A 120,584-nucleotide genomic window follows, 5' to 3' on the forward strand; every position below is an offset into this window, starting at 1 on the left:
AGGAGGAGGAGACCAACCAGGCTGGTAGGCTCAGCCTTGAGGGAAGACTAAACAGGTGGTCCCCTGAGACCCGGTCATCTCCACTCCAGGCCTCACCTGTGACCTTGTTGGTCATATCACAATATGACATGTTTGCTGAGTAGCGTGGTGAAGGTATTTTTTTAACTCATGTTTGTTTTATATTAATGCAGGATTTAATCATCTCCCATGCATGCAAGATTTCAAAAGACAAACTGATAGCGGACATCAAGATTGAGAGGTACTTGTCTGCAACTACAAACCCCTCAACGTTCGTCAGCACAGGAAGCAATATCAAAAACCCAATTCAAATCACATGCGAAGAGTAATGGAGAAGGCCCTTGGGAAATACTTGGATGATCACAGGGAAATCAGAAGGAAGTTTTACTCACGTGCTCTTATTCACCTTAAATTTGCTCTTTCCCCTCTGTATTCAACATTTTAAGGGGATATGGGGATATATGTATTCATATAGCTGATTCACTTTGTTATACAGCAGAAACTAACACAACATTGTAAAGCAATTATACTCCAATAAAGATGTTAAAAAATAAAAGTAAAAATAAAATTTTTTTAAATAAAAAATAAATTTTATACGTGACTTTAAGAAGCAACTGAACTGGGACTTCCCTGGTGGCGCAGTGATTAAGAATCTGCCTGTCAATTCAGGGGACATGGGTTTGATCCCTGGTCTGCGAAGATCCCACGTGCCATGGAGCAACTAAGCCCATGCGCAACAACTACTGAGCCTGCACTCTAGAGCCCATGTGCCACAACTACTGAGCCCGCATGCCACAACTACTGAGATCTCATGCCACAACTACTGAAGCCCATGAGCCTAGAGCCCGTGCTCCACAACAAGAGAAGCCACCGCAATGAGAAGCCCGCGCACCGCAACAAAGAGTAGCCCCTGCTCACCGCAGCTAGAGAAAGCCTGCGCACGGCAACGAAGACCCAACACAGCCAAAAACAAATAAATAAAATTTTAAAAAAGAAGCAACTGAACTAATACCTAAACTCTACTTTAGAACTGGTTAATAATTTTTATTTAAAAATAATTTTTCCTTGTATTTTGTTTCCTGACAGCTCTCAATACAGAGTGACACCCCCTGAGGCTGTAAGTCGATTTGATTTTCAAAACATTTATCTATAATAGAGGAGAAATTATTTTAAAGCCAGGCACTCAGTGAAACGGGGACTCTGCAAAGGAAAAGATCACACAGACTAGATCACAGGCACAATGTGGAGCAGGACTGCAGGCTCCAAACCTAGGTTCTCTCTGGGAAGCTCTTAAAACTTGGTTCCCCAAGCTCAGTACTGGAATGCCACATTCAGTCAGTGACCTAAAGGAAGGCCTAGAGTCTGTGCTTTTTTAGTGTTGGGTGATTCTCATACACCAAGAAGTCTTGGGGGTCCACTGGAAGGAAAAAAATGATCTAGATTCTAATTTTGCCTTGGCTCACAGGAGGATATCCAGCCTCCCATAGCCTCACACTTCCCATCAGAGGTTTTCAGTCCTTGTTCTACAGAGCAAGCACATGGAGCCCCAGACGAGACCTGGGAGGTACGCAAGTGGGGAGAGCAAGGGTGGGACCCAGGGACCAGGCTCCAGAAAGAGATATGGAAACTTACAGAAGGTTCACCAACCACCTCCGCATTTAAGACATTTGATCTCCCACATGTTCACACTTTCATTCAACAAACATTTAGTGAGCATCACTACGTGTCCAGCCCTAAATCTATAACATGAAACGGTGATGAGGTCCCAGACTCCAGAAGTGACCCTCTAGTTTAAGCAGGAGGACAGGAACAGATTAAAACCATAAATAAATAAGCCACATCATTAAGAGTCTGGTAACCACACACTGGACGGAGGCACACAATGGGTACCCAGAGGTGAACAACCTTATGTCTATGTCCCATATGTCAGCCGTGAGATAGTGGGGAGTCATGTGAGAGGTAGACTCTGGGAGTTGGTGCAAGCCTGGGGTTGCTTCATCTTATCTGCACCGGGCAGATATGTGTTAGGCCAAGCTCTGTGCCAGGGAAGGATCACAAAAGGCATGAACCCTGACGCCACATAACTACCCACCTGACAGGGAACACAGACACTCATGCAAATAGCTGTCAATTGAGCATGAAGAAGACAGAGTGGAGGAAGCATGAAATGGAAGGCAGACTGTGGGTTCACTGAGAAAATGATGCCTGAACTCAGCCCTGAAGAAGGAGCAGTTTACCAGAGGGCACAAGTGTGTACCAGGTAGAGGGAACAGGATGTGCAAAGGGTAGGTCGCATGGACACATCGGCCTCTTGAGGGGAATGCAAAAGAAGGGAGGTAAACATAGCACCAGCGAGGACGACCAGATCAGGGAGGGACTCAGAATGGATCCAAAGGAGGCACCATCCATCCTCCCCAAAATACTGAATTCACATTTGGCCTGAGGGCACGTGGCTGTACCACTGTGCCTACAGCAATGTCTGGAACATAAAAGGAGCCCAAAAATCACTGGTAAAGGAGCCACCTGAGGCATCAAAACCTACTGAAGGGCCTTTGAAAATTCCCAAAGAATTAGAGGCCTGAGAGATAGATTAAGATCCACTTCCCCTCATAGCCTTGTAGAGTACCAGACTTCTTCCACCAGGAAAAAAGCCCATATGTACAGAGGCACCTAAGACCACTTTCCCTGATGTGAGGACTACCTGGGGGACTAGCAGATATACTAACAAAAAAGCTCTACCCATCTCTTTCAGATGGACGAGGTGCAAAATGTGATACCTGTGGTTCTGAAGAAATTACTGCTTGCCACTGTTGGTATGTGGAACTAATAATGTGAACACCTACAAGAGTCAGTGTCACAAGAAAGGTACAAAGATGGGAAACCACACTCCAGAATGTGACACGGCGTCTGACCACTGTGATTGAAAAGCACTTTTTTGTTTTTAGATAGGGACTTCAGCATCTTGAGATGGCAAAACATGAAAAACAAATCAAAATGTCCCTTCTACACTTCCAAATGGAATCCAGCCCACTAGGTGTTTTCAGAACAACAGCATCATGGCAGGAAACAGGGACCAAGTCACCTAGTCACATAGATACTGGGGTTTGGGAAATGCAAGAGTGTGCGTTCATAACCCTTATAACCATCAAGAGATATGATGCAAAATGCCATCTGTACATATTTATGATGAACTCTAGGGGGTTCAATGTACTGCAAATGAAATCAAAACAGTAGGGCTTAATTCTTCTGTTTTCTCAAGGTAGGGAGGGGAGACATGGCGGCATATCTCTTGGTATCAATCCTCCGCACATATAATGTCCATCAGATTTCCAGTTAGTTCTAGGGTCCTTGGGAACTTACCCTCACACACACAAAAGACTGGGAGAGACTATGTCTTAACTCAAATCCCTCCGTTGAATGAGCAGGGGAGAGATTTCTCCTAGAGCCATACACTGCCCAAAGATATCCTCCAGCTGACTGTGGCTAAAACAACCCAGCCTAGTCATTGTTTCTTTCAACTCATATCATAAGATGCTCCTTCTTTACTTCAGAAAATTTAAATCAATGGAATATTCCACCAGGAGTAATCTCAAACTCACTAACAATGCCAAGGTTCAAGTGCTTAAATCGGTAAGAAAAAGAAATATAAACATTTTCCTTTCACGCTAAAGCTCACTCTGCACTTCAGTCTTCAGAGTAACAAAGAGGGGCCAGTGGGCCCTGGCATCACAGTCTGTTCAGGGCTCTCCCACCAGCTCCCTCTGGTCCTCCCACTCTTTCCTAGGCAGATTCATTGCGTACTGCTCCTTCAGTTACCATGTAAGTCCTAACCCTGAGATTAGAAACACCCCCACTACATATGCCTAACTCATCTACACTATCACCTTGTGACTACTGGAGCCTCTCATTCTCTGACACCCTGACTCAAATTTCCCCTTCTTCCCATCTATCTAACCCTACATTCAGAGAAAACTGAAAAGAGAACTTGTTTTCTGAAAAACATTTAAAAGAACGGGAGTTTTCCATACACAAAAATAAATTCAAAATGGATTAAAGACCTAAATGTAAGGCCGGACACTATAAAACTCTTAGAGGAAAACATAGGCGGAACACTCTATGACATAAACCACAGCAAGATCCTTTTTGACCCACCTCCTAGAGAAATGGAAATAAAAACAAAAATAAACAAATGGGACCTAATGAATCTTCAAAGCTTTTGCACAGCAAAGGAAACCAGAAACAAGACAAAAAGACAGCCCTCAGCATGGGAGAAAATATTTGCAAACGAAGCAACTGACAAAGGATTAATCTCCAAGATATACAAGCAGCTCATGCAGCTCAATATCAAAAAAACAAACAACCCAATCCAAAAATGGGCAGAAGACCTAAATAGACATTTCTCCAAAGAAGATATACAGATTGCCAACGAACACATGAAAGAATGCTCAACATCACTAATCATTAGAGAAATGCAAATCAAAACTACAATGAGGGGTTTCCCTGGTGGCGCACTGGTTGAGAGTCCGCCTGCCGATGCAGGGAACACGGGTTCGTGCCCCGGTCTGGGAAGATCCCACATGCCGCGGAGCGACTAGGCCCGTGAGCCATGGCCGCTGAACCTGCGCGTCTGGAGCCTGTGTTCCGCAACGGGAGAGGCCACAACAGTGAGAGGCTCGCGTACCGCAAAAAAAAAAAAAAAAAACTACAATGAGGTATCACCTCACACCGGTCAGAACAGCCATCATCAAAAAATCTACAAACAATAAATGCTGGAGAGGGTGTGGAGAAAAGGGAACCCTCTTGCACTGTTTGTGGGAATGTAAATTGGTACAGCCACTATGGAGAACAGTATGGAGGTTCCTTAAAAAACTAAAAATAGAACTACCATTCGACCCAGCAATCCCACTACTGGGCATATACCCCGAGAAAACCATAATTCAAAAAGACACATGCACCCCAATGTTCATTGCAGCACTATTTACAATAGCCAGGTCATGGAAGCAACTTAATGCCCATCGACAGACGAATGGATAAAGAAGTTGTGGTACATATATACAATGGAATATTACTCAGCCATAAAAAGGAATGAAATTGAGTCATTTGTTGAGAAGTGGATACATCTAGAGACTGTCATACAGAGTGAAGTAAGTCAGAAAGAGAAAAACAAATTTCGTATATTAACGCATGTATGTGGAACCTAGAAAAATGGTACAGGTGAACTGGTTTGCAGGGCAGAAGTTGAGACACAGATGTAGAGAACAAACGTATGGACACCAAGGGGGGAAAACTGCGGTGGGGTGGGGATGGTGGTGTGCAGAATTGGGTGATTGGGATTGACATGTATACACTGATGTATATAAAATTGACGACTAATAAAACCTGCAGTATAAAAAAACAAACAGGGCTTCCCTGGTGGCGCAGTGGTTGAGAGTCCGCCTGCCGATGCAGGGGACACGGGTTTGTGCCCCGGTCTGGGAAGATCCCACATGCTGCGGAGCGGCTAGGCCTGTGAACCATGGCTGCTGAGCCTGCGCGTCCGGAGCCTGTGCTCCACAATGGGAGAGGCCACAGCAGTGAGAGGCCCGTGTACTGCAAAAAAACAAACAAACCAAAAAAACCAACTAATACTAAACTTTCTTAGGGTTATTTGTATGGAAATATGTTAATATAAATGTTTCAGACGTTACATGAAATTTCTAAAAATCTTATATGTTCTGGTATAATGTTATAAGTCATAATTCTAGTCATTATTTTAAAATGTGTATCTCAGAAATAACTAAATTTCCTTGTCAATTGCATTATTATGAACTTTCATCAAATCTTTAACCGTGGTCATTTTTAAGTCTTTTGTCATTTACAGACAGTTCTGGGTATACTCTGATGCTTTTGCAAATATGTTCCTATAAAAGGGTTTCATCTTCAAGGAATTCATGGAAAAGACTCTGACAAGTACAGGTTTCTGGTAACTGATTATATTGCTGAACTGAATGAATAAGCATTTTCAGAACTCTAATGGAAAACTGATGAATTCATAAAAGTGCTAACAAAAGATCAAGATGAAAAAAAAATTAATTACATGGGACTGAGTGAACTGATGAGGATGATTATAATTTTTGTGACTTTCTGTTTGAATAAAAAAAAAATCCCACAAGGACTCAGAGGCAAAAAATATACAAATCAATTTTCACTGCAAAGTAAAGGAGCTGTTACAGTGGAGGATTACTGGACTGAATGTCAATATTATGACATAGTATGAGTGTGTTTTCTGTTTGGTAATTGTAATCGTTGCTTTTGTTGTGGTCATCCATTTACAATGCTTGGTGTCAGTTTATCTCTTGTAAAAATAAAATACAGCGTGTATGTGAAAAAAAATAAAATAAAATAAAATAAAAAGATTAAATGAGGTAATGCATGCAGAAAGCTTATCCCTGGTTCTAGCACACAGTGAGCGCTAAATACGTATTACTTATTTTTGGAGATTAATATGAACTTTCTTGTGATGGGGTGGAGGCCAGAAGAAGGCAAAATGTTTTGTGAACTTCATTCTCAGGAATAAAAGAACAAAAGTGTGTTGGGACATATATCTACCCTATGACCCAGCAATTTTAGTTCTGGTCATTCACCAATGAGAAATAAAAAATATGTCCAAAATGGGCAAGGATTTTCCTCACAGCTTTATTCATAAAAGACTAAAACTTGAAACAACTCAAATGTCCACCAACAGGTGAATGGACATACAAATTGTGATATTTTCATACAATAAGATATTAATCAGTAATAAAAAGGAATGAACTGATGTGTACAACAACATGGATATATCTCAAAACATTATGTTGAGCAAAAGAAACCAGACACAAAAGTTGCTTACTGTATAGTCTGTACAGTCTGTAAATGAATTTCTGGAACTGACAAAACTAAGCTAATGTAATAGAAATTGGAGCAGTAGTTGCCTTAGCGGGAGGGTTGACTGGAGAGGTGCACTGGGAAATTTGTGGGGTGATGGGAAATATTCTATATCTTGATTGGGATGGTGGTTACGAAAGTGTACACATTGTCAAAACACATCAAAATGTACACTTAAAATATGAGCATTTAATTTTACGTAAATTCAAATTCAATAAAAAATAACTCCCAAGAAAATGCAAAAAAATATATATAAAAATCCTAGAAGATAACATAGGAGAAAATCTAGGTGACCTTGAGTTTGGCAGTTACTTTTTAGGCACAACACCAAGGGCACAATCTAAGAAAGAGGTCATTAAGAAGTTGGACTTCATTAAAATTAAAAACTTTGGCTCTGTGAAAGATGAAGTTAAGAGAATGAGAAGACCAGGCACAATCTGGGAGAAAATATTTGCAAAGCATATATCTAATAAAGGATTGGTATTCAAAATATACAAAGAAGAGACTTCCCTGGTGGCACAGTGGTTAAGAATCTGCCTGCCAATGCAGGGGACACAGGTTTGAGCCCTGGTCCAGGAGGATCCCACGTGCCACGGAGCAACTAAGCCCGTGCACCACAACTACTGAGCCTGCGCTCTAGAGCCCGCGAGCCACAACTACTGAAGCATGCAAGCCACAACTACTGAGCCCGTGTGCCTAGAGCCCTACTCTGCAACAAGAGAAGCCACCACAATGAGAAACCCTCACACCGAAAGGAAGCATAGCCCCCACTCACCCTGCCAAGTAGAGGAAGCCCATCATGAGCAGCAACGAAGACCCAACACAGCCAAAAATAAATAAATGAATAAATAAATAAATGTATATAAAATATACAAAGAACTCTTCTTTTTTTTTTTTGCTCCACGCTGCGTGGAATGCCGGATTTTAGTTCCCCGACCAGGGATCAAACCCACATCCCCTGCAGTGGAAATGCGGAGTTTCAACCACTGGACCTCCAGGGAAGTTCAAAATATACAAAGAACTCTTAAAATCCAACAATAAGAAAATTAACAACCTGATTAAAAAGCAGACAAAAGGGCTTCCCTGGTGGCACAGTTGTTGAGAGTCCGTCTGCCGATGCAGGGGACACGGGTTCATGCCCTGGTCCAGGAAGACCCCACATGCCACAGAGCGGCTGGGCCCGTGAGCCATGGCCGCTGAGCCTGCACGTCCAGAGCCTGTGCTCCGCAACGGGAGAGGCCACAACAGTGAGAGGCCCACGTACTGCAAAAAAAAAAAAAAAAAAAAAAACAGACAAAAGATCTAAACAGACATCTTACCAAAGAGACACAGATGGCAAAGAAGCATATGAAAAGATGCTCAACATATGTCATTAGGGAACTGCAAATAAAATAACAAGATACTACTATACTACACATCTATTAGAATGGGTAAAATTCCAAGCACTGACAACAACAAATGTTGATAAGGCAGGAACTCTCATTCATTGCTGGTGAAAATGCAAAATGGTGCAGCCACTTTGGAAGACAGTTTGGCAGTTTTTTATAAAACTAAACATACTCTTCACATATGACCCAGCAATCACGCTCCATGATATTTACCCAAATGAGTTGTAAACTTATGTCCACACAAATACTTGTCACAGATGTTTTATGGCAGCTTTATTCATAATTGCCAAAACTTGGAAGCAACCAAGATGACCTTCATTAGGTGAATGAATAAATACATTTATCCAGTGTAGTATATCCATACAATGGAATAATATTCAGCACTAAAAAGAAATGAGCTATAAAGCCATGAAAAGACATGGAGGAACTTTAAATGCATATTACTAACTGAAAGAAGCCAATCTGAAAAGGCCACATAATGTATGATTCCAACTATATAACATTCTGGAAAAGGCAAAATTATGGAGACAGTAGAAAATTCAGTGATTGCCAGAGGTTGGCAGGAGGGAGGGATGAACAGAATTTTAGAGCAAGGAAACTATTCAGTATGATACTATAATGATGGATACAAGTCTATAAATTTGTAAAACTCCACAGAATGTATAACATCAAGCGAGAACCGTAGTGTAAACTCTGGACTTTTGATGATAATGTTAAGTCAATGTAGGTTCATCAATTGTAACAAATGTACCACACTGGCGTGGGATGTTGATAGTGAGAGAGGTTGTACATGGGCACGAGGCAGGAGGTATATGGGAATGCTCTGTGCTTTCTTGTTATTTTGCTGTAAACCTAAAACCACTCTAGAAGAACAAAGTCTATTTTTAAAAGAAAAAGAAGATCTTGAATCAATAACCTACCTGCCACCATAAGCACTAGAGAAAGAAGAGCAAACTAAACCCAAAGCAAGCAAAACAAAAGAAATAAAAAGGATTACAAAAAAATCCTATGAACAATTTATGCCAATAAATTAGATAACCTGGTTGAAATGGACAAATTGCTAGAAATACACAACCTACCAAATCTGACTCAAAAAGAAATGGAAAATATAAACAGATCTATAACTAGTAAGGAGACTGAATTAGTAATCAATACATTCTATTAACATGGAGTATTACCAATGATTGACATTATTCAACGATAAAAAAGGAATGAAGGACTAACACATTACACAACATGGATGAACCTTGAAAACACTATGTTTAGTGAAAGAAACCAGACACAAAAACCACATATTGTATTATTACATTTATATATTAAGAAAATGTCCAGAATAGGCAAATGCATAGAGACAGAAAGGATAGTAGTGTTTGCCAAGGGATGTTGGGGGGAGTGGAAAATGAGAACTGACCACTAACAGGCATGGGGTTTCTTTTTGGAGAGATGAAAATGTTCTGGAATTAGACAGTGGTAATGGTTGCATAACCTCATCAATTTACTAAAAACCACTGAACTGCATACTTTAAAATGGTGAAATTAATGGTAGGTGAATTACATCGCAACGAAAAGGGAGAGGGAATCAGTCAAAGTGGCTATATAGGGTTACAGTAACATTAGACAATGTGGATTTCAAAGCAAAAAATATTACCGGGGTAAAGAAGGTCACTTCATGTTGATAAAGGAATCAATTATCAAGGGGACATAAAAATCCTAAATGTTTATTCATGTATTAACATAGCTTCAAAATACATGAAGCAAAACATTGTAGAACTGCAAGAGGGAAAGAGACAAATCCATAATTATTTTCAAAAATTTCGGGCTTCCCTGGTGGCGCAGTGGTTGAGAATCTGCCTGCCAATGCAGGGGACACGGGTTCAAGCCCTGGTCTGGGAAGATCCCACATGCCGCGGAGCAGCTAGGCCCGTGAGCCACAACTACTGAGCCTGCGCGTCTGGAGCCTGTGCTCCGCAACAAGAGAGGCCGCGATAGTGAGAGGCCGGCGCACCGCAATGAAGAGTGGCCCCCGCTTGCCACAACTAGAGAAAGGCCTCGCACAGAAACGAAGACACAACACAGCCAAAAGTAAATAAATAAATAAAATTTAAAAAAAAAATTTTCAATACCCCTCTCTCAATACCTGATAGAACTTGATAGATAGTAGGCAAGGATATTATAGGTTTAATGTGAACTGACTGACATTTACAGAACACTACACCCAACAACAGCAGAATACATATTCTTCTCCAGTGTACACTGAACATTTACAAAGACAGATCATACTCTGAGCCATTAAACAAGTCTCAATAAAATTCAAATGATTAAAGTCATACAAAGTATGTTCTCTAACCACAACGTAATTAAATTAGAAATCTAACACAAAGATCTCAGGAAAATCCCCAAACATGTAGAAATTAAATAACCCAGTTCTAAATAACCCATTGGTCAAAGAAAAAAATCAAAAGGGAAATTGGGAAGTATTAAACACAACATGTCAAAAGGCATGACAGAAAAATCCATGGTAGCTTGGGGATGGGGGATCAGAGGCGAGAGGGATTACAAAGGGACATGAGAAAAATTTCAGGGGTGATGAATATATTCACTATTTTGATTTGGTGATGGTTTATACATGGTTATATACATAGGTCAAAACTTACCAAACTATACACTTGAAATGTGTGCATATCAGTTGTATGTCAATTACACATACTTCAATAAAGCTGTTAGTAGTGTACATGGTGTATAACCATTTGTATGAAACAAATACACACACTAAACACCATATATACAGAGACTATATCTGAAAAGACATATTAGAAAATGATAAATGTGCTGGCTTTTTTTTTTGGCGGGGGGGGGCCACATCCTGCAGCATGTGGGCTCTTAGTTCCAACCAAGGATCAAATCCGTGTCCCCTGCAGTGGAAGCGCGGAGTCTTAACCACTGGACCACCAGGGAAGTCCCAAGTGCTGGATTTTTAAAAAGGAACTAGGGGATTAGAAAAAAGTGATGGGAAGGAAACGGACCAATTACAGATACCTACTGTATTGTTTGAATTATTTACCACATGTATGTTTCACTTTTTCATAAAAAGTAAAATAAAATTTCCAAAAAAGAATTTTTCACATATTTTGAATGAAGAACTGAGGTGAAGAGCCATAACAAACATTTCTTGAGTAGAAGATGGATCTTGAGGGCAGAAATCAACCCCCTCAAGCCATACCGACAGGTGAGGAAGATGTTCCTGGCCTGGGATTCCCAAAGGCTACCATGCAGGTCAGTGGAAGGGGTCAAAGGAGATCATAGCCAGACACACAATAAAAGCCTCAGCATATCCTAATATACACAGTCTGTTTTAGAAGCAAAATCTTTCAATGATCACTCTCATTTGTTAAGATTTTACTATGGGGGCTTCCCTGGTGGCGCAGTGGTTAAGAATCCGCCTGCCAGTGCAGGGGACACGGGTTCGAGCCCTGGCCCGGGAAGATCCCTCATGCCGCAGAGCAACTAAGTCCATGCGCCACAACTACTGAGCCTGAGCTCTAGAGTCCACGAGCCACAACTACTGAAGCCCGTGCGCCTAGAGCCCGTGCTCCGCAACAAGAGAAGCCACTGCAAGCCCACGCACCGCAACGAAGAGTAGCCCCCTCTCACCGCAACTAGAGAAAGCCCACGCACAGCAACGAGGATCCAACACAGCCAAAAATAAATAAATAAATAAACTAAAAAAAAAAAAAAAAATTTACTATGTTCCATAAACAGTGCTAAATTCTTTACAAGTATAATCTCACTGAACTCCATATGAGATAAGCATTTTTTTATTATCCCCATGTCACAAGAGAAAATCAAGGCACACAAGAATAATAAAGTAACTACTCAAGTTCACACAACTCTGAAGCAATGGAGTGGGGAATTCAACGAAAGTCCTTCTGACTCCAAATATTCTACACTACCATCTTTTGGATTTTTTTTCTCATGATCCCCACAGAATGACATAATCTTGGTAGTGAATGGGCCAAAAATGACTCCTCAGAGCCTACTATAAGGTAATGATGCTTTCTAAACTCCAAGTGCTGTCAGACCTGAAGGTAAAGAATGAACTGACAGGGGCTTCCCTGGTGGCGCAGTGGTTGAGAGTCCGCCTGCTGATGCGGGGGGACACAGGTTTGTGCCCCAGTCCGGGAAGATCCCACATGCTGCGGAGCGGCTGGTCCCGTGAGCCATGGCCGCTGAGCCTGCGTGTCCGGAGCCTGTGCTCTGCAGCGGGAGGGGCCGCAACAGTGAGAGGCCCGCGTACCGCAAAAAAAAAAAAAAAAAAAGAATGAACTGACAGGCTAAAAAAGGGGTCCATGAGGGAAATTCTCAGGTAAAATATGAGAATAAAGTGAGGAGACAGGCAGCTAAGTCAATGTTATCAAACCAAAATGTTAGAAAGATCTAGAGCAGTTTTTGCTAAGCAAATGGTTCTCTCCACCTTCGCCTCCCCTTCAGTCTCCAATTCCTAGGGTACATGGGAGAAAACCAGAGAGGTTTTCTGGTAGAAATCGGGCTGGGAAACACTTAATCCAGAAACTATAGGGAAAATCTCAGAGACACTAACCAAGGCAAAAATGAAGTAAAAGTAGATAAAAAGGGACCACTTTAGTTTAGGTAAATTTAATGACTGTAAAAGCTGTTCACAAAGGAGCAAAGAAATGCATTTTCCATTTCATAGAAAGTTGCTTCACCACTTACAGCTTGTCTCCAAAGCTTCGTTACCTCTTTCATTAGTGACCAGTCATATCTCTCTTCCCGCTGGGAAGGAATGAGAGGCCAACCACTCAGGTCAGCAATATGCTGCAGAGTCCTTCAGAGTGGTCCTGCAGAGAACATGTCCTTTAAGTGTCTGAGAGCTGGCTGAGGTGATCTGAAAGAAAACCAGTCAGAAGAAGGCAAGGTAACCAGGACTGAACTACAGGGACTTAATGTGAATCATCCAGAGGAGAGGCCACCAAAAGGAATCTAATGGAGATAACAGGCCAGCAGAGACTGCATGGTTCCTCTGTGCCCCCAATGCTTAGAGGAAGAGACGTTTGATACAATGCTAATGCATATAAGTTAAGAAGTCCAAAATAGGTCATTCCCAAACAGCCACTTCTCCCTTTTCTCTTGGGAGACGGCTTCTCCCCAGAGGCAACCATAAAGTTCAGGTGTGAGCTGCCTATCACAGACCCTGCCCCTCCTAATCCCAGAGGTAAGCTGTGATCCAGGCTGTACCAGTCAAATTCCTCCTTAAGATATTTATGGCCAATATTTGGTGAGAAAGGCTCTCTTTTTTCTCTAATTGAGAGCTGAAAGCATGTGACCCCCAAAATTACCAGAGGCCTCATTTCTGACCATAAGAATGAGTCAGTCCATTAGTAAATATTTATTTAGTGCCTATTGTGTTCTAGGAATTGTCCTACGTGCTAGAGATATCAAGAAGAACAAAACAGATGTTTTTCCTACCCTCAAAAGAGCTTTCAAGAGAAGACAGACAATATATAAACAAACGAAAATTATTTCAGGCACTAAAAAGTGCTATGAAGATAAAATGGGCTAATGTAAACAGTGAAAAAAGCAAGGCAGAGGGAAGCTGCTTTCAGCACTACAGTGGGCCTCTCAAGGAGATGACATTTAAGAGAACTTGAAGGTTTAAAAGAAGGCAGCCAGGCAAAAATCAAGAGTCTCCTAAGCAACACAGCATGTGCACAGTCCCTGACACTAGAACTAGGTCTGAGGGGCAAAAAGGAGGTCACCAAGACTAGAGGAAAGAGAATAAAAAGAGTACAGGGCATATGAGGTTGGAAAGGTAGCTGGGGAAGATCACAAAAGGCCATGGACACCCTGCATTTTATGCTGGCTCCAATGAGAAATCACTGTGGGGCTTAAGCAGATGAGTGAGTGATCTGATTTAGAAAGGTCACACTGACTTCTATGGGGCAGAACGACTAGAGGGCAAGAATGGAAACAGGAATATGAAGCCTCTGAAATTCTCAGGTACTGTTGGTGGGAGTGTAAACTGGTACAACCATTTTGGCTATTTCTATTATACACACCCTGTTACACAGCAATTCCAAACCATATACCCTATAGAAATGAATATATACTTGCACTAAAACACAGGCATAGTCGTAGCAATTCTATTCATAATAGCTCCAAACTGGAAACAACCAAAATGACCAATATATAAATTGTGGTATATTCATATAATATGGATAAATATAATCATGGATGAATTGCACAATATCCATGCATCAAAAATATACACTGTATTAGAGCAATTATACTCCAATAAAGATGTTAAGAATATATATATATATACACACACACTGTATGATTCAATTTTATATCAAAAACAAGCAAAACTGAACTATGGTATTAGAAATTAGGACGCAGGGGAAAAGAGTAACTGGTAGGAACATGACAGGGGTTTGGGGAGTTCTGAAAATATTTTGTTTCTTAATTCAGGTGGTATTCACATGGGTAGGGTCACTTTGTGATGATTCATCAACTAGTATACTTGTGAGCAATTTTCTACATTTATGATATGCTTCAATAAATAATTCATTTTCAAAATATAGAAACAGAAAACCTGTGAGGAGGCTGCTCTAATCTCCCAACCAAGAAATTATGATGGCTTAGAGAAGGAAAGAAACGGTCAGGTCCCAGATACATTCCACAGGTAGAGCTGAAACAGATGAACTACTGATAGGGAGTACAGGAAAGTAAGTATCTAGGATGATTCCTATATTTTCAGGTTGAGCAACTGAGTGGTGCCACTTGCTGAGATGGAGGAGACTTGAAAAGAAGAAAGCTGCAGGGAAGTGGGAAGAATTCATTCTATTTTGGCCACATTAAGTTTAGGATGCAAGAAAGAAAGGAGACAAATGCAAATCTGGAGAGGAAGTGAACGGATGGAAGCAAAAAGCACAAGGAGCAGCGTGACAGACGACGCAGACATTTCCTACACAGTCCCACGTGAGCAGATAGCGTGGACAGGTGGAGATGTGAGTGAGCTGGTAGAAATAATGATGAGACAATGAGATTTCACCTGATTGTATCAATTTTCTCTATGAAATATGAGGCAAAGACATCAGCTGAGACTAGGATTTAGATAAGTGAGCGAAGATTTAGGGAGAATGAGAGTGGAAAAGTTACTTTACTGGGGAAATACAGTAGGATTAGGATTTCAGCGCCATTCATTTGAGTTTTATGGCATGAATGTGAACTGAGTGCAGTTGGTTTATGTGAAGAGACTGTTATTTGTCCCCCAACAGTTCTCCTGTTCTTCCTCAGTTACTCCTCAGAATTCCCAATTTTTAACTGGGCACATTATCATTCAGAATGAAGACCACACTTCTCAGCTTCTTTGCAGCCTGGCGTGATATGTTACCATGGTGGAAATAGGATGTGCAACTTCTGCAAACTGTCCTAAAAGGAAGAGGACAAGCCCTTCACCTTTCTTCTTCCTGCTTGCTACTAGCTAGGACATGGCTGCTGGAACAGCCAACCTGAATCATAAGGTAATCCTGAAAATGGAGGCCACACACAGCAGAGCAAAAGACAGAAGGAGCCTAGACCCTTGGTGATCATGGAGCCATCAAAATCACCAGTCCTGGACCTTCTATATCTAGATTTTTATGACAAAGAGAACTCCTACCTTATTTAAGCCACCGTATTTTGAGTTTTCAATCCCATCATCTGACCTAATCTATGTAATAAAGATTAACTGTGTGCTCTTCCCCAACAACGTTCAGCTGCTAGGGTGCGGCTGCAGAGTAAGCAGATAACCACTTTCACCAAGGTTGGAGTTTAGCCAAATAAGCACCATAGAAGAAAGGGAGACAAGAAAATGAAATTTATGAGGAAATGGTTCTAGCACAGCCCGGGGACTCTTAAGTAGAGAAAGATGAGAAAAGTGACAGAAAAATCCAACAGACCTCTGGTTCCACATCTTCTCCTTCATTCTGATCCTTTCACTAAATCTCACTTGTGGGGTTTATGTCACTTCGCATCAAAAGAGTCCCAAGTAACGTAAGTATCGGAACAAAAAAAGAGTCCCAAGTATCACCTTTCTATCTTTCTTGACAAATGGAATTTTTCCATTTTACAAAAGAATATCATACTAACATTACAACCCATACCACCAAACTCATCTTGCAAATAACCCTTATCTATAGTAGAAAGAGAACAGGAAGAGGTATGAAAAAGCAACTGAAAATCAAAGAAGCAAACATTCAGAAGACAAAGAAGAAAACAAGACAATGTCAAAAAGGAAGAATGAACAAGTAGAAGAGCCTATGAGAGACTGTTTCCAGATCAATCACGTTGTTGCCTAGTAGGAATTACTTCATTTAGGAAATCTCTAGGTAATGCTGAAAGTAAGACAATCCCCAGTCAGGACAAGGCCAGAAAGGAAGGGGATCATCAAGTTCCCAACATGAAAAATCACTGTTTTTGTTAGATGGACAGAACAGAAAAGTTCTGAGCGCTGGTATTTCCAGGCCAATCTACAGAAGTTACATGCCAGGGGAATGAGCCTCCCTCAGCTGCACACCATGAACCATGGCTCCCATGACTCCAGAGGGAGGTGATGAAGAGCAAGGACAGAAAGCAGAGGAGAGGGTAAGGCACTAAGGAACAGGGTGGAGGACATAACACTGAACAACATCAGCAGAAGCATCACCCTCTCGCCACCTCTCTCTTTGCAGATGCTTCAAAGCTCAGTGTTGGAAAAGTGGTCTTACTCCTGCCCACCTCATCAGTACGTGTCCTGCCAGTCTCTGGCTCTGGGGCAAAGTGGACATGAGGAAAAAAAGGAAGATGGCAGTGGCAGACCTGTGGTAGTGTAGGAAGAAAAAGAAGAAGGAAGAAACTCATGAAGGAGGGAAGAAATGAGGAATATCCTCAGTGAAATGGGGAGAGGGAGAAAGGGAAAATCCCACAGCCATTCAACTAGACCTGTTAGTCCAGGGAAGGGATGCAGGAAACTGGAGCACACGTAAGTTAGGGATGCCTGCAGCATCAGAGACTTTGAAGGGCATGCTGATCTCTGACAGAGAGAACTATCAGCTCACTTAAAATCACTTACACTTCCTGGCCTCTCTGCAGCAGGAAACTACTTGCCACTATGTATTCCAACCTCACCAAATTCCCAGGAAGAACCCTTTCAGGGCAGGAGAGAAGAAAAACAAAAAGCCTAGTTTGGAGCAGGCTAAAATTCAATTCAAGTGCCCTTCCATTGGTCAGGTTGAGAAGAGATTTTTATTTTACTAAAGAATTTCTCCAGAAAAAAATTTCATTCCCCCAAATTATCCAGTCCAATACCCACTTCACAGTGCAAGTCAACAGTGCAAAAGGACACCTTACCTTCACCAGCACATAGTCCCCAGGCTGGGCTTGGACCCTAAGCCCAGGGTTAGTGACATCCTCCATCGCTACATCAGGAAAGATCACCTTAAGGTTTCCATCATTCCGGCCATACAGGTCAGTGGCAGAGCGTTTACTGAGCTGCAAAAGAACAGAGGAGAGGTTATGAGTCTGTCACAGTCATCAGTTCTTGGTCTGTCTCAGATCCCCAGGGGTCTGACCCATAGAGCATTTCTTTTTTTTCTTTTTTTAAGTATGGTACCTCTTTTTTTTTTTTTAATTATTTAGTTATCTATTTTTGGCTGCATTGGGTCTTTGCTGCTACGTGCAGGCTTTCTCTAGTTGCAGCAAGTGGGGGCTACTCTTCGTTGCGGTGGGCTTCTCATTGCGGTGGCTTCTCTTGCTTCAGAGCACGGGCTCTAGGCACACGGGGCTTCAGTAGTTGTGGCTTGCGGGCTCTAGAGTGCAGGCTCAGTAGTTGTGGTGCACGGGCTTAGCTGCTCTGCAGCATGTGGGATCTTCCCGGACCAGAGCTCGAACCCATGTCCCCTGCATTGGCAGGCAGATTCTTAACACTGTGCCACCAGGGAAGTCCCCATAGAGCATTTCTTAACCAAGGAATCACAAGACTAAGTGCTTTACTGCTGCTTCACCAACAAGGGCAGTAAACAGCACACAACGGAAGCTCAATAAAATTTTCTGACAATATAATATATGATTCAATCAACGAGTCTTTGATTACAAAATTACCTTTTGCGGGAATGGACCTCCAACAGGCCTGATGCCAAGTACATAGGGGTGATACACTTGGCAAAAGGACTCTCACTTCAGAGTCTCATAGTCTCAGACTCTCATAGTCTCAGGAATGTTCTGGGGTTGTCTGGCCTGGGTTACTTGTCCCAGTGAATAGGCAGACTGGAAGCCAGAGTCTCCATCACAACATGCAAAAGACTGGGCCAGGAGAATACTAAAACCAGTATGATGGTATTAATTTCCAGAACATACCCAAGTCTTTCTGCTCCAATCATGATGAAGTGACAAAAACCAAATTTATCCTCAGGCCTTAAATAACAGGAAACTGGACAAAATATATGAGACATCTATTTTCAGATACTGGACAACAGATTTGCAAAACTATGATCCCCAAGAGAAGGAAAACAAATGGGGTGAGCCCTTCAATCACCCCTGCATTCTACCAGAAGACATGTGCCAGACCAGAGAATGCAAAGCGGGGAGGGAGATCTCAAGGCAGAGCATGGTGGTTCTCTCTGAATTGAGGAAAGTTGGATCAAAGTCCAGGGAGCCTGCAATAGCTGGAAATTGTGGAGCAAGTTCGAGAGAGGAGGGAGCTAAGCAGAAAAAGAGCTGTAGAAATGTGCATAGCGGCCCTCTGAGTCTTTGCTGAATAATAATACGTCCCTGTGTGGAGCAAAAATCCATGATGTCAGACAAAGAAAGTAACCTGGGAACTGCCAGCTGGTTAGCTCCCAGATCTCACAAAGGGCTATGAATCATCTGTCCTACCACCAAATAGTCCTCACTGATTCCTTGGGATATGCAGTAACAACTCTAGAAGAGCCATAAGTAGTACTAAGACTAAACTATCCCTAGAATAAAAAAACTTTTCTAGCAAAGATTAAAAACAAGACTTGATGGCCATTCTGACCAGTGTGATGTGTGGAATCTAGAAAAATGGTACAGATGAACCTATCTGCAGGGCAGGAACAGAGAGGCAGACATAGCGAATGGACATGTGGACACAGGGGGGAAGGGGAGGGTGAGATGAACTGGGAGATTAGCATTGATATATACACTACCATGTGTAAAACAGATAGCTAGTGGGAACCTGCTGTATAGCACAGGGAGCTCAGCTCAGTGCTCTGTGATAACCTAGATGGGTGGGATAGGGGTGGGCGGTAGGAGAGAAGTCCAAGAGGGAGAGGATATATGTATACATATAGCTGATTCACTTCGGTGTACAACAGAAACTAACAACATTGTAAAGCAACTATACCCCAATTAAAAAAAAAAAAAACCTTGAAAGGATCAAACAAAACTACAAACAACAAGTAACAAAACTGCTTATCAGAACAAAGTCCAACACAAAACCCAGACACTCAAAGATAATGTCTGACAACATAATGTCCAACATCCAATCAAAAATCACTAGATATGCCTAGAAGCAGAAAAATGTGACTCATAATCAAGAGAAAAGTCAGTCAATAGGGGCTTCCCTGGTGGCACAGTGGTTGAGAGTCCGCCTGCCAATGCAGGGGACACGGGTTCATGCCCTGGTCCAGGAAGATCCCACATGCTGCAGCACGGCTAGGCCCGTAAGCCATGGCCGCTGAGCCTGCGCATCCGGAGCCTGTGCTCCACAACGGGAGAGGCCACAACAGTGAGAGGCCTGCATACCACAAAAAAAAAAAAAAAAAAAGTCAGTCAATAGAAACAGACCTAGAAATGATAGCAGTGATGGAATTATCACAAAGATATTAAACCAGCTATTATAATTAGGCTCAAATACTAAGTTTCAAAAGAAAACAAGAACACAGAAGAGAAGCAGAAGATATTTTAAAAAAAACAAATGTAAATTACAGAGATGAAAAATATATGATCTAAAATTTTTAATTCAATACATAATAGCAAATGAGATACTGCCAAAGAAAAGAATAATGAACCTGAAGACAGAAAAATAGAAACTATTTAAAATGAAGCACAGATATGAAAAAGAGAAAAAAAACTGAACAGCCTCAGTGTCCTATGACACAATATCAAGTGGTTGGACATATAGGTGACTGGAGAAGGAGAGAAGAAACGGGGCAGGTGACGGGTGGCAGGAAGGAGGAGTACAGAAAAAATATCTGAAGAATAGTAAATGAAAATTTTCCAAATTTGATGAAAATTATAAACTCACAAACTAAGTAGCCTCAACATATCCCAAACAAAACACAAAGAAAGCCATGCCAAGACACATCAAATTTCTAAAAAGTGATAAAATGACAGCTAACACAACATGTAGTACTAAACTAAATCTTTTTCTTATAAATGACAGTTCTGAGCCAAGTGGAGAATTTAAATGGGGGTCTAAGGACTGGATAGTAGTAATCTAACAAGCTTAATTTTCTGATTCTGATGGTTGTACTACAGTTGTACAGGAGAATGCTCCTGTTTGCACAAAATACACACTGCAGTATTTGGGGAATTGGGGGCACCAGGGCAACTTACTCTCAAAAGCTTCAAAGAAAAAAGTACTGTACTGCTACTTTTCTACAAGTTTGCGATTGTTTTACAATAAATTTTTTTAAAAGAGAGAGTGTTCATGTTCCGTTATTTGAACAAACCAACCATAAAAGAACATTTATAAGACAAAGAGGGAAATTGGAACATCAACTACATATTTGATAATATTAAGAAACTACTGTCAATTATTTCAAATATGATAGTCACATTATGTCTATTTTAAAAAAGAGTCATCTTTTAGAGATATATACTGAAATAATTACTGACAAAATAATATATGTCTTGTACTTGCTTCAAAACAACTCAGTGGGGGCAGTAGAGATGAAACAAGATCAGCCATGATTAACACTGTATTAACAAATTGCTGAGGCTGGTTAATGGGTACGTGGGCATTCACTATCCTCTCTATACCTTTTTTTTTTTTTTTTTTTAGATTCTCCATAATTTGAAAAGGTGGGGGGGGTACTTATAGGCTACAGAATGAGACAAATATGGGTCAAATTCTGGCTCTGCCACACTAGCTGTGTGACCTTGGGGAAGTTATTCCTACTTCTCTGAGTCTCCTTTCTTCATCTACAAAAGTGAGGTAATAACAGCACTACCCCCAAGGACTGTGGTGGGACTCAACGTGCTGATGCCTGTAAAATACACAGTTTCTGGCACATAGTAAATGCTCAGTATACAGACGTTATCATCTTCTCTGACACTGAATACAGCAACCCAGTGTTTTAAGCTGGCCATGGGACTTCCCTGGTGGTCCAGTGCTCAAGACTCCACATTTCTACTGCAAGGGGCACAGGTTCGATCCCTGGTTGGGGAACTAAGATCCCACATGCTGCCCAGCGCAGCCAAAATAAATAAATGAACTGGCCATGACTGGAGGAAAGAAAGTCTCCCCTAAGCAAAAGTGAAGGAGGGAGAAGGGGAAGATGGCGGGAGGGAGAGGGGGAAGATGGCGGAAGAGTAAGACACGGAAATCACCTTCCTCCCCACAGATACATCAGAAATACATCTATACGTGGAACAACAACTACAGAACACCTACTGAACGCTGGCAGAAGACCTCAGACCGCCCAAAAGTCAAGAAACTCCTCACGTACCTGGGTAGGGCAAAAGAAAAAAGAATAAACAGAGACAAAAGAATAGGGACGGGACCTGCACCAGTGAGAGGGAGCCGTGAAGGAGGAAAAGTTTCCACACACTAGAAGCCCCTTAACGGGCGGAGACTGCGGGTGGCGGAGGGGGTAAGCTTCGGAGCCGCGGAAGAGAGCGCAGCAACAAGGGTGCAGAGGGCAAAACAGAGAGATTTCCGCACAGGGGATCGGTGCCAACCAGCACTCACCAGCCCGAGAGGCTTGTCGGCTCACCCGCAGGGGCGGGCGGGGCTGGGAGCTGAGGCTCGGGCTTCCGTCAGAGCGTGAACACAGCCTGAAGGGGTTAGTGCACCACGGCTACCCGGGAGGGAGTCAGGGAAAAAGTCTGGACCTGCCGAAGAAGCAAGAGACTTTTTCTTCCCTCTTTGTTTCCTGGTGCGCGAGGAGAGGGGATTAAGAGCGCTGCTTAAAGGAGCTCCAGAGACGGGCGCGAGCCTGGATAACAGTGCAGACCCCAGAGACGAGCATGACACGCTAAGGCTGCTGCTGCCGCCACAAAGAAGCCTGTGTGCGAGCACAGGTCACTCTCCACATCTCGCTTCCGGGGAGCCTGTGCAGCCCGCCACTGCCAGGGTCCCAGGATCCAGGGACAACTTCCCCGGGAGAATGCACGGCGCGCCTCAGGCTGGTGCAACGTCATGCCGGCCTCTGCCGCCGCAGGCTCGCCCCACACTCCGTACCCCTCCTTCCCCCCGGCCTGAGTGAGCCAGAGCCCCCGAATCAGCGGGTCCTTTAACCTCGTCCGGTCTGAGCGAAGAACAGACGCCCTCCGGCGACCTACACGCAGAGGCAGGGACAAATCCAAAGCTGAACCCCGGGAGCTGTGCGAACAAAGAGGAGAAAGGGAAATCTCTCCCAGCAGCCTCAGGAGCAGCGGATTAAGTCTCCACAATCAACTTGATGTACCCTGCATCTGTGGAATACCTGAATAGACAACGAATCATCCCAAATTGAGGAGGTGGACTCTGAGAGCAAGATTTATTATTTTTTCCCCTTTTCCTCTTTTTGTGAGTGTGTATGTGTATGCTTGTGAGATTTTGTCTGTATAGCTTTGCTTTCACCATTTGTCATAGGGTTCTATCCATCTGTTTTTGTTTTTACTTTTAAAAAAATTTTTTTCTTAATAATTATTTTTTTATCTTAATAACTATTTTATTTTACCTTATTTTATTTTATCTCCCTTCCTTCCTCCCTCCCTCCCTCCCTTCCTCCCTTCCTCCCTCCCTCCCTCCCTCCCTTCCTTTCTTTCTTTCTACTTTTTCTCCCTTTTATTCTAAGCCGTGTGGATGAAAGGCTTTTGGTGCTGCAGCCAGGAGTCAGTGCTGTGCCTCTGCGGTGGGAGAGCCAACTTCAGGACACTGGTCCACAAGAGACCTCCCAGCTCCACGTAATATCAAACGGCAAAAATCTCCCAGAGATCTCCATCTCAACACCAACACCCAGCTTCACTCAACGACCAGCAAGCTACAGTGCTGGACACCCTATGCCAAACAACTAGCAAGACAGGAACACAACCCCACCCATTGCAGAGAGGCTGCCTAAAATCATAATAAGTCCACAGACATCCCAAAACACACCACCAGACGTGGACCTGCCCACCAGAAAGACAAGATCCAGCCTCATCCACCAGAACACAGGCGCTAGTCCCCTCCACCAGGAAGCCTACACAACCCACTGAACCACCTTTAGCCACTGGGGACAGACACCAAAAATAACGGAAACTACGAACCTGCAGCCTCCAAAAAGGAGACCCCAAACACAGTAAGATAAGCAAAATGAGAAGACAGAAAAACACACAGCAGATGAAGGAGCAAGATAAAAACCCACCAGACCTAACAAATGAAGAGGAAATAGGCAGTCTACCTGAAAAAGAATTCAGAATAATGATAGTAAAGATGATCCAAAGTCTTGGAAATAGAATAGAGAAAATGCAAGAAACATTTAACAATGACCTAGAAGAACTAAAGATGAAACAAGCAATGATGAACAACACAATAAATGAAATTAAAAATACTCAAGAAGGGATCAATAGCAGAATAACTGAGGCAGAAGAACGGATAAGTGACCTGGAAGATAAAATAGTGGAAATAACTACTGCAGAGCAGAATAAAGAAAAAAGAATGAAAAGAACTGAGGACAGTCTCAGAGACCTCTGGGACAACATTAAATGCACCAACATTCGAATTATAGGGGTTCCAGAAGAAGAAGAGAAAAAGAAAAGGACTGAGAAAATATTTGAAGAGATTATAGTTGAAAACTTCCCTAATATGGGAAAGGAAATAGTTAATCAAGTCCAGGAAGCACAGAGAGTCCCATACAGGATAAATCCAAGGAGAAACACGCCAAGACACATATTAATCAAACTGTCAAAAATTAAATACAAAGAAAACATATTAAAAGCAGCAAGGGAAAAACAACAAATAACACACAAGGGAATCCCCATAAGGTTAACAGCTGATCTTTCAGCAGAAACTCTGCAAGCCAGAAGGGACTGGCAGGACATATTTAAAGTGATGAAGGAGAAAAACCTACAACAAGATTACTCTACCCAGCAAGGATCTCATTCAGATTTGATGGAAAGGTTAAAACCTTTACAGACAAGCAAAAGCTGAGAGAGTTCAGCACCACCACACCAGCTTTACAACAAAGGCTAAAGGATCTTCTCTAGGCAAGAAACACAAGAGAAGGAAAAGACCTACAATAACAAACCCAAAACAATTAAGAAAATGGGAATAGGAACATACATATCGATAACTACCTTAAATGTAAATGGATTAAATGCTCCCACCAAAAGACACAGACTGGCTGAATGGATACAAAAACAAGACCCATATATATGCTGTCTACAAGAGACCCACTTCAGACCTAGAGACACATACAGACTGAAAGTGAGCAGATGGATAAAGATATTCCATGTAAATGGAAACCAAAAGAAAGCTGGAGTAGCAATTCTCATATCAGATAAAATAGACTTTAAAATAAAGACTATTAGAAGAGACAAAGAAGGACACTACATAATGATCAAGGGATCGATCCAAGAAGAAGATATAATAACTGTAAATATTTATGCACCCAACATAGGAGCATCTCAATACTTAAGGCAAATACTAACAGCCATAAAACGGGAAATCGACTGTAACACATTCATAGTAGGGGACTTTAACACCCCACTTTCACCAATGGACAGATCATCCAAAATGAAAATAGATTAAGGAAACACAAGCTTTAAATGATACATTAAACAAAATGGACTTAATTGATATTTATAGGACATTCCATCCAAAAACAACACAATACACATTTTTCTCAAGTGCTCATGGAACATTCTCCAGGATAGATCATATCTTGGGTCACAAATCAAGCCTTGGTAAATTTAAGAAAATTGAAATTGTATCAAGTATCTTTTCTGACCACATGCTAGATATCAATTACAGGAAAAGATCTGTAAAAAATACAAACACATGGAGGCTAAACAATACACTATTTAATAATGAAGTGATCACTGAAGAAATCAAAGAGGAAATCAAAAAATACCTAGAAACAAATAACAATGGAGACATGACGACCCAAAACCTATAGGATGCAGCAAAAGCAGTTCTAAGAGGAAGTTTATAGCCATACAATCCTACCTTAAGAAACAGGAAACATCTCGAATAAACAACCTAACCTTGCACCTAAAGCAATCAGAGAAAGAAGAACAAAAAAAACCCAAAGTTAGCAGAAAGAAAGAAATCATAAAGATCAGATCAGAAATAAATGAAAAAGAAATGAAGGAAACGACAGCAAAGATCAATAAAACTAAAAGCTGGTTCTTTGAGAAGATAAACAAAATTGATAAACCATTAGCCAGACTCATCAAGAAAAAAAGGGAGAAGACTCAAATCAATAGAATTAGAAATGAAAAAGAAGTAACAACTGACACTGCAGAAATACAAAAGATCATGAGAGGTTACTACAAGCAACTCTATGCCAATAAAATGGACAACCTGGAAGAAATGGACAAATTCTTAGAAACGCACAACCTGCCAAGACTGAATCAGGAAGAAATAGAAAATACGAACAGACCAATCATAAGCACTGAAATTGAAACTGTGATTAAAAATCTTCCAACAAACAAAAGCCTGGGACCAGACGGCTTCACAGATGAATTCTATCAAACATTTAGAGAAGAGCTAACACCTATCCTTCGCAAACTCTTCCAAAATATAACAGAGGGAGGAACACTCCCCAACTCATTCTACGAGGCCACCCTCACCCTGACACCAAAACCAGACAAGGATGTCACAAAGAAAGAAAACCACAGGCCAATATCACTGATGAACATAGATGCAAAAATCCTCTCAACAAAATACTAGCAAACAGAATCCAAAAGCACATTAAAAGGATCATACACCATGATCAAGTGGGGTTTATTCCAGGAATGCAAGGATTCTTCAATATACGCAAATCCATCAATGTGATACACCATATTAACAAACTGAAGGAGAAAAACCATATGGTCATCTCAACAGATGCAGAGAAAGCTTTCAACAAAATTCAACACCTATTTATGATAAAAACCCTCCAGAAAGTAGGCATAGAGGGAACTTTCCTCAACGTAATAAAGGCCATATAGGACAAACACACAGCCAACATCATCCTCAATGGTGAAAAACTGAAAGCATTTCCACTAAGATCAGGAACAAGACAAGGTTGCCCACTCTCACCACTATTATTCAACACAGCTTTGGAAGTTTTAGCCACAGCAATCAGAGAAGAAAAGGAAATAAAAGGAACCCAAATCGGAAAAGAAGAAGTAAAGCTGTCACTGTTTGCAGATGACATGATACTATACATAGAGAATCCTAAAGATGCTACCAGAAAACTACTAGAGCTAATCAATGAATTTGGTAAAGTAGCAGGATACAAAATTAATGCACAGAAATCTCTGGCATTCCTATACACTAATGATGAAAAATATGAAAGTGAAATCAAGAAAACACTCCCATTTACCATTGCAACAAAAAGAATAAAATATCTAGGAATAAACCTACCTAAGGAGACAAAAGACCTGTACGCAGAAAATTATAAGACACTGATGAAAGAAATTAAAGATGATACAAATAGATGGAGAGATATACCATGTTCTTGGATTGGAAGAATCAACATTGTGAAAATGAGTATACTACCCAAAGCAATCTACAGATTCAATGCAATCCCTATTCAAACTGCCAATGGCATTTTTCAGAGAACTAGAACAAAAAATTTCACAATTTGTATGGAAACACAAAAGACCCCGAATAGCCAAAGCAATCTTGAGAACGAAAAACGGAGCTGCAGGAATCAGGCTCCCTGACTTCAGACTATGCTACAAAGCTACAGTAATCAAGACAGTATGGTACTAGCACAAAAAACAGAAATATAGATCAATGGAACAGGATAGAAAGCCCAGAGATAAACCCACACACATATGGTCATCTTATCTTTGATAAAGGAGGCAGGAATGTACAGTGGAGAAAGGACAGCCTCTTCAATAAGTGGTGCTGGGAAAACTGGACAGGTACATGTAAAAGTATGAGATTAGATCACTCCCTAACACCATACACAAAAATAAGCTCAAAATGGATTAAAGACCTAAATGTAAGGCCAGAAACTATCAAACTCTTAGAGGAAAACATAGGCAGAACACTCTATGACATAAATCACAGCAAGATCCTTTTTGACCCACCTCCTAGAGAAATGGAAATAAAAATAGACAAATGGGACCTAATGAAACTTCAAAGCTTTTGCACAGCAAAGGAAACCATAAATAAGACCAAAAGACAACCATCAGAATGGGAGAAAATATTTGCAAATGAAGCAACTGACAAAGGATTAATCTCCAAAATTTACAAGCAGCTCATGCAGCTCAATAACAAAAAAACAAACAACCCAATCCAAAAATGGCAGAAGACCTAAATAGATATTTCTCCAAAGAAGATATACAGACTGCCAACAAACACATGAAAGAATGCTCAACATCATTAATCATTAGAGAAATGCAAATCAAAACTACAATGAGCTATCATCTTACACCCGTCAGAATGGCCATCATCAAAAAATCTAGAAACAATAAATGCTGGAGAGGGTGTGGAGAAAACGGAACACTCTTGCACTGCTGGTGGGAATGTGAATTGGTACAGCCACTATGGAGAACAGTATGGAGGTTCCTTAAAAAACTACAAATAGAACTACCATATGACCCAGCAATGCCACTACTGGGCATATACCCTGAGAAAACCATAATTCAAAAAGGGTCATGTACCAAAATGTTCATTGCAGCTGTATTTACAATAGCCAGGAGATGGAAACAACCTAAGTGTCCATCATCGGATGAATGGATAAAGAAGATGTGGCACATATATACAATGGAATATTACTCAGCCATAGAAAGAAACGAAATTGAGCTATTTGTAATGAGGTGGATGGACCTACAGTCTGTCATACAGAGTGAAGTAAGTCAGAAAGAGAAAGACAAATACCGTATGCTAACACATATATATGGAATTTAAGAAAGAAAAAAAAGTCATGAAGAACCTAGGGGTAAGACAGGAATAAAGACACAGACCTACTAGAGAATGGACTTGAGGATATGGGGAGGGGGAAGGGTAAGCTGTGACAAAGTGAGAGAGTCACATGGACATATATACACTACCAAATGTAAAATAGATAGCTAGTGGGAAGCAGCTGCATACCACAGGGAGATCAGCTCGGTGCTTTGTGACCACCTAGAAGGGTGGGATAAGGAGGGTGGGAGGGAGGGAGACGCAAGAGGGAAGAGAGATGGGAACATATGTATAACTGATTCACTTTGTTATAAAGCAGAAACTAACACACCATTGTAAAGCAATTATACTCCAATAAAAGTGTAAAAAGAAAAAAAAAGTGAAGACTCCAATGCTGGCCTTGAAAAATTCATTTATTCTCTAGCCCCAGGTGAGTACTGGCTTATGCTGGATGTGTTTTTAAAAAAAAAAAAAAAAAAAAAAAGCCTTGTTTTGGTTCATTTAATTACCATGGGCTCTCTGTGGGGTTGATGAAGTGTTGGACAAAAATTAGTAACCTTTGAGTACTTATTCATTCAATCAAAAGACAGGTACACTATTCTGTACCAGACCCTGTGTGAGGAGAGCTGGGCATATAATGACCTAATTCCTACTGGATAAAATGTGGATTACTAATAGACATGTTCATGTACAGGTCTCCAGAATCACAGTGACACCCTAAATAACAAAGCATTTATCGAGGCAAACACTTTTGAGGTATTTCACCAGCTCAGCATCACCAACCATCAGCAGCTACTAGACCAGACCACAGGAAGATTCCTAACCCAAGCTGAGGTGATCAGACTCCCTCTCCTGGAAATCTGAATTGGAGCTGAAAGACACAACTTTGGTCTGTGAAAAACTGGAACTACACCATGAAACACAGGAAATATAGGGCTGCTGTACTCTACCACACAGATGAAGAATCAGGAAAAGCTGGTCTGAGGAGGAGAGAAGAAAGTCTGAGCCTCAAGGGCTTCCCAGACTGGGTACAGTCCCTTCCAGACACCTGGCAGTATTCTTGCCTTTGGGCTCCACAAAACACTCCTGAAGTCTTATACAACACAGAATTATTTTTGGCTTAGACTGAATGGCTTGAACAAGTTTCCCACTGTTACTCACTACCAGAGAGTCCTAACAAACACAAATACCAAGCATTGCTGATTCTGACACTGCCATATCCTAAGGCATGAAGCAGGACTCTCCTTTCTCAAACCTGGACTCGTGAGGAGTCACAGAAAGAGCCCTATCTCTCTCTTTCCTCTCCTCTTCAATAGCCGAAGAATGCAGCTTCACAGAAGGTTAGGTTCCCTAACTCACCCCTTATCCCATCTGTTTAGTGCTCTAAATGATGACCAGGTTCCCAAGCTTGACCACAGAAGACTACAGAACTCCAAACTTCCAAAACGCAGTACATTTCTAAGAAAGTGTGATTTTTAAAAGGACTGAAAACAAACAATAAAATTGTTTCTAAAAATACACATATAATAGTGTTTCCAAAAAGGTGGAGCAGAAATACTTTTCACTAATCCTTGCACTAAATACAAAAATATCCTTCAGGAATGAAGAAGAAATCAAAACACTCTAAGATGAAGGAAAACAAAGAGAATGTGCTGCCAGAGTGTCTAAAGGGAGTTCTCTAAGCAAAAAGTAAACAAAAAAGAAGGAACCCTGGAACAACAGGAAGAAAGAAAAACAGACATGATAACTTGCAAAGAAAATCCCAAGCAACCTACCCAGAAAACTCCTAGAACTATTTAGTTCAGCAAGATCAGAGGATACAAGATAGAAATACAAAAACCAATTATTTCTACATACTAACAGTGAACATATGGACACCCAAAATAAAAATATAGTTGCAATTACAATAGCTAAAAAAAAGAAAAAAATGGGTGTAAATCTAAGAAAACATGTACAGGATCTATATGCTAAAAACTGCTAAAAGAAATCAAAGATCTAAATAAAGGAAGATATACTGTGCTCTAAAAAACAAAAAACAAAACAAAAAATATATATATATACATACACACATACATACACACATAGCCTCACCCCCTCCACCAGCACCAGCTGGGTACAACCCACAAAGGTCTTGTTGGCTTTTGTTGCTTCTTCTCGGAAGACAGTGATAAGTTCCTCCAAACGCCTTAATTTTACCTCTTCTGGGATATCATCCTTCAGCCTGTGATATGCCCGTGTCTTCTATAAAAAAAAAAAAAAAAAAAAAGAGATGGAGGTCACCACGGACTTGTAGAATCCGTTCTTCAAACACGGAGGCAGACATGCTCATCCAATTTGCAATTTACAGACACATGTATAGGAACACAAGCCACACCACAAGGGTTCTCTAACTCTTGGGCCTTCTAAGAGAAAAAGGTAACTATACAGTGGAGCCACGTTTTTACAAGGGTTAAATTCTAAATTTAGCACATGAAAATCATAGACTCAAAATTGTTCTTGATATTTTTATAGGACACAGACACTAAATAATTCATATACCAGGTTACTCAGCAGCAGTGTTTATAAAGACACAAGATGCAAAGCATAGTAAATGTTTATCAATAGGGAACCAGTAGGGTCTTCCCTGGTGGTGCAGTGAGTAAGACTCTGTGCTCCCAATTCAGGGGGCCCAGGTTCAATCCCTGGTCAGGGAACTAGATCCCACATGCATGCCGCAACAAAGAGTCTGCATGGTGCAACTAAGAAGTCTGCATGCTGCAACTAAAAGATCCCACATGCCACAACTAAAGATCCCAGGTGCCGCAACTAAGACCCGGTGCAGCCAAATAAATAAATAAATTTTTTTTAATTTATTTTAAAAAATAGGTAACCAGTAAAACAAATTATGGTTTATCTACACAATGGAATATTACACAGCTGTGACAAAGAATGAGATAGCTACGTATACAGATATGATTGCTCTCCAAAATATACTCTGAACAGAAATAAGCAAGGCACAGATCAACATGTATAATAACTTTGATGTAGAAAGTATACAAATAAATATATTTATAAATACATGAAATGTCTCTGGAAGGTTAAAGAAGTAGTTGCTAAAAGCAGTTGCCTTCAGGGAAGGAACTGAAAAACTAGGCAACCCAGGAAGAAAAAACAACTGCTTTGCACTGCATACTATTTTGACCTTTTGAATTTTATACCACACTCAGGTTTTACCCAGTCAAAAAAAAAAAAAGAAAAGAAAATGTATCCTTGAAAATCTTTTAAATCATCCAAAATCATAGTGTACATACATGTTTATATATATAAACACACACACTTTATATATATCTTTAGGTACGCAGCTCATAATGGAGTTGGAGAACCACTGAGCTAGACAAAAGTGGAAAGTCTATACACCAAAGTCTAGACATTCAAACCAATCTGCCTTTAAGAGAACTACCACATCCAGAGGGAAATGAAGAATGGGTAGAGAATTCTAAAACAGAATTCTCTTACAGGATTTACTCTATTCTGTCTTATTAACAACTAACCTCTACTGTGCACTTAACTATTATAAAACACTATTTTAAGTGCTTTATATATATTATCTTAAATCTCAAAATAACCTGATGAGGTTGGTATTTATGTTATCCCTTTTCACAGATGAAGAAAGCAGAAACTTTTCCCAAGGTCACACATTATTAAATGGGAAAGGCACAACGTGAGTGCTTGTTCTCATCCACTATGCTACTTGATTAAGCCTCTAGGACCTTAACCCTAATCTAGGAATTAGACTCCAAGTAAACACTCATATTCAATGCCCATAGGATATGCTTCCACCTCACACTGAAAACTCACTTCCCAACTCTAGCATTAAAAAGAATTTCTCGGGCTTCCCTGGTGGCGCAGTGGTTGAGAGTCCCCCTGCCGATGCAGGGGACACGGGTTCGTGCCCCGGTCTGGGAAGATCCCACATGCCGCAGAGCGGCTGGGCCCATGAGCCATGGCCACTGACCCTGCGCGTCCAGAGCCTGTGCTCCGCAATGGGAGAGGCCACAACAGTGAGAGGTCCGCGTACCGAGAAAAAAAAAAAAAAAAGGCTGAGGATGGCTAGGAGGGCAACAAGGAGCCTCTGTAAAACAAATCACATCTGTTGGCCAAAAAAGAAGTTCTGCATATTAATAAAAGATTTTCGGTTTCTTTTAAAGAGAACAGTGCCCCTCCCTCCACTTTCAAATTCTGAACAACCTAAACATCATTTTAAATATTCTAATGAAGAGGAATATTAGTACAATTGTTTTTCATCTCAAATTGCTGAACTATATAAAAGGGTAGACAGGTTTATTAGAAAAAATAAAGAAATGAATGGTAAGATCCTTGTGGTTTCTCAAGGACAGCCTCGCTGCCACTTTCTTTTCTTCCCAGCTGTCCACAATCGACCAGAAACTGGTCGGGAATGATGTCAGTCTCAGCATAGAAGGAGCTCCTCCCCCAGCCCAGGGCTCACCTCTCTCATGCTATAGGCAAAGAGGAAGCCCATGTTGTACTGAACTTCCTGAAGCAAAGACACTGTCTGGAGGTGATCTTCCTCCGTCTCACCACAAAAGCCAGCAATGAAATCGCTGCTGAGGCTCACACCTGTGACACACAACAAAAGACAGCATGTCACTGCTGCTTACCTTCAAGAGAAGCCTTTGGTACCTGTGGATTACGGAGGGAAGGATAGAGACTGTAAGGCCTTCCCTGGAGCTAGCCAACCCGTGTGCAAGTAAAACGGAACAGTTATTATAGAGCAAGGAGGTGAAGGCCTGCTCATCAACAAGGTTCCCATGCCAGAGCCTGGCTTCTCAGTCTACATTCCTCTCAGTGCTAGAAAAGATATTTTTCACTACAAATATTGGATTTAAGGACACAGTAGGAGTCCGTATTTTCAAATTTGTCCTGCTTTAACTTTTTTTTTAATTTAATTTTTATCTTATATTGGGGTATATTTGATTTACAATGTTGTGTCAGTTTCAGGTGCACAGCAAAGTGATTCAGTTTTACACATACATATATCCATTCTTTTTCAGATTCTTTTCCCATATATTTAGGTTATTACAGAATATTGAGTAGAGTTCCCTGTGCTATACAGTAGGTCCATGTTGATTATCTATTTTATGAATTCCACTTATAATTGACATCATATGTTATTTGTCTTTGTCTGACTTACTGCACTTAGTATGATAAACTCTTGGTCCATCCACAGTGCTGCAAATGGCATTATTTCATTCTTTTTTATGGCTAAGTAATATTCCATTGTATATATGTACCACACCTTCTTTATCCATTCCTGTCGATGGACATTTAGGTTGCTTCCATCTCTTGGATACTGTAAATAATGCTGCAATTAACACTGGGGTGCATGCATCTTTTCGAATTATGGTTTTCTTGCGATATATGCCCAGGAGTAAGATTACTGGATCATATGGAAGCTCTATATATAGTTTTTTAAGGAACATCCAAACTGGTTGTACCAATATGGAGGTTGTCTCCATAGTGGTTGTCTCCATATGGCTGTCTCCACAGTAGCTGTACCAATTTACATTATCATCAACAGTGTAGGAGGGCTCCCTTTTCTCCACACTCTCTCCAGCATTTATTGTCGGAAGATTTTTTGATGATGGCCATTCTGACCAGTGTAAGGTGATACCTTATTGTAGTTTTGATTTGCATTTCTCTGACAATTAGCAATGTTGAGCAGCTTTTCATGTGCTCTTTGGCCATCTGTATGTCTTCTATGGAGAAATGTCTATTTAAGTCTTCTGCCCATTTTTGGATTGGGCTGTTTGTTTTTTGATACTAAGCTGCATGAGCTGTTTGTCTATTTTGGAGATTAATCCCTTGTCGGTCGCTTCGTTTGCAAATATTTTCTCCCATTCTGTGGCTTGTCTTTTCGTTTACGGTTTCCTTTGCTGTACAAAAGCTTTTTAAGTTGAATTAGCTCCCATTTGTTTATTTTTGTTTTTATCTTCATTACTTTAGGAAGTGGATCCAAAAAAGATATTGCTGCAGGAATTCCCTGGTGGTCCAGTGGTTAGGACTTGGCGCTTTCACTGCCATAGCCTGGGTTCAATCCTTGGTTGGGGAACTAAGATCTCTCAAGCCATGTGGCATAGCCAAAAAAAAGATACTGCTGCCATGTATGTCAAAGAGTGTCCTGCCTATGTTTTCCTCTAAAAGTTTTATAGTATCCAGTCTTACATTTGGGTCTTTAATCCATTTTGAGTTTATTTTTGTGTATGGTGTTAGAGAATGTTCTAATTTCATTATTTTACATGTAGCTGTCCAGTTTTCCCAGCACCACTTACTGAAGAGACTGTCTTTTCTCCACTGTATATTCTTACCTCCTTTGTCATAGATTAATTGACCATAGATGCGTGCATTTATTTCTGGGCTTTCTATCCTGTTCCAATGATCTATATTTCTGTTTTTGTGCCAGTACCATACTGTTTTGATGACTGTAAGTTTGTAGTATAGTCTGAAGTCAGGGAGCTTGATTTCTCCAGCTCCATTATTCTTTCTCAGGATTGCTTTGGCTATTCGGCATCTTTTATGTTACCATATAAATTTTAAAATTGCTTGTTCTAGTTCAGAGAAAAACGCCATTGGTAATTTGATAGGGATTGCACTGAATCTGTAGATTGCCTTGGGTAGTATAATCATTTTGACAATATTGATTCTTCCAATCCAAGAACGTGGTATATCTTTCCATCTGTTTGTGTCATCTTCAATTTCTTTGATCTTATAGTTTCTTAACTTTCATCTTATAGTGTTTTATAGTTTTCAGAGTACAGGTCTTTTGCCCCTTAGGTAGGTTTATTTCTAGATATTTTATTCTTTTTGATGCAATGGTAAATGGGATTGTTTAATTTCTCTTTCTGATCTTTTGTTGCTAGTGTATAGAAATGCAACAGATTTCTGTACATTAATTTTGTACCCAGCAACTTTACCACATTCATTGATGAGCTCTAGTAGTTTTCTGGTAGCATCTTTAGGATTTTTTGTGTATAGCATCATGTCATCTGCAAACAGTGACAGTTTTACTTCTTCTTTTCCAATCTGGATTCCTTTTATCTCTTTTTCTTCTCTGATTGCCATGGCTAGGACTTCCAAAATTATGCTGAATAAAAGTGTCTTGGGGCTTCCCTGGTGGCGCAGTGGTTGAGAGTCCGCCTGCCGGAGCAGGGGACACAGGTTCATGCCCCAGTCTGGGAAGATCCCACATGCTGCGGAGCAGCTGGGCCCGTGAGCCATGGCCGCTGAGCCTGCGCGTCCGGAGCCTGTGCTCCGCAACGGGAGAGGTCACAACAGTGAGAGGCCCGCGTACCGCAAAAAAAAAAAAAAAAAAAAAAGTGTCTTGTTCCTTGGGGTTCCCTGGTGGCGCAGTGGTTGAGAGTCCGCCTGCCGATGCAGGGGACACGGGTTCGTGCCCCGGTCTGGGAAGATCCCACATGCCGCCGAGCGGCTGGGCCCATGATCCACGGCCGCTGAGCCTGTGCGTCCGGAGCCTGTGCTCCACAACAGAAGAGGCCACAACAGTGAGAGGCTCGCGTACCACAAAAAAAAAAAAAAAAAAGTGTCTTGTTCCTGATCTTAGAGGAAATGCTTTCAGCTTTTCACCCTTAAGTATGATGTTAGCTGTGGGTTTGTCATATATAGCCTTTATTATGTTGTTAGATTCCCTCTATGCCCACTTTCTGGAGAGCTTTTATCACAAATGGGTGTAGAATTTTGTCAAAAGCTTTTTCTGCATCTACTGAAATGATCACATGGTTTGTACTCTTCAGTTTCTTTTTTTTTTTTTTGCGGTACGCGGGCCTCTCACTGTGGGCCTCTCACTCAACCACTGCGCCACCAGGGAGGCCCCTACTCTTCAGTTTCTTAATGTGGTATATCACACTGATTTGTGGATATTGAAAAAAATCCTCACATCCCTGGGATAAATCCCACTTGATCATGGTATATGACCCTTTCAATGTACTGTTGGATTTAGTTTGCTAGTGTTTTGTTGAGGATTTTTGCGTCTATGTTCATCAGTGATATTGGCCTGTAATTTTCTTTTTGTGGTATCTTTGGTTTTGGAATCAGGGTGATGGTGGCCTCACAAAATGAGTTTGGGAGTGTTCCTTCCTCTGCAATTGTTTGGAATAGTTTCAGAAGGATAAAAAGGATAAGTGTTAACTCTTCTCTAAATGTTTGACAGAATTTGCCTGTGAAGCCAGCTGGTCCTGGATCTTTGTTTATTGGAAGTTTGGGGGGTGGGTTTGTCTGTCTGTCTATCTGTCTATCTATCTATTTATTTATTGCTGTGTTGGGTCTTCGTTGTTGTGTGCAGGCTTTCTCCAGTTGTGGCAAGCAGGGGCTACTCTTCGTTGCAGTGTGCAGGCTTCTCATTGCAGTGCCCTCTCCCGTTGTGGAGCACAGGCTCTAGGCACATGGGCTTCAGCAGTTGTGGCACATGGGCTCAGCAGCTGTGGCCCACAGGCTCTAGAGCACAGGCTCAGTAGATGTGGCACACGGGCTTAGTTGCTCCAGGGCATGTGGGATCTTCCCGGACCAGGGCTCAAACCTCCATCCCCTGCTTTGGCATGTGGATTCTTAACCACTGTGCCACCAGGGAAGTCCCTTGTTGGAAGCTTTTTAATCACAGTTTCAATTTCAGTACTTGCAATTGGTCTGTTCATATTTTACTTCTTCCTGGTTCAGACTTGGAAGATTTTACCTTTCTAAGAACTCATCCATTTCTTCTAGGTTGTCCATTTCATTGCCATATAGTTGCTTGTAGTAGTCTCTTATGATCCTTTGTATTTCTGTGGTATCAGTTGTACCTTCTTCATTTTCATTTCTTTTTTTTTGGCTGTGCCACATGGCATATGGAATCTTAGGGATCTTAGTTCCCCAACCAGGAACAAACCCTTGCTCCCTGCAGTGGAATCATGGAGTCCTAACCACCGGATTGCCAGGGAATTCCCCCATTTCTGATTTTATTTATTTGAGCCCTTTCCCTTATATTCTTACATATAAGCCAAAGGTTTATCAATTTTGTTTATCTTTTCAAAGAACCAGGTTTAGTTTATCTTTTCTGTTGTTTTCTTCATCTCTATTTCATTTATTTCTGCTCTGATCTTTAAGATTTCTTTCCTTCTACTAACTATGGGTTTTGTTTGTTCTCCTTTCTCTAGTTGCTTCTGATGTAAGGTTAGGTGGTTTGAGGTTTTTCTTGTCTCCTAAGGTAAGATTATATTGCTATAAACTTCCCTCTTAGGGACTTCCCTGGTGCCGCAGTGGTTAGGACTCTGCGCTCCCAATGCTGGGGGCCCGGGTTCGATCCCTGGTCAGGGAACTAGATCCCACACACATGCCACAACTAAGAGTTCACATGCCACAACTAAGGAGCCCGCGTGCTCCAACTAAGGAGCCAGTGAACCGCAACTAAGGAGCCCACCTGCCGCAACTAAGCCCCGGCACAACGAAATAAAAATAAATAAATAATTTTAAATAAATAAATAAACTTCCCTCTTAGAACTGCTTTTGCTGTGTCCCAAAAGTTTTAGATCGTCATGTTTTCATTTTCATTTGTATCTAGGAATTTTTTGATTTCCTCTTTGATTTCTTCAGCAATCCATTTTTTAGCCTCCATGTGTTTGTGTTTTTTACAGTTTTTTACTTGTAGTTGATTTCTAATCTCACAAGGTCGTGGCTAGAAAAGATGCTTGATATGACTTCAGTTTTCTTAAATTTCCCATGGTTTGCATGACTCAGCATGCGATCTATCATGAAGAATGTTTCAGTACCTCATCCAAACATATACTTTTGAAGTTAAACACAATGTTCCAACACACTTTAATTTATTTAAGTATCCCAACAATCCAATAAGGTGAGTACTATTAACTCCATGTTACAGATGAGAAAACTGCAGCCCAGAGAACCTCCACACTATCCTGTCCCATCCAAATGAAAGTATTGGTACAGAACACAAGTTACAATAGTTAGAAATTTGTAAAACAATGTAGACATTGTCAACAAATCTAAACTAAAAGACTTACAGAGTAATTTTATTCGGAGGAAGGGAAAAGAGAAAGGGGAGTAAGGGTTATGATAACAAGAAAGGAATTACCTCTAAGTACACATTTTTAAAAATATCAATTGCTCCCAAATCAGAACTAATTTAGACTATAACTTTGCCAGCTAATGAGCAGGAACGAGGTTTCTCTCATGTGTTCAGAAACACAAAGACTATAGAAAAGGAATCCCTTTAGTACCTGAGGCCACAAGCTAATCCACACCTCTGAGTATATCTAGCAAGACCAAGATATTAAAAAATCGGAAAGAAGAGAAAGAGAGAAAGGAAGAGGAGCAAAAAAAGTGAGAAAGGTGACACAATGTACTACCACAGGTGTTGCCTGTATCTGACCAAGAAGACTGGGGTCACTGGTAGAGTAATGTGCTCAGCAAAATATGTTTCTTAAATGTACCTGGGATAGACTCTCTGATATGATGAATTAATTCCACATAAGCTTCTCTTGAATATCTGCAATAAAGAACAAAAAGAAAACGCTTAGATGAACCAATCTTCTTTAAATGAATGCTATAAGAAGATAGCACTATGAACTAATCACATGTAATTACTTCTCATTCACATAGGACAGTACAAGAGTAAGTATCCAGAAGAGTCCTTTTGATCCAAATCCTGTACTATAACCTAATCCAAAGCCTATAAAATTTTAATTCAAGAACATAAATTACTCTAAATAGATGTTTTTATTTAACTAAGAAATGAAGACAAATTAACATTTAATATCTCTAAAACTCTTTGCCAATGTGGAATACAAGGAAATTACTAGTTCCATACAGCTTGCCATTTGTCACATGATCCTTTCAGTCTTATCTTTGCTATACTTACTATTCCCAAAGTGAGTGAATACATGGAGCTATATTTAAATTCTAAGACCTAAAAACCTTTAATGTTAAAAGCTAAAGGATTAAAATCTCAGCGTGCCACACAGTAGGTGCTTAATAAAACACATGCTAAACAAATGAAATGAGTGATCTAGTCCTCAGTCTATACTTATAGAATGAACAGAAGCAAGTTATAATGTCCATGGGTTTACTCATGTAATAAATATTTAGTGAGCAGCTACTGTGTGCCACACACTACACCAGGTTCTTAGACACTGCTTGGTCCTTAAGGAAACATGGAAAGGTATGGGATGCCCCCCCCCCGCAAGCAAGTCTGACCCCCTCCGCATGGCCTCCAATACACGGCTGCTTCCACTCTGGGCTGGTAGGTGGATCTGTTTACAGATATTGTCCCTCTCGTGAATCAGCTGCAGAACCTGATCAAATAGAACACATTAAAGGTCATCAAAGTCACACCAAAGAATCTTGCGGAAAGGAATACCACCCCCCACAGTTTCTCCACCAAGGTTAATTTTTGAGAATTAAGAGGCTGACTAAATCAAACACATAAATTACCGAAAATCTTTACTTTTGCTCAACCCACGTTCTGTCTGTCCCAGACATTTCACCTGATAGCACCTCTGCTTTCAAGGAGTGAAGAAAGTAAGCAGAGGTCAGATTCAAGCCATGGGGCTATACAGGGGTAGTGCCAACAGAGGCCAGAAAGGAAAAACAGCATTTGTTTCATCCAGCTTACAAACTAATTAGCCACTTCTAAAGATATCATCAAGAAACTAAAACTAGGGCTTCCCTGGTGGCGCAGTGGTTGAGAGTCCGCCTGCCGATGCAGGGGACACGGGTTTGTGCCCCAGTCCGGGAAGATCCCACATGCCACGGAGCAGCTGGGCCCATGAGCCATGGCCACTGAGCCTGCGCGTCTGGAGCCCGTGCTCCGCAACGGGAGAGGCCATGACAGTGAGAGGCCCGCGCACCGCAAAAAAAAAAACTAAAACTAGGAGAAAATACCTGAAAAAAAATACTGACAAATGATTTGTATCAAGAATACATAAAGAACTTTCACAACTCAATAAGACAACACAGAGGGGAAAAAGTAGGGGTGGGGCCAAAAGACAGACATTTCACCAACACAAAAAACCTTCCAAAAAAAGGTTTCACACATGAGCTACATACTACATGCCAAGCACATTGCCGAGTACGTTCTACCTGTTATATCTACTTCCCAATAACCCAAAGCAGGAAGTGATTATTAACCATCTTACAAACAAAGATGACAAGTTGAAAAGGTCACCCCTACTGGTAAAGCAGTGGAAGAGCCAGGACTGAACTCAGCTCTGAGGCCAAAGTCTAGACTGTTTCACACTGCATCACACTGCCCCCCACCTGTCCTTCCCACAACATCCTGTAATAAAACCTCTCTCCGCACAGCCCTCATGGTCCCACTGGTGGTCTTAGTATCAGTCCTTTACTTGCCCCCACCTTGGGAGACTTCAAATCTTTCCAAAGGATGGGTAGATTCAGAGGGCAATATATAGTAATACACCACAGGATCCCCTGATCCTCTGACGACGGATGCCTCTGCTGCATGCTACTGGCTGCAGCCTTTGGCATGCTTAAGGATACTGATGTCAGTTCGACACACTAAACTCTCAATACTCACCTCATCAGGAAAGTCCTTGGGGTGGGGAGAGGTGAAACGAATCCTCATTTCAGGATCTATTCTGGAGACCTGATCCAGAAGGTAAGCAAAACGAAGGCCCCCTTGCTTGGCTTTATAGTTGGTAGAAAAGCCACGGCTAAGGTTGGTGGACACTGCATTGTTGAACTGGACCTCTGAAGTGTCCCGAAAACTATTAACATTCTGACCAAGGAGTGTCACTTCTTTCAGCCCCTGAAAAAGGGAAAATAAATATACTGGAAGCGATTTTAAAACATGTTTGGCAGCTTCATACCAAATCTCTAAGTAAAATTAGCTAAACCTACCAAGAGCCATCCATAAATGTACTCTGTCTTTAACCCAATAATTTCATGCTTGGGCACCTTGTCTGAAGAAATGAACTTCAGAATAAAACCTTATGTAAAAAATCTTCAAAGCATTTTTTAGAATAGCAAAAAAGCTGGATTCAAGCCCCATGTTCAATAACAATGGTTAATTTATAACACCCAAAATCAAGTTATGACACCATTCTGTCCACTGAATGTCATATAACCATCACCTATGAAGTATTCTTGCCAAAAACATTTAGTCTAAATCCCATCAAGCTTTTACACCTAACTTCCAGTTTACCAGAATTCAGGGCAATATTTTAAATGACAACATGAGGAAGCAATCAGCCAAACCCAGACATGTCTAATGCATCATTTAAGACACACAACAAAAAAGTGAAAGGACTGTTTTAGATTAAGAGAGTTTGAAGAAATATTACAATACAATCAAACAAAACTGTACAAATCTTGATGGGATCTTGGTTTGAAAACAGAACAGTAACAAGATATTTTTGGATAAATTAATAAATTTTGAATATGGGCTGTGTGTTAGAGAATATTAGTTAATTGTTAAATTTCCTACAAATGATAATGGTATTATGGTTATGAAGGGGAAAATTCTTTATTCTGAGAAAATACATACTGACAGATGCAGGGCAAAGTGGCCTGATGACTACCACTTACTTTCAAATGGTTCAAAAAAATATATTTATATATCTACAGAGATCGGCAGATAAAGGACATATGACAAAATGTTAATAATCATGTTTATTAGACTAGTCTTTCAACCTGTCTGTTTGAAAATTTGCGTTGTAAAAGTTCAGAAAGAAGAATAATGGTTTCTATAAAGACTATTTTTTATAATTTTATTTTGACATAACTTCAAACTTATAGAAAAATTGCAATGGTGTAAAAAACTACCAGGACTTCCCTGGTGGTCCAGTGGTTAAGAATCCGCCTTCCAATGCTAGGGAAGCAGGTTCAATCCCGGGTCAGGGAATTAAGATGCCACATGCTGTGGGGCAACTAAGCCCGCGCTGCAGCTACTGAGCTCGCGCACTCTGGAGCCCACGCACCACAACTGGAGAGCCCACATGCCATAACTACTGAGCCCAAGTGCTCTGGAGTCCGCGTGCCACAACTAGAGAGAAACCCGCACACTGCAACAAAGAGCCCATGCGCCACAATGAAAAGATCCCACATGCCACACTAAGACCGAACACAGCCAAATAAATAAATAAATTATTTATTTATTTTTAATTAAAAAAAAAAAACTCCCATATACTATTTGCCCAGATTCAATAACTGTTAACACTGTGTCCTATTTCTTTATTATTCACATTCACACCTCATGTATATACTTTGTCTCTCTACACACACACGCAAGCACACATTTTTCTAAGTCTTCTGAGAATAAGTTGCAAACATCATACTCTTTTACTTCTAAATATTTCAGCATATAGGAATATTTTCTTATATAATAGTAGTCACAGGACAATTATCAAAATCAGAAATAAAGATAATATATCTAATCCACATTCCATAAGCCAAATTTTCACCAACTGTCCTATGTCCTTTATAAGTTTCTTCTTAATCTTTATTCAGCAACAGCATGTCTAGAAGTTTATCTTATGGATATAACTGTGAAGATGGACAAAGATTAATGCATAGAGATGTACTTCTACACAGCACTGTTTTAACAGAGGAAGAACTGAAAGCAAATTGAAAGCTGCTGTCCTACAAGTAAATCATAGTGCATCCATACCAAGGAAGGCCACACAACTACAAAAGTAAATTAAAAGCTGTTAATGACATGAGAAAATGTTCACACTATCACAGACAGGATACAACCTTGCTTAGGCAATGACATCACAATCACATTAAAATATATAATTTTTTTTTTTTTTTGCAGTACGTGAGCCTCTCACTGCTCTGGCCTCTCCTGTTGCGGAGCACAGGCTCCGGACGCGCAGGCTCAGCGGCCATGGCTCACGGGCCCAGCCGCTCCGCGGCAATGTGGGATCTTCCCGGACAGGGGTACGAACCCGTGTCCCCTGCATCGGCAGGCGGACTCTCAACCACTGCGCCACCAGGGAAGCCCACATATGTAATTTTTTTAAACATTTTTTCCCCCTGATTAGAATCCCACTCCAGGACCATGCAATGCATTTAACTGTCAAAACCCGAGTCTCCATAAACACTATTTATTTTTACAAGTTGTGACATCATGTTAGCTTAAAAAAACAGGGTATACTAAATGAAGCATGGATCCTGGACTGGATCCAGAAAGAAGACATTAGTGGGGAAACTGGCAAAATCAGAATAAAGTCTGAAGTTAGTTAACAATAATATACCAATGCTAATCTTTTAGTTGTAAGAAATGTACCAAAGTTAAGTGAGATGTTAACATTAGAGGTAACTATCTTTGCAACTTTTCTTACAGAAAAGTTTGAAGTTATTCCAAACCAGAAATTTTTTTAAAAAGATAGTGAGATATAAAACTAAGTAAAACACACACATATAAAGAGATGTAATGACCAAATGCAAAATGTTATGGGACAATTGGGAAATTTTGAATATGCGTGGACTAAAATGAAAAGATATTTAGCATTTTTTGTTAATCCTCTTAGAGGAATTAATGGTATTGAAAATATCCTTATTTTTTTTTAGGGATGCACAATCACTTAAGGGTGAAATGTCATGCTGTACTCTGAGATACTTAACAACAAAAAAAATAAAGTAAATATAGCAAAATGTAACAATTATTAAATTTCAGGGACTTCCCAGGCAGTCCAGTGGGTGGGACTCCACGCTTCCACTGCAGGGGACACAGGTTCAATCCCTGGTCAGGGAACTAAGATCCCACATGCTGCGGGGCAACTAAGCCCACGCGCTGCAACAAAAGATCCTGCATCCCACAACGAAGGTCCCAAGTGCCACAACTAAGACCCGATGCAGCCAAATTAATTAATTAATTTTTAAAAACACACACACAATGCAGAATCTTAATTTTTCATAAGTCAGTGTCTTTGAATTCACTAAGATTCAGTTTAATATTATTAAGTTCCTTCTTTTATATGCATATACCCTAGAAAAGTTAGGGGGTTTTTGTCATCACCTCAGTCTATTTAAACAGAATATCTCCATACCAAAGGAGTGAGTTTTGGTACTATTGGGGAGCTGGAAGGGGAGAGGAAAGAGAACACTTTAGACCACTTTGGATAGCACTGGGTGAGGTAACGTATGAAGAATACTCACAGTGCCTGTAAGCAGCCAGAGACCGAATCAGGGAACTGAGAATCTGGGGATGGGAGAAGAGAGCGTGCCCAAGTGCACAAACAAAGGCAAACTGTTGACTTAGAACTGGAGCAGGGGCTAGCTTCCCATGGTTCCTAAGCCAAGCAAGTAAGAAAACACAGAGACTCAAGTGGAAGAAAAGCTCTGTATTCCCACCTATTGTCCTCTTTTGCAGGGCTGGAAAATTAGGGCCTAGGGTTAGGGAGAGACCTCAAGGGCTGAGGGACCAGCTCCCAATAGGAGGAAGGCAGGAGATATCTCCCCTCTGGCCTCTGATCTGATTCACTACCCTCACCTAACCTCTGTCCCTCAACCAGTGAGCTGGCTCAGTGATAAAATGAACAAGAGATTTGGGAATAGCCTAGAATACAAAGACAGACTAATAAATCATTCTCTGCAAACTTACTAAGTGCCAGTAACAACTGTCCTTCCAGTAACAGTCCTTCCAATAACCTAGCAAAGAAGGTATCTACCCTCTTTTCATAGATGGGGAAACTATGTTTTGAGGAAGATAGTTAAGTGACCTATGCCAGGGCATCAAGCCAGAGAATGGTGGAGCCAGAATTCACAATCATCTGACTCATGCCCTCTCCATTCTACTGTGCTGCAGCCCAAGCAAACCTCTCAGTGGATCTGCCTATAATTCCTGGGCAGCAAACCCAAGATGTATACCCAGGTATTTCCTTCTGGCCAGGTATGGTTCTAAACTTGTACAGCTTAGAGAGAGCACAGGCTGCAAAACTAGAAAGGTTGTCCTCATCCTCCCACAAACACGCTCAGAGTAAGAAGGGCTGGAGAATTTTTCACCTGCTCAGAAAGCTTCCTCACTTCCTCTAGAATGGAGGCAACAGGCCGACTCCTCTCCCGGCCACGTGTGAAAGGAACAATGCAGTAGCTGCACATGTTGTCACAGCCTCGCATGATAGACCTGGGGAGGAAAGCACCAGAACTTAGTAACAGGAGCAGGATGGCCTGGTCCAACCCAAGGAGCAGCTCCCTTGGCATTATCCTTTGGCTCTGAATTCTCTTGGCAACAGGCTCACACTGGACCAATCGGAGATCTAAGAAGCAATAAAGCAGACATTTTTTATCTTTAAAAACTATTATGGGGAGTTCCCTGGTGGCCTAGTGGTTAGGATTCCAGGCTTTCACTGCCGTGGCCTGGGTTCGATCCCTGGTCGGGGAAATGAGATCCCACAAGTTGCAAAACACGGCCAAAAAAAAATAAAATTATTATGTGTTAATCACAGGATATAAACCAAACTGTAACTGGTGGATGCAGTGGTTACCCTAAGGGACCGCAGTGGTGAACGAACGGGTTGCAGATGTACCACACTTTCTACTGTTTATATTTACATATTTTTGAACTCTTTAAATCTAGACCAGAAAAAAATAAATACTATAAAGAGTGTATTAGGGGGCTTCCCTGGTGGCACAGTGGTTGAGTCTGCCTGCCGATGCAGGGGACAGGGGTTCGTGCCCCGGTCCGGGAAGATCCCACATGCCGTGGAGCAGCTAGGCCCGTGAGCCATGGCCACTGAGCCTGCGCGTCCGGAGCCTGTGCTCCGCAACAGGAGAGACCACAACAGTGAGAGGCCCGCGTACCACAAAAAAAAAAAAAAAAGAGAGAGTGTATTAGGAATGGAGACCTTGGATTTAAAACACAAGGTTCTGCATCTCTCACTCATTCCTGATCCAAATGCTAAGTATCTAAGTTACATCACCCTCTTTCATTGCGTCATGTATATGAAAGCCTAAATTTATCTTAAGGAAATAATGATGGATAGATGTATAGTAAAGATGTTGACTGAAGGACTGTTAAATAAATGTTAGCTATTAATTTTTATAAAGCATTCCAACAACAGAGTATTGGACAGCAATTAAAATGGGAGGTTGGCAAACTTTTTCCGTAAAAAACCAGATGGTAAATATTTGAGGTTTTGCAGACTATACAGTAGAGACTCATCCTCCTCACAACTACTCAATTCTGATATTGTAGTGGCAAAAGCAGCCACAGATAATATATAAACAAATGGGTATGGCTGTATTACAATAAAACTTTATTTACAAAAATAGGCTATAAGCCTATTTGCCAATCTGTTAGAGAAAATTTCATGACATAACAAATGTACATTATTTTAAATATGAAAAGGTTATAAAACCAAGTACACCAAGAGCCAATTTTTATAAATAAATATACACAAAGCATACACATACAAACGCAGAAGAAAGAACAGAGTGATACACACCAAACTGATAATAGTGTTTATCATTAGCAGGTAGGAGTATAGGTAATTCTTACTCTCTTCTTTATGTTTTTCTATCTTTCCACATATTCTTCAACAAACATGAACTATTTTGTCATCAGATCTTCTTTTTTTAACTTAAAAGATCAGAGGAGGGGAATAAAAGATCCTGAAAGCCCTAGATATTTTAAGTGAAAAAAATAATAAGAGTATAGAAGGGAGGGTAGGAAAGATTCCATATTATATACATGAATGCATGTGCAAAGAATACCTCTGAAAGGATTATATAAGAAACTCCTAACATGGCTGCCTCTGAGAGGGAGCCTAGGAGACTGAGGATGACAGGTGTGAGGGAGTCTTACTATACCATCTTTTGTCTTCAGTTTTTTGTACTATGTGCATTAATTTTTTTAATGTAATAAAATTAACATGTTATTTTAAAAGTAAGAAAGGAGAAGCTGACTCCCCATCTCTTGGTCAGTGACTCACACAAAAGCAGAAGTGGCACTGGGGCTCATCTGGACTGGCAAGACATCAGCATAGGTCTCATCCATAGAGAGCAGAACATTGGCAGCTTGCTGGCCTGACTCGGCAACAGCAAGCAGCCGAGGAAGGTCCCTGTAGGCATCTGGACCAGCCAAAATATCCACCGTTTTCTCTCTGTTGAGGATCTCCTCCTTCAATCTCTCAGCCATGCAGCCTGGGAGGGAAAAGAAGTAAGCTAAGACCTGTTCCCAAATTCATCTCGTCTCACTTCTTTTTAGTACACATTCTCTCCGGCTGGATCAGAGACCAGGTCACAGAAACTTCTCTAAGAGTTTAGCAGCATCCCTCAAATTTGCCCAACACTTCTATACCTCTGGAACCTGCATATTCCTATATAAGAAAACCACAGGAAAACAGCTCTATAGCAATTCAATTAAATGCCTGGAAAAATGAAACCACCATCCAAAAACCTTTCTAGACATGAACCACCTCTTTTTTCAATTGAAAATTACTTGGTGCTACAAATAAAAACTATTTTGTGTCAGGAACTTATTTATTAAAATAAAACTTACTTATATACATCTGCACTTACACACTTTATCCCTCTTGTTGCCCATAATACTTATTAAAACCTATAAGAAATGAGTTATCCATCTACGCTGGTATCTTCCATAATCAAGAATACCACTATTAGTAAAACTATACAATTAAAAAACTCATTTTATTTAAAAAAAAAAAAACCTTTAAAAACACTGGTTTAAGAACTCTTCTTGGCTGTACAACCGTGTATAGCAGCATCATTCACAATAGCCAAAAAGTGGAAGCAATCCGAGCGTCCATAAACAGATGTGATATATACATACAATGGAATATTATTCAGCCTTAAAAAGGAAGGAAATTCTGACACAAGCTACAGCCTGGATGAACCTTGAGGGTATTATGCTAAGTGAAAAAAGCCAGTCACCAAAATGTTGTATGATTCCATTTATATGAAGTACCCAGAGCAGTAAAATTCACAGAGGCAGAGAGTAGAATGGTGGTTGCCAGGGATTGAAGTGAGGGAGGAATGGGGAGTCATTACTTAATTGGTGTGGAGTTTCAGTTTGGGAAGATGAAAAAGTTCCTGAAATGGATAGAGGTGATGGCTGCACAACAATGTGAATGTACTTAATACCACTGAACTGTACATCTAAAAGGGGTCCAAATGGTAAACTTTATGTTACATATACTTTACCACAATTAAAAGAAAAAAACTATTTGGGGGATTTCTGACATTCCTAACAGATATATACCCAGGGGCTTCTATAATGAAGGAACTGGAATGGAACAAAATATTCTAGCTAATCTTTCCATCCTCCTGCATCACTCAGTACATTAATCTGTGTAATAAAGGATATGCTCCAACCTGTGTTTCGACCCATCATCAAGAAGAATTAATTTAACTATTCCACAATGGACACAGTCTATTTTAAGGTTAAGTACATTGACTAAATTCTGGGACCATGAGGGTACAGAATATTTATTTCTGAAATATTCCTCCCAGCTATCTATACCAGAGCTGTCCAACAGAACTTTCTAAGACAATGGTAATGTGCTGTATCTACACTGTTCAAACTGGTAGCACTAGTCAAGTGTGGCTACTGAGCAGTCGATATGTGGCTAGTGAGACTGAAGAAGTGAATTTTTAATATTATTTAAGTGTAATTAAATTTAAATGACCACATGTGACTATTGGCTATTATACTGGTCAGTGAATAATTAGATCTTCACTTGCGCATGCTTCAGGAGTCAAGATAAAAGGTGCCTACGTGGTAAATTCAAGCTGCCCCTTCAGACTCCAAACTCTCTCCTATCCACTACTCTGTGCCACCATGAGCCCCATCAGACTAGTGAGGACAGATCACTTTCTGAGTACAGTCCCTATTACTTTAAGGCACTAAGAAAAGCCCTCTTATGAGCTTTATCTCATTTAATCCTACAGCCTCTGACATTAAGTATAAGAGTTGAACGGCATGTATAAGATTGTATAAGATTTCTTCACCACTGGGAATCCAGCCTCAAAGGGAAATCCTAGCATATAAAGCTACACGGAGCCCAAGTCTCACAAAATTCACAAAATCTGCAAATTACCAGATACCTAGAATCCCAATCCTCAGAGGCACTCGGGAGCGGAGCCGTTTTGACTTCAAGGATTTGAGCTGATGTAAACGATTCCAGATGGTCTGTTCAGCCTTCTCCCTGCAGAGGTCAAAAAAGGTAGACCTGAACCTGAAAATAAACTACAAAGCAATCTAAAAGAGCAAGACAATGGGAAGAATGGGAATTCCCTGGCAGTACAATGGTTAAGACTCCACGCTTTCACTGCAAAGACACAGGTTCAATCCCTGGTTGGGGAACTAAGATCCTGAAAGCCATCCGGTGTGGCCAAAACTATTCCTAGAATGATGCCCTCCCTGCACATCTCCAAATCCTGACAAGCCTTTAAGCCAAAATCAAAAACAATCTACTCCACAAAGCCCTCCCCAATTCTCCTCTGTTGGAGAGTTTGTTCTCCTGTCACTTTAACTATTCTATTCCCTGTACTCAGCAATTTCTTTTTACTGTTTGAATTTTTTACCTAGTGCTTTCTGCCAGATGTTAGAGCTATTTGTGTATGTCTCTTAGTTCCCATATCAGACCAGACTCCTTAAAGTCAGGCTCCATGGAGGAAGGGTTCATTTCGGAATCTCTCAAAGAACTTAGTCCAATGTCTTGCAGCAAAGACCCTCAGGACAAAAATGCTGGATTAATTAATTGATAGTATAGCCAGCTGAGGAAACATAACACCAACATGCCTTGTACACAGAGACAAAGTAATGAACAGGGTATGTTCACTTCTGATGGATGCCACCCATCTCTGTTCAGAAGAACTCTGTCCCTGACCACTGACGGTACCTAGCCCTTATGATGTGAGGTACATCATAAACATGTGCCATTGGCTGCAAGAAAAACCCAAGGAAAAGTTGGGCAACTCAGCACACTCTCGGTTTCCTCATCAATAAAATGAGTTTGATAACAGCACCTACCTCATAGGGTTGTTGTGAGAATTAGTTAGTGCACGTATAGTACTCAGTACAAGACTTGACATTCTACCATTACTATCTCCACTGGTGTAAAACTGCAAATCCACTGGCTCATCTCCATAGGTAGGGCCAGCCTGGCACCGTTGGCTCTGGCATTATTATATAAGATATATTCACTCTCTAGGTAAAGAACAAATTCCCACCTGATAGAACATGTGACAAGGAGGACCACATCAGCCTGGGTGGAGAGCAAGGAAAAAAAAGAAAATTATGACCTTTGAAATTAACCTTTTAGAATCACTACCCACAGCCCTTTTTTTTTTTCAGATTGTGGTGAAACACACATAACATAAAATTTACCATTTTAACCATTTTTAAGTGTACAGTTCAGTAGCATTATGTACATTCACACTGCTGTGCAGCTATTACCACCATCAACCTCCACAACTATTTCAACTTCCCCAACTAAAACCTGTACCCATTAAACACTAACTCCCCATTCCCCTCTTCAAGGCCCATTTTTAACCTAGTTCCTTGCCTGAAGGTGAGCACTACCTTAAAAGTTTCAAAAATAACTGCAACAATAGTACAGCTCGGTCCCACACTGCACTTTCCTCAAGGGAATTCACTGTCACTAGGCCACAGCCTGCTCATGAAACTCCACCCAAGAACTGGCACACATGCAGAATCTCGCCCAGGAAACAAGGGGAAGCAGGAAATGTGTGTACCTCCTGAAGGTTACTGGTCCGGAGGTAGCCACTCTTCTGTAAGATGGACCAGGCTATCTCTGTGTCATTCACATTCATCTGGCAGCCATAGGTCTCAAGGTAGACTGCAATGAGAGGGCAATTCCACTGTAGGCAGATGAAAAGGGACCGCATGTCTCAAAAGGGCTCCTCCCCAAATGCCCCAGAAACACCTGAGGCAACTGGTTAGCCGCTAAGTCCCCTGTTGCCTCAATTCTAAGGCATCATTAATTGCCAGATGTACCCCCAAATTAATGACAGCCTTTCAGAACAAAAGAAATACTATATTATATACACACACCAATTACAAGCCGTATCATTTAAAAATGGAGAAAACATGCACCTGAGAATCAGGAAATATGGTTATAAAAACAATTAGAAAAGGGAGAACTAGTTGACAATAATTATCAACCTGGGGGAAATAAATTTAAATCCATGTTAGGGCTTCCCTGGTGGTGCAGTGGTTAAGAATCCGCCTGCCAATGCAGGGGACACGGGTTCGAGCCCTGGTCCGGGAAGATCCTACATGCTGCGGAGCAACTAAGCCCGTGAGCCACAACTACTGAGCCTGTGCTCTAGAGCCCACGAGCCACAACTACTGAGCCTATGCTCTAGAGCTTGTGAGCCACAACTACTGAAGCCCGTGTGCCTAGAGCCCGTGCTCCGCAACAAGAGGAGCCACTGTAATGAGAAGCGCATGCATAGCAACGAACACCCAACACAGCCAAAAATAATAAATAAATAAAACAAATAAATTTATTTTTTAAAAAATCCATGTTACACTCCTCCTTCTCAAAATGAGGTTCTCCAGACTCTGGAGGGAGCAGCAGTGGCCAGAGGGTACATAAAGCCACAAAATAAAAATGAGGCAACTTCCTACAGTAACTTCAAACGTCTTAAGTGAAAGCAAGCATGGCTAACATGACATAAAACACATTTGCACAAAGTTATAAGAACCTCAATTTCACACCGCAGTAAGACCCTTCAAACTAAATTCCTATTTCAACCCCTGTGCCCACCAACGCACTTTAATCTACAAACCCAAATAAATTCTAAATGGAGTTAAAAGTTGAAGGATAATCACATGAAAACCAATAGAAAAGATCAGTAATTTTTTAAAAAAAGAAACAATCAGGATTTTTTTTTAAACCTTCCTTGGCTCACTTCCCTTGTATAAAAAAAGAAAATACCAAACTTATGTCAGGGAGACACTGAAGGGAACAACAAATTTTAAAGGACTACAAAATACTGAGCAGGAGTCACAAGGTATCCAGACTCCTTGATTTACCAATTCAACTCCTAGAAATTTATTCCAGAATAAAATTTTTAAAGAAGCTATCTATATATGCATGTATCTGTATACATATATATGAGGCACTTATTATAGTGTTATTTGTAATATAAAAATTTTTGAAACAGCCTAATGTCCCAACAATTGGAAAACATCATGGTACAGCATGTGATATTTTGCACCAATGTTTTTAAATTTAATTATTAAGACTAGTATTTGGAAGAATATGGAGCAACTAAGCCCACGCGTCACAACTACTGAAGCCTGAGTGCCCTGGAGCCCTCATGCTGCAACTACTGAGCCCACGCACCACAACTACTGAAGCCCGCGTGCTGCAACTAGTGAAGTCCGCATGCCTAGAGCCCATGCTCTGCAACAAAGAGAAGCCGCTGCAATCAGAAGCCCACACCCCGCAGTCAAGAGTAGCCCAGAAAGCCCGCGTGCAGAAATGAAGACCCAACGTAGCCAAAAACATAAAGAAAGAAAGAATCAGACTACAGATACTGGAAAGGAGTAAAGCAGGAAGTCCAAAGAGAAGTAAAGTAAAACCAACCTTTTCTCTGCCTTCCTAAAAGATCATCCACTGTGAGATATGGGGGTGGGTCCTCCACATCTGGAGTAGACAGTTTCTCTTGAGGAACTGAAGCACTTCTTAAAAAATGCTGAAAAGTCGGTCCAGTGGCCAGCCTGGAGCTGAAATCCTTCCAAACTCCATCCTCCTGCCGCCTCTCTGGACTGGGACCTGCAGAGCTGCGGACACCACTGTGTGCCCTGCAGGTCCTAAGCAGCAGCCAGGACACAGAGGTCAAGGGCCCCCACCTCAGACATCTCTGTGCTTGGAGGACACACTGTAAAGGATGCATGGCACTAAAACAGCCCAAAGACTGCAAGAGAATGACAGACATCACCAACATTTATTGAACACTATATACAGGGCACTGCTCTAAGCACTTCCAAGTGTATTAATACATTTAATCCTCACAAAAACCCAGGAAGGTACTCTTAATAATATTGTCCCCTTAATAATATTTTACAGGTGAAAAAACTGAGGCAACTTGCCAAATATCACACAAAGAAGTGCCAGAGATGAGACGCAAATCCAGGTAGTCTGTTTTCAAAACAAAGGGGTGGTAGAGATGAAATGAGAAGCCCTGACAAAATAACAAAGTAGCACCTTGTGCCAGGAACAGTTCCAAGGGCTGTAAGTGTATCAGCTCTTTAAACCTTCACAGCATCCTGAGTAACACAGGCAACAGACACTATTATTATCCCCGTTCAGAGAGGAGGAAATAGACAGAAAGGCTGAGGGACTTACCTAAGCTCCCACAGCCAGTAAGCAGCAGAGTCGGGATTCAAAGAAAGGTCTCTATTACAACAAAGCCTGTGTCCCTAGCCACCTTGCTACACCGCCTCCCCACACTGTGAAAACCATTTACTGAGGGCATCTTCTTTTGGGTTCCTTCAAAAGTAAAGTATCTAACATGGGGGCACCATATGCCTGATCGGTGACTACTTTCGACCTCCAAGAGTCTCAGATTACTGCCCTTCAAACTTCCCACCCAGACTCTCTCACATATGACTGGGGGAGAGAGATGGAAAATGGCACAACCTTTACAGAGAGCAATTTGCCACCTTCCATCAAAATTACAAATACACAAACCCTAGATAACTAATAAGAACCTACTGTACAGCACAGGGAACTCTACTCAGTACTCTGTAATGACCTACATGGGAAAAGAATCTAAAAAAGAGTGAATATATGTATATGTATAACTGATTCACTTTGCTATACAGCAGAAACTAACACAATACTGTAAGTCAACTATACTCCAATAAAAATTAATTTAAAAAAAACACACACAAAAACCCTTTGACCAAGCAGTTCCATTCCTAGGTATTTATCCTACAGATAGACTCATGTGCAAAATAACCTATGCATAAGGATATTTGATGCAGCAGTGTTTCTAATAGCAAAGAAACGGGAAAGATCTAAATGTCACCCATAGGGGACTAGTTAAATAAGTCACAGTACGTCCATACAATGGAATAAGATCCAACCGTTAGAAAGTGAGGTTGAATCTATACATGACAAAAAAGCAAAGAAGCAAAGTGCTATACTAGATACAGCGGGCCATCCACAAATCTGTGTAGGAAAGAAGACATGAATATTCAGGTACATATTTATAAATGCACACAGTATCTCTAGGATGCATAAGAAACAGTGGGTGCCCCCCAGGAAGGAACCTAGGTGACTCAAAGTACGAAAGGTGGAGACTTACTTTCCACCACATATTCTTAATGGACCCCACATCTCCAGCCTGACTACCTCACTCCAGCCATACCAGACATCTTTGTACTGATCTTCACTAGCTTCTAGGCTTTTACACATGCTGTTTTCTCTGACTAGTGTATCTTCGCTCAACTGACGTGGCCAACTCCTACACTACTTTTAGGTCTCTGTTTCCTCCTGGAAGCCTTTCCTGGCCACCACCGCCAAAGTCTAGGGGTCCTCCCCTAGGTTCCCAAAGCCTCCTTATAACTATCACAAGACTCATCACTTTGCTGTTAATTACTGCTTATCTCTTGTAAGCCGGAGGTCTCTGAAAGCAGGGAACAAATCTCATTCATTTTTATATTCTTAGTATCTCCCATTCTAGTAACATGGCAGGTGCTATACATGTAAAATGAGCAGATGTGGCCTGTTACTTCTCCAACCCCATCACCTGCTGTACATGCTACCAGCATTTTAGGCAGGAGCAATGCCAACCTACTTTCAAGTGACAGACAACAGCAGACTTTTAGTGTGAACTTTAAAGTCACCCGTTTCTGCCCCTTACTTGTTGTGTGACCTCGGGAAAGTCAAATTCCCACCTCTGAGCCACGAATTTCACATCTGTAAAATAAGGATAAAAATAATACCCACCTCTCAGAGGTGTTGTGAGAATTAAAGATGTTAAAACCTAACTTGGCATACAGTAAGTCTTCAGTAACTGCACAATTGCAGCCCACACCTCCTTTGATGGTGGGTATAGAGCATTGTGGTTAAGACGCGAGAGACAGAGTCTGACCCAACTGCTGCCTCGCCAGATAACTTTGGGCACGTGGAAGCGTCTTAAGTTCTGGGAGCTTCCATTTCCTCATGTGTAAAATGGGAATAATAGTACCTATTAGAGCACCTGTCTCCATGTCTGTTGTGAGGATCAAATGTGACAATGCGAACAAAATGCTTGCATAGCACAATGTAGGGGGCCTCGGTGAGGGCCCACATTAATTAGTCGACAATAACGATGAGACAATAGCCTCATCTCAACATAAACAATAAAGCATCCCACTTCATTGGTGATTACAATGTGTCAGGCGTGGTGCTAAGCGCTTTTCATGGATTACCTTATTTAATCCTCACAGCAACTGTGAGGCAGGTTCTACTATCATCCTCACTTCACAGGTGACAAAGCTAAGGCTCAGAGGAAAGAGGGCTGACTTGTCCAAGGTCATAAACGAGTAGGAAGCGGGGCTGGAGTGCGAACCCCGACAGCCGAACTCCAGGGTCCGCGCTGTAACCACCGCGCCAACCTCCCCTTGAACACCGCGCATTCCCGGGGCACCGCCGCCCCTCCAGTCCCAGACGTGGGGCGTGGCCGAGGGCGCAAGCGACCTCCGCCGGCGCTCCGTTCACCTACCGCTGCCCGAAAGCCTGGCGTCCAGCCGCGGAAGCTCCTCTCAGTAGGTAAGCTCCCGGCTCAGCTGTCTGCGGCTGCGCACGCACACGCGCAACTTCCGTTCCGCCTCCAATTTCCGTCCGGGGCGCTCCGTCCGGCGGAAGTGCGTCTTCTCTATTGTCCGGGTGGGTCCAAGCTCCTGGCTTTGAAAACCCTCCACTGGTGAGCTGAACCAAGCGGTAACCCCTAGCCGGCAGGTGGCAAATGAGCGCTTGAAATGTGGCGAGTGCGAGTTAAATGTGTTCTAAATGTAAAATACACACCGGATGTCGAAGAAAGGATGCCAGCTATCTCCTCGATAATTTTTATATTGACTACGTGCTGAGATAATATTTGGGATTTATTGGTTTAAATGAGTATATTATTTAAGTTTGTTTCATCTGTTTCTTTTTACTTTTTTCATGTGGCTACTGGGAAAATTTTAATTATTTACGTGGCTCGCTTTCTATTTCTATTGGACAGTGCTGCGTTATAGGTTAAAGATTTCCCAATTCACGTTTCCAGCATAGAACCCCCCTCCCAACCCCTGGAGTCACAGACACATAGTTCCACTGTCTATGGGGCACGTCCCCTTGGGTACCTATCGACCGTCTGTAACTCAATACAGAACTCTTCATTTCTTCGTACACATCCTAACCCAAAACCTGTGTCTGCCCAGTCTTGCCCATCTCAGTAAATGACCCAAGCATCCTCCCAGTTGCACTAGGAGAAACTGAGTCATTTTTTGTTTCCTCTCCCTCAATCTCCACACTCAGTCTATCAGCAAAGTTTTGTCAGCTCTAACTCCAAAATGTCTTAAATCTATCCACTTCCCATTCTCCCTTTCTTCTTCTGCTGCAACTCTAGCCCAGGCCACCATCATCTCATCAGAAAGGACAGCAATAGCCTGCTAACTGGCCTCCTTGCTTTTGCCCTTAACCTAGTCTCCTACCAACTATTTCCCACACAGAGCCTAAGAGAGTTTGTTTTCTTAACTCAGATCATGGGAATTCCCTGGCGGTCCAGTGGTTAGGACTCCGCAGTTTCACTGAGGTGGGCCTGGATTCAATCTCTATCCTTGGTTGGGGAACTAAGATCCTGAAAGCTGTGCAGTGCATCAGGAAGAAAGCAAAACAAAACAAACAAACAAAAAAAACAAGACAACTCAGATCACATCATTCGTCTGCTGAAAACTCCCAGTGGCTTGCCATTGCCTTTGCAATAAAATCCAGATTTCCTACTGTGTCCTAGGACCTGCATGATCTGGCTACTGCTTACTTTTTACTTCTCCGACCTACTTATTTATTTCTTACTATTTACTTCTCCTAGCATGTTCTCTCTAATTAACTATATTTCAACTACACAATTTTATTTTGCTCCTTCAATACCCCAAGCACATGTTTATCTCAGAGCCTTTGTACTTTGAACATTCTCTCTGGAATGTTCCCCCAAATTGTTTCAAGGCTGGTGCCTTCTCATCCTTCAGCTCTCCAGAGAGGCCCTCTCTGACCACCCCATGTAAAAGGCTCCCATCACTATCACATCATTTTCTTCTCAGTATTTGTCACTATCCAAAATGATAGCATTTTTTGTTTACTTGCCATTGCCTCTCTCCGAGACATTCAGCTCCCTGAGAGGAGCAACACATTCTGTCATGTTCACGGCAATATTCCCAGGATGTAGCACAGAGTCTGATTCATAGGAGGCCTTAATAAATACTTGTTGAATGAACAAATGACTGCTTTATGTATTAGTTTGGGTTCCCCAGAAGCAGACCTTGAAAAAAGGACTTGAGTGCAGGCAGGTGATCACAGGATACGCTGATAAGGTAACTCAGGGAATGAGACAGGGGAGACAGCCAATAAGGAGGGTGTTATCAAGCCAGGTGGGCATCTGGGTCTTCATTCTGTTGGGGAGCTCTAGGAAACAGTGTAAGACACAGACCTCAGAATTATTTCACCGAAACGGAGAGGAAGCTGGGGTAGTTATATACTACCAGCCATGGTGGAAGTATACTACATGTGTTAATTCCTCAGTGCTTCTACTCTGCCTATGCAGGGAAGGCTGTGGTTTGGGAGAAAGCCCTCTATCAATAAAATGCAGTCACTGACTCCAGCATTCTGAATTACCAAGGCTCTGGGCGGCCTGACAACCCCTGCTACAACTGGCCTCTTCGACACCTCATTAGAACTCTATGAGGTTATTATTGGCCCAAGTTACAGGTGAGAAAACTGAAAATACAAAAAGGTAGTCGAGTGCTGAAGCTCACATAACTAGGGTATGGCAGAACTGGGATCCACCCACAGGTCAGTCTGATCCCAAAGTCCTATTCTTAACACTGACTGACTAATTCAAAGTCAGACTGGCTGGTTCACATTAAGGCTCCGATGCTTACCATGATAGCCATGGCCAAGTCAGTCCCCCCTGCTGACTTCCACTTTCTTTGCATATAAAGTGGCTGCCATGTAGAAAATATACTGCACTGAGGGTAGGAGGGTGGGAAGACAGATCAGTAGAGTACTGAGGAGGCTGTGGCAGTTGTCCAGAGATTGTGGAGTCCTGGGCCAGTGCGATGGCTTGGGGCAGTGAGGAAAAGACAAACCCAGATTTCAGGAGTTTGAGACATACCACAATAAATTCCACAGCATCTCTTTACATGACTGCTGGGTGCCAATTGAGTCAAATATACAAAGGCAAACACAGCCCAAGAATTGTATTATGGCTCTTGTTTTTTACTGTGGTTCTCCAGGTAATCTAGAATGTGCTCTGATCTTTTCAGGCAATAATCAGCACCGAAAATACAAAATTTCAGAATTCCTGGAAAACTTTTACACTCTAGAGACAAGTTCCTGGAAACTCTGAGATCTAAAGACTCCAGTTGGAGAAATATTCAGGTTTCCTGTCAAAGTTTTTACTACAAGGGGAAGATGTTCTGTCCTAACGCGGCCGGGGGTGGGGTGCCACCTGTGCCACACAGAGCCCCACCATGGTGGCCGAACCTCCATCCCAATAGGAGTTATGTTGAGGAGGGAAGCCTCCCACCCACGCTACCAAGGTCAGACAACACCCATTCACTCTCCACAGTGACCCCAAGCATGGACCCTGTCCTTCCTGACACATCAATTCTCTATTTCAGGTCCTACTTATCATTTCAACATGGCCCTTCCCTCTTTAGCCTTGGTATTGTCCTCCTAGAATCACAGGAGAGAGGGATTCTAGAGCTGGAAAGAAGCCACTTGTAGAGCTTCCAATGTGGGAGTCAGGGAAGAGCCAGGATTTCAACCCAGGTCTCTTGGCCTCTTGGCCCCAGGTGCTCTTTCAAATCTGGATCTTCCCCTAGTGGCCCCAGAAGGAGGTGTCACCTTCCCCTTTTGTGGCCAGAGCAGGAGGCAGCAAGTCAGATGTCAGAGCTACCCCTTGCCAGTTCTGATTGCCCATGGGATGGGCATGAGGGATGTTCTCTGGTGCGTGTTATGCTGCCCCCACCTATACATACACACACACACACACACACACACACACCAGCCATTCCCAACATCCCTACTATCCTTTCCCACACACATCAGCCCATGTGAGGGCCAGGGACCATTTCCAACCTCCCAACCCAACACCCACTACATTCCAACAAGGGTCCTTTCAGCTGCCATATTGTGGAGTCTCAGACAGTGTTGTGTCTTGGGCAATGAAGGTGATAAAAACAACACCCTCCACCCCCGCCCAGATCTCCAGGAGCTTGGAAGGCTCATGTTCCATCCCACCTTGGGAATCTGTCATCTGGGATGCCATTCCCCCTCCTACCTAACTCCTCCTGGTTGCTGATAGTTCTAACAGTTACTGAGCAATTTCTTCTTCCCCTCCTCCTTCCCCACTGATTCAGCCTCAGCCAAATGACTTGTTTTGGCCAACGGAATGAGAGCGGACACAATGCAGAGGATGTACATGTGCTTGTGCACTTTGCTTGTCTTTGAACTCCAGTGACTTGCCATGAGAACATGCCCTGGGAGCTGATGCCCCTTCATCCTGGGCTCCAGAAGGAAAATCATAGGGTAGGCCTGAGCCCAACCCACAGCCTGGACCAAAGCCACCCAGCCAAGCCCAGCTTCTAATGGTCAAACTGCAGTCAACATGCAGCCCCAGAAGCATGAAAATAAATGCTTGTTGCTGTGGCCACAGAGTCCGGAGCTGTTTTGGTCCACAGCATTACTGCAACAGCAGCTGATTTTTAGCCTGCTCCTTCAGAAGCACACCAGCTTCAGGTCTCCTCCTGAGAGAAACCTGCCCTCACCCCCAGAGCAGGTCAGGTCCCCGCTGTCCTCTCTCGTATTTCCATGAGTCTACCCAATCACACATTTGATTGTGAGAGCTTCTGCTGAATTTCTTTCCCCTGTGCAAGGGGGCCTGTCAGTCTTGCTCCCAGCAAATCAGCTCCTGGACCCAAGGATTAGCACAAAGTAGGTGTGCACTATGCATTTCTCAAATGAACAGTGGGTGCTTCCCTGGTGGCGCAGTGGTTGAGAGTCCGCCTGCTGATGCAGGGGACACGGGTTCGTGCCCCGGTCCGGGAAGATCCCACATGCCGCGGAGCAGCTGGGCCCGTGAGCCATGGCCGCTGAGCCTGCGCGTCCGGAGCCTGTGCTCCGCAACGGGAGAGGCCACAGCAGTGAGAGGCCCGCGTACCGCAAAAAAAAAAAAAAAAAAAAAAAAAAAATGAACAGTGGTTTGACGAATGTGTGGGCAGATTGAGGTGGGCAAAGCTGGAATATCTCTGCTTACCTGCATTTCCCCAGGTTTCTAGAACAAGCTCTGGCTCTGGCTTGTTACGTGAATCTATGTGGGCCTCAGTTTCGTGTGGGACCTTGATTAGAACTGCTTAGTCTAATGCAGTAGCTACTAACCACATGTGGCTACTGAGCATGTGATATGCAAGCGGTATGAATGAGGAACTGAATTTAATTCCATTTAATGAATTTTAATTTAAAAACTGATAATTCAGTTATTGGAAAACTTTAGTACATTTGGAAATACCTGATTATGTGAATCTAATTTTTTCAACTGGAAACTTTATGAAATCTAAATACCAATCAAAGGTTTCCAATGAAAATTTGGTATCTGAATAGAGATGTGCTGTAGGTATAAAATACACAGCAGATTTCAAAGACAGTATGAGAAAAAGAATGTAAAACATTTCATTAATGAATTTTTATAATATGTGTTGAAGTGGTAACATTTTGGATCTACTGGGTTAAATAAAATTTATTATTAAAATTATTTTCATCTGTTTTTTCTTACTTTTAAAAATATGGCTACTAGAAAATTGGTAATTACAAATGTGGCTTGCATTATATTTCTAGTGGATGGTGCAGGGCCAGAAAGTCTCTAAGGTGAACAAGGGCTCTGCAGTCAGAAAAACCTAGTTTGAATCAAGCTCAGACATTTCATAGCTGTGTGACTTCGGGCAAGTCACTCTCCTGTTCTGAGCCCCCGTTTTCTTACCTGTGTAATGGAGACTGCCGTGCCTATCAACATAGATACGTGGTGAGGATCCAATGAGGAAATGTATGTACAGTGCCTAGCACATAACAAGCACTCTCTAAATGTAAGCTATCGTTACTGTCATCACGGTAACTTTCTGGACAACGCAAGCAACTGGGGCTCATATGCAGCCAGCTGCATGGTACAGATTCCAAAGAAACATTCCACGAAGTACACTCCAAGCGTCCTCCCTTCTGCAGGAAAGGAGCGAGAGGCTCTCTATGATGGTTTTAAAATAGGTCCACACACAAAAAATGTTTAAATAAATAAATAAATAAAATAGGTCCACAAATTCTTTGACATTCCTTTCTTCAAGAGGTGGGGCCTAATTCCCCTCCCTTTGAGTGTGGGCTGGGATTAGTGACTCACTTCTAATGAATAGAATAAAGCAAAAGTGACAGTATGTGACACCCAAGAGTGGGTGATAAGAGGCATTGTGGACCCCTCTTGGTTCTCTCTTCTGTGTCACTCACTCTGGGTGAAGCCAACCTCCTTGTCATGAGCACACTCAAGCAGCCCTATAATTAGGCCCATGTGGTGAGGAACTAGGGCTTCCTGCCAACATCCATAAGTGAAAAATATTGGAAACAGATCCTCTAGCCCCAGTCAAGCCTTCAGATGAGTGCAGCAGACACCTTGACTATATCCTCATGAAAGACCCTGAGGCAAGAACAACCCAGCTTAGCCCCTCTCAAATTCCTAATCCACAGAACTTGAAAGAGAATAAATGTTCACTGTTTTAAGCTGTGAAATTTGGGGGTAATTTGTTATGCAATAGTAGATAACCAATAGATTCTTTTTTGGCCCTGTGGTTAAAGGTCTGCTCTTCTCTAGGGAAAGGGGCTCCAGTCCTGGGTCTGGTCCCTCTTGCAACTACAGGGGCCACTACAGCACCCACAGGCCAAGGTACAAACCACAGACACTGGGCCAGGCTGCCTATGTACTCACAGGCTGTTTATTTATCCGAGACTAAGGATGAGAGAGAGAGGATGAAGAGAAAAACCAGATGCCTCAAGGTGGTAGAGCTGATGGGAGAAATGAACAGAAAGGCTCCTCCTCTTTCTCTTGACACAGACCCCAGGGAACTCCAGCTTCAGATGGGGCCTCTGGGGACAGTTTAGGGGCCCCTGGGAGGCCTGGCAGTTGTCAGCTAGGGTCAAGATCCCCAGAGGGGCAGGTCCCGGGCTCGGAATGGCTTCTGCGTACACAAAATATCTCTCCACAAAAGGCACTGGTGTGGGTGGGGGGAGCAGCAGGGAGGCTACCACATCACTGGCAGGATCCACTGTGTCCTGAGTCTGGGTCCCAGCCTCTCTCAGGGGCTGGGTCTCTGCCTCCTTGTTCCTTTCCTCTCCCTTCCCTCAGCCCAGTGGTAAGCAGGCAATCAGCGGAGGGCCAGGTCAGGCCATGTGGTGGACACCCCCTCTTCAGGGCTAATGCATCTGACGACCTCTAGGCTAAGAGCCCCAGACGGGTGACTTTGGCCGAGAGGAAGGAGTGGATGATGAAGACCATTGTTTTGGGGCATGAATGCAGGTCCAGCTGCTGCAGGGTGGACGGAGAGAAGGGTCAGGAGCCCCATCCAGCCTGGGCCCCCGGACAGCATCACCCCCCAGCCCCTCCACTCACAATCTCTCCTTCAGCGCCCCCGAAGTCCAGGAAAAGGAGACTGGCACCATCGTCGGAGGACATCTGCAGCTTCTCAAAGGGTTGTCGGAGCAGCACAACTTGGGCCGCACCTGGCTCAGCCGCCCACAGTGTGAAGCCTTTGTCAATATGCACAGAGAGGCTGCAGGGACGGCCGTTCCATGTGCAGGCTGTGGGGAGGGTGTGGGCATGGGCACAGCGACACCTCAGAGACCGCAAGCCCTACCTCCAATCCCCACTGGCAGCTCCAAAAGCGGAACTTGAATGCCACTGGAGGTGGGAGGCTCACTGTCAATGTCATTTGTACACCCACCCTGTATAGAGTCACCCACACTCTGAAATACAGAAGGATGAGCAGGCAGAAAACCTATACCCCACTTCCAGTCCCACTGCCAGCAGCCAAGGTGGTTTAAGGGGGAGCTTCAACTCTGCTTTGGACAGGAGGCCCACTCCCTATAAAGGCATCAGCAGACCCACCAAGCATGGCCTTTGGAGACCTTAGAGGCCTGTAGACTTGCCCAGTTAAATGTGAATTTCAGATAAGCGATGGATCATTTGGACATACTTAGACCAAAACATTATTTGTTGTTTTACCTGAAATTCAAATCTAAGTGAGTGTCCTGTATTTTTTCTGGCAACCCTACTCCAAGTGCCATCTCTCATATCCTCACCAGCAGAGTCACAAAGTCGGCACGAGAAAACCCCTGGGAAAAGTCTCACTACCTACCAGGGCACCTGCACATCCAAAACAGAGGGCCCTCAGAGACCCCAAATCCCACTCTCTCTCCCCCTCCTGAAGCACCCTAAAGAAGGAAACTTGAATGCCCCTGGGGATAAGAGGTTTGTTACCAGAAAGGCACTCCCAGATCCACCCAGCCCACCTGTCGACACCTCCTGCACACCCTCAGCAGCCCGGTGACAGCCATCCACCAGCTGGCGGGTCCAGGCAGCCAGCTCCTGCGGTGACTCCACGCTGAACAGGTGAGTGTCCACACCGTGGCGCGTACCCGTGCGCAGGGCAAAAGAGAGCTCTGCATCGTAGGACAAGGAGCCCTTGGAGGGGCCTGAGTGCACCAGCCTGGGGGCAGGGGGCAGAGGGCTAAGCATGAGGCCTCAGGCAGCAGGGAGGTAGTTCTGGGCCATGAGGGTGGTTACCTGGGAAGGGACCCTGCGACTCCTTTACCACCTAATGTGGGGACAGGACTTCCAGACAGCCACTGATTGACTCACAGGAGACCATCTCCTGCCACCCTTCCCCTTGCCCCCTCGGCTCCAACTGTTCTGATGTCTTCAGACATGCCAAGCACACTCCTGCCTCAGCACCTCTGCGGTTCCCCTGCCGAGCACACACTTCCCTGATTATCTGCATTGCTCTCTCCCTTCAGACCTTTGCTCAAGTGCCATCTCCTCTGAGAAGGCTTCCCTGACCTCTCTGTCTAAAGTGGCACCCCTCCCTATCACCCACTAGCCTTACTTTTCTTTATGGTACCAGAAGTTATAATTACTTTTCACTGTTTTGGTTGGCTTTTGTCTTTTTCTCCAGAATATCATCTAGGGTACAAATTTTTGTCTAATTGTTCGCCACTATATTCCCAGCAACTAAAACAATGCCTGACATATAGTAGGTGCTCAGTAAACATTTGTGACCTGAATTAATGAATCACTTAATTAGGCAGGCAATTCATGACCTGCTTATCCCTGGTAGGCAGCAGGCTCCTGACACGTACGCCAGAGCCCAGCCCAGAGTGAGGAGACATGGACAACAAGGGCCGAGACCCCGCAGCTTGACTCTCACTTGCTGTGTAACCTTGGGCAGTTCAATGCCCCTCTCTGGGCAGCAGACCCCAGAGTTCTGTTCCTTAGCCCTCTTTGCTCCTCACTCCACATACTTTCTCTCGTAGCTTCATTCCCCCTTGGAGCTGCTTCTGATACCCAGTCCCCTACTTTGCAGCCCTAAACTACAGACCCACAAGTCTCCAAGTTTCCTACCCAAGCTCCCTACCTGTCCCTCACACACTCTGGACTCAACTCAGCGTCTTGCTCTGACCTCCTCCCTTTGCACTCCCACCCCCAGTCCCACTGCTCCCCCAGACACAAGCTCCAAACCTCCCATTCATCCATTCATCCGGACACCTCCCTCACCCTACCCATCTGGTGAGTACTAAGCCTGGTTAATTTTACCACCCATGTGTTTTCCAATGCAAATGCGGCCTTGCTTCTCCATCTGCTGCCTCCACCCACCTCCACCAGCTCTCCTGCATGACTGCTCCCATCCACCCCCACCCCCAGCATATTTTCCAGGTGGCAGCAACATGGATTCTTTTAAAACACAACCCAGGGCTTCCCTGGTGGCGCAGGGGTTGGGAGTCCGCCTGCCGATGCAGGGGACACGGGTTCATGCCCCAGTCCGGGAGGATCCCACGTGCCGCGGAGCGGCTGGGCCCGTGAGCCATGGCCGCTGGGCCTGCGTGTCCAGAGCCTGTGCCCCGCAACGGGAGAGACCACAAGGGTGAGAGGCCCGCGTACCGCAGAAAAAAAAAAAAAACACAACCCAAAGAGCCACCTCACTCCCAGGCTCAAACTCTTCAACTCTGCCCCAGCTCTTAAGATAAGGCTAACATTCCTTAACCAGCCAATAGAGGCGCCGCAAGATCAGGCCCTGCCAACTCCCTGCCTCCCCATTTCCTGCAGAGAGTCTACAAACTGGTTACAGCACACGCACAGCTCCATGAACGTGTGAGAGCCCTTCATGCCTCTGTACCGTTGACTATGTTGTTCCCTCTGTGTGAGATGCTTTTCCAGCCTTTCTTAAATAGCAAACTTCTACTCATCTGTCAAAGTCCAGCTCAAATGTCACCTTCTGCCCGAAGACTTCCCCCACCAGGCCAGGTAGAGTTAAGTGGTTCCTACAACTCTGCATCCTAAAGTCTGTTCCCGGGTCAGTCTCCCCTGCCAGGCTGGGGACTCCCTGAGGGCGGAGCCTCTGGGGGCTCTCTGTCTCCTGAACCACACAGCACAAGGTTGGGCAGAGTAGGCATCAATGAATGAGTGACTGGTGGGACCTCATATCCTTCTGTTCCAAGCCCCCATTTTACAGATGAGGAAACCAGGGCCCAGACAAGGCAGAGACTCGCTTCAGGCCACCTGGGGCATAACTCAGGGCAGGATAGGGCTGGAATCCCCAGCTTCTGAGGTCCATCTAGAGCATCACTCCCCAAGCTCTGGGTGGGACACACAGTCCTGCCTGTCCGCAGATACCTGGTGGTGATGAGCGGGGCAGTACGGGCCGGCCGGCTCAGGGCCTCACGGGTCTGGGGGAGACAGCAGTAGAGGAGCAGCTCCTTTTCGGTCAGCAGGGCCAAGGTGGGTGCTGTGCCCCCACTGGGCAGCTGCAGGGGGCAAGGCAGCAGTGAGGAGGGACGGAGAGGGGAGAGGTCAGAGGGCCAGGGAGGGGTGAGGTAGTGAGGGGCAGTGGGATTTGGGTCAGCTCCAGGACAAGGGAAGAGTGGGGAGGATAGGTCCCGGGCCCTGCAGGCACCTGCTCAGTCAGCCAGCCGATCTGCTTGATGTCCTGGCTCCCGGCTGTGCTGGTGGCTGACAGCAGCGCCTGCAGCTCGTCCTTGACCCAGGGCATCAGAGCGTTGACCTGGGCTTGGATGGCAGCTGCCCACGACCTGGCGCTAGCCTCATCCTTAGCCCTCAGGAAGAGGGTGTCCCGGCCATCTGCTGAACAGATCTCCAGATACCTGCAGGCACAAATGAGGTACAGGGGAGGGCCCGTCCACTGGGCTGCAGGTACCCAACCCTGAAATCTGGCCCAGGAAACCCCATCTACCACAAAACCAGAAGAAACCACAGGGGATGTCCATGACAGAATCAGGAGCGACACTCGCTGCAGGGCTCCAGCCACAGTTGTTGGAGCCTCATGGGGCTTATCTATCTTATCTCAGGATAAGAGACTATCTCACACACACACACATAGGCATATACACACAAACACACACACTCAAACATGTGTGACGGGGGCCAAAATTATCACTGTGCGAGGATTCATGATTTTGCCCTGTCCTCCTGGTTTCTAAGGAGAAGGACTGTCTTGCTGGGCCATCTCCCAGGTTCTCCTTTGTGGTACAGAACCAAAGTAACGCACTGACGGGGTAGGGGTGTGGACACAGCAACTGAAGAGGCTTGGTAGCCTGAGATGGTCTACATAAAAAGAGGTGGGGGGCAGGGAACTTCCCTAGCAGTCTGACGCTTAGGACTCCATGCTTCCAATGCAGGGGACACGAGTTCAATCCCTGGTTGGGGAACTAAGATCCGCGGTGTGGGGAAAAAAAAAAAAAAAAGAGCTGGGGAATGGAGAAGGGAAAAGGGCAGGGAGATAAAAAGCCACACAGGTAAGTGTGGGGGAAAGGTTTCAGGGAGGTACAAGAGGAGTTAGTGACAGGGAGAGGACTTTCAAATGTTCTGTGGGGCATTAAAGATTCACTCCCCTTTGGCTTTTCTGTAAACAGTGAAGTGGGTCAGAAACTGGAGAACGGCTCACACACATCCATTCCAATGCCCTCCGCCTCTGCCTTCCTCCACTACAGAGCTCCCTTGCAGCTAGCCCTGGCCATCGACCCAGTTCTGACCGATGAGAGAGAGAAGGCTCTGGGGAGGGTGTCCCTTCCCAAATGAAAGGTAAAGCGTTCCCAGCTGTGGTAGTTAGTTTCCAAAGGTGGCCTCCACCAAATTCATCCCTCCCTATACACACGGTGCACCTCTCTCATCAAGAGGTGAAGCTTCTTTCTCCTCTACTTGGCCTCGTGACTTGGTTTGACAAATAAAATGCGGCAAAAGTGCCATTCCGGCATTCCCAAGCCATCATGAAATCCAACTAGCCCGAGGCCACCCACCTTGAGAAGAACAAGCTAGCCATACAGAAAGGTCATACGGAAAGCGGAATGCTTAGCCAGCCTCCAGCTGTTCCAACCACCCCAGCTGGCACGTGGGTGAAACAGCCATCTTGGACTTCCATGCCCAGCAGATACCACATAGAACAGAACTGGCCAGCTGATCCAGCCCAGATTACAGAATTGTGAAAACTAATAAACTGTTATCTTCTAAGCCACTAAATTTTTGGATGGCTTGTTATGCAGCAATAGAACAAAATACCAGGAGAAAAGTTCCTTTGTCCTTTGCCTTCTTCCTGTCTGGAATATGGACACATGCTTGGAGATGCAGCCACCATCCTGCTTCCAGGAAGAAGAAAATCCACAATAAAGATGGCAGAAGGGGAATTCCCTGGCAGTCCAGTGGTTAGGACTCCGCACTGTCACTGCCAAGGGCACGGGTTCAATCCCTGGTCGGGGAATTAGAATCCCACAAGCCATGTCATGCGGCCGAAAAAAAAATATTTTAAATAAAAATAAAAAAAGGAAGCTGGAAGCCTGATGCCTTGAGGGCATTCTTGAGCAGCAACAGCAGCCTAAACAGCTGACCGCTGGACTTCTTTTTAAACATGTGGAAAAATTAACTCTTCACTTATTAAGCCATTTCGTGCTGGGGTTTCTGATACTTGCAGCCCAATGTAATCCTAACACTAAGTAAAAGTTTGAAATATTTTTCATTACATTTTGGTTACCAGATTGTGTTCCTTTGACTGGGATATTGTGCTGATAGGGAAACCCAGTTATATTCAAGTTACACATATGTACACAAATCAGGCACATGTACATACATGAGTATACACATACAAATATTAACACATATGCACAAATCTACACCCCTGCCTGTGCAAATGCTCACATATACCCACAAACGCTTGTATTTAAATGCCATCTACATGTAGACATACATAGAAATATAGGTACACACATGCTTCAGGTGATGTCTGGGATCAGGCTGGGATCCACAATTAACCTAAAGTTCTATGAGTCTCAGGAAGGACTGACACCACCTCACCTTCACCCAACACACAAGGCCCCTTTAGTGGAGCACCTGTAAGTGACTTGTGATTCACTAGTTCTTGCCTCATGGGGGCAGGCTGGGGCTGGGGCAACAAGCAGGGCCAGGAGATACAGATGCTGAACATTAATCAGCCCTTCAGGGCAATGCTGGGCATTGGCCTGGCATTGAAGCTCAGCTGTAACTAGGACCCACAGCACAAGCCTTTCATGCCCAAGCCATATACACACCACCCCAATACTGCACACCGCGTTTAATCAACATAGACTGCATTCACCACCATCATCACTCAAGCACCTGAAGCTTCTGAAGCAGAGAGGGCTACCTGGAAACGAGGCAAGCTCCATTCCTTCCAGGTTGTGTGATCTTGGGCAGGTTACTTTCTCTGTCCTCATCTACAAAATGGGGGTGAAATAATAGGACTTTGCCTGTAGAGTTGCTGTGACAGTTAAGTCGTGCGTGATAAACACTCAGTAATGTTGGCTGGTATCAATCTTATCATCGGTGTTAAAGGCTGCGCAGATGTGAGGGATGGTAACCTTCCACGGCCCTGACACAAACGTTACCAGACATCTCAGAACCTCAGCAGAGTTGGAAGAGACTTGAGGGGATCACTGAGTCCGACATCCTTGTTTCACAAAGGGGAATCTAAAGGGTAGTGAGGAAAAGGGACTAGTTCAAGGAGAACCAAGACTGGAATCCAGGGCTCCTTGGCAGACCAAGTTCCTCCTCAGATGTGAACTGCCCAGAGGGAGAAGAGAGAAGCAAAGCGCACTATCATCCCCATAACTTCACCCTTGCATCCATTCAACAAACATTTCTTAAGCACCTACTACATCTGTGCATCGTGCTTGCCACTTTGCAACACAAGGGAATCTTTCCTTTGGCCCCACTACCTAACACGAGGGCATGTCTGTCTGAGTTGCCCCCTACGCCAGGCTTACCTGGTCTCCGGGTCAGTGGGGGTGCACCTCCTCGAGACATATGCCATCTTCAAGGACATGTGTTTGGCATCATGGAGGTCCCGGGGTGGGAGGCCAGGGGAGGAAGGCTGCCGCTGAAGGGGTGAGGCAGGAGGCGAGTCCCAGCCAACCGAGGTCCCACTGGCAGAGTTCTTGAAATATGGTGAGACCTCTTTCATGTACTTGACTGGTTAGGGGAGAGGTCAGCAGTTACCACTGTGACATGGGCTCCCACGTAGCACACATCACAATTGTCACTAATTCATTAAAAGTTTAATTTATGTCCACTATCACTATCCTCCTCTAGGCTAAAGTCTCGGACAGGGAAGCATGGTAGAAAATTCTGGATGCATGCCACCATCCATTCTCTCACTTTTCCCTTGGTTTATAGACACATGGCCACTTGGAAGAAAGACTACATTTCCCAGCCTCCTTTGCAGCTAGGTGTGGCCACATAACTAAGTTCTAACCACTTAAGTGTTTAGAGCTTCAGGATGGCTGCTTAAAGGGAATGGGCAACAGCTGCAGCAAGGCAGTGAGAGGACACCGGGAGTCAGAAGATGTGACTGCTCTGTCACTGTCCCATTGTTTGCCTCTATCTCTTCAGTCTTCTCATCTGCAAAAAGGAGGGGCTGCATGAGATAGTCCTATGGTGGAGGCTGCTAATTTTCCTCCAAGATAGTGATAAACTTCCATCTTAAGACTTCATTTTCTAGGTTCCCTTGCAGCTATAAGTGCCCATTTGACCAAGTCTGGCCAATAGGATGACAGCAGAAGAGATGTGTGCAGCTACCAAGTTCTGCCCATTAAAGAAAGGGGCACGCCCTGGTCCAGGAAGATCCCACATGCCGCAGAGCAACTAAGCCCGTGTGCCACAACTACTGAGCCCATGTGCTGCAACTACTGAAGCCCACGTGCCTAGAGCTGCAACAAGAGAAGCCACCGCAATGAGAAGCCCATGCACCCCAACGAAGAGTAGCCCCCGCTCGCCACAACTAGAGAAAGCCTGCGCGAAGCAGCAAAGACCCAGTGCAGCCAAAAATAAATAAATAAATAAGTAAGTAAGTAAGTAAGTAAATAAATTTAAAAGAAAAAAGAAAGAGGCACGCCCTTCCTTTCCCTGTCTTTTCCCTTGACAGGTTGAGCTGGCTAGAACACAGGCTGGTGGGGCACCATCTTGACCAGGAGAACATGAGCCACACTCTAAAAGGCTGACTAACAAACAGAAATAAATGGATGCTGAGACTCTGGACTGCCATGTCAGACTTGAACTGTTACATAAGAAAGCAAGGAGCCTCTATTATATTTAAGCCATAGTATTTTATGGGGATCTGGTTACAGCAGCACAACTTGTACCCTAACCAATATGATGTCTAGAGGCCCTCTTAGCTCTGACCAGTCATCACTGAGTGAGTATAGTGGACTCCTTCTAGAATAGCATTGTCCAACAGAGACGATGATTTCTATGATTATGAAAACGTTCTCTGTATACACTGTCCAGCACAGTAGCCACTAGCCGCATGTAGCTATTGAGTACTTGAAATGTGGCTGGTGCAAAATTCAGAGGAACTGAACTTTTAATTCAGTTCCTCTGCCCAACTGACCCATAAAGTCATGTTCTGACATGTGATCCTGCTCTCCTGGCTATGTTAGCTGGACCAGGGGTCAACCCCTTACCCACACTAGGCTACCCAAATTGAGACTGTTGAGAGATCCTACACTAATGTCTTGAACACACTTGAAAGCTATAGGGGCAACCACCTTCTGCAGTGAGGACAGAGAAGAGGAGAGAGCTAATTTGTAGGAAGAGAAAATCAGTGGAGATGCATGTTGAGAGACAGAGGGAAAGCCCTGCCAGGCATCTGCTAATGTTCTGGTTTCTGATACTCCTCATTTAGAAAGTCAGACTGCCATTCCAACAGGAGTTATGATATTTGCAACCAAAAGAGTCTTGACTGGGGCCTGGATTCAATGCCTTTTGACAAAAGGAAGATGTCAGTAACAAAGGGCAGCTAGAAGTGAAAGGCAACATGATGACAGAGTTGATCTGAGAAGAGCTTGGTGGGAGAAGAGTTTCAGAGACAAGTCAGTTTTCTTGAGCACCTAATATGTGCCAGGTGTTGGACTGGCTCTAGGTAGGACTGGGATGGTAAACATGTGACACTTGAGCTACCACTTGTTTATCCCTTGCTCAAGGAAGCCATCACAAATCAATCATAGTGTTCTATGGCAGCCATAACCAATCAATTAAAGCTAACTGATAATAAAACATTTTGGCATTCTTATTCTATCAATTAGTTGAGTTTGGCTGCAAATAATAGAATATATGATAACAGTGCCTTAAGCAATAAAGATATTTATGATTTCATGTAACAAGAAGTCTAGAGGAAGGCAATTTCAGGATTGGTTCAGTGGCTCAATGACATTGGATCCTGGATAGGCCTCTCTGCCATTGGATCTCTGCCATTCTCTGGCCTTCCCCTCATGACCACAGGATGGTTGCAACAGGCTCAAGCTAATCATTCCTTACATGACAAAACCCAAAGCAAGAAGGGACGAGGCAGGCAGAAAAAGGGCTGTCTCCTCACATCTCCCTCTTATCAGAGAGGTAAATATTTCCATGAAGCCTTATATCTCATTGGCCTGACTGGGCTGCATGCCAACTTCTAGCAAATCATTAGTAAGAGTGAATAGTCATGATTTATTTAGACCAATCACAATTCAGCCTCTAGGGCTGAGCATATTCCCACCCAATTAAATCAGGCTCTGGTAGCATGGAAGAAGGGGAAATGGTTGGAAGACAGACAACCAGTAGTGTCTGCCACATCTGTCCCAGCATCTGGACTGTTCCCAATTCTGATGAGCAGCAGTCTCCTATCTCTAAAATGAGCTGCTAGAAGGACAGTGTGTACATCAAAGTGGTTAAAAGTCTTGCCCGAGCACTGGTCTCTCTTCTCCCAGCCAGGCTGTCCCCTCTGCTGCCCTACTGAATAGTACCTATGCCTGCTAGCCCTTGGGCAGCCTCTCTTCCTCTCCTCTCAGCCACCTCTACTCCCATGGCCATCTGGCTTGCTAGCCATCTGATGTCTGCAGTCAAGGCCCAGTCAGTATGCTCTGCCTGTGAGCGGACAGACCAGGAAGGGGTGGGGAAGCAGTTCTTGGCCCAGCTCCCTGGAAGAACCACATAAGAAGCTATTTCTGTTGCAGGAGACTGGCCCTGAGGCTCAGATAGGATCCAAGGCAAACAGGGGTGAAAGTGAGAGGGAGTTACAAGCCCTATTGGGGTTGGAAGAGAAGTTATATTGAAAACAAGAGCAGATTTTTTTGAGAGAACTAAGCCTAGGTCTGAAGATTGGGAACTAAGACTAAAAATGACTCATCCTCACCATTACAGCAATGACTTACCCCAGGATTATGTCTCAAGGGGTGATAGAGGTGGGACACATCACAGCCTACCTGACAGCCAAACCATTCCCCTACTTTTTTTTCTCCTTGCTAACAGAATCCAGAGCCCCAAAGGCTGGGCTTCTCCCCAGCCCAGGGGGAAAATCTTGACTGGTCAAAGCAAATCATGATCATTCCATCCCTCTTGCTTGTGATTAGCTTAGAAAGGGGCAGATGATACAATTCTGTCCAATGAGCTGTGAGGGAAAATATACTCCCTTCCCTTCCTCTTTAGCCTTTAGAAGTTGCTGGGAGGGGGGAGTTGGTCCTAAACCGATGATAGTCACTTTGACCCCAGGATTGGGGTCCACACACTGAGGATGGTGAATCCTTAAATTAATCCACCCTGGAGCCATGCTGACTTTATGTATTCTGGAAGAAAACGTATTTTCTTCAATGTTTAAACCTCTTTGAATTGGGTTCCTGTTACTTGCAGACAAAAGCATCCTAACTAATACAGCACCCACCCATTCCCCCCACTCCAACTCAGGCTGCAACTGATATATCTCCCTACTATAATTAACTACGTCCCTCCCCTGTTCAAAGCCATGCTCTGGCTCCCTGCACTCTTCACCCAACTGCAAGGCTCTCCAGGACCTGAGCCCTGCCTACCTTGCTGACTTTACCTCCTGCCACATCCCCAATCTCGCTCTCTAATCCAATTATACTGACCTCCTCAGAGCTCTCAGAAGCTGTAGGAGCTTCCAAATGCCTTTAAAAATGCAGTTCTCCCTGCACAGAATGCCCTTAGTACATGGTTTGGAGACAGGCACTCTAGGATTTGAATTCCAGCTCTGTCTAGCTATGTGATCATGGATGAGGTAATTCACCTCTCTGGCCCTCAATCTGCATAATGATGTCTATCTCAGAGAGACGTTATAATTAAATAAGATGATATAAAACATATGACACAGGTTCCGCCCACACTTAGAACTCTGCTGTGATTTTGTGTGTTCGGGCTGTCTCTCACACCAAACTGGGAGCTCCTAGAAGACAGAAACCAGGTTGATTCGAACCCAGAGTCAGTGCTCTGTGAATGGAGAAATGAACGCCAGGGCAGGACAGGTTCATTCAGCAGGCGGGAGAAGGTGCCACAGCCCAGAAGGTCCTGGCTCAGCTCAGACATCGCCTCTCTAGGAAACCTTCCCAGATACCCGCTCTGGAACCTCCACGCCCACCACCTCTGCAGTCCCCTAGACCCCACTTCCCTATGTGTCCATGTGGGAGTCCGTGTTCTCCTCCAGGCTGGGAGCACTGTGAAGGCAGGGACCCTGACTGACTCGTCTCTGTACCCCCCAGAATCCAGCAGGGATCTCTGATGCTACGTGCTCAGCAAATGAATATTTGTCACCTTTGAAGCCAGAGAAACTACCAGAGGCCCTGCTCACCCAGGCCATCCCAGAAGTGGGTCCTCCTTCTCCTCTCCCACAGGAACATGCTATAGATGGACAGCATACCAGCTGGTGTCTGAAACACGGCTTGCATTTCACCAACCAATCAGCCTGTCCCAGAGTGGGGGCGGGGTGCTGGGGCCCCCAGAGTGTGGCCATAAATAGCCCAGCTCTGAGGCCTCCTCCCTGCTCTGATTTCTGCCTGAGTCACCCAGCCAGGCAGGGCGGGGCTGCCCAAAGGCAGTGTCCTAGAGAGCTGAGGGCAGGACCATGACCCTGTGGCCAGCATTCTTGAGACCCCAAGGATAGACCCAACTGGTGTCCACACCCTCCCCAGCCAAACCTCTGGCCCAGGAGCCTGGTAAAGCAGATACGTGGGCCCTTCCTCCTCAGGAAAGTTGAAACAGACACAGGACACCCTGCCCCTTCCAGAGGCCCCGACTGCCAGCTCTGCCAAGGAGAGAAGCCAGCCCTGACCCCAAGGAGCCAGGAATAGATTCCACTAGAAATGCAAGGAACAGAGGCAAGGCAGGACCATTTGCCTGGCCCAGGACAATTGGGAGGGAACATATGTGTTGCAGAGAGAAGGGGATACATCTGTTCTGGCTCAACACAGTATCCCCAGTACTTATCCCAGTGCTCAATAAATGTTTATGACTGAACGTTTTGGCTTTGAGTCTTGGCTAAAGCCTGTCCCCTAAGCTCAAGCTGTTCCTTGTCTGTTCAGTGGGTGCTCATTTACTTGCCCCTGCCTGAAATTACATGATCTATCCATTTGCTTACTAGTCTACAGCCTCTCTCCTCTAACCAAAATGTCAGTTCCATGAAGGCAGGGACATGTTTCCTTGCTTTTTAGGATATCCCCAGCATCAAGAATAGTACCTGACATATACCTGGTAATCAGTAAATAAGAAATGTGTTAAATAAATGAATATTGACAAGCCTGGGGCTTCTCAGGATGGAGACAACATTGAATTGGGCTCTAGAGTGAGGCAGGCTTGGGTTTAACTTCCTTGCTCTGTGACCCTGGACAAGTGACTTGACTTCTGTGAGCCTCTACATCTTCATCTTTATAATGGGAGTAAAATATATCTATCTCCTAACATACTGAGATTCAATGCTTGTAAAGCACTTTGTCCTGCCTGGCATAGAATAGGTCTTCAATAAATAGCAGTGTGGTTATTATTTCTGCTACTATTCTTAGTATGACAGTATAAGGGGATGAGCACAGGATGTCATGACAGACAGACAGACAAAGACTTCAATCCAGGCCCTGACGCTTACTCTCCGGCCTTGGCAAGTCCCACAGTCTCTCTGAGCCTCAGTTTGCTTGCCTATATAATTGGCACTGATATGCCAGCTTTCTGAGTAAGGCATTGTGAGGATTCAAGTCCAAGTTTCCCACCTGCCCACCCAGGATGCTGAGGAGAGGACTTGGCATTCCAACGGGCTCTGGATGATCTTTGAGGTCCTGCTGGTCCAGCAAGGCTGGACTATATATACATAGTTCCCAGCAACTGGCAGGCCTTGCAGCAGAGCTGCCTGAATTGCCACACTCTGGGGCATAAAATCTGACCTTCCACACCCTTGTACAGTATAGGGGGCACCATCTATCAAGATCCTAAAGGCACATGAACACTTTGAACATGCAATACCCTTTGCAGGAATCCCCTTCAGATGAACGTTCACAGGTGCATAGAGGGGTCATGGCATCATTGTCTATGGCACAAGAGGCTAGGAGCAACTTGAATCCCATGAATAGGGGTTGCTAAATACAAGAAGTGAGCTCGGGACTTCCCTGGTGGTCCAGTGGTTGAAAATCTGCCTTCCATGCAGGGCACGCGGGTTCGATCCCTGCTGGGGGAACTAAGGTCCCACATGCCATGGGGAAACTAGGCCCACACGCCATCTCACAACTAGAGAGAAGCCCGTGAGCTGCAACAAAATATCCTGCATGCCAACGAAGATCCTGCGTGCTGCAACTAAGACCCAATACAGCCAAATAAATTATTTTTATTTTTAAAAGTTGAGTTCCTGGCAGACCACTCAGTCCTGTTCACGGCTACATCCCCAGTGCCTTACATCGAGTCTTGGCATAGAGCAAGGGCTCAATAAATATTTGTGAGACGAATGTCTGAATCCCAATAATGGGATATTATGCAACCATTTAAGAGAATGAGGACTTGCCTGGTGGTACAGTGGTTAAGTAAGAATCCGCCTGCCAATGCATGGGACACGGGTTCGAGCCCTGGTCCGGGAAGATCCCATATGCCACAGAGCAACTAAGTCTGTGCACCACAACTACTGAGCCTGCACTCTAGAGCCCACGAGCCACAACTACTGAGCCTGCGTGCTGCAATTACTGAAGCCCACACACCTAGAGCCCATGCTCCACAACAAGAGAAGCCACCACAATGAGAAGCCCGCGTACTGCAACGAAGAGTAGCCCCCGCTAGCCGCAACTAGAGAAAGTCCACATGCAGCAACAAAGACCCAAACACAGCCAAAAATAAATAAATAAATTTATTTTTAAAAATAAAAGTAATAAACAGAATGAAACAGAGCTACATGTGCTGAGTTGGAAAGAGGTCCTCAACTTGCTCAATGATAAAAACAAATATGGAAACCTTTCTCTGGAAGTGTGTGAAAATATTAGCCATGGGTATGAGAAGATAATTGCTTTACACTCTCCTGTTTGTTTTTTTTTAATTAAGGATATATTACTTTTCACATTTTTTTTAAACTCTGTTTTTCAAAAATATACCGTCAGGGTCTGGGGAAGGGGCGGCAGGTGCCATGTTGGGCCACAAAGGTGGCAAGAAGCCCCTGAAGGCAATTCAAGCAGAAACAGAAGAAGGAGCAGAAGAAACTTGAGGAGCTAAAAGCGAAGCCCCGGGGAAAGGCCCCTGACCACGGGTGGAATTAAGAAATCTGGTAGGGACTTGCCTGGTGGTCAGTGATAAAGACTCCGCCTTACAATGCAGAGGACACGGGTTCAATCCCTGGTCAGGGAACTAAGATCCCACATGCCGCGGGGCAACTAAGCCCACGCATCACAACTACTGAGCTCGCACAGAGAGCTGCAAACTACAGAGCCCACGCGCCCTGGAGCCTGCGCACCACAACTAGAGAGAAGCCCGCGTGCCACAACAAAAGATCCCACATGCCTCAACAAAGATTCCGCATGCCGCAACTAAGACCCGATGCAGCCAAAAATAAAATTAAATAAATAAAAAAGTAATAAATAAATCTGCAAAAAAAGGAAATCTGGCAAAAAGTAATCTGCTCCTTGTGTCTGAGGCAATGATGATCATTAATTCCATTCCTGTTTAAACATCTGGATTCTCTGCCATAACATCTGTTGCCACCTACAGCTAGAATGAAGTGTTGTCTTGGAACATACTGTACATTTAAGAATAAACTTTTGTTAAAAACAAATAAAAGGGCTTCCCTGGTGGCGCAGTGGTTGAGAGTCCGCCTGCTGATGCAGGGGACGCGGGTTCGTGCCCCAGTCCGGGAGGATCCCACATGCCACAGAGCGGCTGGGCCCGTGAGCCATGGCCACTGAGCCTGCGCGTCCGGAGCCTGTGCTCCACAACGGGAGAGGCCACAACAGTGAGAGGCCCGCGTACCGCAAGAAAAAAAAAAAAAAAAAAAAAAAAAGAATCTGCCTGCCAAGAGCAGGGGACACGGGTTCGAACCCTGGTCGGGGAAGATCCCACATGCCACGGACCAACTAAGCCCCTGCGCCACAACTACTGAAGCCTGCGTGCCTGGAGCCCGTGCTCCACAACAAGAGAAACCACCGCAATGAGAAACCCGTGCACTGCAACGAAGAGCAGCCCCCACGTGCCGCAACTACAGAAAGCCTGCATGCAACAAGGAAGACCCAACGCAGCCAAAAAATAAATTAATAATTAATTAATTTTTTTAAAAAAATTTAAGAATATGGGTTTTGACATCTGACAGATCTGACCTCAAATTCCATCTCTGCCCCTGTGTGACCTCGGGCAAAAGCTTCACCTCTCTGAGTTTCAGTGTTCTCATCTGTAGAATGGAATGAATAATGTACCTTGAATCATAAGAGTGGTTTTGAGGATGCAACGAGAAAGCATATGGAAGGCACCTAGCACAGTATCCAGCACACTGTAGGTGCTCATTAAACAGCAGACATACCATCACTATCATTAACATTCTTATCATTATAATTTCCACCACCACCACCAGCAGCCAAGCTCACATAGCTAATCAAGGCCAAAACCTGCCTCCAGAGCTCCACAAGCATTTTAATCAAAGATCCAGGGAACAGGCCAGGACTGAATTAAGCCAAGTTTTGTCTGTGGGGAATCACATGGCCCTAAGCCGTATGGGTGTGCAGCCAAATTAATGTTTTCTTGAGAACAATGATTAGAACAACAGGTCTTTGCAGCCATGGGAGGACTGGACGGGGGCTCCATTCATGCCTCTGTTCCCAGAACACAGGTCCCTCAGGCACCTCTCAGGCACAGCATCACTCGGCTAAGCTGCATGGAGTGGCCTCAAATTAGCTGCATCCATTAATAACATCCCACTTTTGACAGTGGTGATGTATTGAGCCAAATTTCAGGCAGGACACTTGGCAGTGCCCATCTCCCAGGCGATGAGCTGGCAGGGGCCTGGCCTTGGAGTTCTGAGGACTCACAGTGGAAACTCTCAGGGATCAGTCAAGCCCAGCTTGAGCCTTAAGCCCCATCTTAAACATTTAGGAAAGTGAACTGCAATTGAGGAGGTTAAAGGCAAAGTAGAAACGGTCAGGGATGTCCCCTAGGTGATCATTCCCCCCAAACTCACCAACATCTAATGTGTGCTGGGCTTGGTGCCAGGCTTGGGGCTCTGAGGCAAACTACACATGACTCCTGCCTGCAGAGACCTTCAGGTTTACTGGAGAAAACAAAAATGCTGCTGCTGATGTGATGACGACAAAGGTTGACGTTTATCAAACGTTTACTGTGTGGAATTGTGCCATAAACCTCAAATGCATTGTCTCATCCTTATAAATAGCAAATAAAATAAATGAGTGCCTACTTATGCACACTGGTCCCAGCATGTTACATGCATTATTTTTTTATGTTGCAAACAACTATGAGAGGTAGGTATTATCCAAGGCAGAGTCAATAGTGGCCTCTGCAATCAGACAGACCTAGTTTTGAATTCTGAGTCAGCCAATTTATTAGTTGTATGTCTTGAAGAAAGTTATTTATTCTCAACAAATCTTGGTGACTTTGTCTGTAAAACAGGGATTATAGCAATTCCTACTACTCTCTGTGTCTTTTATGTACATGCTACTCTATGCCTGTATCTTTTTTTTTTTAATAAATTTATTTTTTGGCTGCGTTGGGTCTTCGTTGCTGTGCGTGGGCTTTCTCTAGTTGCGTTGCTATGCGTGGGCTTCTCATTGCGGTGGCTTCTCCTGTTGTGGAGCACCGGCTCCAGGCGTGCGGGCTCAGTAGTTGTGGCTCACGGGCTTAGTTGCTCCGTGGCATGTGGGATCTTCCCAGACCAGGGCTTGAACCTGTGTCCCCTGCACTGGCATGCAGATTCTTAACCACTGCACCACCAGGGAAGTCCCATGCCTGTATGTTTTAAAAGCCTGATCTTTGTGTGGGGTGAACCTTCTCTACTTTGTACAAAGTACTAAAATTGGCTTTATTCATTTTTGTCCTTTAGTATTATTTTTTAATGCATCACAGGCTCCCTGTTACCTGTGTCTTGTCAGCCTCACTGCAGGTGGAGGGAGGGGAGGCATTTGGCTGTCCCTCCCTTTTCCCCCAGGCCTGGTCTCCAAGGGCCCAGGCTGGCCCTGCTTCCAGATCCTTGCACACAATGGGCCTCTCTAAGCAGCAGACAGAGGCGTGTTGGCTGTCAGCTTGGGCCCAGACTCTGGTCACAAATACATCGCTATAGCTGAGAATAGGCTCAAGACACTTGTGCAAACTCCTGCCCTCAGAGAGGAAAAGGTCTAGAAGGCAGGCTGGGGTTGCTGATACCCAGCTGAGCCCCTGACTTAGGCCAGGGAAGTAGGGTTCTGGCTGGCAACTGCAGTTTGCTAGTGACATCTTTTCTTCTAGGATGTTCTCAGGAAGCTCTGTACCCAACAAGCCCCAGACCTCAGGAAAGATGCCCAGCTGCCCTCCCAAGTTCACATCCAAAGGACAGGCCATGGGCCCTTGGAGGTGGTCTTAGAAGTGGGATGAGGGCAGGGAAGTTCTGAACAATGTGACCAGTGATTGGGTGCTTGGGAGGATCCTAAGCCCAGAGAGGCTTCCAGGAGCTCTGGCTCCAGACTGGGGCAGCTGCCCAGTCTCCACAAACTCCCCCAAATCTCAAGGACCAGTCACAACCCAGCATCCTAGATCCCTCATGTCTTCCAGGCTTTTCAGATCACCCGTGCGATTCAAAGAGTCTTGACGCCAGTGCTCGCCCCCACTGGGTGGAATTACCTACTTTTACAAGCCTGCTGGAGAGCAGCTCAGACAGAGACTTCAACTAAGAAAAAGCTGGGAAAAAACTAACATGAAGGCTACAACCTCGAGACTCCTCTTTTTATTCAAACCTGCTTAGGTCAAACCACCACCATCTCCCTCCTGCTCGTGGCCCCAGCCTCTTTGTTGCCATTCTGCATCTACTGTTGCCTCCCTCCAAACCAGGTTGATGCTGTAAAGCCCAGAGCTGACCATGTGAGCCTCTGCTGAAAACTCTTTAACCACTCTGTTTCCCTCCAAATTCCTTTAGTCTGGCACTCAAGGCCCTGCAGAAACTGTCAGTCTGAATAGCCCTCTCTTTCTCCACTCCCTTCCTCACACCTAGGCTCAGATAAAGCTGAATTACTTCCCAGGCAACTCCCCAGGTAAGTCAAGTCATTTCACCCCTTCGTGGTTTTGCTCACACAGCTCCCCTTCCCAGAATGCCCTTTCGCCACCCCATACCCACATCTGCTTATTGTTCATAAAGTGCCAGCATCCCCTCCTCCAGGAAGTCTTTCCTGACCACCGGCCTCCTCCAATCCCTGCGCAGACCCCATCTCAGCACCTGTGACAGGATGGTTATCTGGTAGGTTTGCTCAGCTATCTGCCCCACGAGACTGAGAGTCCCCTTGAAACCACTGAGTAGAGCAGTACAAAGGGAGGAGGAGAGAAAGAGAAAGCAGGAGAGGGCTGTCATCCAAAAGGGAGGAAAAATACCAGAAGATTATAAACAACTTTATGCTGAGAAATTTGACAATTTAGATGAAATGGACAAATTCCTTGCAAGACATAAACTACCAAGAAAAGAAAAAAAACAGATCATCTAAACTGCCTTATTAAAGACATTAAAATTGGGAATTCCCTGGCGGTCCAGTGGTTAGGACTCCGCACTTTCACTGCAGGGGTCCAGGGTTCAATCCCTGGTAGGGGAACTAAGATCTCACATGCTGCGCAGTGTGGCAAAACAAACAAACAAACAAACAAAAACCTTTCTATAAAGGTAGCTTCCCTGGAGAATGCTACCAAACATTTAAGGAGGAAATAATACCAATTCTATATAAATGCTATGGGACAGGAGGGGAGTCACTAACATTTATAGAGCGCCTACCTTGTGCCAAATCCTATGCTGGGCAAGAGGCAGGCCAGGCTCCATCCAGCAGCCTGGGGCAGCGTTTGCCAAGGAAAGCTCTTGCCCTATGAAAAGTCTTAGAGAACATAAGTGCTGGAAACCCTCAGTCCTGGGATGTTACACATGGTATTTCTCTTCCCTACTCTATGTGCAGCAGACATTGCTAATCAATTCCAGCTCCTTTCTGCTGAGTCCAGATAAGACCTCCCAATCTTTCCAAATATGGAACTCTCAGCAGCCACCAAGGAAGCTAACACTCAAAATGAAAGCTGTTGGTCATCTCTGATCTAGCTTAACCCCAACAGATATGAAAACTGAGCCCCAGAGAAGACGAGGGTCTTGCCTAAGGCCAGATTAATTACAGAGCAGACAGGATTTTAGACGCTGATTTTTAAATAGTTTGTGTGGAGAAGACAGTGTTCATATTTTGTCTCCCCCACTCACTGGTGGGCTCCTTCAGGAGGGGCCGGGTCTGCTTTAGCTTCTGATCCAATGCTCTGCAAATCAGGTACATAGTAGGTCTCTGGAAATGCTTCTTGGCTTTAGTGAGGAAGGAATGGAGTAAATGAGGTAGAAGGCTTGGGTATTAGCCCCGAAACCAGGAGACGCTTCAAACGTCTAACACTCAGAGATGCTACCCTCTCAGAATGATCCACACTGAGAAGGCAGATAGAGACATTCTTTACCTAAAGATGAGGAGGTGAAGGGGACCTTGGTGTGGATCAGAAATGTGTCTACAGTAGAAATTTTACCATCCATGGACTAAACTTTCAAACAGAAGAGACTAAAAGAGCTTTTCAAGTCAACCAAAATATGACATTTTGATGAATTTCAACTGTTTAAACTGCATTACTGGCTATAAATATCAGAGTGATGAGGCATATGGGAGGGAAAGTCTCCTATATCCATATCATTAATGTGTGATCTTGTTATTTAATTTTGCTGTTAAAATATGATTGATATACTTAAGCTTTTAGGGACCAATACTGCAGAGTCAGCTTTCAGTATATATTTTTAAAATGCAACAGTAGCATTTAAATAGACACACAGTACATTTAAATAGATAATAAAATGTAAAAATAAAATAAAACAAAACAATAGAGAATTTAGGTCAAGAATGCCAACGATCACCCAGGGATCCAGAGCCTGTTTGTCTCTGTGGCCTCTGGAGACCTCTTTGGGGACACAAAGGCAACCTATCAGGATCTGGGCCTGGGGCTCAGCTCCGCAGCTTCACTGGCCATGGCATTCTCCATCAGCCCCCGCCACCTCCGTGTGCCTGTTCTGGGCCAGGAGCCAAAGACACATTCTTCAGGCCCCCATGGCTTCCGGAACTGAGAGAGTGGAGTTTTTTGGGGGGTTTGGTTTTTGGGTTTTTTTAACATCTTTATTGGAGCACAATTGCTTTACAATGTTGTGTTACTTTCTGCTGTATAACAGTGAATCAGCTATATGTATACATATATCCCCATATCCCCTCCCTCTTGCATCTCCCTCCTACCCTCCCTATCCCACAGAGTGGAGTTTGATGAAAAGGCTGAGCAGAGCAGAAACCTCCTGACAGAGCTGGCAAAAGGCAGAAGTTGGGACCACCCCAGCAAGAGACTGTAACAACCTATGGGAAACTGAGTCCCAGAGAAAGCCAAGGTCTCATCTAAGACCACACAGTGACGGGATAGTGGAGGGGAGCCACCAAGTCCCCCCCGCCCAAAAATAATACTCCTCTCTGAGCCTAGCTGGAAGTATTTGATGTCCTGCTACATAAAGGCCAAGTCCCCTCCCAAAGCAAGATGGGTCTCAGGGTTTTAGGAGAACTCAGAGTTGAGAGCTCCCCTGGCTCCTCAGGAAAGAATCTTAGCCGCCCCTTTGCCAGTCCCCGCCCTTCTCTTCCCCTGAGTCACTCACTGGGTGGCAGATCCTGCCTGCCATGGACCTTTTGTCCAACTTCCACAACCCAGTAAGGCAGAAGTTACATCCCTGCCCTACAGATGAGGAAAGTAAGGCTCAGGGGAATGAGGTGACTCGTCCAAGGCCACAGAGCTAGGGAGTGGGAGAGAGGAAATGAAAGCCAGGTCAGCCTGGCTCTGGGCCACCGCCCTTGCTGTCTCAAGGCAGATCCCCAAGTTCTGTTTCTGTTTTCAACCCTGCCCACCTCCCAGCCCACACTGCATGAGGCCTGGGGAAGGTAGGGAAGAACTGAACACCCCTGGGGTCCCCAATGCTTACCCTCAAGCACCACCTCTTTGCCTGTCTTCTTTAGGACTTGCACTGCCTCATCATGGGTGGCAGAGGAAAGGTCTTCCCCATTCACGGACAGGATGGCATCCCCTACAAAGAGGGCCTCCGTCTGGTCGGCTGCCAGGCCCTTGAAGATCTTGGAGATGAGAATAGGCATCTTGTTCTCTCGGCCCCCTGCACAAGCACGGAAAGAGGAAGAAACTGAGGCAGACACTCCAACACTTGCGAGTCACATCGAGGCAAAATTATTTCTGAAGGTCTCTCACCGTGTCCAAACCAGTGCTGGGAAATGGGGAGTGGAGAGTAAAGAGAATCTCAGAAAACAGCCTTAGAAGTTAGGACACTAATAACACTTGCAAGTCATTTTCTAGATTTATAATGTTATAATGTATCTTTTGGTTAAATGCTTTGGGTGTTCACCAGTGTTTGAGTAACTTACAAGGTGCTTCAGAAACTTTTTTCTTATTTTATTTTGGATTTTAAGCAATTTTCCCATAATGGGGGAACCCACTGATAGCCTCTAATCAAGAATAAAGACAGAGGGCTTCCCTGGTGGTGCAGTGGTTGACAGTCCCCCTGCCGAGGCAGGGGACACGGGTTCGTGCCCCGTCCGGCAAGATCCCACATGCCACAGAGCGGCTGGGCCCGTGAGCCATGGCCGCTGAGCCTGCGTGTCCGGAGCCTGTGCTCCGCAATGGGAGAGGCCACAACAGTGAGAGGCCCGCATACCGCAAAAAAAAAAAAAAAAAAAAAAGAATAAAGATAGAAGTCAGCTATTGCTATGGCCACGAAGGATCTCTTTAGCAATCAGAAAGCTTTACAACCTAGGATCCAGGCTAGAAACCAAGGCCTTAGAGTCTAGAGATTTCAAAAGCCTATCTGGGGACTTCCCTGGTGGTGCAGTGGTTAAGAATCTGCCTGCCAATGCAGGGGACATGAGTTTGAGCCCTGGTCCGGGAAGATCCCACATGCCGCAGAGTAACTAAGCCCGCGTGTCACAACTACTGAGCCTGCAAGCCACAACTACTGAGCCCACGCGCCACAACTACTGAAGCCTGAACGCCTAGAGCCCATGCTCCGCAACAAGAGAAGCCACGGCAATGAGAAGCCCACGCACCACAACAAGGAGTAGCCCCTGCTCACCACAACTAGAGGAAGCCTGCGCACAGCAACAAAGACCCAACGCAGCCAAAAAAAAAAACCTAATACATTTTACCACATTGCTTTATTTCTAAATTCTTGAATGTCCTTTTAAAATCAGAAACAGTAATAACACCATGCTAAATGCTTTCAATCTTGTCTCGTTGCATCTCCACAACACCCCAGTCACACAGGCATGCTCAGATTCCTACTGGGAAAATTGAAGTGTGGAGAGAAGCCCCTTGCCCAAGGTCACCCAGCTGGTTAGCGGCAAAGCCAGTATTTGAACCTAGGTCTCCTGGCTCCAGAACCAACACTCTTAACTCTATGGTAGACTACAAGTCAGGCCCTCAGGTATCATACTAGTGCTCCATCCTCAAAGATGAGGAACAAGCGGCCCAGGTCATAATTCCAATGTCACCCAACAAACTGGTGGCAGAAGTAGGACTGGAATGCCTCTCCAGACCCCCACACAGGCCCAACAGTTTGTTCATTGCACCACACAGAGCGTGAGACCTAGGAAAGGAAGGAGTTTCTATTTATATCTATCTGCCCTCTTCTGCCTGAAATTAGGGACTTCAGTTCAGTTTGAATCCATGATTATTCTTGGATGCCTGGGCTGGGCTGGACCCTAAAGGAAAGGTCAACGTCGCAACAGGAGCCCAGTCTCCATACATGAAGAACTGAATGGAGCTGGTATTCCCCTGACACCTCCAAAAAGTACCCCTACTCCCACCTGGAAGTATGACGCTAGGAGGTAACTTTATGTGACCTTGGAAAGTCCCCCTCCTCTCCAAGACTCAGTTTGTCCATCTGCAAAATGGAACTCTGTGTGAACTCTAAGTTCCTTCCTGTTTTAACACATTGAGTGTACAATTTCTGGATTGATCTGTTGCCCTATCCCATGCCGGAGTTTGAAGGCAAAACTGGTGCCCACTCCCTGGCTTTCCCATTTTCCCCTTTTAGATCCCTTTGGTTGGCTGCGTGGAAGTTTGCCCTTCCATGGGGAAGAACCGACTCCTCTGGACACTCTCTAGGGGCCTCATAACTGAGGTTCAAATCCCAGCTCTGTCGCTCACTGACTGTGTGACCCTGGGAAAACCATTTTACTTTTCTGAGTCTCAGTTTCTTCACCTACTAAATGAGGATTATGCTTCCTACCTTTTAGTACTTGTTGCCAGGATGAAGTGGATCATGAGCCTAGAGTACTGGGCACAGCACTTGGCACACAGTGGTAGCCAAGTCACCACCATCCCCACCCCTTCAGGAAGGAATGGTGAACCCAACAGCTGGGGTGTGCAGTTTTTTTAGCACGAGGTTAGCTACTTTGGGAGTCTCTCGTGACCTCTATTCTTCCTCTCATCTAACAGCCATAATTCTCCAGGCACCTACTATGTGCTGGCAGGGTGAGTACTTTGGACTCCTGTTTTCATAGAAACATCCCAATTCTACCATTACCCTCATTATATAGTTGAGGAAACTGAGGTCCGGAGATGGGAAATGACTTGTCTAAGTTCACACAGCTGATTCTGGACTTCAGTCTGGGTTGCCCCCTAAAGAAAGCTGTCAGTACTGGGGGCTGAGAGCCCACCTCAATCCTGTGGAAGGTGGAAATGGTCAGATCAGGAAACTCAAACCCAGCTGTTAGGGCTCTTCACCTAGGTCCACAGCCTTTCTAGGTCCTCAGATTTCTAGGTCCTTTCTGGCCCCCTGTCTGTGAGCCCAGCCCAGCTGGCGCCTCCAGCTAGTCTCCAATCTCCCCACCAGCCATGCTTCCTACTCCAGGCCTTACTCCTCCCTCCCACCTCGGTTGTGTCTTGAAGACTTCCTCCTCCCTGCCCTAGTAGCACCCCAGGCCTCAGTCTCCTTCCTCCATCCTTTGCTCTCCTGGGGTCCCTGTTGTTCTTGATCGCCATGCAACCCTAGACTAGGCAACCAGTCTCAGATCTCTTTGCCTCCACACAGAACTCCCCACTCACACGTGTCCTTGGTGAGTCCCCAACGCCCTCCACACCTGTGCCTTCTGACTGAGACCTCAAAGCCCTCTCCGACCTTGGTGCTCCTGGTGCCCTCGGTTCCCTCTGTCCTCTCAGACGCCCTTACCCCCCAGACAGAAGCCATCCAACTCCATGTCCTCAATACGCTGCCAGCCCCCGCGACCTCTGCGCCCTCGGCGGTCCCACAGACACCACGACCCGTGCGCTCGGTGGCCCCGCGCCCACCTTTAATGCTGATACCCAGCCCGCCGGCGTCGGCCTTGCGCACCGTCACGCGGCGCCGCTGGAGCAGCAGCGCCTCCGGCAGCGGCGGGGACTTGGCGCCCGGTTCGGCGGCGCCGTTCAGCTGCGCGGGCTCCGGCTCCCGCTGGGCACCGGGCTCCGGGCCGGGCTCGCCATCGGCGGGGCTCACGGTCAGCGCGTCCTCCTCTAGACTGAGCAGCACCCGCTGCCACCGGTCGCCTCCAGCCCCCGAGCCCGCCCCGGCGCGCAGTTCCAGCAGCCCGGTGCGCGGGGCACGCCTGCCTGACGCCATCTTCGCCTCCGAGCCCCCGGGCCGCCGCGCTCGCCCTGCCCCGCAGTGCCCGGCCCGCTCCAACCCAGCGCCTAGGGCGGAGGGCGGGCGGGGCCCGGCTGGGCCAGCCGCCACCCTACCACTGGCCTCCGGGGGTGGAGCCTAGAGGGGCGGGGCTATATGTGGGTGTGGCTAACGGTTAGTGGCGTGGCCACAGTCAAGCTAGAGGGGGCAGGGGTGGGGTCCAAGAGCCGAAGGATATGCTTTGGGACTACATGGGGGTGGGGTCATAAGGGTGTCCGGGCGGTGCCACGAGTTAAAGCAACCAGCGGATGAAGTGGGATGGAGAAGGCCATTAGGGGGCGGAACTTCGTGTCAGCGGCTGGACCCTAAGACCCTGTGGAGGAGACTGCACCCGGCATGGCCGTGGAGGGCCGGCGCCGTAGCTCGCCCACTTGGGAGCACAAGAAAAAGAGACAGAACCGTGGATCCTGGTGCGAGGCTTTGGGCGTTGGGGTGGGCTGCACATGGCGGAGCGCTGGACTCCAGGGACAGGGCTTGAGTTTAAGAGGTAGACACGAGCTGCGAGGGACTTCGCAGGCAGGTTGCTAGTGGAGGAGATTTGAGGGAGCTGGTTTCCCACGGTGGGGCTGGAGCTTTGGTCTGTGGGCGTGGCTTAGTGTGGGGCCTGGTGTCTAACGCTGCCAGGCTCCGCCCCCTGGGATGAACGCGTTGCTGGCTGTTTAGGGCTTGGGTAAGGGGTGAACACTGTCCCCACTTCGAAGTTGGAAGGGAGTTTAAGAGATTAAGCCCCTGTTCTGTTCACAGTCGAATACGGAAAAGCCTGAAGTACCACACTGGCCAGAGAAGAACCCACAACTCCTGGTGTGAGAGAAGAAAGCTAGACGGTGGGGCCCTGGGTCTGGGCCTCTGGAGACCTGGTTTACGAACCCTGCTCAGACACTGTGTGAGCTCCACATCGACCCTGGTCCCGGCACTTCAGTTCTCTAGGCCTCAATTTCCTCATCTGTGAGATGGAGGTCCTAATAACCCCTACCTCACAGGGACTGTGTCAGGATTAAATCAATGGGGAAATATACTGTACTCTGTGAATCTTATGCAATCAATATAATCACTTTTATTGAATGCTTACTATTGGCCAGGCTTAGATCTAAGCATTTTCATGTGTTTTCTCAACTTTACAGTAGCTTCGTGGAGTAGCTACCGTTAAGAACACTCCCATTATACAGAAGGGAAAATTACAATTTAGAAGATCTAATTGGCCCGGGTCACACATCTGTGAGAAGGGCAGAGCTGGGATTCAAACCTAGGCTTGTTTGACACTGGTGCCTGGGCACTGACCCACTCTGCTAGACAGCTGCCAAACACACAAGTGAGGTGTGATCATTACCAGAAAAATCCCATCACTTTGCGCATCTCAAGCAGCCCTCATCTCTGCCTCTTGTCTCCATCTTCCACTCCTACCTGGGATGTGTTAGGCAATAAATAGGGCCACATCAGTCTGTAGATTCCCTGCATCTTCAGGTAGAATCCTCCACATAAGATACCATCAAGGGAAAAAAAAAAAAAACTCACAAGAAAATAGGTACGTATACAAATTGTCCACAGCAAACCTCTGTTTGCAAATAACTAGAGGCCAAGCCAAGTATCCAACAAGAGGGGAATGGCTCTATATCACTGAAAACCCACCGAGGGGACTTCCCCGGTGGCACGGTGGTTAAGAACCCGCCTACCAGCTTGCCAATGCAGGGGACACAGATTCAAGCCCTGCTCCAGGAAGATCCCACATGCCGCAGAACAACTAAGACCATGCACCACAACTACTGAGCCTGTGCTCTAGAGCCCACGAGCCACAACTACTGAGCCCGGGCACCACAAGTACTGAAGCCCACGCGCCTAGAGCCCGTGCTCCACAACAAGAGAAGCCACCGCATTGAGAAGCCGGCGCCCCACAACGAAGAGCATCCCCCTTTGGCGCAACTAGAGAAAGCTTGTGCCCAGCATTGAAGACCCAACACAGCCAAAGATAAATAAATAAAATAAATACATTTTTTTAAATAAAAAAACCCCACTGAGGCCACATACATAATGCGGTTGTATTACATGCACATGTACATATAAAAAATAGATGTCATTTGTTCAGTTTGCTATACATTGGCACATGAGCTGGCTGATTAATATACATTGTCATTTAAACCTCACATGAATCCTGCACAGTCTTTATATTATCCCCATTTTATAGATGAGGGAATTGAGGCACAGCACTAGTAAGAACAGATCTCTATGCAAACCTGGGTCTCTCTGGCTTCTAAGCCCATATCCCTCCTTCTCATTTCTGCAGCCTACATAGCAGCAAAGGATGAGTTCACAGTTCATTCATTCATTCAACAATATTTATTGAATATCCACTATATGCCAGACACAGTGGTAAGTACATAAACAAGTAGTTGTAAACAAGATAGTGTCTCACCTCACAGGACATACAGCCCACTGGGAGGCAGGATCTCATTGTGGTTAAGAACAGGAACTTTGGATTCTGATTTTCTGTGTTCAAATTCCTACTGTGCCTTTTTTTCCCCAACTTTGTTGAGATATAATTGACATATAACACTGTGCCATTTTCTATCTCTGTGGTCCTGGGTGACGTTTTTAACCTATAAACATCCATTTCTTTTTTTATATAAATGTATTTATTTATTTTTGGCTGTGTTGGGTCTTCGCTGCTGCGCACGGGCTTTCTCTAGTTGCAGCGAGCTGGGGCTACTCTTCATTGCAGTGCACAGGCTTCTCATTGTGAAGGCTTCTCATTGAGGAGCACGGGCTCCAGGTGCGTGGGCTTCAGTAGTTGCAGCACGCGGGCTCAGTGGTTGTGACTCACAGGCTCTAGAGCACAGGCTCAGTAGTTGTGGAGCACGGGCTTAGTTGCTCTGCAGCATGTGGGATCTTCCCGGACCAGGGATCGAACCCGTGTCCCCTGCATTGGCAGGTGGTTCTCAACCACTGCGCCACCAGGGAAGCCCCAGCTTCCATTTCATAATCTATAAAATGGGGATATTAAAATTACTATCCATGGGATTATTATGAGGAATAAATAAAATAATATTGGTAAACTGCTTAACACAATTCCCGTACTACATAATTAGCATTTAAAAATAAGAGTTGTGGGACTTCCCTGGTGGTGCAGTGGTTAAGAATCCGCCTGCCAATGCAGGGGACACGGGTTCGATCCCTGGTCCAGGAAGATCCCACATGCCGCAGAGCAACTAAGCCCGTGCGTCACAACTACCGAGCCTGCGCTCTGGAGCCTGAGAGCCACAACTACTGAGCTCACGTGCTGCAACTTATGAAGCCCATGTGCTTTAGGGCCCACATGCTGCAACTACTGAAGCCCTTGCGCCTAGAGCCCATGCTCCACAATAAGAGAAGCCACTGCAATGAGAAATCCGCACACGACGACGAAGAGTACGCCCTGCTCACCGCAACTAGAGAAAGCCCGCGCACAGCAACGAAGACCCAATGCAACCAAAAACAACTAAGGAATGAAATGAACCCATTTGTGAACTTTACCATCTAATAATGTTAGTCTGTGTCTTCTAAATAAACACCTTTTTAAAAAAATAAAAATAAATAAAAATATGAGTTGTAATTATCTTGGAAAACAAGCATCAATCAAATAGCTTTAATTTAGAGTGATAAGTATCAAAACAGGGTAGACACAAGTGAAACAAACCAAGCAACCGTCTGACATATACATGACACTCGATAAATATATAGAAGAAAGAGACAAGGTGAGAAAGAAAGGAAGGAAGGAAAGAAAGAAGAAAGAAGGAAATACAGAATTATATATATGCATTGATATTTTTCAAGTATGAGTGTGCTTGAAGATTGTAGGGCAACCTGAGAAAATTGACAGTAAACAATGATAAATGAGAACTGCATTTTACTTGGCTTTTGGAAGCTTCATTCTGAAGGTAGCGGGGTGGGCGGCGGGGATCAGGAGGGAAGCAAGAGACCAGAGGGGAGATGAGACTCCTTTCCCAGAACCAAAGCCTGAAACCAGATCCTTAAAAGTCCCCCCACGTACTGCCCTGCTTTAAAAAGACTTAATAAGCCCCAGACAAACTTGGTGAGAAAAAGCCCTGAAACAGAGTTCCTGCCCTGGGAGACTGTTTTCTGTGGTTATAATGGGAAAGGAGGAAGAAGAGGGATGATGTGTGCAGAATAAGAGGAGGCTAGCAGAGAAGGAAGAAGGATGTAGAGTCAGAGAAAACAGTGGTGTATGCATGTACATGCGTATATGTGTACGTGTGTATATAGAGATGTGTATGTGTATTTTATGTGCATATCTGTGAGAGAGACAGAGTGTGTGTGTGTGTCCATGATCACACAGTATGGGCAATGCCAATCAGCTGTGCCCCTGTCACTCCACCCCCAGGAACTCTGTAGCTGGAGGAATGCATTATCCCTCCTCTGTGGTCAGCTGATGCCTCTCTGCTGTGGCTCAGAAATTGGCGTTCCAGACACATACACACAGGCCTGGCTTCCCACCAAACCCCAGGGCAGAGCTCCCAGAGGAAACCAGTTCACTCTCAAAGGATAGGAGAGGGGGAAGGGAAAAGGCAGAAGAGAGGAGCCGATCAGCTCACCAGTCTCCATTTCCCACTGAAGGCACTGCAGGCTCAGGCCCTTGGACCAGCGGTCTCAGGCCCTCATCTGAGATAGGGAGACCTCCGTGCTCGGGATCCAAGGCAGGTAGCAGAGTTTTCAACACTCCTGACCTCCAAGACCCAATGATGGAAGTTATAATGAGAGTTTACAGGACCAACTGCTTAACATAACTGCTTTCGGTGGATCATCTCATTTAACTTTCAAGATAATCCTAGGAAGTAGGTCCTGTTATTATCCCGATTAGGCAGATGAGGAAACTGAGGTTCAGAGACATTTGGTACTAAGCCCAAGCAGTCTGGCACCAGAGCTCACTGTGTCACCATACTGCACCCAAGGAGAAATTTGGATCTTAGTGAGGAGGTTTCCAAAATATAAGACTTGGGAATTCCCTGGCAGTTCAGTGGTTAAGACTCTGTGTTTCCACTGCAGGGGGCACAGATTCGATCCCTGGTGGGGGAACTAGGATCCTGCAAGCCACATGGCGCGGTCAGGAAAAAAAGATTATTAAAAAAATTAAAAATAGGGACTTCCCTGGTGGCGCAGTGGTTAAGAATCCGCCTGCCAATGCAGGGGACACAGGTTCGAGCCCTGGTCCAGGAAGATCTCACATGCCGCGGAGCAACTAAGCCCATGTGCCACAACTACTGAGCTCGTGCACCTAGAGCCCACGCTCCGCAACAAAAGAAGCCACCGCAATGAGAAGCCCATGCACCACAATGAAGAGTAGCCCTTGCTCGCCGCAACTAGAGAAAGCCCGCGCACAGAAACAAAGACCCAACGCAGCCATAAATAAATAAATAACAAAATCTAAGACTCTGTGGCGTCTTGTGGGATGGAAACCAAACCAGGTGCTACGCTTATATACCATCTTTTAATCTTCCTTGCAGCCTTGTGAGGCAGGCATTATCATCTCCATTCCTCAGGGGAGGAAACCATGGATGAGAGAGGGAAAGCAATTTCTCCAAGGTCATACAGCTAATAAATGGCAGAGCCTGAATATGAACCAGGTTATTTCTGATTCCAAAGCTTTGGTCTCTTCTGGGCTACCTTAAGATCCTTGTTAAAATCAGACTCTCAGGGGAATTCCCTGGTGTTCCAGTGGTTAGGACTCCATACTTCCACTGACGGGGCCCAGGTTCATTCCATGGTCCAGTCCCTGGTCAGGGAACTAAGATCCCACAAGCCACACGGCACAGCCAAAAAAAAAAAAAAAAAAAATCAGACTCTCAGAATGTTTAGAGATTTCAAATTGTAGGCTTGTGGAATTTAGAATAAAAAAACATTAGCAACGAAAAATTTTGGTGTTTAGGAGGGGCAACCCATCACATGTCACCAAGTCCAATTCCCCCACTTCACCCCAAGCAAGAAGCTCCTTTATAGCATCCCCAAGAGCTCCCACTCTAGCCCGTGCTTAGGTGCCTCCAGTAATAGGGACCTCACATTCCCACAAGGTAACCCATTCCAGTTAAGAGGGCTCTCTCCACCACCCAAGCCAAGTCAGGGAGAGAGGACACCCTCACACTTTGTAATCTTGCTGTCTCTGTGCTGGAGACTCAAGACTGCCTTTTTAAAATGCCTGTTAAAATGAAAGCTGAGAGAACGTCTAATAATTCTCCCATAACCATCCTGTTCATTTCCTTCACAGGACTCATCACAATTTGTACTTCATGCTTCATATGTTTGTTTAGTTGATTATCACCTGTCTCCCCAATAGACTGGGCACCCACTGAGGGCAGGAACTCTGTCCACCTGGTTTATTGCTGTAACCCCAGCACCTAGCATACTGCCCAGCACAAAGTAGATGCTCAATAAATATCTATTAAATGGATGAATGAATGAATGCATACTTCCTGAGGGAGAATAATAGGAGCTTGTGTCCGTGAAAGGTAAGTAGAGGGATGGCCTTCCAGGCTGAAGGCTGGGAGAGGGACTGAGCTCAGCACTTCATACCTTCAGGCAGGGCTCAATAATCTCCATCTATTAGGGCAGGCACGGTATTACACACCATCAAAGCCCTAGCACAAGACCTGGTAAACGGTAAAAGTCCAGTAATGTTTGATGAATGAATACTGAATAGCAGAAAAGTGTTCTGGTTTCCACTTAAAATGATGCCACCCACAGCTGGAATTCTTTCCTTCTTTCATTTATTCAACAAATTTTGTTTAGTGAGGCTGGGGTAGGCATGAAAAATCACATCTTTTCTGATCAAACAGACTATTCCTGGGCCTCCTCTCTCAATCTGTCTGACATTAGTTCATTTATTTATTCATTCAAAAATATTTATTAAGCCTCTTGGGAATTCCCTGGTGGTCCAGTGGTTAGGACTCCAAGCTTTCACTACTGATGGCTAGGGTTCAATCCCTAGTCAGGGAACTAAGATCCTGCAAGCCGTGCGGCACGAACGGGGGAAAAAAAAATTAGTAAGTCTCAGCCAGTTACTGTGCTAGGTGCTGGGGATAGACCATGAACAAGATGTATACAGTCCCTGCCCTAATGGGATCTACAGTCTAGTGGAGGAGTCTTTATTAAGCAAGAAAACAAATCAAATAATTGCCAAATCTGATATCTGCCTGAAAAAACTAGCAGGGGATAACGATGGAGAATAACAAGAAGGACCTATTGGAGAGTAGTCAGGGGAAGAGGTGTATTCAAGCTAAGACCTAAAGGTTAATGAGGAGCCAATAATGCTGAGACGAAACAGCCTGTGCAAAGGCCCTGAGGTATGAAAGACCTTGGCTTCTTTGGGTGGCTGTAGTTTAATGACCAAGAGAGAAAGTGCAGAGAGGTCACAAGAGCCAGATAGTGCAGGCCACGTGAGGCCAGGAGAGACAGCCAGATTTTATTCCAAGCTGGAGGGCACTAGAGGGTTTCAGTGGAGAAATAACATGGTTTGTTTTATGGAGTTATCTTTAATTTTTATTAAGTATTTAAAATAGTTAAAATAATTAAGACATCTAGCTAATGTGTAAAGAATAAGAAAATAAATAATCATATACTTAACACCCAGTTTAAAGAATAGAACATGATGGGGAATTCCCTGGCGGTCCAGTGGTTAGGACTCGGCACTTTCACTGCCATGGCCTGGGCACGGCCAAAAAAGAAGAAGAACATGATCAATTCATCTGAGTCCCTCTGCGCCCCCCCACCCCTTATCACATTCCCTCTTCCCACATCCAGAGATTACCAATATGTGAATTTTGCTATAATCATGTCCTTATATTTCATTACAGTATTAATATATTGGCATATGTATGAATCCTAAACAGTCTATTGTTTAGTTTTACTATTTTTTAAACATTTCTCCTTCTACTATTTGGAAGTTGTATTCTCTAATCGTACTAACTCCAATCTATGATCTTCAGTTACTCTCTCCCAAATTATTTGCTGTGTTCGTCTAGTATTTTCGTGCTCATTTTCCCTTAATCTCACAAATTAGATATCATGGTTGCTTTATAAAGTCAATGTCGATTCAGAGGTACCTACGTGTTCACCGTCTTCTTTGCTCTTCACTCTCTTGCATCTTAGAATGTTCTTCTGGGATTATTTTCCTATTCTCTGAATTACATCCTTGAGAATTTCCCTTAGCGAGAGAGGGTATGCTAATGGTAAGCTCTTTGTTTTGCTTTATCTGAAAATGTTTTTATTTTATGCTTTTTTTGAAAAAGAGTCTCATTGAGTAGAATTTCTAGGTTGGCAGGTTCTTTCCTCAGCAGTTTGCAGATATTCTATCTCTGTCTCCTGGCCTCCACTGAAGCTATTGAGAAGTCTGCTGTCAGTCAAATACTTCCCTTTGTTGATAATCTGTCTTTTGGGCTTCCTTCCGAAAACCAGGAACCCAAGTCTAATCGTGAGAAAAATATCAGACAAATCTCTATAGAGAGACATTCTACAAAATAGCTGACCAGTTCTCAAAGCTGTCAAGGTCACCAAAAATACGGAAAGTCTGAGAAACTTTCACAGCTAAGAGGAGCCTAAGGAGACATGACAACTAAAGGAAATGTGGCATCCTGGATGGGATACTGGAACAGAAAAAGAATATTAGGAAAAACTAAGGAAATCTCATTAAAGTATGAATTTTAGGTAATAATATTATATCTACATGGGTTCATTAATTGTGACACATGTACCATAATAATATAAGACATTAATAATAAGGGAAACTTGGTTTGGGATGTATAGGAACGCTCTGTACTATCTTCACAATTTTTTGGTAAATCTAAACTTTTAAAATTAAAAGTTTATTTCATCAAAATTGATAGTAATCTTTTTTTTTTTTTTCTTGCGGTACGCGGGCCTCTCACTCTTGTGGCCTCTCCCGTTGCGGAGCACAGGCCATGGCTCACGGGCCCAGCCGCTCCACGGCATGTGGGATCTTCCCGGACCGGGGCACGAACCCATGTCCCCTGCATCGGCAGGCAGACTCTCAACCACTGTGCCACCAGGGAAGCCCGATAGTAATCTTTTGATACATCATCTTCATATATATCAGTTCAATCAACATACCACTACAGCACTCATTTAAAGAAAAATTGAAGAATATTTTACAAGACATGGTTGAAGTAAAACTCTAAAAAGAGTGTTTGTGTGTCTTCAATAATAAAAGAAAAGGAGAGATAAAAATAACCTCTAGCTTATGTCAACATCAAACAAAACAGTCAATTTATCCAATAAATATGTGTTAAGGTCTACTCTTATGGTCTAAGGAACTGCACCCTCAGATCACCAGACAGAAAAATGCAAAACTTATATTTAAAAAAATTAAAAGTTTGAAAAAAAAAAATTAAAAGTTTGTTTGAAAAAATAAACAATTCCAGTTTTATAGTTAGGCAATTCCTCAAGTGTTATAAAACATAGCGTTATCATAGGATCCAGCAAGTCTACTCTAAGGTATATGCCTGAGAGAAATGTAAACATTTGCCCATGCAAAAACTCGTACATAATGTTCATAGTATTTTATTATTATTATTGTTACCAAAAGATGGAAATAATCCAAATGTCCATCAACTGATGAAATGGATACTCAAAATGTGATATATTCATACAATAGATTGTTATTAAGCAATAAAAAAGAAGAATGAGGTACTGATACAGGCTACAACATGAAAGAACCTCAGAAACATTGTGCTAAGTGAAAGAAGCCAGTCACAAAAGACCACATATTGAGTGATTCCATTTATATGAAAGGAATAAGCAAAGCTATATCAATAGACAAATTTTTAGAGACTGAAAATAGATGGGTGGTTGTCCAGAGTGGGAGGCAGGGTGGGAAGATGAAGAGTGTCTATCAAAGGGTAAAGGGTTTCTTTTGGGGGTGATAAATGTAATGAAAATGTAAAATGAAAATCCAATTAGATTATGGTGATGGTCACACAACTCTGTAAATATACTAAAAACCATTGAATTGTATACAAGTGAACTTTGTGATAAATAACTTGTATTTCAGTAAAACTGAGTATTTATATAATTCCAGTTTTATTACAATTAAAGATTTACAATTTTCAGAACCAAAGATTCCACTGTCATACTTGACTCATGTCCTCCAATAAGATAGAAAAGGTCTAAAGTGGATGATACAATTACTCTTGTCCAATCATGTTTGAGATTTACATGTAGGAAGACTTCATGAATTGATCATCTCCTTTATTTTCATAAGCTGTATGACTCAGATGTTGCAGAAATACTCGTGTATCAAAATAGGTTTTGCTATAGACTTCCCTGGTGGCACAGTGGTTGAGAATCTGCCTGCCAGTGCAGGGGACATGGGTTCGAGTCCTGGCCCGGGAAGATCCCACATGCCGCAGAGCAACTAAGCCCATGTGCCACAACTACTGAGCCTGCGCTCTAGAGCCCACGAGCCACAACTACTGAAGCCCGCGTGCCTAGAGCCCGTGATCCACAACAAGAGAAGCCACCACAGTGAGAAGCCTGCACACTGCAACTATGAGTATTCCCCGCTGGCCGCAATTAGAGAAAGCCGTGCACAGCAATGAAGACCCAACGCAGCCAAAAAGAAAAGAAATAGGTTTTGCTATATCCCTTTCATTCTTAGCAGCTCAGTAGTGTATTTTTATATTTTACCTAGCACTTTTAGATTTTTTTGAGCAAAAGAAGTGTTCAGAAAAAAAAAAGTTGTTCAGAGTTATCTAATCCACTAAACTGTTGACTAATATGTTGTTGTTTGTTTTTTTTTTTTTTTTTTGCGGTACGCGGGCCTCTCACTGCTGTGGCCCCTCCCGTTGCGGAGCACAGGCTCCGGACGCGCAGGCTCAGCGGCCATGGCTCACGGGCCCAGCCGCTCCGCGGCATGTGGGATCTTCCCGGACCGGGGCACGAACCCGTGTCCCCTGCATCGGCAGGCGGACTCTCAACCACTGTGCCACCCGGGAAGCCCGACTAATATGTTTTTAAAGGAACCTTCTGGCCACCAGATAGGATATGGACAACGTGCAGTGGGGGGTGAATTGGAAGCAAGGAGAGTATTTCACGAGGGAGGCCCTCGAGAGCCTCACTAGCCCTGTCTCCCCAACCCAGTATTGGTCACTCACAAAGAACCTGTCAGTGAGCTGATGCTGGGGCCATATGGATTTCACATCCTCGTGCCACATCTGACAGATGCCAGCAGAGGGCAGCAGAAAGCCAGGGCTGTAGTGTCCTGGGCAGGTTGGCCATCCAGCTCTGGTAGAAGAAAGATTGGAACCCACTGGGCTGCCTAAAATGTTCGTTCGTTTTTTCCATAAGATGGCTCTAGTAGCACTTAGCTGTCTTTAACTTCATTGGAAACAATTGTGTTAGATTGTATTGTGACAGCTGTCATATCAGCGTGCATGAAAAAGAAAAAACATAAAAATTTGGTGAATTTTTGTGTAGCCATTTTAATATTGGAGATGCAAGAAGAAAAGCAACATTTTCGACATATTATGCTTTATTATTTCAAGAAACGTAAAAACACAACTGAAACGCAAAAAAAGATTTGTGCAGTGTATGGAGAAGGTGCTGTGACTGATCAAAGCGTCAAAAGCCGTTTGCGAAGTTTCGTGCTAGAGATTCCTCGCTGGATGATGCTCCACGGTCGGATAGACCTGTTGAAGTTGATAGCAATCAAATTGAGACATGGGGCTTCCCTGGTGGCGCAGTGGTTGAGAGTCCGCCTGCCGATGCAGGAGACACGGGTTTGTGCCCCGGTCCGGGAGGATCCCACATGCCGCAGAGCGGCAGAGGCCACAAGAGCGAGAGGCCCGCATACCGCAAAAAAAAAAAAAAAAAAAAATCGAGACATGAATTGAGAACAATCAACGAACGTTTTACCATGAGGGAAATAGCAGACATACTCAAAATATTCAAATCAAGCGTTGAAAATCATTTGCACCAGCTTAGTTATGTTAATCGCTTTGATGTTTGGGTTCCACAAAAATTAAGCAGAAAAAAACCTTCTTGACCATATTTCTGCATGAGATTCTCTACTGAAATGTAATGAAAACTTTCCGGTTTTAAAACAAATTGTGACAGGCAAAGAAAAGTGGATACTGTTCAATAATGTGGAACGGAAGAGATCATGGGGCAAGCGAAATGAACCGCCACCAACCACACCAAAGGCCGGTCTTCATCCAAAGAAGGTGACGGTGTATATATGGTGGGATTGGAAGGGGAAGACTCTATTATGAACTCCCTCTCGAAAACCAAATGATTAATTCCAACAAGTACTCCCAATTAGACCAACTGAAAGCATAACTCGACGAAAAGCATCCGGAATTAGTCAGCAAAAAATGCATAACCTTCCATCAGGATAACACAAGACCCACATGTTTATTTGATGACCAGGCAAAAACTGTTACAGCTTGGCTGGGAAGTTCTGATTCATCCGCGCCGTATTCACCGGACATTGCACTTTCGGATTTCCATTTATCTCAGTCTTTACAAAATTCTCTTAATGGAAAAATTTTCAATTCCCTGGAAGACTGTAAAAGACATCTGGAACAGTTCTTTGCTCAAAAAGATAAAAAGTTTTGGGAATATGGAATTATGAAGTTGCCTGAAAAATGGCAGAAGGTAGTGGAACAAAAGGGTGAATACGTTGTTCAATAAAGTTCTTGATGAAAATGAAAACCGTGTCTTTTATTTTTACTTAAAAACCGAAGGAATCTTTTGGCCAACCAAATAGAATGGGGTGAGAATAGGGCATCCTTGTGATTGCCACTTCTGAAGCACTTCCTTCCCTTCCTCATGTCAGGATTACACATCCACTTTACAGACGATGATAATAATAATTATTATTGTTACCATATTATACCAGTCGCCATTTATTGAACCCACCCTACCTGCACACTCCTAACCTCCAGTCACAGACCCCACCAGTGGAAAGAGAACCAGTTTGGAGGTCAGGCAGACTGGGCTTCAACCCTGGCTCTTCCATTAACATCATGCTTCCTCTTTGAGTCTACTTTCCTCATCTATAAAACGCAGATAATAAAACAAAAGGAAGGACCCTCTGAGAGAATTAAATGTGCCCTGTATAAGGTGCCCGGCACGTGGGAGAGACTCCATAAATTTTAATTCCTTCTTCTGGTTTCTGTAGATTGTTTTATTTAGACAAATGTTATTAATGTCACTTAATGGACATTCACTCTGTGCATACTCTGTGCCTGAATCTATCCTAGGTGCTTGAGGACACAAAGGTGGACATCCCAGATTGGCAGAAGCCAGGAAGGCACCCCTGTGTTAGAGTGGGTCCCTACCAAGTCCATCTGGATTAAGAGCAAGAGTTCCAAATTCCTGCTGCCTTGCATTAAATTTGTGTTGCACCACTCAGTTTATGACCTTGGGCAGGTGACCCTGTCTCTTTGAGCCTCGATTGCATCATCTGTAAAATGGGGGATAGTTACAGTACCTAGAGGATCAAAGTGACATTTAAATGTGACAATGTACAGCAAATGTACACAGTAAGTGCTCAGTATATTTAAAAACAGAATAGTGTCTAGAATTCCCTGGCAGTCCAGTGGTTAGGACTTGGCATTTTCACTGCTGGGGGCCCAGGTTCGATCCCTGCTCCGGGAACTAAGATCCTGCACAGAAGAAAAAACAAAAACAAAACACAGTGTTAGACTGCCTTAAAATTACTCCTCCCCTGAGCAATCCTTACTGCTCACTTTGGTCACCAACCACCTCCTCAGATTTACCAAAGCAGGTCGGTATCAGAGAGGAAGCAAAAACCCAGCACCTGAAGACTGGTTCCACCACCTACCCACCATGTGACCTTGGGCATTCATACGGCCTCTCTGTTCTTCAGTTTCCTTTCCAAAGAGTTGGGATTATAATAGTACCTACCTATTAGGGGTTTTGTGAGGGTTAAATGAAGATGATACTTAGAAACACAGTGTCAGACAGAGTATGTGCACAATACATGTTCAGTTACTGTTGCTGCTGCTGCTGCTGTTATTATTACTATGACTCCTACTACCATGCTGTCTTCCACATCCACTCTGGCACCGATTCCTATGGATTCAACCTCCTCAAAGCCTCTCACAGCAGTCTCCACCCTCCATTCCTAGGTCTGGCCCTGCCTATCATTTCAGGCCTCTAATAGGGGTTTGTTAAAACACAGATTGCTGGGACTTCCCTGGTAGTCCAGTGGTTAAGAATCTGCCTTCCAATTCATGGGATGCGGGTTCGATCTCTGGTCGGGGAACTAAGATCTCACGTGCAGCGGGGCAACTAAGCTCGTGCGCCACAACTACTGAGCCTGCTTGCCACAGTTAGAGAGAAGCCCGAGCACCGCAACAGAGATCCCACGTGCCGCAACTAAGACCCGACGCAGCCAAATAAATAAACAAATATTTTTTAAAAACACACTGATTGCTGGGCCCCATTCAGCCATTAATAAATCCAGGGTTGATGAGGTGGGTCAGCAATAGCCTAATTTGCATTTTTAGCAAGTTCCCAGGTGATGATGATGCTGTGGTCCAAGAATTACCCTTTGACAACCTTTGCTTCTGAGCTCTTCTCAGTCTCTCTGGTTCAGGAGTCCCCCACCTAACCCTTCTCCCAGCAGGTGGCCTCAGAAATGGGGTGACTTGGGGTAGAGATCATTCAATGAGGGTCAGAGGCTACAGGTTGGGGTATGAAAAGGGGATTGACCTCTGGTTCCAGGGTTTGTTCTTCACCCAGGAATCTGCTAGGGTAATATGAGGGCCTGAAAATCCCACCCCCCGGTTCCTCTCCCACCCCCCTCCCCAACATAGACACACACAGAGCTTTCCCCTTGCTCCTCTGAATCATTCACTCCAGGAAGAGTCCCAAGCTGTGGAGGGGGGCCACCTGGGCTCAGAGCTCACCCACCCTCATGCTGTATCCAGAATAACCCTTCCTTCCTTTCCTCACAGATGTTTCATTCACCCTCCTCTCTGGTCTGAAATTCCCTCAAAAGCGTTCACTAGTAATTTTTCCAAATCACAGTAATTACCTCATTACTTTGATATTAATAGACTTCATTGGCATCAAGGAGCCAGTTGAAACATGCCCAGACCCTGTGTGGGGAGATGGATTCCAGAAGGCAGCCCCGCAGGAGGGCTGGCCTGGCTGCAGCCCTGTGGCTCAGCTCTGCTCACCTCCCTCCCCACCACCTTCCCCCCATCCTGCTCTTACCCACATCAGAGAGTATCCTGGAACCACAGATTCATGAGAAACAGCCAAAACATCCATTCCCCAGAGGCCTAGAGTCACCCAGCAAAATAGAGGCAGCACCCAGGAGGAAACCCAGGGCTCTTGACCACCCAGAGCACACTTACTCCTTTCCTCCCCTCAGTTATGCTCCAAGACGGATCTGACTTGGGGACCCTCTGAAGCCCAGCCTGGATGAGGAGTCAGGGGTGACTCCTTACCTCCCCCAAATAATTAATACTTATTGAGTATAGCTCATAAACTCTCCAGGCAATAGCTTACTTAATCCTCACAGCCTTCTAGGAGGTAGCTGCTGTCATTTAACCCATTTTACAGATAAGAAAACTGAGTCGTGGCCCAGAAAAAGGATACACAGTTGGGCTTCCCTGGTGGCGCAGTGGTTAAGAGTCCGCCTGCCGATGCAGGGGACACGGGTTTGTGCCCCAGTCCAGGAAGATCCCATATGCCGCGGAGCGGCTGGGTCCGTGAGCCATGGCCGCTGAGCCTGCGCGTCTGGAGCCTGTGCTCTGCGATGGGAGAGGCCACAACAGTGAGAGGCCCGCGTATCACAAAAAAAAAAAAAAAAAGATACACAGTTATAATTGGGGGAGTCTTTGGGGAGGACTCTGGGCATGAATCAATCACCTTCAGATGCCCTAGGGTCCTCCTGCCCCCACCCTGAGGCTTTCTTGTCTCTAGCAGCACCTGCAGCCTCTTTCTAGATTCCAGGACAATAATGGGATTTAGCTCAAATGTATTGAGGGCTAACTCTGTACCAGATGCTTTGCTTGTACTATCTTCCCTCTCCCTCAGGGCTGTTCTCTATGATAAAGATTTTATTAGCCCCATTTCAGATGAGGAATGAGAGCTTAGGTGATCTGCCCAAGGACCCACTCTCAGTAACAGATCTGGGATTAATTCAGGTAGACTCCCAAGCCTATTCTCCTAACCATGAGACTCTTCAGCAAGCACCCTCCCCTATAGGCTTCGGTTTCCCCGTCTGTAGTAATCAGAGGGACCATCGGTTGAGGGTTCCCTGAGTGCCAGGCACCAGTTTGCCACAATGCCTACAGGGTCCATTGCACTTGATCTTATTAGTGCATTTGAATCTGTGACCTGTTATAACCACAGAGCAATACCTGCCTCGGTCATATCTGCCCACCCTCAGGTGGATGCTAAGTGGGTTTCCAAGTTCAAGGCTCTCCAGGAACATTGCTTGGGAAACTTCCTCAACAAATAGCATGGGGGAAGGGACAGTTTCGGCAGAAAGGCTACCCCGGGCAAGGCAGGCCAAGGCTGAGAGTGACTGGGCAGCCAGAGACTAGACTCGCCAAGCTGGTCAGGGCGGGGGTGTAGTATAGAGGATCCTTTGTCAGGCCAGAAGCTGCAAGGCTGCCCCATCCCCACCATCTGGCTCCAGCTCCAACCCAGTGATGCATGATGGGGAAAATGGGGGTGGGGTGCTGAGGGCTACCCACCTGCTCTGCCTCCTGGGATAAACCAACCCAAGACACCCCAGGCCCATCTGGCCAACATATCCCTGAGCCCTGACTGCCCCTGGGGACTCCTTTTCGACAGGCTGAAATTGGCCGGGAGTGCGGCCAGTCTGTCAGGGTCACAGGTCACTGTTAATCTGCCAGAACAAGGGAGGGCGGGCAGGTGGGCAGGCAGCCAGTGTGGGCAAAGCCCTGGCAGTTCCTGTCTTCTGCTCTGGTGGCCTTGGAGGGAGATTTTCCTCTTTTGGAGTCAGGGAGGTGGGCTAGAAAGAATACAGACTCTACGAAAATTGCAAACGCTCATATCTCGCTACCTAGCAATTCCTCCTCTAGGTGCGCACTCCAGAGAAACTCACCCGTATGCTTAAGATGTCATTGCAGCACTGTGTGTAATAGCTGAACATTGTCAATAACCTAAATGCCCATCAGTAGGGGACTGGATAAATATAAGAACCTAGACCATCTTCCTCACTGTTACTCAACTACTGAGTCTGAGAACTGAGACTCCCGTATGTCAATATGACTTGTTCCAGGAAATTCTTGCCTGGAAAGATAAGAATGTAAACTGGTAAATAACTGCTATTTGCCTCAGGAAATTCTTGCAAACCAATTTGTTTGGGCAAACAGTTTGCTCATCTTGGCAAATACCTCTCTTATCAGATGGCAGCTCTCTTCTCAAAGTTTCCAGAGCCTCTTAGGTGTCCACCAACTCTAAACTGTTGTGCCACAAACTTTGCCCAATTTCAATTTGGTTTCCACCTTAAAAGATTCACACTTGAGGGGACTTCCCTGGCGGTCTAGTCGTTAAGACTCCGTGCTTCCACTGCAGGGGGCGCAGGTTTGATCCCTGGTTGGAGAAATGAGATCCCGCATGCCTCCGGGCCAAAAAACAAGATTCATACTTGAGCCCAGACAACCCCCCAACCCTATAAATATTCTTCCCTGATCACCACCCTAAGATTTCCTGAAGATAATATTCCCCCTTGCTAGAGCAGATTTCATAAACTCAGCTTTGCTTAATCAACAGTTTTTCCTGGTGGTCTTTCTGGATGAGTTGACAATAGACAAATAAAATGTGGTCTCCATAGGACAGAAAACTTTACATCAGGTAAAGGGAATGAACTAGAAATGGATGGATCTTGAAAACATAAGGCTAAGTGAAAATTCAAATTGCAGGAAGATGCGGGGAAAAATATGATGGATTATGTACATTTTAAAACCCCACAAATAGGGAATTCCCTGGCGGTTCCCTGGTTAGAATTCTGAGCTTTCACTGCTGAGGGCCTGTGTTCGATTCCTGATCAGGGAACTAAGATCCTACAAGCCCGTGGCATGGCCAAAAGAACCAAAAACCCCCATAAATAATATTGTGTATGATTTTAGGACAGACTCATATAAAAACAAGTACAAGTATAAAAACATGCCCGGTGTTTATGGAAACCCAAAATTCAAGGCGTTTATGAAAACCAAACTTCCCTTTGAGGAGGCAAGAAGGGTAGTGGGATAGAGGAGTAAACAGAGGGTTTAAATGTAAACTATAATATTTTATCACTTCTGTCAAAAAGGAAAACAAAGATTTAAAGAAACATGATTAAAATGGTAGTATTTGATTAGTTGGGGAAATAGCTAATCTGGTGATTTTTCCTAAAATTGCTTAAAAAATTTTTTTTGTCTATTGGCCAGAAGCTTATTCTTTTTTTTTTTTTTTTTGGCTGCACGGCACAGCATATGCGATCTTAGTTCCCTGACCAGGGATTGAGCCCGTGTCCCCTGCAGTGGAAGCACAGAGTCTTAACCACTGGACTGTCAGGAAAGTCCCATTTTTTTCCACAAGCTTATTCTTTTTAACAAAATTCTAGTATAATATACATAATATGAAATTTACCAATTTAACCATTTTCAAGTGTGCAGATCTGTGGCTTTAAGTTCATCCACATTGTTATGCAACATTGCCACCATCTATCTCCAGAACTTTTTCATCTTTCCAAACTGAAACCCCACCTGTTAAATAATAACTCCCCATGGATTGTCCCCTCCCCCCAGTCCCTGGCAACCACCATTCTACTTTCTGCCTCTGTGAATTTGACTATTTTGTGTACCTTATATAAGTGATATACCATATTTGTCTTTTTGTGACTGGTTTTATTTCATTCAGCATAATGTCTTCAAGATTCATCCATGTTGTAGCATGTGCCAGAATTTCCTTCCTTTTTAAGGCTGAATAATATTCTGTTGTATGTATAGATCACATTTTGTTTATCCATTCATCCATCAGTGGACACTTAGCTTGCTTCCACCTTTTCACTATACTGAACAATGCTGCTATGAATGTGGGTGTACAAATATCTGTTTGAGATAATGCTTTTAGTTCCTTTGAGTATGTACCCAGAAGTGAAATTGCTGTATCGTTGGTAATTTTATGTTTAACTTTTCAAGAAATTACCATGCCATTTTCCATAACAGCTGCATCATTTTCCATTCCCACCAGCAGTGAGTGCACAAAGGTTTCAATTCCACGTCCTCACCAGCCTTGTTATTCTCTGTTTTTTGATAACAGCCATCCTAATGGTGTGTGAAGTGGGATTTTCTTTTTTTTTTGGCCACCCCGCATGGCGTGCAGGATCCTAGTTCCCTGACCAGGGATGGAACCTGCAACCCCTGCAGTGGAAGCACAGATTCTTAACCATTGGACACCAAGGATGTCCCTGGGCTTTTTTTTTTTTTTTAATGCAAATAATCTTGTATGCTATTCTGTATGAAAAGAAAGAAAGAAAGAAAGAAAGAAAGAAAGAAAGAAAGAAAGAAAGAAAGAAAGAAAGAAATAAAGAAAGAAAGAGAAAGGAAGGGAGAAAGGAAGAAAGAAAGGGAGAGAGGGAAAGAAAGGGAGGGAGGAAGGACGGGAGGGAGGAGGGAAGGAGGGAGGAAGGAAGAGAGAAAGAAAACATTTCCAGGAATTCCCTGGCGGTCCAGTGGTTAGGACTCTGTGCTCTCACTGCCAGGGACCAGGTTCAGTCCCTGGTCAGGGAACTAAGATCCTGCAAGCCCCACAGAGCAGCCAAAAAAAAAATTCCAAATTTAAAGGAAGGAGGGCAGGTCAGTGTGGCATTGAAGAAATCACTTCACCTCTCTGGGACCCAATTCTGTCATCCAGGAAAATGGTGGAGTAGTAACCCCATTTCCAGAATTAAGGAAGTAACAATTGTGCAGATGTTCGTGCCAAGAAAGGAATTTGGCCAGAAAGTCAGCATGTCACCCTGAAAAAGTCAGGGAACAGAATCTGTGTGAAGGAAATGGAGACTCAGTAGCCCTCTACTGAGGGCCAGGCACTTTCAAACTTTAAAGTCCTCCCCATTGTACAGAAAAGGAAGTGGAGGCGCAGAGGGTCCAGGGACTTGCTGATAGTCACACATGGCAGAGCTGGGATCTGACCCCGGAGCTGAAACTCTCAGCCCCTGCAGTTCACTGCCTTGCATGTGACTTTATCCTGATCCCAAGAGTTCAGTGAAATAGGGCCCTGTAGATCAGAAAGTCTGAGTACCTCCATGATAACAGTAACTAATATATATATATATTTTTTTGCGGTATGCGGGCCTCTCACTGTGTGGCCTCTCCCGTTGTGGAGCACAGGCTCCGGATGCGCAGGCTCAGCAGCCATGGCTCACGGGCCCAGCCGCTCCGCGGCACGTGGGATCTTCCCGGACCGGGGCACGAACCCGCGTCCCCTGCATCGGCAGGCGGACTCCCAACCACTGCGCCACCGGGGAAGCCCCAGTAACTAATATTTAATGAGCACTAACCATGTGCCAGGCACCACACTAAACTCTGAATCCTCACAACCCCCATGAGTTGGTATACTTCCTGCTCACTGATTCGGAAAAGGAGTCTCAGGTAAGTCAGGGGATTTGCCTGAAGTCACATAGCTAATAATAGTGTCTGGTCTATATGGCTGTAAAGTCTCAACTGCCCCATCTAAGTGGAAGACTCAGGATTCAAACCCAGAACATCAAGGACTCTAAGCCAGTGCACATTCTTGGCACCCTCTGTCTCCCAGGGAATGAAGGGGCTCCTCAGACCATCTTTCCTGCTGTCCCCTCTTGTGGCCCTTCCTTCCTCCCAGCCCTGGGAGAATGCAGGGAGGGGCTTCGACTTGGAGGCTGGACCTGTCGAAGGTGCTCGGGCATGTGGGGGACCCACAGGGCCATGATTTTTAGGCCATCTCTGAGCCTCGGTGGCACGTTTCCAGGTTACAGATGCTTCTGCAGCTGTGTGACCTTCATCTTGGTCTTCTTGACCCCCAAAGCCTCCTCCCAGGCCCAGCCAGCCCCAAGCCAGGTAGGCTCTTGCTCAGGACCAGGAGCCTAAGGGTGGCCCAGAAAGAGCCAAGTCTGCCCCCACCCCCCACCATGCACACACACCAAGAGGTGGCCCTGGGACATCCCCACCTCCAGGCTCCCAGCTTCTGCTCCTGTCCCCTGCCTCTTTATCACCTCCTCCTTCTGTAATCAGCTCACACTCCAGAGAGGAATGAAGGCCAGTTTATGTCTTAGAACCAGGCTTTAGGCCAGGAACTATTCTTTAAAAGCAAGGGAAAGAGCCCTGGGCTGGAATAATTATGAATAATTATTATTATAGTTTAACTAATTAAAATAAGGAGAGAACAACAATAATAGCTGACCTTGAGAGGTTATCAGTGTGCTAAGCACACATTGTCTTATTTAATCATTTAATTCTCTCAAGAATGCTGTGAGGTAAGACTGATCTGTTTCTGCTTTGAAAAAGTGAAAACCAAGCTCAGAGAGGTAGGGAACTTGCCGAAGGTCACATAGCTGCCAGGTGGTGAAGTCTAGAGGAAAGAGAACTGGTGACCTAAACCTTACCCTGCCTGATGCTTCCTTGGGAAAGTTAAATCCTCTCAGAGCCTCATTTTGCCCAAATGCAGAGGGGAAGAAAAGACAGAGAGAACAGGACCAAAGAAGCATGGAGCCACACAATTCGGTAGTTTGCTGTAGAGGGAAGCAGTATGCTAAGGACTGTAAGTGGAATCTAATTAAGCCTAGAGGTAGCAACTCTTCTTTGTCCCATTTCACAGATGAGGACTTAGAGGCATAGGTTAAATAAATGCCCAATGCCACATAACCACATAGCTAATGGACATAGACTTCCATCGGGATCTGTCAGACTCCAAAGCCCTCACTCTGTGACTGTTACACCAGAGGTCAGTCAGCAAGTTCCTGATCCCACACTGAAGGCCTTGAACTCTGTGTGAGGTTTGGATTTCTTCTCTCTAGATCTGCACTCTCCAACACAGTAACAATTAGCTACATGTAGTTACGCATAATGAAATAAAATTAACAATTCAGTTCCTCTGTCGCATTAGCCACATTTCAAGTGCTCCATAGCCACATGTGGCTACTGTGCATATCTAGACTGTCCCATCATCCCAGAGACTTCTATTGGTGAGCGCTGATCTAATTGTTGGGGAGGGAAGCCAGCGAAGGGTAGAGCAGCGGGAATGTCACCAGGGCAGGTCTTTGTGCTGCCATCACTCAGGATTCAGGGAGGGAAAGAGGTGGGTACCCAGCAGGTTGAAGTGAACAGGTTATGGTGAAGACGTTGAACCCAGACAGCAGTGGGGGCAGAGAGGTGGAGCCAGTGAGGGAGCAGGGAGGTATTCCCAAGAGTTTGGCTTTCCTGGAATCCCCTCCCCACCACTTGCTGTGTGACTTTAGGCAGTGTGTGCATGCCACTTCTCTGAGCCACAGTTCTTCAACTATAAAATGGAAATAATAAAAGTACCAGCTGGGAATTCCTTGGTGGCCCAGTGGTTAGGGATCCAAGCTTCCACTGCAGGGGGCACATGTTCGACCCCTGGTTGGGGAGCTAAGATCCCCGCAAGCTGTATGGCACAGCCAAGAAAAAAAAAAAAAGTACCAGCTGCACAAGTGTGAGTTCTAAAGGGATAATGTGGGCACAGCAGAGATTCTCCTGTCTGTGATAAGGGACCAGTTTACTGTTTCCAATCCATCCATCAACTGACATTAGGTAAAGTACAATGAAAATGAATTATTCGAAAAATAAACATGTTTGGATGTCATAGCAATGTCGAATTGCCGTGTAATTTTCTAGACATTCTGGGACTTCCCTGGTAGCACAGTGGTTAAGAACCTGCCTCCCGGTCTTCCCTGGTGGCGCAGTGGTTGGGAGTCCGCCTGCCAATGCAGGGGACGCGGGTTTGTGCCCCAGTCCAGGAAGATCCCACATGTCACGGAGCGGCTGGGCCCGTGAGCCATGGCCGCTGAGCCTGCGCGTCCAGAGCCTGTGCTCCGCAACGGGAGAGGCCACAGCAGTGAGAGGCCCGCGTACCACAAGAAAAAAAAAAAAAGTTTCTAGACATTCTTCATTTCTTACTTATTTTGCTGTAACTAACAGTTTAGAGACTAATACTACCCACACTTCGAGTAACAATGATTATAGGTCACTTGGTTTCATGCCTGGCGTGGTCAGTGGCAGCCACTGCTATTATTAATAATAATATTGGATGGAGCAATGAATAATAAATGTGGGGGGTGCGGAGAAGAAGGAGTCTTGATACCGTATTGTGGCTAATACTCACAAGGGGAAGAGGCAGGACCGAAGCCAGATACAGTCACTCCAGAGTCCTCTCATTCAATGCAGTAGGGAGAAGGCTACAGGCTACAGGATTGACTGGAGGTAGACCTGCAATTGGGGCCTGGCTCAGCCCAGGTGTACTTCTGGGCTTGTAATTTTTAACCAGCCTCTCTGCTGATGAAACTGGTGTTATGACTCAAAGGTGGAGAAATGGATCCTTTTGCAATAGATTGGCTTACCAATTGAATGGCTGGGTGAGGGGCAGATTCCAGATCCCAACCTCTCCACTTTCCTGCCACAGGACACTTGTACATGCTACGTGTCCCGCTCTCCTGGACATTCTTCCTCCCTTCACCTGGTTAACTCCCATTAATCACTAAGATTTTTGCCACTCCCCCTCCCCAGCTGCTTTTGCAGGAAAGTTTCCCAACTGATTAGAATTTCATGGCTTCAGAGTTCTATTAGTTAGAATTTCACGACCAGAGAATTCTATTGATTAGAATTTTATGGCACCAGAGAAGTACTGATTAGCATTCCATGGCCCCAGAATTCTATTGCTTAGAATTTCATGACTTGAGAATGCCACTGATTCAAATTTCATGCTTAGTGTTCCAGTAATGAATATTTCCCCCAGATACCAATACAGACTGCTCAGCCCTTTGCTCAAACTGTCACCTGCTCAGGGGGAGCCTTCCTTCACCTCCTTTTTTCAAATTGTCTGTCCGCCACCTGCTCCTGTTTTGTTTTTCTCCATGGCGGTGATCACGACTTAACAAATCAAATACATTACTTACTGCCCCCTGTAATAGAATGTAAGAAGATCCACGAGGGTGGGGATTTTTATCTGTCTGGTTCACTGTAGCATCCCCAGGGCTAGAACAGTGCCTGACACACAGTAGATGCTCAATAAATATGTTGAATATTTATACATGAATCAACTGCAGAATTAATAAATTGTTTCAATTATTACACCAAGTTATCATATAATAATTTTTAAAAGAGTGACTGCCCATTTATCCATCTACCTCTTCCACCATGTTGCCTCTCACTCAATGCTTCAACTCACAATGGAAAGAAGAGTGCTTCTCCTTTCTCTAACTGTCTTTCTCCCTATGACAGGGGTCTCAACTGAGTCAAGATCCAGGGTCCTAGGAGAGGGAAAGGAATTGAAATGAAGGAGAGACAGGGATGAGCTTAAAAGGGGATATCCTAACACCTGGAATCTATCAATACTAATTTTCAGCCTCAGGTGTTACTGTCACCTCCTCCAGGAAGCTCCCCCTGAAGGCCAGATTAACTTGGCTCACCTGTCAAATGCTCTTCAACTTTCATGCACCCTGTCCACAGCACTCCGTACTATTTGTATTTAGAGACGAGCTGGGTGATTGACGTCTGCAGATAAGGACCACATCTGCTTTGTACCTCATGCCAGGACAAGTGCCTGGCACACAGTAGGTGCTCCAGACTTACTTGTGAAATGAATGTATGAACACCATATCACACTCCTGCTGGCAGAAGTGTGGGTCAAGGGGGTGCCAGAGGGATAAAGACCCTCAGGAGACTGGAGTTCGGGTACCCAGCCTCCCTCTGGAGTCATCTCCAGGGTTAAGAGTAGGATAGGGGTGGGCAAATTTCTTGTATAAGTGGATAGATAGTAAAACATAGCTTGCCTGCTGTTGTAGCAGCCGTAAACAATATGTTAACAATAAGCACGGATGTGTTTCCAAAAACCTTAGGGATGCTAGAATTTATAAACTTAATATGTCTCAGGTGTCACAGCAACAGTCTTTGGCCTTTTCAACAGTTAAAAGATGTAAACACTTCATAAACAGTACAAAACAGCAAGCGGTCAAGGGCTATAATATGCAGAACTCCAAAATAAAGTTTTAAGTAGAAAGTAAGGGTGAGAGATGGAAGTGAAGAAGGGACGTCTTTTGGTTAAATCTGTGAGGTTGGGCAAGTCACTTAACCACTCTGAGCCTCCCTCTCCTCCTTTGGAAAAGGGCAATAATGAAAGTCCTTGGTTCCCAAGGCAGACTTGAGGATTAACTGAGATAATGCCTTCAACTCCAGCCAGGAGGGCTCAGCGTGAGCCAGTGGGTTGCTATTGTTAATAATAATCATTATTATTACTACCAAGGGGACTTTGGGAGGAGCAAATGGAAGGACGTATGCTAATCCCACAGCATAAAGTCTGGCACCCAGGAGACCCCCATAGAAGCTCCTAACCTTCCCTGTCCTCCACCCCGCCTCCACCCACCCTAGGTCACTGGAGATAGACCTCCCCAGCATCCTCCACCGGCCTCCCAGGCTCTCCTGCTCCCCACAGGCCTCTTCTGAGACAGAAAATGTGCCCACTGGCAGCTGGTGGGGAGCGGGGAGGAGGGTTCTGACCAGGCACCCTGCCCATTGTCTGAGCATGCCGGCCCGCCAGCCAGCTGATGTCCTGTGTCCCGACACCAGCTGGCCCACCCCACCCCCACCCAACACTCCCTCCTCCCAGGTCCCTCCTTGTCACTCATCCTCCCCACACCCCCACCCGCAGCCTAGAAAGAATCAGGATGTGACCAGAGAGTCTGAGCTTTTGTGCCCCAAATCGTAGGCTGATTTGCATTCCTTTAGCAATTTGCACACCCCATTCATTTGCAGAGGCTAGACGGCTGCAAGGCCAGCAGGGTTCTCGGGTTTATTTCGTTTGCGAGGGGTTTTGAAAGGTGACTTTGGGTGTTCCCTTTTAGCCTTCAGCACTTCCTCATTCTGGGACTTTGGCCACTCAGATCCTTAGTTTCCACATCTGTAAAATGGGTACAATAACCTCTTTCCTACTGAGTGGTTTCGGGGAGTGAATAAGGGCACGCATGCTGTGTACCTGGCACACAGTATGTGCTCAACAGATGACAGCTTCTTATTACTTAAACAGAGTAGCATCCTCATGTCCTCCAGAGCCAACTGTTAAACCTGTGCTGTCCCATAAGGTAGCCACTAGTCGTGCGTGGCTATTTAAAATTATAATTAAATTAAATTGGAACTTTAGTTCCTCAGTCTCACTAGCCACATGTTCTGGTGGCTGTTGTCCTGAGCAGCACAGATATCAAACATCCCCGTTAGTGATGGAAGTTGTATTAGACTGTGCTGATTCAAACCCTCTAATTCGCCTGAGCTTTTCTCCCTTTCCCGGGTAGGGCTCTCCCTTCTGCAGCCCTTCTCCCCTCCCCATCAAGGTAATGACCTTGGTGAATGGGTGTTCTTTTGTTCTCTGCACCTGGGCTAGAGGGTGGAGAACAGGTGTGGTGCTGTGCCCTGGAGCACCGAGAGGGTGGGCACAAATTGTCTGTGTGGTAAAGCAAACAGCTGCACCCAGCTCTGTCCCAGCCACCAGCAGGAGCGTTCATGGGCCCGGATGTGAATGAGGGAGGGGAGGCACAGGGAGTTTCTGTCCTCACCATCTCCCAGAGGCAGTTTAAGGTCACACAATACATCTGAGCCTCGGATGTGCAGTTTCCAGCACAGCTGACACCTGGGGAAGGTGCGACAGATGGGAGGCCCGGAGTGCGGGGGGAGGGGAAGATTAGCAACTTCTCAGTGCCAAGGCTCAGCTGTATCAGAGACTGAATGGCATAAATAGGTCACTTTCAGACTATTTCAAACTAGGTATATCCGCTGTGGTCCCATGTCACCCCTGGAGTTTAACTAACAACCATAGTAAGAAATGTATATCTCCATGTAACTGTCTATTGGCATCCCCAAATTAACATCCCTAAACCAGAACTCACTTTTGTCTCCAGGATGTGTCTGTTCATCCCACAGCTGTCTCCATCTTAGGGGATGGCTGCCCCATTCTTCCAGCTCTCCAACCCCCAAAGCTTCAAATCAACCTTGACCATTTTCTTTCCTGTGCCCTACAAAGGAGCTGTCAGCAAATTCTGTTGGCTCTACCTTCAAAATATACCTTGAATCCAACCCCTTCTCACCATCCCCACCGCTTGGCAGCACCCTGGTCTGAGCCACCGCTGTCTCCCTGTGGCGGCTTCTACCTTTGCTTTCCCCAGTATACCCATCACCCCAGAGGCATGAAGATCAAATCATTTGTCTGTACAAAACCGTCTAGTGGCTCTGAAATTCACTCAAAACAAAGTCTAATTCCTTACTGTGGCCTACTGGGGGCCCATTTGTCTGGCCCTAGTCCGCTTGCCCAGCCGTATACTAATGTCTCTTCTGTGCCATGCACACTCCTCCCTCAGGGCCTTTGCTCCTGCTACCCTCCACCAGGAGCTTCTGGCAGCTCTCTTACCTTCTCAGGTCTCAGGAATATAAATGAATATAAATACCCTATTTGAAGAACACTTTCTTTGTTACCTTCTATATAACAGCACTCACACTACCACACACCTCCCCCCCCACCCCGCCTTTGACTTCTTTTCTTCTTCTTAGAGTACCTATCATGGTAATTATTTATTTACTTGCTCACTGTCCAGCCATTGTCAGCATCCCCTCATAAGAATGGCAGCTTCATGGGGCAGGAATTTTGTCTGTCTTCTTCACTGCTGTATCCCCAGTGCTCAGGACAGTGCTTGGCACATAGTAGGTGTTCAGTGAAGGAAAGAAGGGAGCAAAGGCTCTGTGCTAGGAACCATGCTAAGCACCTATAATATGGTTACCTCATCTAAGAGCCATAGCCCTTAAGGTAGATACTGTTAGCTCTGACTTTGCAGATGGGAAAATGAGGCTCAGAGGGAATGACTTGCCCCAAATCAGTAACAGTCTAAAAGTGTGTCTCTTGCACCACTCCCCAACCTACAATCAGAATTGACAGGGAGCTGTAAGAGATCAAGTTTGTTTTTTTTTTTTCCTGAACAATAGTTGAGGGAGGGACTTCCCTTGTGGTGCAATGGTTAAGAATCCGCCTGCCAATGCAGGGGACACAGGTTAGAGCCCTGGTCTGGAAAAATCCCACATGCCTCAGAGCAGCTAAGCCCAAGCGTCACAACTACTGAGCCTGCGCTCTAAAGCCCGCGAGCCACAATTACTGAAGCCCGCGCGCCTAGAGCCCATGCTCCGCAAGAGAGGCCACCACAATGAGAAGCCCGCACACCACAACGAAGAGTAGCCCCTGCTCGCCGCAATGAGAGAAAGCCCGTGTGCAGCAGTGAAGATCCAACACAACCAAAAAAAAAGTTGAGGGGGTTTGCCTGGTGGTCTAGTGTTTAGGATTCCAGGCTTTCACTGCCATGGCCCAGGTTCAATCCCTGGTCGGGGAACTGAGATCCTGCAAGCCATGCAGAGCGGCCAAAAAAATAAGAATAGTTGATTTACAATATTGTGTTAGTTTCAGGTGTACAGCAAAGTGATTTGGTTATACATATATATGTATATATCTATATCCTTTTTTCCAATTCTTTTCCATTGCATTTTATTACAAGGTATTGAATATAGTTCCCAGTGCTATACAGTAAATCCTTTTTGTTTATCTATTTTGTATGTGGTAGTGTGTATCTGTTAATCCCAAACTCCCAATTTATCTCTCCCTACCTCCCCGGACAGGATACTAAATTCTGAGTGCCCCAGGGGATTCCGTCGCCTAGGCAGGATGTCTGAGATCCTCTGCTCTGCGAGTGGGCAGCTTTCAATAGACCAATCTTTTACACATTCTCAGAGGAGGCTCTAAATCTCTAGATTTCTCTTCACTTTTAGTATGGCTAGTGGCCAATTGTTTAAAGGGGGGAAAAATGCAAATCAGAGCCCTCTAGGGCATACTTGAAACATTTTATTTGCGTTCCCTTGCCTCAGGCTGGACATCCCTTCCCAGGGTCTCCAAGCAGCAGGCCAGCCCTCGCAACTCAGGTCACTCACCCCACCCCCAACCAGCTGAAAGAGAAGAGAAGCAGTGAGAGGGAGGGGGCCACATGATATAGGACTTTACAGGTCTGGTTGGAAGTTTGAATTTTATTTTAAGCACATCGATGAGTCTTGGAGATGTTTGTTTTAATTTTTTTTTTTTTTTTTTTTTGGCCACACTGCATGCGGCATGTGGGATCTTAGTTCCCTGACTAGACCAAGGATTGAACTCATGCCCCCTGCAGTGGAAGCGCAGTCTTAACCACTGGACCACCAGAGAAGTGTTTGTTTTTAATTTTTGTTTTTAATTTTTAATTGAGGAAGAACATATAGAGCACAAATACATCATAAAGGTGAATTTTCTCAAGCTGAGCACACCCACGTGACTGTGAGCACCCAGATTGAGAATCAGAATATCACCACCCCCAGAAGCCCACCTGGAGTGCCAGCCCAGTCACTGCCCTTCCCCCACCCCACAGGTCACCACTCTCCTGACTTCTAACAGCATAGATAAGTTTTACTTATTCTTGGGATTTTATGTATAAATGGAATCACACAGTATATACTCTTTTGTGTCTGGCTTCTTTCACTCCACATTTTTTTTTTTTTTTTTTTGGCTGTGTTGGGTCTTCGTTGTGCTCGGGCTTCCTCTAGTTGCTGCGAGTGGGGACTACTCTTCATTGCGGTGCGCGGGCTCCTCATTGCAGAGCACGGGCTCTAGGCATGTGGGTTTCAGTAGTTGTGGCACGCAGGCTCAGTAGTTGTGGCTTGCGGGCTCTAGAGCACAGGCTCAGTAGTTGTGGCACTCAGGCTTAGTCGCTCTGTGGCATGTAGGATCTTCGCGGACCAGGGCTCGAACCAGTGTCTCCTGCATTGTCAGGTGGATTCTTAACCACTGCGCCACCAGGGAAGTCCCTTTCACTTAACATTAAGTGAGATTCATCTGTGTTGTCTTTATAGCAATATTTTATTCATTGTCCTTGCTATGTAGTATTCCATTGTGTGAACATATCACAACTTATCCTTCTGTTGACAGACACTTGAGAACTTACTGGTTTGGGCTTTTGTAATAATGCTCCTATAAACAACTGTGTACATGGCTTTTCATGCATGCACGTAAGCATTCCTCTCCAGCATCTACCTAGGCGTGGAAATGCTGGGTCATTGAACAGGCATACGCTTAGCTTTAGCAGGTACTATTTTCCTGAGTGGTTGTACCACTTAGACTTCCACCACTAGAATTCATGAGGGTTTTAGGTAGGCAGTGGCACAATCTGTATCCTAGTCCACCATCTATGCTATCAAATGTTTGTCACACTACTAAGTGAGCAAGTAGACCAGCACATGCTGAAAAGAAGGATGGCTCTGTCTGGGCCTGGCTGAACTCTCCTGAGAGGCATTTTCTTATCACACACTCTCCTGGGACCAAAGACCAGCCATAAACAAGAAAAGATCCCTGTCCCTAAAGAACTCACAGCCTGTATGGAGGTTTTAAAACTGTGCTCCAGGGGATCTTATGGGGTCTGTATTCAGTACACAGACCTGTATTGTCTGGAGGGACCAGGGTACCTGGAGAAATGGAAGTAGAGAAACATGACAACAGTTAGACAGGACTTTGAGGCTTATTCATCTCTAGGCCTAAAGAAGTCCCAGGGATCAATTTGGCCAAAAGCCTGGAGGACAGAGTGTTGTCTGGAGAAGACCAAGTGTGGCGACCTGAGATAAAAACAGGGGTTCTGGAATCAGTGACTCCCAGGCTGTGTACAGGAACAAATCACTCAACCCTGTTGAACCTCAGTGTTCTCATCTGTTAAAAGGGATAATGTGATAGCATTCAACCTAGCAGGACTGTTAGCTATGCTTTTTAAAATAATATTTATTTATTTATTTGGTTGTACTGGGTCTTAGTTGCGGCAGGCAGGCTCCTTAGTTGCAGCATGTGGGCTCCTTAGTTGGGGCATGAGAACTCTTAGTTGCGGCATGCACGTGGGATCTAGTTCCCCGAACTGGGATGGAACCAGGGCCCCCTGCATTGGGAGCATGGAGTCTTATTCACTGCACCACCAGGGAAGTCCCTGGTAGTTATGCTTTGAGCTTTGCACTAGTACCTGGTACATAGGAAGCACTCAAGGTAGATCTTATAAAGTATTTCTGTGTGGCTGGAGGGGAAGGCATGGCAGGCAAGTTTAGAATGTGCACAGTGTTGAATACCATGATGAGTTTGAATAGTTTCTGTAAGGCAGTGAGGAACCAGTGAGGATATGAAGGATGTTAGAGAGTGGGCAGGGAAACTAAATAAGAGGTAACCTGTGGTCAGATCTTCTGACTCAAAGGACAGCTAGTGAAGGGAGAACTTAGAGGCAGGGAAGCTAATTAGGAGAACGTAGCAATATGCACTGTGCATTTTTGCACTTATGACATATTTCATAATAAAATGTCTAAGAAGAGACCAAAATAAATAAAGGGGTGATGAGAACCTCACCTTGGAC

General features: G+C 44.6%; 2 protein-coding genes across 2 annotated transcripts; both read right to left on the minus strand.

The window, feature by feature from the left end:
- Nucleotides 1-8,302: 8,302 nt before the first annotated feature.
- Nucleotides 8,303-55,500, minus strand: CDK5RAP1 (CDK5 regulatory subunit associated protein 1). The gene is given in 14 exon segments (XM_030830909.2): nucleotides 8,303-13,212; nucleotides 17,697-17,837; nucleotides 30,709-30,858; nucleotides 33,104-33,234; nucleotides 39,114-39,169; nucleotides 39,877-39,974; nucleotides 41,216-41,446; nucleotides 45,646-45,766; nucleotides 47,574-47,784; nucleotides 49,708-49,808; nucleotides 50,836-50,870; nucleotides 51,361-51,464; nucleotides 53,223-53,325; nucleotides 53,328-55,500. Coding segments are annotated over 14 exon segments (1,620 nt in total). The 5' UTR covers nucleotides 53,385-55,500; the 3' UTR covers nucleotides 8,303-13,131.
- Nucleotides 55,501-61,189: 5,689 nt separating this feature from the next.
- On the minus strand, nucleotides 61,190-88,925 carry SNTA1 (syntrophin alpha 1). The gene is made up of 8 exons (XM_030830908.3): nucleotides 88,525-88,925; nucleotides 85,151-85,336; nucleotides 70,440-70,644; nucleotides 67,085-67,292; nucleotides 66,805-66,935; nucleotides 64,428-64,624; nucleotides 63,529-63,716; nucleotides 61,190-63,444 (listed from the first exon to the last, which is right to left on the minus strand). Exons 1-8 carry the CDS (start codon nucleotides 88,832-88,834, stop codon nucleotides 63,352-63,354), a joined length of 1,518 nt encoding a protein of 505 aa, XP_030686768.1. The 5' UTR covers nucleotides 88,835-88,925; the 3' UTR covers nucleotides 61,190-63,351.
- Nucleotides 88,926-120,584: the final 31,659 nt, after the last annotated feature.

This window comes from Globicephala melas, chromosome 15, assembly GCF_963455315.2.
Source record: "Globicephala melas chromosome 15, mGloMel1.2, whole genome shotgun sequence".
Classification (NCBI taxonomy): domain Eukaryota; kingdom Metazoa; phylum Chordata; class Mammalia; order Artiodactyla; family Delphinidae; genus Globicephala; species Globicephala melas.

Excerpts from the sequence above, each read along its gene's own strand:
- SNTA1 (XM_030830908.3), bottom strand. The coding sequence starts at position 88,834 with ATGGCGTCAGGCAGGCGTGCCCCGCGCACCGGGCTGCTGGAACTGCGC. Across the intron at positions 70,645-85,150 it reads CAAAGAGGTGGTGCTTGAGG|TCAAGTACATGAAAGAGGTC; the intron begins GTAAGCATTGGG and ends TCCCCTAACCAG. Across the intron at positions 64,625-66,804 it reads GCCCCGCTCATCACCACCAG|GCTGGTGCACTCAGGCCCCT; the intron begins GTATCTGCGGAC and ends CCCTGCCCCCAG.